Raw genomic sequence first — 144179 nt, 5'->3', positions numbered from 1 at the left:
TTATTTCAATCATATGTGGGCTATAAAACTGAAAGCAACAAATAAGAGAAACAAACAAACCAAAACTCATAGACACAGACAATAGTATGGTGGTAACCAGAGGGAAAGAGGAGTGGGGAAGGTAGGTAGTAAAGGGTAAAGGGGGTCAAATATAAAGTGATGGAAGGAGACTTGACTCTGGATGGTGAAGACACAATGCAATATACAGATGATGTATTATAGAAGTGTTCACTTTGATACCTATATAATTTTATTAACCAATGTCACCCCAATAAATTTAATAACATTAAAAAAATAAACAAACTTGGAGATTGGATCCAAGATAGCAGAGGAGTAAGTAGAAGCTATACCAACCTCCCCTAGGACCAATCTGGAATTACAACTAAATTATAGAAAAATCATCCTGAATAACCAACTGAATACTAGCTGGAGAGAAGCCTTATAGCCACAGACAGATAGAAGAAACCACTTCTGCACAACATGACTGGTGAGTGCAGAGGAGACCAAGGGAGCTGGCTGGGCTCCCATGGGCAGCAGCTGAAGTGCCAGAGGGATATTTTAGTGGCTAGGGAGTTCTACCTGAGAAGTGTGGGGTCTAAACCCCAAGTTGGGCTCCCCAACCTACAGCACCAGTGCTGGAAAGGAACCCAAATAACATCCAGCTATGAAAAACAGCAGGGTTTCTTTCTGCCAGGGAGAGAGGTCTGGGGACACAGAGAACCTGTTAAAGGGCCAGAGCACAAAATTTCATTCGTAGCCACTTACCCTGGGTGCCAGTAAAGGGAGGTGAGAGTGGACTAGAGATGATTGAGGAGAGTCTGGGGTTGGTGGCTCTGGGGAGAGAATTGAGGGAACAGCCACCAGGATCCCTGTGCTGAGTCATCCCCCATACTGCAGGAGCCATCTCTCTCAGGCAGAGCACTCTTCTCTGAATGGCATCAGCCTGAGGGGAAGCAATAGCCCCACCTGCAGGAAATAATCTGCCCTACCTTGTGGTATTTAAACCAGGCTGCTGATTAAAGCTCACTTAGATTAACAAGACAAAGTCATTAGTTTACTGGATGATTAGTTTAACAACTAAGGCAAAAAATACAAAGCAGCCAAAATGGGAAGACAAAGAAATAGACCCCAAATGAAACAAAAAGTGATTTTTCCAGAAGAACTAGATGAAATGGAGGCAAGCAATTCATCAGATAGAGAGTTTAGAGTAATGATTATAAAGATACTCAACAACATGAAAAAATACATAGAAACCATAAAAAAGGACCAGTCTGATATAACAAATGTAATGTCTGAATTAAATAATACGCTGGAAGGAATAAACAGTAGGTTAAATTAAGTAGACGATAAAATCAATGTTTTGGCAGACAATGTAGAAAAAAACACCCATGCAGAGCAATAAAAGTAAAAAAGGAATTTAAAAAAATGAGGAGAGCTTAAGAAACATTTTGGATAACATGAAGTATAACAACATCCTCATTATGGAAATATCAGGAGAAGAGAGTGAGCAAAGGATTAAGAACCTATCTGAAGAAATAATAACTGAAAACTTCACTAATTTAGTAAAGGAAAAAATCATACAAGATCTGACCCAGCATGGCTCTAGAGTAGAGGGCAACTCACAGTGGAGAATTTGAGCCAAACCTCCTGTGAGAGAGGGGCAGGCTCGGGTTTGAAAGGCAGGAGCTGAATGTCTGAGCAAGACTTGCTGCAATCAGGCAGTCTTTCAAAGACAGGCAAACCAACCCCCACCTGAGGGATTATAGGCTCAGCAGATTGGGGAAGCCAGGCTCCGGAGTTTCCTGCTGTGTACATTGCCTTAGGAGGAAGAAGAAAATGTGCTGATAGACAGCCCTTCACCAGACACTACTCATCAGACATTATGTGCTACACAGCTCCTTCGGCACCAATTTACTAAACCCAGCAGAGCAGAGAAAATAGAGACAGGCACAAGGCACTATCTTCTGTACTGCAAAGCTGTTTAACATTCACTTCATATCCTTCAAGTTTGGGGATAATATGGCACCAGGTTTTATAATATAGCTTATTTCAAATCTCACATATTGCTCTTCCCTTCTCTTATTCCATACTACCTCCTACCTCCCTCTCCATGTATTTGTTTTAAATTCTATTTTGTCCTTTGCTATGACTTGTTTCTATTCCACAATCTTACTATTGCTCCCCCCTCTACCCTCTCAAAACCATTTGTGATTGCCATTAGTCATCTCACATTCCTTCTCTAGTTCTTAGAGTACCCTTATTCTCTCTCTGCCTTTATCAATTTTTGCTTGTAGGTTGTGGATAAGGTGGTTGTTGTTACAGTTCTTCAATCTTATTTTTAGATAGTGACTATCTTTGTATTTCAAATCTCAAGTTTCACTGTTCCCCTCTTCTACTCCATTTTGCCTTCCTCCTGCTCTTTCCTTTTTTGTTTTAAACATTAATTTTTCCATGACTTAGCCAGGTTTTCAGCTCACACTCTTAGTATTCCTTCTCCCTCTATTCTCTCAAAATAACTTCTCTTTCCTGTAGACATCTAAGTGCTTCTGTCTTTCCTTTTGCCCTCCTATTCTCATCCCACCTATATAAATCATAGCTCATTGGTTGTTGATGTTTCTGTGGTGGAGCTTTTTCTGCAGTTAGGTCCATATATATTAAATATAATGATATAATATATATTAAATATATATAAATTTATATATATTCTTGTGGTTGTCTGTTTTTTCTCTCATTAGATATATACATATATATTTTTTCTTTATATAGATATAACCTAATACTATATGCCGCCCTTCTTTTACTCCATTCCATCTTCCCACTACCCCTTATTAGTTATGAAGTAAATTTTATTTTCTTTCCAGCTTTGCCTTGTCTTTATTCCCTACACTTCTTGATACCCCTCCCTCTACCCACACAAAATGTCTTTCCTTTCAGTTAGTCAACTCATATTCATTTTTCATTTCTTATAATAGTCTGAATCTCTTTATATCTTTACTAATATTGGCTCATTTGCTATTGATAGTGTAATAGTGGGTGGGGGTTATTTTTGTGGGTATGGGTCTGTTTCCTGGGCTGTTTGATTTTTGTTCTGGCAGCACCTGTAAAACAGTATATAAGATGTGGAGGGGCCCAGGTTGGTGTGACTCAGTGGATTGAGCACTGACCTATGAACCAAAGGGTCACAGGTTCAATTCCCAGATCAGGGCACATACCTGGCTTGCAGGCCAAGTCTCCAGTAGAGGGTGCATGAGAGGCAACCACACATTGTTTCCCTCTCTCTTTCTCCCTCCCTTCCCCTTTGTCTAAAAATAAATAAAATCTTAACAACAACAACAACAACAAAAACAGACGAGGAGGGCAGAGTGACTCTCAGTCACTCAGTCAGAGAGAAAAACCCAGCAAAGGATGAGCGAACAACAACAAAAACCAAATTACAACCAGAGAGCCTACATAAAAGGCATAAAGGTCAGTACAAGACCATCAAGCTCAGGTGATCAAGGAGAGTGCACCACTGAGTCCTACAGATCTCCTACCACAGAATATCATACCTCGAAAACAAGGACTCAAAACAGATCAATCTAACATGCATAAACAAGCAAGAAGAGTCACTTAAAATTGAGAGACAAAGAAACAACACCAAATCAAAAAGAAAGGAGGTAGCTCCAGAAAGACTGCTAAACAAAATTGAGGCAACCAAACTATCAGATATCAAGTTCAAAATAATGGTTATAAGGATGCTCAAGAAGCTTAGTGAGAACTTCAAAGAACTCCAGGGAAGCTTCCAAGAACTTACTGTGAACTACACCAGCATGAAAAAAGATATAGAAACTATCAATAAGAGAGACAGGAGGAAATGAAAAGGCAATATCTGAAATGAAGAACATAGAAGGAATTAAAAGCAGGTTAGATGAAACAGAGGATCAAATCAGCAAGCTTGATGACAAGTTAGAAAAAAATTCCCAGACAGAGCAACAAAGTGAAAAAAGATTAAAAAAAAAGAAAGAGGGATTAAGGGAGCCTCATGACAATACAAAATATAATAATATCTGTATCATAGCGGTACCAGAAAGACAAGAAGAGGAATAAGGGAATGAAAATCTATTTGAAAAAGTATGACAGAAAACTTCCCTAAATTGATGAGAGAAAAAGTCATGCAAGTCCAGGAAGCACAAAGGGTCCCAATCAAGAGGAACCAAAAGAGGCCCACTCCAAGACACACCATAATTAAAATGGCTAAATTTAAAGACAAAGAGAGAATCTTAAAAGCAGCAAGGGAGAAACAGGAAATAACATACAAAGGATCTTCAATAAGGCTATTAGCCGATTACTCAACAGAAACACTACAAGCCAAAAGAGAATGGCAAGAAATATTCCAAGTACTGACAAGCAAAGGCCTGCGACCAAGACTACTCTCCCCAGCAAGGTGCTCATTTAAAATGGAAGGTGAGATAAGGAGTTTCCCAGACAAAACAAAACAAAACAAAACAAAACAAAAAACCAAAGACTAAAAGAATACACTCCCACCAAACCAGCACTATAAGAGATGGTAAAGGTACTGCTTTAAGAAGATGAAGAAAAACAGTAAGAGAGAGAGAGAGAGAGAAAGGAACACAGGTGCAAAGAGAAAAAAAAAAACAATGAATACTTGAACAATTAAAATTAAAAAATGTTAAAAAAATTTTTAAAAGCAATGAATAAGTACCTATTAAATATAACCTTAAATATAAATAGATTAAATGCTCCAATCAAAATACATAGGGTAGCTGAATAGATAAGAAAACAGGACCCATATACATAACATACAAGATACTCACCTTAGAACAAAAGATCAACACAGACTGAAAGTGAAAGATGGAAAAAATATTCCAATCATACAGACATGAAAAAAAGCTGGGATAGCAATGCTTATATCAGACAAAATAGATTTTAAAACAAAGGCCATAAAAAGAGATAAAGGGGGACACTTCATAATACTTAAGGGAATAATCCATCAAGAAGATATAAACCTTATAAAGATGTATGCACCCAACAAAGGAGCACTCAAGTATAGAAGGAAAATCTTGCAGAATTTAAAGAAAGATATCAACACCAACGCACTCATAGTAGCGGATTTTTAAAAAAGATTTTATATTTATTTATTTTCAGAGAGAGGGAAAGGGAGGAAGAAGGAGACAAAGAGAACATCAGGCCATTGCCTCTCACACGCCCCCAGCTGGGAACCTGGCTTAGAATCCAGGCATGTACCCCAACTGGGAACTGAACTAGCAACCCATAAGTTCACAGGCTGCCGCTCAATTCACTGAGGCACACCAGTCAGGGCCATAGTAGGGGGTTTTAACATGCCATTGTCGACAATGGATAGATCTTCCAAGCAAAGAATCAACAAGGATATTGTGGCATTGAATAACACTATAGATCACATGGTCTTAACTGATATATACAGAAACTTCCACCCTAAAGAAACAAAATATACATTCTTTTCAAATGCACATGGGACATTTTCAAAGACAGACCACATGGTAGGACACAAAACAAGCCTTAACAAATACAAGAAAATTGAAATCATATCAAGCATCTTCTCACATCATAATGGCTTGGAACTATAAACCAACCTCAAGGAAAAAACTCAAGAACATTCAAATGCATGGAGACTGAATAACATGCTATTAAATAATGAGTGGGTTAACAATGAGATAAAGGAAGAAATCAAAAACTTTCTGGAAACAAATGAAAATGAACACACAAGAGCCCCAAACCTATGGGACACAATGAAGACAGTCCTGAGAGGAAATTTCATAGCACCACAGACCTACCTACAAAAGACAGAAAATTTTCAAATAAAGAACATCTACATGAAGTAGAGGAACAACAACAAACAAGCCTTTAGTGAGTAGAAGGAAGGTAATAATCAAGATCAGAGCAGAATTAAATGACATAGAGACTAAAAGAACAATTCAAAGGATCAATAAATCCAGAAACTGGTTCTTTGAAAAGATAAACAAAATCAACAAGGCTTAACCAGGCTCATCAAGAAAAAAAGAGAAGACCCAAGTAAACAAAATCAGAAATGAAAGAGGTGAGATTAAAACTGATAACACAAAGATACAAAAAGGATTATAAGAAATTATTATGAACAACCCTGGCTGGTGTGGTTCAGTGGATTGAGCACTGGCCTGTGAACCAAAGGGTTGCCAGTTCGATTCCCAGTCAGGGCACATGCCTGGGTTGTGGGCCAGGTCCCCCATGGCGGTGCACGTGAGAAGCAACAACACATTGATGTTTCTCTTCCTCTCTTTCTCTCCCTTCCCCTCTGTTTAAAAATAAAATAAATAAAATCTTAAAAATAAGAAATTACTATGAACAACTATATGCCAAGAAATTTGAAACCAGAATGAAATGGACAAATTTCTAGAAAAATATCTCCCAAAACTGAATTAAGAAGAAAGCCTGAACAGATCAATAATAGCTGATGAAATCAAAGTACTAATCAAAAAAAACTCCCACCACACAAACACCACAGATGGTTTCATAGCAAAATTTTACAAAACTTTTAAGGAAGAGCTAGCCCCTATCTTTCACAGACTATTCCAAAAAATCCAAGAAGAGGGAAGACTCCCAAACTGTTTTATGCAAATTAAAACTACAATGAGAGACCACTTCATGCCAGATCAGAATAGCCATCAATAAATAACAAACCAACAAACAGCAAGTGTTGAAGAGGTTGTGGAGAAAAGGGAACCCTAGTGCACTGTTGTGAAGGCAGACTGATGCAGCCACTGTGGAAAACAGTATGGAATTTCCTCAGAAAACTGAAAATGGAACTGCCTTTTGACCCAGAGATCCCACTGCTGGGACTATACCCTAAGAATCCTGAATCACCAGTTCGGAAGAACCTGTGCACCTCAATGTTCATAGCAGCATTATTTACAATAGCCAAGTGTTGGAAACAGCCTAAGTGCCCATCAGTAAATGAGTGGATCAAAAAAACTGTGGTACATTTACATAATGAAATACTACACAGCAGAAAGAAAGAAGGAACTTCTACCTTTCTCAACAGCTTGGATGAAACTGGAGAATATTACACTAAGTGGGCAGTGAAAGACAAATACCATATAATCTCACCTATAAATGGAACCTAATGGACAAAACAAACAAGCAAGCAAAATACAATGAGAGACAGTGAAATAAAAAACAAACGGGCAGTAACCAGAGGGGAGGGGTGAGGGAGATAATGGGGAAAAGGAGAGGAAGGATCATCAAAGAACATGTATAAAGGACCCATGGACAAAGCCGACAGGTAGGATTGAGTGTGGGAGGTGGGGGTGGGTGCAGCGGGGGAGGATGTTGGGGGGAAAATGGGGACAAGTGTAGTTGAACAACAATTTTTTGAAACAGTAAGTAGAATTGTGTAATGATAGTGTCCTTGATTAGAAAGATCAATAAAAACAAAAGATAAACTAAATAAAAGAATAAGAATTATGACTGTTCAAACTCTTAATAAAATTATTTTTGAGGAACCAAAATACCTAGATTTTTTAAAAAGAAGAGATGGGGGAGAATGTGATGGAGGGAAGAAGGGTGGACCTGATACAGAGAGAGAAGAGAGAGGGAATAGAGAGATAGGAAAATGATTGATTCATTCATTGATTGAGACAATGCCAGTATCCCATGTCCCTTCCAACAAGGGATATTTAACAACATCTGCAGAAATTTTCTTTCGTCACAGCTGGAGAGTGTAAATTATTACTAGAACCTAGTGAATAAATGCCAGGGATGCTGCTAAACATCCAACAATTCACATGACAGCCTCCACAACCCACACACAAAATAATTACTTGACTCAAATGCCAGTAGTTCCAAGATTGAGAAACTCTGCTCCAAAGAATTAGTGATTAATCTTAAAAAATTAAGGAACTCATTAGGTATGAAGCATATAAAATGAACATGCAGATGTCAATACCTTTCGTATGTAAAAATAACAGTTTCTACATGTGCAGAAACTGTCCTACAGTTTCTATATGTGACAATGATTTTTTTTAAATTCTAAAAGTCTGTGAGCATTTATTTTTGATATACACTGATTACTTGGACTATTTGCTTCATGTGCAGTGGTGATAGTGACAAAAATAATGATGATGATGATGCTGTATATTTCCAAAGCACTCCTGATTTTTTTTTACCAGATGTTTCCAATAACTGTGCTTTTACACTTGAATGTTAAATTAAGTGCATGGCTGGGACCACAGTGTTCCGTTGCCATGGTTTCCCTGGATTTCATAAACTGTTGCTTAGCAATCGCACTCATCATCCAGCTACTTTCTCTTTATATTGTCTACACATTTTGTCCCCAGTAAAATGTAGCTGTGCCCCTTGGCAAGGGAATATCCTAGTCTCTGCACAAAGTTTAATCCTTCCACTTTTGACTGTTTTCTTTCTTTTTATTTTCTTCTTTTTAAAATAATCAGAATGCCAGATGTCAGAAAGCTTTACAGTTTAGTGGTAAAAATAAGATCTGTGGCATCCAGTACACCTAGATTCACATCCCGGGTTTGGTGATTTATTAACAATTTCATGTGAGTCTGTCACCTGATGTCTCTGTGTCTCCTATTCCTCATTTATTAAGTTTAATAATTATATTTATTTCATAGGTATATTGTGAAGATTAAATCAGATAATATATCAAAAATTCTATGTGACAAAGGTTACAAAAAGCCAAGTATCTTTTTTTGACTGCAATGGTATGAAAATATAAATCAATAACAGAAAAAAAAACCCTGAAAAATCACAAATATATGGAAGTCAACACACTCCTGACCAGCAAGTGGATCAAAAAATAAATTAAAAGGGAAATAAGTAAGTTTCTTGAGACAAACAAATATGAAAATATAATACATCAAAACTTATGGAATATAGCAAAAGCAGGTCTGAGCAGAATGCTTATGGCAATAAATGCCTATATGAAGAAATTAGAAATATCTCTAATAAACAACTTAGCTTAAGACCTAAAGGAACTAGAAAAAGAATCAACTAAGCCAAAATTTAGCAAAAGTAAGAGGATAATAAAAATTAGAGCCAAAAAAGTGAAATAGAATACAAGAAAAAAATAACTGAGTTGGTTATTTAAAAAGATTAGCAAAATGGACAAACCCTTAGCTACACTAACTAAAAAAGGAGCGAACAAAAAAACCGAGAGAGGACCCAAACTAGTATAATTATAAATGAAAGAGGAGACATTACAACTGATATCGCAAAAATACAAAGGAACATGAGAGACTACTGTGAACAACTGTATATAAATGAACTGGACAGTCTAGAAGAAATGGATAAACTTATGGAAACATACAATTTATGAAAACTGAATCAAGAAGAAATAAAAAGTCTGAATAGACTAATAATGAGTAAGGAGATTAAATCAATAATTTCAAACCTCCCAACAACAATAAAAATCCAGAACCATATTGCTTTACTGGTAAATTTTACCAATTACAGAATTAATGCCAATCCTTCTCAAATTCTTCCAAGAAAAACTGAAGAAAGAGAAACACACTCAAAATAATATTCAAGGCCATCATTAAATGAATACCAAGTCAGATAAGGACAGTATAGAATAAAAACTACAGACCAATATCCCTGATGAACATACATACAAAAAATTCAACAAAAACTAGCAAGCCAAATTCAGCAGCAAATTAAAAGGATCATATGCTATCATCAAGTAGGATTCATCCCTGAGATTCAAGGATATTTCAACATATACAAATCATTAAATGTGATATATCACATTAATAAAATGAATGTAAAACAATATGATTATAACATTACATGCAGAAATAGTATTTGACAAAATTTAATATACATTATTGATGAAAGCGCTGAACAATTAGATACAGAAGAAATGTAACCCAACAAATAAAGACCATATATGCCAAGTCAACAGCTAGCATCATTCTCAATGGTGAAATTATCTTTTATTAAATATTTTATTATTGTTCTATTACAGTTGTCCCAATTTTTACCCCATTGCACTCCACTGTCCCACCCTTGCCTTCCACAGTCAATCAGTACCCTCGAGTCCAGGTCCATGGGTCATTCACATATGTTCCTTGACTAGTCACTCCCGCTTCTTTACACCCTCCCCTCTCCCCTCAGGTCACTCTCAGTTTGTTCTTCATGTCTCTGGTTCTATTTTGCTTGCTTGTTTGTTTTGTCCATTAGGTTCCATTTATAGGTGAGATTATATGGTATTTGTCTTTCACTGCCCACTTAGTGTAATATTCTCCAGTTTCATCCAAGCTGTTGAGAAAGGTAGAAGTTCCTTCTTTCTTTCTGCTGTGTAGTATTTCATTATGTAAATGTACCACAGTTTTTTGATCCACTCATTTACTGATGGGCACTTAGGCTGTTTCCAACACTTGGCTATTGTAAATAATGCTGCTATGAACATTGAGGTGCACAGGTTCTTCCGAACTGGTGATTCAGGATTCTTAGGGTATAGTCCCAGCAGTGGGATCTCTGGGTCAAAAGGCAGTTCCATTTTCAGTTTTCTGAGGAAATTCCATACTGTTTTCCACAGTGGCTGCATCAGTCTGCCTTCGCAACAGTGCACTAGGGTTCCCTTTTCTCCACAACCTCTTCAACACTTGCTGTTTGTTGGTTTGTTATTGATGGCCATTCTGATCTGGCATGAAGTGGTCTCTCATTGTAGTTTTAATTTGCATCTCTCTGATGGCTAGTGATGCTGAGCATCTTTTCATATGTCTCTGGGCCCTTTGTATGTCCTCCTTGGAGAAGTGTCTGTTCAAGTCCTTTTCCCATTTTTTAATTGGGTTGTTTGACTTCTTGGAGTGGAGTCATGTGAGTTCTTTATATATTTTGGAGATCAAACCCTTGCCTAAGGTATCATTGGCAAATACATTTTCCCATATGGTTGGTTCCATTTTCAGTTGCTGATATTTTCTTTAGTTATGAAGAAGCATTTTATTTTGATGACAGCCCATTTGTTTATTCTTTCCTTTATTTTCCTTGCTCTAGGGGACATATCAGTGAAAATATTGCTACATAGAATATCTGAGATTTTCCTGCCTATGTTCTCCTCTAGGATGTCATGTCATAACTTATATTTAAGTCTTTTATCCACCTTTAATTTATTTTTTGTATGGTGTAAGTTGGTGATTGAGTTTCATTTTTTTACATGTAGCTGTCCAGATATCTGAACACCATTTGTTGAGGAGGCTATGTGTCCTCCATTTTATGCTTCTTCCCTCTTTGTCAAATATTAATTGACTGCAGAGACATGGATTTATTTCTGAGCTCTCTATTCTGTTCCATTGACATATGTATCTGCTCTTATGCCAGTACCAGACTGTTTTGATTACTGTGGCCTTGTCATATAGTGTGACGTCAGGTATTGTGATCCCTCCTACCTTGTTCTTCTTTCTCAAAATTGCTGCAGTTATTCGGGGTCATTTATGGTTCCATATAAATTTTTGAAATGTTTGTTCTATATCTGTGAAAATGTCATTGGTATTTTAACAGGGATTGTGTTGAATCTATAAGTTCCTTTGGGTAGTATGGATATTTTGATGATGTTGATTCTTCCAATCTATGAACATGGTATATGCTTCCATTTATTTGTGTCTTCCTTGATTTCTTTCTTCAGTGTTGTGTAGTTTTCTGAGTACAGGTCTTTCACCTCCTTGGTAAGTTTTATTCCTAGGTACTTTATTTTTCTTGTTGCAGACTTTTTTCCTGATTTCTGTTTCTGATATTTTGTTTTTGGTGTATAAAAAAGCCTTTGATTTCTAAATGTTGGCTTTGAACCTTGCTGTTTTGCCAAATTCGCTTATTAGGTTGATTAGTTTTTTGGTGGAATCTATAGGGTTTTCTATGTACACTATCATGTCATCTATAAACAATGACATTTTTGCTTCCTCCTTTCCAGTTTGGATGCCTTTTTTATCTTTTTCTTCTCTGATTGCTGTGGTTAGGACTTCCAATACTATGTTGAATAGAAGTGGTGAAAGCAGACACCCTTGTCTTGTTCCTGATCTCAGTAGGAAAGCTTTCATTTCTTGCCTGTTGAGTGTGATATTTGCTGTAGGGTTCTCATATATGGCTTTTAACATGCTGAGGAAGGATTCTTCTACTCTCACTTTGCTGAGTGTTTTTATCATAAATGGGTGCTGTACTTTATCAAATACTTTTTCTGCATCTATTGACAGGATCATGTGATTTTTATCTTTCCTTTTGTTCATGTGATGTGTTATGTTTATTGATTTGTGAATGTTGTACCATCCTTGAATCAATGGGATGAATGCCACTTGATCATGGTGTATGATCTTTTTAAAGTATTGCTGGATGCAGTTTGCCAATATTTTGTTGAGGATTTTAGCATTTATCTTCATCAATGATATTAATATTGACCTGTAATTTTCTTTGTTTGTTGTGTCTTTATCTGGTTTTGGGATTAGGATGATGCTGGCTTCATAAAAAGAGTTTGGGAGTCTTCTGTCTTCTTGGATTTTTGGAATAGTCTGTGAAGGATGGGGGGTTAGCTTTTCCTTAAATGTTTTCTAAAATTTTGCTGTGAAACCACCTGGTCCAGGGTGTTTGTGTGCCAGGCGTTTTTTATTACTTTCTCGATTTCATCAGCTATTATTGGTCTGTTGAGGCTTTCTGCTTCTTCTTCATTAAATTGTGGAAGATTATGTTTTTCTAGAAACTTATCCATTTCACCTAGGTTTTCAGATTTCTTGGAATATAGTTCTTCCTTGTAATTTCTTACAGTCCTTTTTATTTAAGCATTATCAGTTGTAATCTCCCCTCTTTCATTTCTGATTTTGTTTATTTGGGTCTTCTGTCTTTTTTTCTTGATGAGTCTGCTTAAAACCTGTTGATTTTGTTTATCTTTTCAAAGAACCAGCTCCTGGATTTTCTTTATCCTTAGAATTGTTCTTTTAGTCTCTATGTCATTTAATTCTGCCCTGATCTTGGTTATTTCCTTTATTCTGGTTGCTCTGGGCTTTGTCTGTTGTTGTTCCTCCAGTTCTTGTATTTTTACAGTTAGATTGTTTATTTGTAATGTTTCTATCTTTTCTGGTAGGCCTGTATCACTATGAACTTCCCTCTCAAGACTGCCTTTGCTGTGTCCCACAAGTTTTGGAGTGTTGTATGTTCATATTCATTTGTTTCCAGAAATTTTTTTATTTCTTCCTTCATCTCATTATTAACCCATTCATTGTTTAATAGCATGCTATTCAATCTCCTTGAATTTAAGTGTTTTTTAGTTTTTTCCTTTAGGTTGGATTCCAATTTCAGGCTCCTGTGGCCTGAGAAAATGCTTGATATGATTTCAATTTTCTTGAATTTGTTGAGGCTGGTTTTGTGTCCTATCATGTGGTCTATCTTTGAAAATGTTCTATGTGCATTTGAGAAGGGTGTGTATTTTGCCTCTTTGGGATGAACATTCATATATATAGTCAATTTGATCTAGGGCATTTTTCGATGCTGCAATATCTTTCTTTTTATTTTGTTTGGAAGATCTATCTATTTTGATAGTGGGGTGTTAAAATCCCCTACAATAATTGTGTTGGTATTTATTTCTTTCTAAAAGTACTCCAAGATTTTCCTTATATATTTGTGTGTTCCTATGTTCAGTGCATATAGTTTATAATGTTTATATCTTTTTGATGGTTTCTTTCCTTGAGTATTATGAAGTGTCCTTCCAGGTATCTTTTCATGGCCTTTGTTTTGAAGACTATTTTGTCTGATATAAGTATTGCTACCCCAGCTTTTTTTTCCTGTCCATTTGCTTGGGATATTTTTTCCTAACCCTTCACATTCAGACTGTGTAGGACTTTTTTTTCTGAGGTGGGTCTCTTGTAGACAGCATATGTGTGGGTCATGTTTCCTTATCCATTCATCTACTCTATATCTTTTGACTGGAGCATTTAATGGATTTAAATTTAAGGTTATTATTGATAGGTACTTATTCATTGCCATTTTACTCCCTTTGTACCTGTGTTCTTCTCTCTCGCTCTTTTTCTTCCTGTCTTAAAGCAGTCCCTTTAGGATATCTTGCATTGCTGATTTGGTGGGGGTATATTCTTTCAGCCTTCTTTTGAGTGGGAAACTCCTTATTTCATCTTCCATTTTCATTGAGATCCTTGCTAGACAGAGTAGTCTTGGATGTAGGCCTTGGTTTTTCATTACTTAGAATATTTCTTGCTATTCCCTCTGGCTTGTAGTGTTTCTGTTGAAAAGTCAGCTGCTAGCCTTTGAGGGGTTCCCTTGTATGTTCCTTCCTGTTTCTCCCTTGTTGCCTTTAAGATTCTCTCTTTACCTTTGAATTTAGCCATTTTAATTATGACGTGTCTTGGAGTAGGCCTCTTTGGGTTATTCTTTATTGGGACCCTCTGTGCTTCCTGGACTTGTGTAACTTTTTCTCTCATCAAATTAGGGAAGTTTTCCTTCATTACTTTTTCAAACATGTTTTCTGTCCCTTGGCCTTCTTGTTCTCCTTCTGATATCCCTATTATATGGACATTATTCCATTTCTTGATGTTCTGAAGTTCCCTTAACTCTCTTCATTCCTTTTGAGACTTTTTTCTGTTCTTGTTCTCTCTGGGAGTGTTTCTCTACCTTTTCCTCTAGCTCACTGATTTGATCCTTTGCTTCATCTAGCCTGATTTTGATTCCTTCTACTGTGTTCTTCAATTCAGAAATTGTTTTCTTCATTTCCTCTTGGCTCTTGTTGATAGTTTCTATTTCTTTTTTCATGTTGATATATTTTGCAGTAAGTTCCTCATAATTGCCCCATAGTTTTTGGTAATTCTCAGTGAGCTCATTGAGCTTCCTTATAACCATTGTTTTGAATTAAATATCTGATAGGTGACTTGTCTCTGTTTTATTTAGCATTATTTATGAGGATTCCTTCTTTCCTTTATTTTGGGGTGTGTTTCTTACTCTTCCCATTGTCTTTGAGACTCTTCTCAGGGGGATCTAACCTGCCATTTAATTAACCATCTGGTTCTGCCACCTGTGGGCTCCCACCCAGCCTTCTTGAGTCTCTACCACACTCCTTACCAGTCAGGTTGTGCTGAAGTTGATTTTTCTGTCTGCCCAAGGTTATAAGGCTTGTCTCTTACTATTGTTAAGTTGTTTATTCCAGGTGATTTCTCCACATTTTAGTTGTAATTCCAGATTGGTCCTGGGAGGAGGTTAGTGTGACTTCCATTCACTCCTATGCCATCTTACCGCTCTCTAGTTTCTTATTCTAATTCCATTTACTATAGAAAAAGAAAAAATAAAGTACCTAGGAATAAATTTAACCAAAGAGGTAAAACACCTGTATCAGAAAACTACAAAACACTGAAGAAAAATTAATGAAGATATAAATAAGTAGAAACATGTACCATGTTCATGGATTGGAAGAATCAACATCATTGAAACATTCATACTACCCAAAGCAATTTATAGATTCAATGCAATCCTTATTAAAATACCAATGACATATTTCACAGATATAGAATGAACATTTCAAAAATTTATATGGAACCATAAATGACCCCGAATAACTGCAGCAATTTTAAGAAATAGGAACAAAGTAGGAGGGATCACAATACCTGACATCACACTATATGACAAGGCCGCAGTAATCAAAACAGTCTGGTACTGGCATAAGAACAGACACATAGATTAATGGAATAGAATAGAAAGCCCAGAAATAAACCCAAGTCTCTATGGTCAATTAATATTTGACACAGGGGTCAGAAGCATAAAATGGAGTAAAAATAGCATCTTCAAAAAAAGGTGTTTGGAGATCTGGACAGCTACATTAAAAAAAATTAAACTTGACCACTGACTTACACCATACACAAAAATAAACTCAGGATGGATAAAATACTTAAATATAAGTCACAATACCATAAAAGTACTAGAGATAACATGAGGATGAAAATCCCAGATATTCCATGCAGCAATATTTTCACCAATATATCCTGTAGAGCAAGTGACATAGAGGAAAGAATAAACAAATGGGCTCTCATCAAAATAAAAAGCTTCTGCACAGCCAAAGAAAATATCAACAAAATAAAAATGGAACCAACTGCATGGGAAAATATATTTGCCAATGATACCTCAGACAAGGGTTTGATCTCCAAAATATATAAAGATCTTGCAGGACTCCACTCCAGGAAGACTAACAATCCGATTAGAAAATTAGAAAATTAGAAAATGGGCAAAGGACCCAAACAGACAGTTCTATAAGGACATACAGAGGGCCCACAGACACATGAAAAAATGTTCAACATCACTAGCCATCAGAGAGATCAAATTAAAATAGATACCACTTCATACTGGTCAAAATAACCATCATAACCAAATCAACAAACAAGTGCTGGTGGTGTTGTAGTGAAAAGGGAACCATAGTACACTGTTGGTGGGAATGCATACTGGTGTAGCCACTGTGGTAAATAGTACGGAATTTCCTCAAAATCTGGAAATGGAACTGCTTTTTGATCTAGTGTTTCCACTGCTGGAATTATACCCTAAGAATCCTGAATCACCAATTTAAAAGAACCTGTGCACACCAGTGTTCATGACAACACAATTTACAACAGTCAAGTGCTGGGCACAGCTTAAGTGCCCATGAGTAAATGAATGGATCAAGAATCTGTGGTACATTTACACAATGGAATACTATACAGCAGAAAGAAAGAAGGAGGCAACTACACTTATTATATGAAATAGTAAAGGGACTTATCTAAGAAAAAGGAGAAGATCAAAACTATGAACAATAAAATAATAATAAACTCACAACTATCAACAACTGAACCTAAAAATAAAACCAAGAACAATCTAAGCAAACAACTAGAACTGGAACAGAATCACACAAATGAATATCAAATGTAGGGTTACCAGTGGGGTTGGTATGGGGAGAGAATGGGGCAATAGGTACAGGAAATAAGAAGCATAATTTGTAAGTACAAAAAGACAAGGGGAGGTTAAGAATAGTATAGGAAATGGAGCAGCCAAAGAATTTATATGTATGACCTATGGACATGAACTAAGAGGTGGGTAATTCTGGAGGGAGGGTGGGTGCACAGCAGAGGGTGATAAAGTGGGGAAAAATGGGACAACTGTAATAGAATAACCAATATAATATACTTAAAAATTAAATTAAAAGAAAGAAAGCAGGAAGTCCTACCTTTCATGACAGCATGGATGGAAGTGGAGAATATTATGCTAAGTGAAATAAGCCAGGTGGTGAAAGACAAATACCATATGATCTCACCTATAAGTGGAACCTAATTAACAAAAACAAATGAACAAAATAGAACCAGAGACACAGGAAGAAAGAACAAATTGAGAGTGATCACAGGGGAGGGAAGAGGGAGATAATGGGGAAAGACAGGGAGTGGGCAAGTTGAGGTACATGTATAGGGGACCCATGGACAAGGAACACATGGTGGGGATTGACTGTGGGAGTTGGGGGGGAGGGGTGGGACAGGGGAGAGCAACAGGGAAATACATGTGACAACTCTAATTGAACAACAATAAAAAAGGAAAAGGAAATAAAAGACTTTGTGAAGGATTAGTATTATTTTTATTTAAGCTTTTGGTACCATTAACCAGTGAGACCATATGGTCCTGGGCTTATCTTTTGGAAAGGTTTTTAAATCTATTTTGAACTTATAGTTGATATATAGTATTGTATTAGTTCCAGGTGTACAACATAGTGATTAAAGATTTATATACCTTATGAAGTGATTACCATAATAAGACTAGTACCCATGTGGAACAATACATAATTATAAAAATATTTTTCACCATATTCTTTATGTTGTATCTTACATTCTCATGGCTAACTTTATAACTGGCTCTTTATACTTCTTAACCCCTTTTTTACTCATCCCTCACCACTGTGGCAACCATCAGTTTTTTCTCTGTATGTATGAGTTTGTTTCTGTTTGTTTTGTTTGTTGATTTATTTTGTTTTTTAAATTCCACTTATAAGTGAAACTACATGGCATTTGACTTTTTCTGTCTGACTTATTTCTCTTAGCATAATATTCTCTAGTTTCATCCATGGTGTTGCAAATGGTGATGTTTTTATGGCAATGTTTTTAATAGCTGAGTAATTTACTATTGTATAAATGCATCATGTCTTTTTTTATCCATTCATCTATTGAGGTATACCTAGGTTGCTTCCATATTTTGACTATTGTAAATAATGCCGCAATGAATATATAGGTGCATATATCTTTTTCAATTGTTGTTTTTAACTTCTTTGGATAAACATCCAGAAGTAAAATTGCTGGGTCACATAGTATATATCTTATGTAATATGTATGGGCACAGAAATAGCTAGAAAATATGTGCAACTCTCCATGGATATAATAATCACTGGATTTGTGATAGCAGATTTCACTGAGGAAGACAGAGTAGCATAGGATCTGGGTAGAAGTAAACAGAAAGCTTGACCATATCTATAAAGTAAAAGATAGGTTGAGGTAAGGTTTAATTTTTAAGTTTGAGACATAGAGGCACTACTTATGTAGGTCTTCATAATATTAATCTTTATTCTTTTACCTAAGTTTGAAATATATTATCAGTGAAAAAAAATTTCATCCTAAAACCCAGCAAACAAACCTCAAAAGTTATCATAGGACTTTTGTTTTATGACAGTAAAAGTTCACATGCTGTAGACTTCCTTGCAAGACCTTAATTTGTGGAAGTTGTAAAATAAGTCTGAACTTGCACTGTGAAATAATTCAGAGGAATTATCTGTAGACTGGTAATAGTAAGGAGCCCCTGAAAGAAGGACTGCAGATGGGTCAGATTCACTTGTTTGAGTAAGCTGTGGCCCACAATGTGTGCAAATGTTGCAAATGGGGTGACTGGGCCAGGAGTGATCTATACCCTGGGAGGTGTTTGCTGGAATCAGAAGAGAGCCCACAGGTAACTGAAAGGTGATCAGTTAGTGTATTGCAGCAAGGGTAGTGTGAACTGATTCCTGCACTTCCATCCCTATACCATTCCCAACACTTACCACTAGTGGTGGCTGTGACAATGGTGAGATCTATGTCTATGGAAACTTGGATATACAGACAGGACAGTGCCTGGGACTGGTGAGTTAGCCGACAGTCTCAGGGAAGAACACCCACAAGAATTGCCGCCAAGTTATCCAGCCTAATCTCATACCCCACCCTAATCTTTCCCACTACTTTCACTGAAAATATGGCATTAAAATAAATCCACATTAATAATAATCATGGCTCTTATTAACTAGTCATTCCTTATTGTGAGTCACAAATATACCTTATGCATTAGTTTCTTTTTGCTGATGCAACAAATTATCATAAATTTAGTGGCTTAAAGCAACCAAATTATTTTTTCGCAGTCCTGGAGGTTAGAACTCTGAAATGCGTCTAGGTCTACATTCCTTCTGGAGGCTCTGGGGAGAACCCATTTCCTTGTCTCTTCCAGCTTTTAGAGGCCCCTACATTCCTTGGCTCAAATCCTCTTCCTGCATCTACAGGGCCAGCAGTTTAGCATCTTCTCTCCTCTTCGATCTCTGCTTCTATCCTCACAGCATTAGCTGACTCTAACTCTACTGCCCCCCTCCTAAAAGGACTCTTGTGTTTACCTTGGGACTGTGCAGATAATCCAGGACAATCTCCGCATCTAAAGATTCTTAACTTAGTTACATCTGCAAAGTTCCCTTTTGTAGTATAAGGCAACATATTTATAGGTTCTGGGGAAAGGACGTGGACATCTTTGGGGTCTGGGGAGAATTTTTCAGCCTTCACCATATTGCATGAGCATTTCCATTTGATTTTCACAACACCACTGTGATATATACCCATTCTCAAATTAAGAAACTGAGGCTTAGAAAGGTTAAGTGACATGCTGGACATGAGACAACTAGAAGGGGCAGAACTAAGTATGAAAACCCTGGTAATGTGAATAATGCCCTCCTGCCTTGCTCTTCCCCACATTTGACTTTTTTATTGTCTTTCTTTTGCTCCTATCGGAAGTGAGCAAAAACACTTCCTTGCATGTTAAGTTTCTTTGTGCTACCAAACATGCACTCAGCTGGAGAAGCTGTGAGGTATGTGATAGCAGAAACCAGGGCTTGAACCTGAAGATGTAAACCCAACTGTTCACACCCACCAGCAGTGTTATGACCTTGAGCAAGAGAGTTCACTTTCTCTAACTTCATTGGTAACCTAAAGTTGTAAAGATTCCAGTTTGGAGGTTAGTTTAGGCACCTAGTCTACTGCAACATTAGTTTCCCTCCTTTGTGTGTACTCACAGGGCTCTCACAAACTAGTTGCCCTTGCTTTGTCACGTGCTACTTACTTCAAACAGTTCTGTCATCACAATGTCCCAGGGCATGGTTTTATGATTTCTTCCTGTTAATAACATGCCTTGTGATGTTCTGGCTATTAAATACATGGTGTTTATAGACTAATAATCTCTGTGGCCTGTCTAATATAAATGTGATTTCTGTTTAGATTTGGGGAACACTGAGAGCAGCTCACAAATTAAAACCTGTTTCTGATTACTCCTTTGAGGAAATGATTTGAAAGCCATAGCCCTAGGTTGTATACTATTAAGAAAAGTCTCTGATGTACTCAGGGTGCTTTGCAGAGCTGTGTTGTTCTTGTTGTGGAGTGGAGTAAAGGTTTACCAACATGAAGGCGGTAACTGGGAAATGGGTCCTCATCCTCAGTCAGCTGGTTGGTGAGCAGAGGCAATGCAGCAACAAGCATGCGCTGCCTCAGACTGGATTACGACTAGGCTTCCCCAACAGGAGGCGTTGGTAGCCTCTGGATATAAAGAATATTGCAGTTAGAACGTGACTGTTGGGAAGAAAATTAGTTTCCTGCATTATATTCCCATAAAATCCCATCAGAATGGAGAAGCTATTTGAAATAACAGGTAATTTTGCAGTCCTCTAGGCACATAGATTTACAAAGAGCAAACATAAAACAAAGACCTAACCAAAACAAAAAAGCTGAACTCAAAGGAATGTGCTCTAACCCAGAGTCACTGGTATGTGCTGTTAGATTCCAAGAGTGCCTCACAACAAACCTGACAGACAAGACTGGAGCAATTCGCCTTTTCATTTTGTTTTTTGTTTTTTGTTCTTTTCTAGAGGACACAGAGGCTAGGAAAATCATCAAGGTCAAGGAACTTGTAAGTGACACGGGCTGGCTCAAAACTCACATTCCCAGCTCTGAGTTCAGTGCTCATGCCTCTGTACAAGGCATCCCCCTTCTACACATGTACAGAGGACTTGGCCTCGTTGGGTGCAGTTCAGCGGGCCATTCTGCTTTGTGAACAGGTCACATTGCCCCACCCAAGAATTAGTTCACCAAGCACAGAACTTATTCCAGGAACTCTACCCAGGGCTGGGAGACATCAAGGGGCTAGATAAGAATCTTTCCCTCAGTAGGATTACTCTTAGGTCCTGACAAGCAAGCCTTTAAGTTTTTCCAGCAAAACTGGTAAAGAGTATTCACTTGCTTTTAAAAGTTTGGCTAAAAACACGCAAAATCTGTTCTATCATGTATTGCCTCAATGTGCATCTGTTAAATGCCACTCTCACACACTGCTGAAACTCCTTGAGTGGCAAAGACTGTTCTTCCTGTGTGATAAGCGCTTTTCACTCATTATCTCATTTCTCACAATCCTATGAGACTGGTTCTTTAATTAACCTCACTTTAAAGATGAGGAAAGGGAGGCTCACAAACAAATAAACAAAATAGAAACAGACTGACCACTGCTAGAGAGGAGGGATTTGAAGAGCTGGGTGAAAAAAGTGAAGGGATTAAGCAAAACAAAAAAAAACAAAAAAACAAACACCTCACAGACACAGACAACACTATGGTGATTACCAGAGGGAAAGGAGGGTGGGAGGAGGTACAAGAGGATAAAGGGGGGATGAATAGTGACTTACCTCTGGGTGGTGAACACACAATACAATATACAGATTATGTATTATAGAATTACACACTTGAAACCTATATAATTTTATTAGCTAATGTCACTCAAATAAATTCAATACTTTTTTTAAAGAAAGATGCACACACTTGCCCTAAATACTCCTTTCTCAAGGGAGCAAAAATTGATTCACTGCCCTTTTGGTCAGACCAAGGCAAGCTTTAGGGACAGAAAGGCCTGTGAGCAGGCAGATGGAATTTAGATACTCGGAGCTGAGAGGAAAGGCAATTCAGGCAGAGGAAACAGTGAGCAAAAACCTGGAGTGGATAAAGTTCAGAATATGCTCCGAATTACATTCAGATTACCGAAAGAAAGAAGTAATGTAAATCAAGTATTTGGATAGACTGGAATCTAGGGATCTTAGAGCCAACCTACATTCCTACACCTTCTCCCCATTTCCTACTTTTTCTCAGATTCTAAGCCTCTCAGTCATCACCCTTAAAATGCCTTTCTACCTTTCCATTGCCATGGAAACTACTTTAAGGCTCATTTTCATTCCCACTTTCCTCTTATTCTAATTGCCTCCTAAGTGACCTGCCAGACAATAGTCTGCTCCTCTGTGAGGCTGTACAAATGCAAGTCCCATCCAGTCAGTGCCCAGTTTAATAATTCCATGAATATATAACATTTTAAAGGCTCTGCACCTTTTACACATTGTTTGCTTTTGCAGTTCTTTCTCCTCTTTTCACCATATTATCTGTCTTAAATGGGCTCCCGAGTTAATTAGTATACACATAAATTCCTTCTGAAAAGTGGTCAAGTGAATGAATGTGCTCTGTAAACCAAGATAGGAAAGGAGAGATGATTATTTCTATGAATACACTCTCCACCTTCTCTCTCCCAACCCCTCTAATACCCAGCCTACCTTATGTGGAATAGGAGATACAGTCTTTCCCAAGACACACCAATTCCTAATTATAGAATGCAAGGACCTGCACCCATTCATTTTCCCTTGGTCCACAGTCTCCTAGCCTTCTCTTTTCCACTCACCCTTCCCCACTTGACTGCCTGTTTCCTATTTCCTCTGCCCTAGAAAGTTGGCAAAAATGTACAGCCCTATTTCCTCTGCAGGAGTCCAAGTGAACTTACTGAAAGTAGGACCAGGTGAAGCATTGGAGGGGAGGTCTTTTGCTAAAGGCTTCTTGGATGGAAATCAAGAAGGCTGGAGGCAGTCATGGTTAGTCAGGAAGCAGCTTCATTGGAGCTAGCCATATAAGAGTTAAATGTGGTACCTTGTTGCCCTGTGATAGGAACAGTATTGTCCACAGCAGTAGAAGTGATGGCAGAATTGGGTGCAGCTATGGTGGCAGAGGTAGGAAAGGTAAAGGGACAGAGGCAATGGTTGAGAAAGTAGTGACAGTAGTCATAGAGGAAGCAATAAAATCAGTGAGAGCAGTTTCAGCCAAGAGACAAGTTTCTAATGCTGCTCTATAGTACACTAGTCTTTCCTGCTTCCTAGGCTGCTGTAATTTGTGTGCACCCTTCCCTGACTTGCCTGAGCAAACCCCTTCCTTCACTCACTGCCTGGATGGACACGAGCTTCAAGAACAGAATAGTGAGCCTCATTGGTAGAGATCTGAGATGCCAGCAGCCATATAAGTCTCATGCCTTCACAACAGCCAAGGGCTTCCAGGACCTCCACAGCCTTCCTTGGCCCAAGTACCTTGGCGATGTTAAACAACTTGGAGACCCTGTGTCCCTATTTGATTTGCCCCATTCTTACTAAGAGCATGAACTGAGGTCCTGACACCTAGTGGAGGCTGAGATTTTCACAAGGATTAAGCACCTCCTGATGGGGTCCAGCTCTCTGAAGGGGTTCCAAAGCTTGGCAGAAGCCAATGTCTGGGGGACTCCAACTTCCTGACTGGACCAAGCCACCTAGAAGGGTACAAGTGCCTTGCTGAGCTTGAGAATTTGGGAAGGTGTGAGTACTTGTTGGGGCCCTAATCCCTCAGAGATATGGAGCTCCTGGAGTGTCCCAAACACTTAGCAGACCCCTAACAGCTGGTGGAGCACAAAGCAATCGGTGAGGCCCTAGAACTCCCAGAGTTAATGGTAATCCATGAGGCCAGAGCTCATCTGAGACTGTTAGCATTATGTGGGTTCCAGCCCAATCTTGGGTCCCAAGCAACTCCTGGGGACAATTCTTTCAAAGGGGTCATAGCAACTTACAAGACTGCATTGAGCTCTCACAGATGGTTTAATTGTCAAACCTAGAACACCTCTTGAAGACAGAGCCTTCATATTTCTCAAATTCCTAATATTTCACAAGGCTTGGGCACCTCAGAGATTTCAAGCATCTCCTGGAGTCTGAGCAATTTGGAGGACCCAAGCACTTTACAAGGCCTCAGTGACTGGGAGGTCCCAAAGTACTTCCAGTGGTCAAAATGCATCCAAAGGTTCCAGCACCTCAAGGGACCCAAGCATATGCAAGCATCTATCAAGTGATTCCAGCACCTCAGAGTCTACCAGCATCTCTGAGACCAGGAGCATCTTTTTTAAATTTTATTTTATTTTTAGAGAGAAGGAAAGGGAGGGAGAAAGAGAGGAAGAGAAACATCAATGTGAGAAACACTGAGTAGTTGCTTTCTGCAAGCGCCCCATCTGGGGACAGGGCACAGAGCCTGCAACCCAGGCATGTGCTCTGACCGGGAATAGAACTTGTGACATTTGGGCATGTGGCAAGCATCTTGAAAGCTGAGGTCCCCAAAGGGTCATAGCACTTTGAGGCCCTAAGAATTTCTAAGGATTTAAGAATCTCTGAGGGCCCCCAAACCCTAAAAATTCCTGTGTATCTCTGAAGCCCCAAAGACCTTAAAGGCTCCCAGCTTCTTTGAGGTCCCCAATGTCTTAAAGGCCCTTTGAATCTTTGAAGGCCCCCAACATGTCTGAGGTTTCAAGTCACTTGAAGGACCTTCACACATTGAATGTTCCAAACAACTCAGAGTCAGTACCTCAAAGGTTCTAAGTATCTCAGAGATCCAAAGTATCAAAAGGTCCCTGCCACCTTAAAAGCCCCTGCATATCAAAAGCATCAAGCACGTCTGAGGTCTTCACCAGCATAAAGATGCTCAGCACCTTAAAGGCCCTGAGCATGTTGAAGGCCTGAAATACCATGAAGTACCTCTGAGGCTCCTGGTACCTCAGAGGAACCCAGTAGTTCAGAGATTTCTACCACCTCAGAAGCCTCAGGCATTTCTCTAGAACAAAAAATCTCAAACACTTGGAGTACCTGGAGGGGTGGGGAAATCTCAAGGTCCCCAAACAACATCAAATGCCAGAAGAGCTTCAGAAGAGGTTTCCTGACAGTGATGCTAGACATTTTCATAACGAACATGTGTGCTAAAGAGAACTTCATCTGAGAGGTTCTGCACAAGTTAGCAGTGCAACTGAGGCAGAAGTATGGATATTTAGGAATCTGAAGAAGATAATCACCCAAGAGTTTGTATGGCAAGGGTACCTGTGGTATAAACCAGTAAACCATGGCAGTCCAGGGAAGTATACATTCTCCTGGGAACCTAGAGCCAACTGGGAATACAGCACATGAAAATTTTAAATTTCTGGCCAAAGTCTATAATACAGAACTCTGAGACTAGCCACAATAGTGTAGAACTGCAAAACAGATGGAGGCCAGAGCTAGAGCCAAGCCAAAGCACTAATTTATGCCCCAGGCTGAGTCCTTGCCAGAATTCAAGTCCCTGCCAGTGTCTGAGCAAGTTGTAATTTCACTTCTACTTTCAGTGCTAGTACCAGTAACACATCCTGCAGGTAGTGAAGACAGTTCATATTCCTCATTTGGTGAAGAAAGGCAACCAGATGTTCACAAGGCAATGGGTACTACTGATATAAAAGGGGAAAGGAAAGGGGGAGAAAATAATGTAGCTGTAATTTATGACAAGGGTTGTGTTCAAAATTTAAGGATTTAGATACTATTTGCATGATGAAGATATTTACCTTTTTTAAAAGATTTTATTTATTTATTTTAGAGAGATGGGGAAGGGAGGGAGCAAGAGAGGGCATGAAACATCAATGTGTGGTTGCCTCTAGCACACTCTATACTGGGGATATGGCCTGCAGCCCAGGTGTGTGCCCTGACTGGGAATCAAACCCGCAATGCTTTGGTTTGCAGGCCGGCACTCAATCCACTGAGCTACACCAGCCAGGGCCAGATATGTACCTTTTGATTACTGGAGTTTCACAGTCTGTATTCTTCAAAAAAATTTTCCTTAAAGTTCAGAGTTCCCTCATAAGTTCTATTAATGTTAATTAATAATTTTTGGAAATTGGGATTGCTTTTAAGGTTGAAATTCTCCATAAGCATTTTATCAGCTTTGAATAAAACCAATATTTTCATTGTACTCCATAACATAAAGTAAATCATACATAGTATTTGAAGATACTGGCCTATGAAGTTTTGAATTGAAGAATGATAAAACAATCTGGCCCTAGTGACAAAATATGAGAGAAATTAAGCTTATTTATCTATAATTTTTATACACTCATAATCATTCGTATATAAAGTTTCATATTCCCAATGATTTTCATAAGTTACTGCAAAATATAGGGGGGGAAATAAAAGCATAATGATGAGGACACCTTGTTCATTTATTGACCACCAGGTATGTGTGAAGCACCAGTGTACATTCTGAAAATGCTCCTTAGCACACAGCCCTCAGTACTAAAGAATGTCCTAGGTTACATGGGAGAGACAAATATGTAAACTGGCAGTGTGGTAAGTGCTGTAGTAGGGATGAGCGTGGGGTGCCACGAAAATACAGAAAAGCTAATGTGACCTGCCGTGGGGTTGGGACAAGAAAGAGGACATCATAGGGTGCTATGAAAATCCAAGAGATGCTTAAGTAAGCTTGGGAGGATTTGAAAGGGGCATCAGAGCATACTATGGAAACATTGGGTATCGGATATTTGTGAATACTTACCCCAGCTTGGGGGAGGGGGTATGGGCAAAGGGAAAGGAAAATCAGGGTGCAGTAGAAATAGAAAATACACTTAAATCAGCTTGACAGGAGGGCAGAGGAGAGAGAGGTGGTGGCAGGTAAAAGGACATTGTGAGGCACTACAGAAATTCAAAAGATGTGACTGTGAGAAAATTCTTGGTGATGTGACAGGGGGTCTGAAAATAATCATGGAGTAGGGGCAAAGAGTAAATAGGGAGACACTAAAGGCAGCACAGACTTTAGGGGAAAGACATCCTTCACTGAGCTATTAAGGTTACGTCAAGGGAAGTGGAGAAAAAGAAATCAGATGGGGAAGAGGTGAGCAGGGTCTAGAACATCAAAGGGTGGGAGTCATGGCTGGTTATAATGAGAACACAAATGGTTAATAAAAAATGAAAATCCTGGAATAATAAAAAATGGCTCCTCACAGCAAAGCACAGATGGAGTCTTGGATGAGGCAGAGACAAGATTTGACAAGGTGGGGCATCTCTGAAAGGTAACCTGGCATTTCTGTCAGGGATGTCAGGTTTGTCAGGGTGTACAAATTGTTTTAAAAGTGTGGGGTGTGTGTGTGTGTGTGTGTGTGTGTGTGTGTGTGTGTGTCCAGGGGGTGGGGCAGAATTAGCACTTTGTCTCCTTCAGCCAGTGTGGTAAATACAGAGGGCTCTCTGGCAGGGTGGTGGCCCATGGTATATACTAAGTCATGTGGTATCAGGTTGCTTCCCACTTGACTGTATCGAGGAGTTCAATGCATTCATTCTCACCTCACTGTACCTAGGTGTTCCATGCCCTTCCCATCCATTCTATCACCAGGGCCTTTGGAAGCCTCTCCCTCACCCTGCAGCAAATGTGGGGATGTAGCAGTCATCCCTCACACTCGAATCGGCTCCAGGCAAGGAACACATATAGGGATCTCTGGCGACCCCCAGAGTGACCACATTCACCTCTGGAATCAACACTTGTGGAACTAAGTGCACTAATAGGGAACACTAAGGAAGGGTACCTCACCTAGCTTCGTGGGGCACAGAGGGAGCAGCTGTCACACGCAAAAGAGTGGCCAGGGTACTCTGCTTTCAGCCGTGTGCAAGGTAAGGTCCCTGGGGATCAGGGTTGGCTAACACATGACTTTCTGGCAAAGGCTCAGAGACCCATAGACATAAGCCTGCAAGTAAAGGGGGCTACACATAGAAGTAGGAACTACGACCTCTCAGCAGCTTCAAATTCATTCAGCCACCAAGAAAACAGAGAAAGCCTTCTATGATTCAGGCAGAGTGACAGCAACTGGGCTGCAAAAAATTAAAAGGAGCATGTCTGGCCCTGCGGGGGCCATATTTGTCAATACCACCTCCAGAGGTAGTCAGGTGTGAGTCTGAGGCTCAGATTACTAAATGACTTTCCCGTCTAGAGCCACAAGGGTGGCAACTGACCTATTCTAGACAAGACCCTGAGTGCATTCCCTACAAATCCAGAGTGCTTTCCTACAGGCCACGCTGCGGTCCCTCTCTGCCTGCCAATGCACTCACAAGGTCTCTGTCTTAAAAAGACACTGGTGAGGGCAGTGGGACAGGTCTCAGTAAGCCCGACTGCAGCCTCAAGGCCTTTTGGTGACAAGGCTGACTTTAAATTCTCCCCCTTTTTATAGGAAGAGGCTCAGAGAAGTCAGACCCCTCCAGGGCAGTCAGTTAGTAAGTGGGAGAGCCTACAGAGCAGGGATGCACTGAGCCTCTCCCCTGTACCAAGGTCGTGCCTCACACTATCTCTGCTAGGTCAGTAATATTACACCCCTTTCCCCCCGTTTACAGGAAGCACCAGCTAGCTCAGGGGAAGAAATAACGTCCTTCTAGAACCTGTCAGAATCCATGTTTTCTTCAGCTCTGGTGGGGAATATCCGTCCAATGGTCTAAAATGGTCCTTTGCTAGTGCGAGCCAAGACGCTTAATCCAGCCAGAGAACCAGTACAAAGGGAGAAAGGGTGGGAGAACATGCCAAGCTGCACTGTCCAATGATGGCTGCTGGAACTGGGAGGGCTTCAGGCAGGAGGCTCCACAGGGCAGCACAAAGGATTGGGTGGCCTGGCCTAACCCAGCCAGAGAGCAATCAATGCCTCAGGCTCATTCTCCCCCACCCCTCGGCCTGGAGGTTTAGTGTCTCCCACCCCTCCCCAGCCCTCAACATGCTGCACTGGTAGTGCAAACAGTTAACTTTCATTTGATTAGCTCAAGACTAAACAAGGGCTGGCTTTCCAGTGGCTGTAAAATGGATGACAGGGCTGAGGGAGAGACAGATAAAGGGGCTTCGGGAAGGTGGTGAGAAAAAGAACATTCATCGTTTCTCTTCCATAAATCCTTTGAGCTTTGTGCAGTAACTAGAGAGGACACTCGCTGGGAGCCTCTTGCTGTGTAAATCAGCAACCTAAGCTGCCCCCACCACCCAGCAATTTCCACAAAGTGAGTTGAAAAGCTTCAGTTTTCCTTGGCCAGCATTCCTCCTGAGTGAATTGAGTTTCTGGGTCCTAGAGCCCCCGAGTTGTTCAGGAAGCTCAGGTATGCAGAGCCCCAAAGTCCCCAGTGCATAGCCAGACTGGCAGCTGCCATGTGCTGCTTGCCTAAATTGTGCCAGACACTTTGATGGCTGTTTTCATGCATTGTCCCTAACTCTTGCAGCAGTCCGGCAAAGTAGGCACCACCAGGCCAAGTTTACAGAGGACGAAACTCAGGGTCAGAGAACAGAAGCAGATTGCTAGGGTCCCCTGGTTGGTCACTGAAGCCTTGGACATGAACTCGGGCCAACCAAGCCTGAAGCCAGCACTGTTTTACCACAACAGCAGGCTGCATCACCAGGACCCCTGGGGCTGCACCCAGCCTTGGGGAAGACTTCTGTCTTCAAACTCCATCGCCACCCAGGGTCCAAGTGAGAAAGAGCATGCGGGATGGGGTGAGGAGGCTTGGGAAAATAAAGTTAATGATCCATTTGGGGGATTAGATGTGGATGTCCCTTCATGCTGATCTGTTGCAGGCCTCATCACCAGGTATCCTTGAGGGGTTTTTATGTGTGGAATGAGAATTTCCTTCCAAGACAAGTGTGTCTTTCCTGTCACAGCACATTGCCCAGAAACTTGGCCACCCTGAACACTCCGTCAGTCCTCGAATTCTAGGTCCTGGCTATCGCACAGTGGGTCGACCAAACAGCAAACTTTCTGGGCCTGCGACGTTGTTCGCTGGTCACATTTTCGATCCAGAAGGAACAAGGGCCAGCAGAGCAGGGTACCTTGAGCAGGGTAGAGTGCCTGCAGCAAGACACAGGCAGTGAGCAGTGGGTATCAAAAAGATAAGCTGAGGGGTGTCTTCCTGGGACCCATCGTTGTGGCCTTGGCCTTAGCAGTCAGGGGCAGAGCAGACCAAAGCCGTGGTGAAAGGCAGATTTGGATTCTGCCTGGGCCTCCTCAGGCACTCCTGTGAGGTGGGTAGCAGCGAGGATCCCTCTGTCTCCTTCTTTTGGCAGAAGCACAGAAATCCAGCTCTCTGAAGGAAATGACTTTGCCATCACTATGGTGGTGTTGGAGAATAGCGATTGGTATGAAGGTGTGCTGAGCTCTGTATACAGGTTACTCCAGGGCTTGCAATCCGTGAAACACTTAAACATCAAAGAACATTAAAGAAGAATAACGGTGGAGCCATCCAGGGCTCGGAGGAAAGGTTGTGGAGGACAAGTAGACCCTAGGCTTGCACTGCTCATCACAGGGTAGTTTAACGTGGAAGGTAGAGCCCATAACTAGCTGGTGAAAATCAGGCCCGGTTCTCGGCAGGTCAAATTCTGCCTTGGCTTGTGACTAATGAAAGACATCCTTGCAAATGTTATCACAAAGTAAGCAGTACATGAGAAGTACCTGAAATCCCCCCTGTAACGCTGACCAAGGAGGCTCTTCGTTCATTCTTGGCCTGCAAAGTATCAAAAATAACTGGGTCCACGTTAGTTTGGATGTTGAGATTATCTAACAATCCACCCATTCACTCATTCAACACAGGTTTTCAAAGGTCTATTTGTGCCAGTCACAGTTCCAGTTGCCTGGGAAACATATATGAACAAATTGCAAGCTCCGTTGCACGGGAACAGCAAATAAAAGGTAAACTTTTTCAATACCAAGTGACAGAGTGCCCTAGAAGGTGGTAAGTACTCTGGTTGGTTGCAGTGGGAGTAGCAAGCCCACAGAACACAGAGAAAGGTGCACTGGAAATCCCGGGAAAGAAGGGGAGTATTAAATTCAAAGGTAAAGGGTGGTCGGGGGTTGTCCTCATTGGAGGGGGGGAGAAATTCAGCTAAGAAAGGAAGAAGGTGAGGGGTTCACCTTACTGGTATATAAAAGAAATACTGTTCAGGCAGAAGGACCAGTGAGTGCCAAGGCTCCAAGGCCCAAATGTGTCAGGTTTGAGGAATGGTGGAGAGGCCGGTGTGACTGACATGTTATGAGCAAACAGGACAAGAGCTGCAGATGAGGCCAAAGAGATGAACAGAGTCCCACATTATGCAGGGCCTAGTAGGCCCTTTTAAGAAACTTGGCTTCTGATGGCAATGAAGTGTAGGGGGGGCAGGAGGAGGGACGCAGTGAGGCATTGAGCAGAGGAGTAGCACAATTTGACTTACCTTTTGACAGGACCACTTGGAATACTTACTACATTGAGAATAGAGTGAAAGTGGGCAATGGTGGGGGCAGGGAGACCAGTAGGAAGCTAGAGCTGTAAGTCCACCTAGACATGATGGTGATTTGCATCATCCTGGTCACAGTAGATATGGTGAGAACAGCTCAGTTTCTGGATATAGTTTGAGGTCGACTCAACAGAATTGCTGATGGTTTGGATGTGGAGTGTCAGAGGAGTCAGGGATGACTGCAATTGTTTTTTTTCTCGAGCAGCTACTAGAATGGTATGACGGCCAACTGATACGGAAGAAGGCTGTGGTTAGAGCAGATCTTATAGTTGGGAGAGGGGGTCAGGAACTCAGGTTCGATGTGTTGAAGTAAGGAAATGTCTCTTTGACACTCGTGCATTGAAAAGCAGCTGTATACAATTCAGTTGTGTAGCAGTTGGGAATTTGGCTGAAAGGTTGTGCCTAAGAAGCCATGAGACTACAGGTTGTCAGCTAGGGGGTGAGTGTATACAGGTGTCACAGGTGTGCACAGGTGTGCACAGGTAACCAGGTTCTTAGTGATCAAGGACAAAGAATTGAACCGAACACACAAAGTTTATAGCATAAAGAAAGAGGGGAGGTTTATTAAGTGATAGTACGTACCACAGGACACGGGAGTGAGCCAGCTCTGAGCAGAGGAAAAAAAAGGGCACGTGGGCTGGGGGATTCTATTCTTATAGGGGCAGAAGCCCCCCTGCTAGTCTTTGGCGGGCTTTTCCTGCGCAGGTACAAGGAGTTGGATTTCAAAGCTACTGCGCATGCGTGGTTTCCCATGACTTTCTTGATTGGCTACTGGAGAAGGGAGTCCCACAGTGTTATTTCATTATAATGATATTATAATGAATCAGGGGTAGCGCGCAGGCGCATTCTATGATTCAGAGTTACCCCAGAAAACAGGAACAACCCATCTTAGGGGGTCTTTGTCATGTATAGGTGTTTTCTACCTCAGCCCTGCGGGGCCCTCTGGAGCTTCCTTCCTGACTACCTCCTGCCTCACAGGGAAGAGCAGAAGAGAAGAAGATCATGGACAGTTGCCTGCAGCATAAAGGCATCTGGGAGAAGATGGGGCACCAGCTGAGGAGAGTGAGAGGTGTCACCAGTGCTATAGACTGAGAGTGAAGTGCCCCGGGAGCCATGTGAGGCTAACTGTATCAAGGTGGAGCCAGTGGTCAGCTGTGCACAAGGGGGCTGATATGAGGTGAAATAAGGGGGAGGGGGAGAAGTGACCTCTGGACTTAGTGAGGCACAGGTCCCAGGTGACCTTGATGAGAGCAGCTTCATGGGAAGGTTGAGTGACAAAGCCTGCTTTGGACAGTTTAGAGAGAGACTGGGAGGAGAGGAGCCAGTGAGTATAGACGTGTCTTTAGAGGAGTTTTGCTGCAAAGGGAAGGAAAGAAATCAGGCAGTGTCTGGTGGAGGAAGAGGCAGTCAGGGAAAGATTTATTTCAGATGGAAGAAATAGCATTGTGCTGGAGGGAGGTGCTCACTGGAGAGGCGTGAAATCAACAGCACAGGGCAAGCAGAGAGAATTGTTGGAACAGTCACTTCGAGTTAGCAGAAGGGCACTTGGACCTCACATGAAGAGAAAGGCTACAGCATGCTCAAGGAGCTGCAAAGCAGCACGTCCAGGACCTTCCTGGACCGTGGGGACATCATCCAGGCTTTCTGGCCCCCCTGAATACCTCTATCTGAGGTCAGGCATTTGCAGATTTAGTGCGCCTCCATGTCTGTTGAGCATCTATTATGTGCCAGGCACACCTCAGAGCACCTTAGTAACATTTAATACTCCCCACAAGTCAATGTAGGTTATATGGTGATCCCCATTTTGCAAGCTCTAGATGTGCTGCAGGAGTTGGTCGGATGGACTGGCAAGGGCACTTAGCCGAAAGGTCCAAGCAGTAGAGTTTCGAGCCCAAACAGACTGATTCTCAAGGCAGACTTATAACCACAGGCTTGGACCTGCTGGCAACTCAACGTACGCAGTTACGCTCGCTGCCCCTCAACACTGGTAACAAGGCTCCCCACTGAACCACAGCTGCTTCGAATGACCGTGCGATAGCCAGTCTGTGTGTCTGAGCACCTGCCTCAGGTGTGTGTATGGCCATGTCACTTCAGTGATGGAGCTCTGTCTTGAGTCTGAGACTGAGTGTGGCAAAGCCCCTGTGGTCTTGACTTGCTTAAATCAAACTCCTCCTCTGGAGGCTGGCCCAGCTCCAAGGGGAACTGACATCCCAGAACCACAAAACTGTCCTCTTCTTGACTTTCACAACATGCTTATCACAGGAAGGCTCATTGCCTGTCCAAGCCAAGACAGGACTTCCTTGGGAACATTAATAACTCTGGTCAAATTAAAAGCCACTGTGCCATTTGGGACACTATCCACTAGACTGCTGGGGACACACACACACACACACACACACACACACACAATCTCTTTGTTCACCTTTCGGGGACTTCTCCCATTGGCTTCATCCTGTTGTTTATCCACTCCCTACCAAACCTGTCTGGCAAAAGATCCCATCTGATACCACCTCAAGCATGAGCTTCACTATGAGGGAGAGGCCCATCTGCAGGGTAAGCCCCAGGCTAGATAGATAAGGCTTCCACTGGACTAGGTCTCAGGTTACAGGGTCCAGGCCTCCCCCTGGAGAAGAATGATCATGTGGCTGATCTGAGCCAGCGAGAACCAGTTCCCATTCCATGAGAAAGAAAGGAAGAAGAGATGGAATTGGGGCCGTTGGAGGCCCAGATTTGGACAGCAGCTTAGTTTATAGATGAGCTCTTGCAAGGCGCTCACCCACCTTCTACCCACTCCAGTAGCCCTGACCCAGCAATGGCGATCAAGGCCTTAAGGTGCCCACTCCTCCGCAAATGGACATTTAGTATCATGTTACTGTGTTTTCCACTCAAACAGTGCTTTAGCGAACGTGCCTGAAACTGTGTCCCTCTTTCCAGAGAACAGCTTCTCTGAGATGCTCCCCAGCCCTGCGGCAGCGGCTGCAATTTAGGCTATGACTGAGCCGGTCCTGAGGCATCACTGTCCCATGTGATGTTGTGAGGTGGAGAGCAGCCACCAGGATTGTGTAATAGGCACTTTTGAAATCCTGACAAAATAAACAAGTTCTGGCCCTGGCTGGCGCGTCTCAGTGGACTGAGCACCAGCCTAAGAACCAAAGGGTCACCGGTTCCATTCCCAGTCAGGGCACATGCCTGGGTTGTGGGCCAGGTCCCCAGTAGGGGCTGTGCGAGAGACAACCACACACTGATGTTTCTCTCCCTCTCCTTTTCCCTCCCTCCCCCTCTCTCTAAAGATGAATAAATAAATGAGATCTTTAAAAAATAAATAAACAAATTCTGGGCACCAATTGAGCAGCGGCTGAGGTAAACTATGCAAGATGAGTGGAAACATGCTGGTCCCGGACCCAAGGAGTCCACACAACAGCTTAGGGGCCTGCCTAGCTGACGTTATCTAACCGTAGACACCACTAAAAAACATGAATAGTGCTTCCAGCTTTATGGACGCTTTGTGGAAATCAGTCAGCTGATCTTGACGAAGCCCTTCGACTGCTGCTTCTCAAACCATCTGTGGGGAAGGGACGAGTATTTGTTCTTTACCAAGTCAGTCACTCACAGATCAACACACTTCTATAACGTAAGGAAAATGAAACGATAGAAAGAAGAAAAATGACAAGGTACAGGTCCTTATGTGTTTGAACATCATAGAGACTCTCACCACATGCTATGGCATTCTGAACATGAGCTCTCAGATTCTGTGCTTACTGCAGACCAGAGCAGTAACATACTTTTGCGAAGCAGCAAGTGCCCAGCACACACAGACTGTGGTTTCATCCGTTCTGCTCTGGCACACTACCTGACCTATCAGAGACATTCAATTGGTGGTTACTATGGCAAGGGAATTATTGCACAATAATGTCCTTAACGTGAAGGTGATTAAATAACAAGAAATTGCCAGTAAAAAGAAGGAATATCAAATAATTCGATTGCGGACAAAGTGTCGAGAGTTGTGTACACAGGAAGTAGTAGTACAGGAGCTCAGCAAAGAAGATACCGCTGGGTCAAGACTTCTGCTGGGCCTTGGCAGTCAAGGAAGGATGAGACTGACTTAGTCGCTTTTTGTTTTTCACGAGAGTAGGGAAGCTTCATGCTCGTTGCACACATTTCTGCAAGCCCAGAAAGTATAAAGAGTTTGGGAACTATTTAGCCTTAGTCCCAACATGCGGAGGTTACCTGTGCTAACATTTGTGTGTATACTTTCAATGTGTAGGCAAGAAGATAGTAATGATAAATACAGTACAAGCTGTAGTAACCGCCATACATGTATGTATACATATTGAATGCTGTCGACACATATTTATATCAGTTTTCTGTGTATTGATACAAATATGTACCATGATTCAGAGCCCCAGCCTATTATCACTGTTGACCTCATCAGCCCTCTTGGCAAAGATTCCCACAGTTGTTGAGTCTGGGAGTCCCAAAAGGGTGACGCAAATTCCTATCAAGAGGTGTCTGTTCATTACAGTCTGCAACGAGCAATTTGAAGTCCCTGAGAGAGCTTCAATGTAGCCTCCAAGGTAGGGTGATGATGACTCTGCTGATGTGTCCCCAAGCATTTGATACAGCTGCCAGGGCCCAGATGCCAGTGCCGAGCTGCATTTTGTATGGAGGTGAGTGGCACGGCCCCTGTCCAAGACCCTGTACAGAAACGTGGACTCGAAGCAGCTCTGCCAAAGCCACACTGCCCCTCTCAGAATACCAGTCGCCCCTGCCCATCTGACCCAGGATATCTGCAAACAAGTCTCCTGTCTCTAACAAAGTGCACTACCAGAATGTTAAAAGCTCTAAACTGCTGATCTGGGCAGTCTGCAGAGCACGTGCCCGTGTGTGTGTGTGTGTGTACACACACGAGCGCGCACGCACACACACACACACACACGGTCCTACTCTCACACATCCACGTGTTCCTGCCTCGCTGAGAAGGAACTGCCTAATTGTGGAGAGAACAGTTATCGCAGCTGCCCCTGTCTACGTGTACCCAGGGAAGTTCAGAGGAGCTGGCTGCTCCCAAACTCTGGTCTCCCCACCCTTGTTGTAGAGGAATCCCCTCACACCTCAGCTCATACAGGACAGAATTATCATTTGCCTCAGGGGACTGTCCTAAGCGGCAAAAGGAAAGACCAAGCAATAAGCAAAATAAGACCCTACAAACATCGAGATAGAATTGCTCTTTGTCCCAAGGCAGATCACCACAGTTGGTCCACATATCGCCTTAGGCTGGTGAACTTCTCAGCCACACAGAGTGGGGACTTGGCTTGGAGCTAGTCTATGCAAGTTTGATCCTCAGGCAAAGGTTAAGTGAAGGGTGGCACCGGAGCCTAGCCTGTGTGTTGCAGGGGGTGGGGGGGGGGTGGGGTGGGGGGGGGGCGATCTCCTTTTCCTTAGAACCTGTTTCCTTTTCTGCTCTTTGGAAGGGCCGCCCCTGCCCCACTGCTTCTCTGTACCTTGCCTGCAGCACATCTTCCTGTCCACTGCCTTGTCTGATCTTTCTTCTGGGCTACCCCTCTTACCCTAGTCCCTGAGGCAACTCACAGAAGCCAGGATATCATGGGCTGCTCTAGCACCGTCATGCTTTCTCAGGACATGGTTGCTCTGTGCTCCCAGTCCTGGAAGACTGTCTGACTGTCCTTATTTTTATGTGCTCCTCTGACCCTGCTGACTCTCTGATGTCCTTTCCTGTTTCAACAGCCCCACCTCTCATTCTCAGTGGATTGAGGAAGGAGTTCTGACAGGCATGCCCTGGGCTCCCAAAGTGATAAAATAAGCTTCCCTTCCCCCAAGCAGGTGACATCTCCACCTTGCCTCTGAGGTCATACAGATAGGCATCAATCTCTCTGTACAGATGCGCACATAAAGCGCATGCCCACAGACAGCCAGCTGTTCTGACTCTCCTGGATGGCCCATTATCTCAATCTCAACTACTGAATGTGTGCTGACAGGCTTACATTCTCAGGCAGACAGACACAGACCCAGGTGCACACGCACAATCATGGGCCCACTCAATATATGTACACCCCATAAATACCTGACATACACTTCCATGCCGACAAACATGCCTAAACATGCATAGGCACCTTAAAGTTACAGTGTGACACACAAGCACCCAAATATATACACACATGTGCACACAAGGACAGAGAAACTCTCAGGGGGTAATGATGCCCAGAAATACCCCTAAATGCACACATACCTGGCAACCAACACACATTACAAAAACAAGTAGCAAACTTAGGGGATGTCTCTTCTTGTCACTTCCTAAAGCAGAGAAGTCAAGGTTGGACTGGCTGCTGAGAGTTCCTTGTCCATATCTACCCCCCAGTCTCACCCCAGCCCTGGCAGACTATGGAACGTACTCATTTCTTAACAAGGATATGGGGAGGAAACGATACCCCTTCCCTGTATCACAGATTCATGAGTGTGGACCTTCCTGCCAGTGACATCTCTGCACAGCACGAGAAAGCCTTGGGTTGGACGCACATTGTGGTGCTTGGGAATGGAGATCTTGGACCATTTATCCTCAGACTGGCGGAGCTAACCAGCAGGCCATCAGGAATGGTACTAATTTCTTGACTGTGGGTGGGAGCCCCTGGAGCTGAGGAAACATCAATAATTGCACTGATACAACTGCCTTTCATTCTCTGACACAGAATTCCTATTTGGTGGACACACACGTGCGCGCGCACGCGCACGCGCACACACACACACACACACACACACACACACACCCTGCTCCCAACACTCTGGTCTATGATCATCCAGTTTCCCAGTCCTCATGGATTGGGGCTGCTAGTACTACTTACATCCTTTGGGAAAGATTGGGACTTGGCATCAGAGCGTTTGACTACCTCACTTTCACTGGGCTGTGTGACAGTGGACAAACCTTTCACATTTTTGAGTCTCATAGGTGTAACAATAATAGTGCCTACTCAACAAGATGGCTAGGCAGGTTACATGAGGGGCCGTGGATGCAACTGCCTTGTAAAGTGCAAGGGGGAGATAAGCAGATATTATGAGTCTTGTCATTGCTAAATATAAAAATAGGTAGGGCCCTGGCTGGTATGGCTCAGTGGATTGAGCACTGGCCTGTGAACCAAAGGGTCACGGTTTGATTCCCAGTCAGCGCACAAGCCTGGGTTGTGGGCCAGGTCCCCAGTAGGGGGCTGTGTGAGAGGCAACCACACATTGATGTTTCTCTTCCTCTCTGTCTCCCTCCCTTCCCCTCTCTCTAAAAATAAATAAATAGAATCTTCAAAAAAATAGATAGGAAAGAGTACTGTGACGCTGGTTCACATTCCCACCAAGGCGGGGAAAGGAGCCTGTCTGTGCTGTCTGATTCCTCTGGAAAGCACAGCAGAGTCTGTGGCCAGAGCATGAGTCCAGGGGTCAATCCCCTCACCATCCCATGGAGCTTACTAGAATGCAAGCTCCACGGGATCAGGCTTTCGTTTTTTTGTTTGCTTTATTCACTGATATAACCCAGGTGCCTAGAGTGGTGCCTCGGGCATATTCAACCGTCCAAAAATACTAGGTGTGTGAGTCAATGAGTCCTGCTGTGCATCTAGTGAAAAAAGATGTCAATGACAGTGATAATAAATACTTTCAAGGTGTTGAGGTATTCCCACAAAGAAAGCAGATGACAGCAGAATATTACCTCACTCGTGCTTAAATGAGGGATATGGAATGATTCCAAAATATAAAGACCACCGAAGCTGAGGGGACACTGCAATGAATCATTAATCTAAGGGTCGATTGCGCAACAGCATGGCCAGGGATGTTGGTAGGATGCTCTGAAGGTGGTATGGGATTCTTCCCCTGATCCTGGGACAGATTCTTGAATGGGGAAGGAATGGGATTCATAGCTACGGCCTACAGTAATTGAGCACCTATGATGTTCTGGGAGTGTATTTATATTATAAAATGTCACCCTCACCACACCCCTATTGATAAGGTTTATAGTCCCCCATTTTCCACATGGCATGCCCGGAATTCAGAGAGGTTGGATAGCTTATAAAGGCCCATGAGAGATTTCTATTTAAGTGGCAGACTAAAGATTTAACATCGGGTCTCTCCAAGTCCAAAATATGTACTTTCCTCTTAAATCTTAAACAGCACCGCCCTCCATTGTCCGAGAGCTGGTTAAACGTGCTAATGTGGGATATGCCAGTTTTTAGGGGAAGTTTGAAACCACGAGAGGGATTTAGACACAATAAATTGATATGGAGGCACATTTTCACAGACTATCTATTAACAAAACCTCAAACTTGAACACAGTATGCTCCATTGTGCGAAGACTACTTCTTGGTTTTTCAAAAAGAATCCTACTTTGCCAGTACACGCTTCAGTGGATACTAAAGGTGGACAGGGAGGGCTGCTTACATTCATGATTAAAGATTCGTCAGGCTCTTCCAGCTTGGCCTCTTCATCTCAGGCAGTTAAGGAGCCAATTCAAAGTTCTACTTACTCCTCCTTCTCCTCTATGAAATGATGCCTGGGCATTGGAGGGAAGGGTGTGGCTTACGTGATAGTGATATAATGGCAGTGCAAAGACGCCCTCAGTCTCAGTGCTATTCTTTGGATTCTGTTCATGTGGCTCTGCAGTTGGAATACTTGTTTGTTACTGGACTGTCCTCTCACTAGACTTGTGGGTGGGTTCCCTTGAGGTTTGGTTGCAACTCAGAGTTGACTCCAATGTGGGTGGCCAGTGTAACAGTCATTACAACAAGAGCCTCTGGTCATTTTACCTTACACATTGTGCTGTGTTGAGTAGTGTGCCCCCAAGAGTCATGTCAATCTGGCATCTCAGAGTATGACTTTATTTTGGAAATAAAGCCTATGCTGATGTAATTAGTTAAAATGAGGCCATGCTGGACTAGGGTGGACCCTAAACTCAATACAACTGTTGTCTTCATATAAAATAAAGGACACACAGAGACACGAGCCGACATGAAGGAGCACAGCATACAAAGACGAAGGCAAGGATTAGAGCGATGCATGTACAAGCCAAGGAACACCACGGATGGCAGCAACCACCAGAGGCTAGGAAGAGCAAGGAAGGACCCTCCTCTACAGGCTTCAGAGGGAGTGTGGGCCTACCAATAACTTGCTTCAGACATCTAGCCTCCAGAACTATGAGAGAATATGTTTCTGTTGTTCTAAACTACCCACTTTGTGGTACTTTTGTTACAGCAGCTCTGAGAATCTAACATGCAACCAGTAACCAAAGGTTTTGAGCACATACCTCCGGTGTTTGTATATTTAACTTACCATTTATATGATGGTGACACTACATTGGTAGGAGTACGCAATGCTCTTCATAAAACAGACACTAAAATTAGAAATTGGAAAGGACATGATAAAAACTAAATATGCTTAGAATTTCTAACATTTTCTTCCTACACCTCAATAGCTCTTACTCACCTCGTCCTTGTGCACACCCCACTTTGTAGACCAACGTGGTCCAAGATCTGTTCATCCAAGTTGGAGTGACTCTGGTGTGCTCAACAACAAACACTAAGCTGTCTTCAGACACTTACATGAGGCTGCTGACATATTCTCGATCTTGTCTAAAGCAAATGGCCACTGTGGGAAGGTTCAAGAGTTCGGGGTCTGATCTCTCCAAATCCACTCTGAGTAAAGTGTCTCCACAGACTGCAAGAAAACTTTTGCTTTCCAACGGTCATACTGGTCCCATTGCTGTTGGCACGTGCCAACTCTTTGTCCAGCTTTCCCATCCATCTAAATAGGACTACTTACAGGAATTGTCAGAACATAATATCAGGACACACATGTGTTAACTGGTTATCTCTTCTCTCTCCCTTCCCCTTCCCACACTTCTTCTGAGAAAAATAAACACTTTATTTTACTTTTCTTTCTAAGAGTCAATGACCTAATTCTCCTATATGCCAAGTCATCCTTCTTCCCAAGGCTGCATTGTGCACTTTTCCTCACCCCAGGACCCTTAGGACTGTTGGAAGGCAAAATACTTATTGAAAAACTAATGACAAATACTTATATATGTTATTTCAAATTAGTACCCCATTATACAACATTGCTTCTGGAAATTACACCATCCAGAAAGAAGCAGATGGTGAGACCGTCTCTTAGATCGAAAGTGTCAAGACGGGACTGCTCCATTCTTGAATATAATTCAAGAAGAGATGGCAGGAAGCCCCAGAAGTGAAGATGGTAACAGATACACTAGTCTCCAACTTCTACTATTATCTCCTGGAGAACCCAGTAGGATCCTCATGGAGTGGGTCCAAGGAATCTTTATTTCCTGGGAATATGCAGGGACATGCTTAAGAATCTTCCCTCTTTGGTAAAGAAGAGCAACCTTTCCAAGGGGTCCTGCCAAGATTTACCACAGTTCTTCTGGCACACTCCTTACTGGTAAGGAAGGAAAGGGACTGGGACAGTTCCCAAGAGTGGCATGCATGCTTGCAGGTCAAAAATTGATGAGGAGAGACGAGCCCTAATTCCTATGAATGGAATGTGGAATATGTGCCCATCCACAATGACAATAGAAACCAGGGCACATCTGATTGAAGATCTTTGTTTCCATTTACTTTCTTATTTTTCATTAATGGGTAAAAGTTATACCCATTAAGCACACTGAAGCAAACTTTTAAAATAGAATAAAGAAGGAAAGTATGAGCCAAAAGCTGCCCAGACCCAACCCTCTGGCCAGGAAAATCACGACAGCATTGTGCCCCAGCCGAGTTTCTAAAGTAGGACCCCTTTGTTTCTCCAGTCCTGGCAAGAAGTGAGCAGATGATATTTTCTTCTGCACAACTAAGAAATGGCCCGGAGAAGACCAGTTGGGAAAGGCACTGTATTAAGAGGCTCTAGGCAACATATCGACCACCTGCAATATGTGGAACCCCTAGGATCATAATTTGATCAAACAAATTGTATAAGTACATTTAGGAGACAAATTGGGAAAACGGAAACGTTATTGGGTAGTAGATGCTGTTAAGTTAGTCTTAGTCATTGCCTTGGGTGTGATATTGTGCCATGGTTATGATAAAATGGGTCCTTATCTATTAAGGTGTGTTTCTGGATGATGAACTGATGCTTACACTTTGCTTCACAGTACTCCAGAAAAAAAAATGTGTGTATGGGATATACTTGAAACACAAATTGAAAAAACTTAGTGATTGTCGAAATTGATGACTCTTGAACTTAGTGGGTACAGGGAGTGTATTATACATACTATTCCTTCTGCTCTCGTATGTTTGAAATTTTCCATAATAATAAAAAAAATGAAATACTTGAATTACTAAGGGGAACATAGTGACAAGAGATGAGGAACAGAAAAAAAATAAAATAGCCACATTCATGGGAACACAATACCAAGTGAAATATGAAAATGGCCGTGAGCTCTCAGTTACATATTCATAGCTGTCACGCCAATTGCAGATTCAGGCAGATGTAAGCCATCCTTAACATCCTTAGACAAATGGTGCTGGAAGTGATCCTGCAGTTTGAAACAAAGTTTATTTATCTAGAGAAAGAACTTTGAGAGAAGGGGTTATCTTCCCACTTTCTTAAACATGTGTATTGCTTCAAAAATATTTTATTGCTTATGCTATTACAGTTGTCCCATTCTTTTCTCCCCTTTATTTCCCTCGGCCCTATACGCTCCCCACACACCATCATTCCCCCACCTTAGTTCATGTACATGGGTCATACGTATAAGTTCTTTGGCTTCTCCATTTCTCATACTATTCTTAACCGCCCCCACCCCCGTCTATTTTGAACCTACCATTTATGCTTCTTATTCCCTGTACCTCATCCCCCATTCTACACCCTCCTGCTCCCCGCTGATAACCCTCCATGTGATCTCTATTTCTGTGAATCTGTTCCTGTTCTAGCTGTTTGCTTAGTTTGCGTTTGCTTGTTTGTTTATTTGTTTTATTTATTTTTTTTTTAGATTTGGTTGTTGATAGCTGTGTTTGTTGTCATTTTACTGTTCATGGTTGTGATCTTCTTTTTTCTTAGATAAGTCCCTTTAACATTTCACATCATGAGGGCTTGGGGATGATGAACTCCTTTAACTTGACCTCATCTGAGAAGCGCTTTATCTCCCCTTCCATTCTAAATGATAGCTTTGCTGCATAGAGTTATCTTGGATGTAGGTCCTTGCCTTTCATGATTCCAAATACTTCTTTCCAGCCCCTTCTTGCCTGCAAGGTCTCTCCTGAGAAATCAGCCGATAGCCTTATGGGAAGTCCTTTTCAGGTAACTGTCTCCTTTCCTCTTGCAGCTTTTAAGATTCTCTCCTCATGCTTCATCGTGGGTCATGTAATTATGATGTGCCTTGGTGTGTGCTTCCTTGAGTCCGACTTCCTTGGGACTCTCTGAGCTTCCTAGACTTCCTGGAAGTCTCTTTCCTCCACCCGGTTGGGGAAGTTCTCCTTCATTATATTTTCAAATAAGTTTTCAAGTTCTTGCTCTTGCACTTCTCCTTCTGGCACCTCTATGATTCAGATGTTGGAACGTTTAAAGTTGTCCCGGAGGTTCCTAAGCCTCTCCTCGTTGTTTGTTTGTTTGTTTTTTGTTTTTTGTTTTTTGTTTTTCAATTCTTGTTTCTTCATTGTGCTCTGGTTGAATGCTTATTTCTTCCTTCTATCCCAAACCGTCGATTTGAGTCCTGGTTTCCTTCCCATCATTGTTGGTTCCCTGTACATTTTCCTTTATTTCACTTTTCATAGCCTTCACTTTTTCCTCTATTTCTTGACCATACTCAACCATTTCTGTGAGCATCCTGATTACCAGTGTTTTGAACTCTGAGTCTGATCGGTTAGCTATCTCTTCATCGCCTAGTTGTATTTTTTTTCTGGAGCTTTGATCTGTTCTTTCATTTGGGCCATACTGTTTCTGTCTCCATGTGCCTGTTACTTAGTAAGGGGCAGAGTCTTAGGTATTCACCAGGACAGGGCAACCCACATGGCTGTGTTGTGGCGCTGCACGAGGGAACAATACCCCCTTGCTCATGTGGGTGTGTGTGGGCATGTGTGTAGGTCTACGTGTGTATGTGTGTGTGTGTGTGTGGCAAGAGTGCTTATGTATGGATGTGTGTGTGTAGGGGTCAACAGAGCACTATATCCTTTTTATTGCCAAGGGCTCTTGAAAGTCACGCTGTGCTCTGAGATTCAGCCTCTGGTGCTGGGTCTGCGACCAACATCACGACTTCCGGCACCACCAGTAACAGATAAATCCCACTCATGGCACGGGAAGCCTACTGGAGCCAGGTGCTTTCCACACTTCATTTGTGGAAGTCCTCAGAGCACCACCAGGTGCCCTCAGCTATAAAATCCCAATTCACAGCTAAGGAAAGTGGGATACATGGGGCTGCAATTCACACCCATGCTGTCGGACACCAAAGTCCTGCTCCATGCAGGCCACCAGGACACAATGACGGAAGGCGGATGGGTTGGAGGGGGGGATATTAAATTGTGAGACTGAGGAGAAGCCACTTTGTTTGACTAATTCCATGCTTGAGTTGCATAGCTGGACCAGTCTGTTGAGTTCCTCCTTCAACAGTAGCTTAACTGCCTGGAGTGCAGGACAGGAAAAGAGACAGGAGGGAGGCCAGTCCTCCTCAACCTCTGAAGTGAGAGAGATATGATTTTCTCCAAATCACACAGACAGGTTCCTGGGTCCCTGCCCTGGAGAATATCTGGGGATGGGGCCTCCAGGCAGGCTGACTTGAAGTGCTTCCAAAGGGGTATCATGTTTCAAAGATTTGGCCCCTATGGTCCAGAAGCTGAAACTGGGTGTGGGATTGGGATAAGAAAGCTGGAATCCAGGCTGCTTTCTCCTTCCCCTATCCCAGGAGGGTTCATTAAGCCCTCAGGGGTGCTGTGTTCCTTCCTTGTCCAGGTGGTTTGTGGCTCAGTGAGGTCATATTTATAGAGTGCTCTGTGGCTTCTTGGTGATCATTTGTTCTATAAATGAATGATTAAATTTATTAGCAATGAGTAGCTAACCTGTCTTCATTATTTTTTTTTTGACAATACAAATTTACAAGGTTTTAATTCCTGGGTTAAAAAACCCAAAACCCATTCATAAATACATGGGTAATAAAATATCTTCTCACTGTGAAAAATAAAAGAAAATATAACATAGGCACATGATAACTTGTAGGATTCTTTTTTCTCTGAAACCACAGTAAAAGTGTGGAGGATGGATTGAGACAGAAGTGTGTTAAATCGGGTAGTGGGGGTAAGCCAGGCATTCTTATGCGTATTTTGACTTCAGGGAAAAGGAAATTAATTCAACCACTAAAGCTGGTGGTAGGATGGGATTTATTTATTCATTCATGCATTCATTCAGTAGCACATTAAGTACCTACCATATACTGTGGTAGACCTGAGAGATTAACAGACACATAGTTCCAACCCTGGCCCCTAGTAGCTACTAGTGTGTTTGCCAGGGAATCAAGATTAAGGAACTGAAAGTAGTGCAGAAACAACAGAAGTTGGACACTGTAAATCAACATTGAATCACCTAGGAATCAAATTGGGATGGATCTGTGGTTGAGGGGCTGCTATTGTGGGTGCTCTTGGAAGACCAGATGGAAGGTGAGTGGTGAAAGTGACACCCAAAGTACCAACCATAGTACTGAAGCAAGAAAGGAAACCCAGTGTAACAAGAGAAATGATGGTTTCACAGACAGGAAGAAGGTGATATCTTACAGCCAGGTCTTGGTGCTCTGCCAAATATAAGGCATTGAGTGATACTGTCTAGTAATGGAGAAGGATTTTGGCCTCACCCATCCTAGGTATCCTTATGAAAGTCTTTTAGCATGATCTAAATCAGCCATTTGCACAGAGGCACATTCACCTGTAGCATGGGCAATTTTCTGTTACCAGTTCATAGGTCTCTCATTCCAGGTTATCTGCATCCATATTTGTTAAAAGCTCTCTGCTTTCTGAACCTTTCTGGTATATGCTCTCTTCCATAGCAACATCAGGAAAAGCAAAAAGAAATCGTATTATCTCTGCTGGATTGTAATGAAACCTTCATGGGCTTTGGGGACTGGGGTTTGAATACTTGCTCTACTACTTAAAATACTACAGTGAATTGAAGCAAATTACTTTTTCATTCTGTTCCCTTTTCCTAATCTGAGAAGTATATTTAGTCATGATTGTCTCTCAGGATTGTTATATGAACTCGGTGAGGTAGTAGAGGTAAAGCAGTTACCACAGTGCCTTGGTACTCATGAAACATTATTGCACTTTCCTCTCATTAATTGGGAATACTACATCAATGCTGTAAGGTTTGAAACCTAGCACAGGTCAGTGGCTGAGCTAACACCTACTTCTTAGACATGTGCAGACCTGCTTTGTTTTGCTAATCTTATGTGATGGAGTCTGAGATCATTCTTCCTTACCTTCTCTACTTTTGTGGCCTTAAAAACAGGATACACCCAAATAACCGTATAGCTTAGCTAATATGTTCAAAAGCCTTGGCTGCAAGTGACAGGATCCCACCTCTAACTTAAGCAAAACAAGGGGCTTTATTGGCTCACGTAACTGAGAACTTTGGAGTTCAGGAACAGATAGATCACAAGGTTCAAATGATGCTCTCCAGACTTTCTCCCCATCCAACTCTACTTTTCTTCTTGTGGTATGGATATTAACCCCTCAGAGTCCCAGATTCATGCCATCCTAGACTAGAGACTCCAGTATGGGGTGTGGAGTGGGGAGCAGAGGTAGAGAGCAAGACACTTCTTTCTCCCAGTGTCTATACATATCCAATTTAGCAGTGGACTCTGATTGCACAGGACCCCGTTGGGTCCCATGGCCATCCTCAGAAGAATCACTCTCGTGGGAGATATGTGGGTGGAGGAGTTGGGGAATTGAGAACTCTAATCTGGCCTAGTAGGAGTGATATGCTCAACTCTTGGAAGGGGTGTGAGGAGCAAGGCAAAGTGATTGATAGTCCTACTGGAACTACAAAGGACTACAGTGCTAAGCAAATTACAGGTCTCCTCAAAACACAGCCACCGCACATCACTCCTCTGATACAGAGTCATGCTGTGCTGTGTGGTATAAAATACTATGAAATGGTTAGGCATGCTCTCCTGGGAAGGTAAACTAACATGGTACACCATGGAGGGAGGTATAGTACAGTTATAAAAGACACTGTGGTGAGGGGCAGTGTTGCCATACATGCACCAAAGAGCCTGGCTTTGTGTTTCAGCTGCTTCTCCTTCTCCCCTCCCAATCTCTCATGACTATCAATTCTTAGGCCTGTGCTCTTTTCCTTGTGCTGTACCTGAGACTCCCAACATACAACATGGCTATTTCCTCACTGAGCACCTCCTCTCTTAAGCCATTCCCTGAAGCTGAGAAGTATTTAACACACTGTCTTTGAGGAAAATACAACACTGATCACACTGTATGAGAGCACTGGGCACTTAATGAGGGCTTGATGGATGAATGGGTGAGAACACATTACTGAGAGAGTGAATAGCACAAATAACTGAACTCATCTCCATATTCAACAACAATTTATTAACACAGAAATGAATAAGGCTTGGCCCCTGTTCTCAGAATGCTTGGTGCAAAGGGGCAGACAATCACAAAGCTGCAGTAGAATCACAGTAGAATAAGTACTATCACTGAGGTACTCACAGACAAAGTACTTTGGAGGCACTGTGAGAGGGATACACAGGTAAGGGAGAAACAATTTTCCAATTAATACCTGCTTACAGAATTCAGGGAAGACTCCAGAGAAGTCACTTGTGAGTTGAATCTTGAAGGAGGAATAGAAGCCACCAAGTAAACAGTGAAGGAGTCCTACAGGCTGGGACTCAAGAGATGTAAGGAAGGTCAGGTAAATGAGGGGTTCAGGGAACCAGGCATGAATGATGGAATAAGAGGGAAAAGAGAAAGTAAGGAATAAGTAGAATAGTCAAGCACAAACCCATAGCTCTACTGTGGAAACTTAAAGGTCTTGTTTCTCCATGGAGAGGGAAGAGGGAAAGCAGGGTGGGAGGTCCTAAGATATGGAACCCTGCCACTTCCTCAATCAGGCCATCAGGCTCAAACATCAAGGCTAGAACTTCACAGTTGTGATCTAATATCCCTAAGCCATTAAATTGTCAAAAGCCCCTCTTCAGAAGGGAATAATTTGTATGAATGCAGTTCTAAAGGGGAGAGAGTCCCTGCTATATTCATCTTTCTCAGATGCTGGTGATTCTGCCTAAGAAATAGTTCTACTTCCTTCAGGAAATCAGATGGGGTGTGGAACCTAGAAGAGGAAGGCGGGCTAGGGTTGAGGCCTTGCAGTGAACTCACAACTTAATTGTAAAAAGATGGTTACTATAATGTCCATTTTCTTACAAAATTCTGTTTATGTGTAACATAAAACTCAAAAATATATATTTACAAACACCTTTGTCTTATTATTCCTGTCTCCTCCATTTACTTCTTTCATACCCGTATGTATTTTCATATGCTTAAGTTAAAAAAAACTTTTAAGCTTTTTAATTTTAGCATTTTTCTATTTAAATATATTTAACTTTTTCATTTGATTTTATTTAAATGTTATTTTTAATGGTTTTAAATTTTTATCCTTTTTAAATATTAAGGTTTTTACTTAAATCTCTCAAATTCAAATTGTCTAAAGTTCTTTATATATTTTTAAATCCTCTATTCTCTAATAATCCTTTTTAGATTTTTTTTGACATTTTAAATTTTTAAATAAATTTTGTATTTTTGTCTTGAGTTGTTTTAAACATCCCTTTTCAAACTTTTCTCTAAACTTAAATTTTATTCCATTCTATATTTTGTTGAAAATTTATTTCTTAATAAACTTTCATGAATTTTGCTAACCTTTGATTTTCAACACATATTTTGTGCTCTAATTTTAATATTTACTTATATTAACATTTTGTTTCATTTAAACTTTTAAGTTTTCTTTTATAACTTTTGAATTTTAAAGCTGAATTTTTCTCTATTTTTAGTAAACTTTCATTTTTAATCTTTTTTCCTTGTTCTATTCATTTTACCTTTTTAGAACTAAGAATTTCTAAAATGTTTTAAGTCTTATTTTAATAATTTTGAAGTTTTAAATTTAAAAAACTTCAATTGTAAAACATTTAAAAATATCTAACTTAAAAATTTTCAACATTTAAAAACATTGTTTTAAAATGAAAAGTGTTAAAAGTTTTCCTTTTAAAGCTTTTAAAATTTTCTTTCAAAATACTATCTTTTTTTCCCAAACTACTTGGTCAGCAACAGCTGGAACACCAATTGTGAAGCTTTTTGCTGATGAATACCCAACTTCCCACAATATCACAATATTTTTGTAGAACAAATGACATATAGTAGCGCCAGAACATCTCTATTCACAATCTCCCCACATAAAACATTTTAATTATGCTATATGTGACCATTTTCGACCGTTCCTCCCTCCTCCCATTTAAGGCTGAATGGTCACTAGCTAGTATTCATTTTTCCCACAGGCCATGGTAAAATATGTTCTTTATATCAAGGTACTAACTGTAATATAGGTGCTGTTGTCATTTTCCATTTCAGGAGGTTTTAGTGATATTTCAAGAGGTGCTCACTGTTGTATAGGTAGGCAGGTTTGTTTCACAGCAGGATCCTTGCCTATTTCTTTCTTTCTTTGTTCTGGTAAGTGGTCTAATAAGACTAGTCTTTCTCTAGACCCTGTTTGTGATAGAACAGTAAATACCCTTCACTGTAGAGTAAGTCCTCAATGGTAGCCTTGGTGATGACTGCATCATCACAGCTGAACCACTGGTCCTTTTGCTGCCGGATAAAGCTGGTGTAGTGTCCACTTTCCAAAGTTCCATGGTGATTAATCACTGCAAATAAGGAATACTTATTCTCGTTGGGCGCACAATCTGTTGGTGGTTGGCCGTCTTTCATTCTGCTCTCTTTAGTGGAGGCCAAAAATGGAGTCATGTCCAGCTCCAAGGGGAAAGAGATAAAAGTATTAATCTTTCGTCTTTGTTTGCCTAAATGTTCAAACCGCTTTAGATGAAAACAGGCCACAATGGGTAATTTCTTCATTGTGAGCTGTTTGGTAGATTCCTGGTAGCTTTGGCAACTACTACATTTGATTTTGGCACCACTTCCTAGGTGTTCTGGCCTTGTAAACCACTGTAGGCAGTCTGTGAGTGAGGGGATTCCTGGTATGTGGTCATTCCTACTCACTGTGCTGTCAGCTCTCTCTGGACTCTGGGAACTGAATGTGGCACAAGAGCCAGGCAAGTCCAAACTGATGTCCCAGCATGGATCTATTGTGGTGGAGACGCTATGGCAAGCTTGACATGTGACATCTGACTGCAAGCCACCTGTAAAAATTTGATCTATAATGCAGTTACAGCAGTTGGGGTTACTGGCTTCCTGCCCAACACTATCATCTTTGCTATGTCTATGCAGCACATCTAATATTGCAATAAGGAACTCATGGGCATCCTGCTGCCTGTACCCTGCTAAGTGTTCTGCATGGATCCATATCAAGTGCAGTAACTTATAGGGAATGTGAGGAGTTCGGCTCCCAGAGTACATTGCATGAAAAAGTGAAGACATTTCACAAACAAGACACAAGCTGGGGCTTGTCATTATACATTTGTGCTTGTCAGAGAGAAAGAAATCTTTCAGTAGAGGAATATGGGTAAGTGCCTGGACAATACAATTCATAAAGCAGGTGTTCCCAAGATTGATTAGCCCTCTCAGGCCTACGGTATAGACTGACTTTTTTCTCCTCTTTTTCTTGGGCTTCACCAATTTTGGCTCCTGTTCCTTTAACTCACAGGTTGATTGCTTCTCTTCAACACCTGATTCCATACACTGTTGTTGAGAAACATCTGTTGAGGTGGAAATTAATAAGTTCAAAATTTTCTCTTTTGTTTCTTTGGCAATCTGTTCTATGTCTTTGTCATAAACATAATCCTTACATATAAAACAATATATAACCCCATGATAGAGGTCTACAGCTAAATTGTGCTGTTTTGTTTCTGCATGTTTATGAATATGCTTTTCAGTAAAGCAGCCAAAAAAGACACAGGAGAGACAAGAATGGAGTCTGTTCATATGGGTACTACATACATGACAGATGCACGACTTTGCCTTACGCTTCCTAGTCTCTGGGGTCCCACTCCAGACGAAACGCTGGTAGATAAGTCGAAGGTTCTTCTGCCAGTTCTTCACTACTTTAAAACTCTCCACATGACAGCAGCCTGCTGGACCCTGATCAAACTCCACCTCCAGCAGCCAGTCCCCAAAGCCACCTCGATCCCCAGAGCTGCCTAAGTCACCAAAACAGCTTTGCCGCATTGGGGTCCTGGGCGCCTGCCGGGATCTACGCAGAGGTCTGCGCCAAGGCCGGAGCCGCAGAGGTAGTGGGGGAGGGTGGGGAGGGGTCGGGGGTGGGGCTGAAGGCCCCCGCGGGCCTCGGGAGCGAGCCCGGAGCTGGGGCCGAGGGCGGGGCTTGCGGCGTGGGCAAAGGGACAAGGAGCTGCTCTGCCAGCGAGGGGGCGTTGAAGGGAGCACCTTCTCCTCGCCGCAGTTGTTGCTCCACGTCAAGTTCTCCTCAGGCGCAGGCTTACGCTCTTGTAATGGCTCCAGCTTCATCTCCTCAGTTTCCCGGCCTGCACAAGCCTTCGCCGCCCCCTCCGCCGCCTCCTCATCCTCCATCTCCCCCGCCTTTTCAGACGCCTCCTCGGGCAAGGCTCCTCCCCCACCTCACGAGCTCCAGCAGACCAAAGAGGCGGAGGGCAAGGAAGCTTCTCGAATTTGAGCCATCAGCTCACCGTCAGGCAGAGAAAGGCGTCTGGAATTGAGCTGCGACTGTAGATGGAATGAGACGGATTGTGGTGAATGATCTGGCTAGCTTCATAGCCTCGGAGGGCCATTAGCGCCCCGGGACCCTCCCACGGGCCCTTAAGCTCAGCCGCGGATGCGGCAGACTCCACCCCCTCTATTCAGAGGTTCCCAAGTTAGTGTGAAGACAGAAGGAGGCGGTTACCTGCTTTAAAGGCGATCGGACGGTGCCCAGGGTGGAGGGGGATGGTGCGGGTTGGCGGGATGGGGGGGACAGAAGGAGGGTGGAAAAGGTGGAGGCGGGGGTACGGCCTGAGCTTTAGGGTGCAAAGAGATGGAATCTTTAAAAAAGGCGCCACCCTCTGACTGCCTCTCCTGAGCATTTAGCAGCCTCACTGTGGTACAGCTTCCTCTGACGTTAATTCCTTATATCCTAAAACACACTTGGGTCAATATTTTACCTTAAAAAAATGGCTGAAAGGGGGCCACCTATGGAAAATGGACTCGGCAAAGAAAATGGCACCCTGCTCCCACCTTACCTATGCTTCTGGGGCTGTGTTCCACCTTCTACCCCCACCTCCAAGCGGTCTTTTGGTCAGCCACACTCTTGCGCCCTCTCACGCTCCTTCGCGCTTGTGTTCCCTCTCACACCTCGCTTCTTGCTTCAGCACCCTCAGTCCCTCTGACTCCTCTGAGAATTCAGAATCCTTCACACGCCTTTAACACATTCGCCGCCCCCATCTTCAGTGTCTAATCCTCATAAAATCCCTGCCCCTTCCCGCCCCCGCAGAGCCCCCAGCCCCACCGTTCGTTTAAAGGTCTGGGTTACCTTGGGCCCCAGGCGCGTGATTCACAGCGTCAGCAGCTGCTGCTGTCCAGGCAATCCTCAGCCAGCCAGCCTTCTCTCCTGACCTCTCCTCAGGGCTGGTCACAAGGGGGCCGCCCCCGGCCCCTCCCCTCTCAACATGCGGCCCCCAGCCCCCGATTCTGCCCTCCTGTAGTGATGAATGGCGCTGCTGTCCCGCGCAGACAAACCTCTTCCTGAAACATTCTACTGGAAGTAACCACAGCGACGGATTCTAGAGGAAGCTTCAGAAATGGAGGTTCTGGCCTCACCTGGCTACAGGCCGGCGCTCTGCAGAAAAAAAGATTCTTTCCGGGGGGTGGGGGGGGAGGGGGGAGGGGTGCAGAGATGGCAACTGCCTGGCAGGAATCCCTCAGGGACCCATCAGAGTCGAATATCTAGGAGTTAAGTGGAGAGAGGAATGTTATTCTGGAGTGTAAGGAGAAAGGAAGAATAAGCAAGGACTTCAGGAGAGACCCGGGCACTTGTTAGCTGTGTGAGCTCAGATAAAACACCTAGCCTCTCTGAGCCTTAGTTGTATCATTTGTTAAACAAAAATGGAAATAATAATCCTAATTTGTTATGAACACTAAATCACTATAAACTAAAGGATCTTTATGACAAACTTTATCTTTTACATCTCTTTCAGTCCCCGCCTTATAATCAGCCTATAGTATAATGCCTGATACTTAAAAGTATAGCAGAAAGGAACACTTCTTTTGAAACTCTCTCAAAGTTATTGCTCAGTTAATTGCATTATCCCTGCTAAGCAGTTCATGTACCTGAGCATGCAATCAACAAATGTACTCAGATCCTTTAACTGCACTACTGTGCTAGATTGTGCTGTGATAAATGCAGGGTAAAACAGTTGGTAACCTCCAGGAGTTCATAGCTCAGATTTTTCCTTTTAACAAATCCAAGGACACAACCCCCATGAAACTTAGATATGATAGGGAGTAAACTAAGTCGGGGAGGAGGAGGGAGACATGTCTCACCCGTTGAATCAGCAGTCCTGAGCCTGGTTGAATAAGATTGCCAGGTGTTCTAAATGTCACAAGCAGGGATAGATAGTGCAGGAGGAGGGGAGTCCTTGAGACTGTGTGCTAGGAAAGAGAGCCTCTGTAGCAATTTCACTAAGACAAAGAGCCTTTACTAGCTGAGAAAGAAAGGCTTTGTGGCTGTACATTATTCCCAAGGTTTAGAAGGGGAAGAAGGAAGGGGGATCTAGAAGCTGACTAAGATGCATGACCCCTGAACCCCAATAGGTGGTGCACTCATTAGCTGAGTGCCCACTTTTAGCCTTGGCTCAAGTGTATGAAACAAACTTAATAACAACTTTATTTCCTCTATATGTGGGGCATTCAGACTAGCCAGATGCCTACATGCAACTTTGTGTTTCTATGTATTTCATAAATAAACTTGCTTTCTCGTTTCCACTATATGTATTTGTCTCTCACTTGAGTTTGTCTCTTGTGAGAGACAAGAACTGAGGAACAGGCTTAGGGATGGGGGAAGCCCTGACTCAGGTCTCTTCCCAGTAATAAAACTGCTACTTCAGGACTTCTTGCCCTCCCTGTCCAATCCCAAGAATATTTCTGCTTATCATTAAGAATGTTTAATGCTACATTTAATCTTTCCAGGATAGTTATGCACCATGTTTCTAAACCTCAGGAATAGGATCCAGTTTTCTCAGGCCTGAGAGTGGCATCTTGTAGGTGCCTTCCTAAAATGGATGTCAGTGATTTTAGGAGGTCAAAGAGAGTCAGTCTATGTGAATTTTCAGAGTAAGCACAGATCAACGTGATCTTGGAGGAAAGAAACACCATAACTGACCCATAGCCCAGAATGGCTATAGGGTGAGAGGTTCTAATAATAGTCTCCAGAGGAATGTGTTTTCAGGAACATTTGCCTGGGAGATGAGAGCAACTCTCATATTTAAAAAAATCATTAGTAGCTGTGTTTGTAACTAAGCAAGCTACACATCATCTTTAGAACTCAGTTTCCTCGAGTCAGAAAAGAGCTGGTTTGACCTGTTAGGCATTCTTACCATAAACTCATGGCAACTTGGAATCCTAATGAGGTTTCCTGTTCACAGATAGTTGGTCTCTAAGTGAGCTAAGGGTCATGTAGTTGACTGGAAAGGCCACTGCCACTCATGATTCCAACTGCCACAACCTCATAACAGAAGGAAGGCTTACTGTTTTCAGGGTAGAATTTTTAGTTTCTCTCGATGCAGGTAAGCTTTCAGTATAGGAGCCTTGAGAAAGAGCTTCAAGAGATGGAACAATATGATCAAACTGCAGTGCCTTTTAACACATTGATTTTTCTTCCTCTGGAGTTTTCAAAGGACTTTTGGTAAAATAATTGTAACAAGGACAGCAGGGTTTTCCAACACCATGAAACTTGGACCTGTGTAAATATTAGTGATTCAGATGCGGAATTTAGAAAAATCACTCCAGAGAGTAGAGTAGCTCACACAGAAAATGGCAGTGAGTAAGAGAAGGAGAAATGGAGTCACTAGTGGGAGCTCAGGAAGACTTTGAGGGGAGGCAGGGTCAGAGGAGAAAATGGCATACCCTTCTGCTACTGAGTGGGTGGGTTACATAGGAGAAGGTGAAGACTTCTGGTAGCTAGAGGGGCAGTCCCTTCTACCTCCCTAACTTCCTTCCCTCTATCCGAATTACCCGTTGTTTTGAATGGCCCTCCTTTGGCAGAAATCTGGAGTAGGGTAAGGAAAACTCAGTGGCCCTGGGGGTCCCACTCAGGTAGGGAGTGCCACCCCTACCTGAAAAAGAGCCAGTCATCACCCCCACATTGTGGCCTACTCCCTCCAGGTAAAACCTTGTGATTTCAGTTCACCTCTTCACAGCAGAGCTCTCAGGGCTACAACAGGGAGAGGAAACAGGTCTTCAGGATCCCATGATGACTTAGAAGTCACCCAACAGGTTCTGCTCCAACTGTATCCCCAGAGTTGGCTTCAGTCTGGACCAGTCTCCACAGATCTGGCCTCCCTCCTGGTTTCCCCTTGCTTTATATCCAATTCAACTGTTACCTCCTTCAGGAGGCCTTCTCTGATCCCCCAGATCTGGAGGTGGTCCCTCAGAGTACAGCAGCACTACACAGGCAGGACCCTGCTGGATCCAGCCTCCTTAAGGAGGTTCCTTTTGATTCCCTCAGTTTGGACCCTACCCCAGCCTCTCACCCTCTGCTAACCCTGACCCATTTTTCAACAAAAGGATGCTTGCATGAAGAGACCACCTACAAAGAAAGATGTCCTATGGAAGTGTCACTAGAAAACATGTCCAAATTTTGATCATATAGAAGTGCTTGAGTACACTGTTTATGGGAATGCAGACTGGTCAGCCACTGTGGAAAACAGTATGGAATTTCCACAAAAAATTAAAAATGGAAATACCTTTTGACCCAGTGGTTCCACTGCTGGGAATATACCCTAAGAATCCCGGAACACCAATTCAAAAGAACCTATGCACCCCTATGTTCATAGCAATGCCATTTACAATAGCCAAGATTTGGAAACAACCTAACTGCCCATCAGTACATGAATGGATCCAAAAACTGTGGTACATTCACACAATGGAACACTACACAGCAGTAAAAAAGAAGGAATTCTTACCTTTTGTGACAGCATGGATGGAACTGGAGACTATTGTGCTAAGTGAAATAAGCCAGTTGGTGAAAAGCAAATGCCATATGATCTCACTTATATCTGGAATCTAATGAACAAAATAGGCTAATGAACAGACTAGAACTAGAGGCATAGAAACATGGAACAGACTGACAGCTGTAAGAAGGGAGGGGGAAGGTGAGAACTAGTTGAAAGAAGGTGAAGAGATTAATCAGAGAACATATATGAATGACCCATATATGAATTAACTGTATATTATGTGTTCTTTCTACACCAATTAAAATGTATTCTATTACTTGTGGTGCGAGGTAGACATCGTTATTCACACCTTACAGTTGACAATGGTGTGGGGATTGACTATGGGAGTTGGGGGGAAGGCTGGGTGGAGGGAGATAATGAGAGAAAATTGGGACAAATGTAACAGCATAAACAATAAAATATTTAAATTTACAAAAAAGTACCAGAGGAAAAGCTTTTGGAATTGTAGACTAATTTATAAAGAAAAAAATACCTTTAAAAAAAATTTTCAGAGAAGAGCATTTGCTGAGCCACAGCTTAAAAAAAGAGCTGCTCATTTTGGATTAGCAGACCTAGATGGAAATGCTGACTCAGTCATTTGCTGGCTGTGTAACTAGAGTGAGGCCCAACCAATACTTAAAGTTTGTGATTGTTTACCTGCTAATGCTGGTGCTCAATGCTTGTGCTTCTGGTATGGGGACTGGACTTTGAGAGCTACTGCTGTGGGTTAATGTATTAAGAACCATGGGTCAAGGTCACCTGACCTTATGGTTTTCTAACTGCAGCAGGTTTTGTGGTGGAGTGGAATAGGAAAGAGAAGTGTCTGGAAAAATCCTGCTTCTGCACTCCCGATGCCTCAGGACCTTTACAACAGGTCCCCTGCAACATTATTTAGCACCCTTCTCCCAACCTGGGCCACTTCTCAATCACCTCACTTCTCTGGGGCCAATATTCCAACAGGCAGATTTGCAGTCATTGCCTGCTCCTGACTAGGTCTGCAGGGAGAGTACTGTGTGGACCTAGGTTCAGGTCTTTGGGAACCCACATTGCCTACCAGCCTCTGGCCCCTCCCCTTCTGGATCCCTTCTTCTCTTTTTCTTCCCTGTGTCCAACTCCTAGTCAGTTCACTGGCCCATGGTGACTCCTTTGGCCTCTTGGTTTTTTAAAATACAAAAGATACCCAACTTACTTTAACTTCCCCCACCCCCAAATATACCGAACCTCAACTTCACTCTTTATCCTTCATGGCTCTAGTGTCTCAACCACAGAAGCCTCTGTATTGTTCCTGTCTGTGTGATAACATGTGAAAACACCCAGCATGTTAGCCCAATTCCTTCCCTTCTTCATGGATTCCCATTTCAAAACATCAAACGCAGACCTTCTCAAATTTTTGTCACCTTGGGTCCCTTTGGCACCTGGATGTAGCCTGTGGTTCCCTTAAGATAATAATTTTTTAAAATAAATGTATAAGCCCTGGCTGGCGTAGCTCAGTGGATTGAGCTGGGGCTGGGAACCAAAGTGTCCCAGGTTCGATTCCCAGCCAGGGTACATGCCTGGGTTGCAGGCCATAACCCCCAGCAACCGCATATTGATGTTTCTCTCTCTCTCTCTCTCTCTCTCTCTCTCTCTCTCTCTCTCTCTCTCTCCCTCCCTTCCCCCTCTAAAAATAAGTAAATAAAATCTTTTTAAAAAAAGGGGGGAAGGCCAAAAATTAAAAAAATAATAATAAAAAAATAAATAAAATAAATGTATAAAATTAAATGCACATGATTATAACATTTATTATACTGAAATATGGTTTTAAATGCTTAAAAATATGTGACTTGATAACATATACTTATTAACCCAATAAACAACAGTGTCTACTGATTGACATAACTACCACAATTTCAAAGTAGTGATGGGCATAAACAATACAATACTTTGAGAAATGTGGAACAATTTCAATACTTTGAGAAATGTGGAACAATTATGCAAAATGAAAATCTTTATTGGTGACACTGTCACATGTAATACTAATATTTCTGTGGTCTCTTGCCTAGGTTCATAATTGCAGGCTCAATTTAAGTGAGAAGTAAGTGAAAATAAAGATAGGTCTTTTTCCTATCCATTTGCACAGACCTCTCTGAATTCCATTTTCTGATTGTTTTTGCCTCATAATGCCCTGAGCACTTTGCATAGTGGGCAAATGCTATATTACAAAGCATCTATTAACTGTATATTATGTGTTCTTCTTTCTACACCAATTAAAATGTATTCTATTACTTGTGGTGCAAGGTAGACATCGTTATTCACACCTTACAGTTGGGAAAACAGAGGAATCATTTCACACTGACCCAAGATCCCACAGATGAGAATAAAGAATGCTGGTCCTGGAGCCTCCAGAACTTTTGACGTAGTGCTATATATCCTGCCTCCTTAGCATTTATTTGCTTTAGCTCTTTGTAGGGTAGCATGTAATTGGGGCATGTGCTCAGTTTACACTATTTCTACACAATTCTGAGTAAATTACTTAGTGTTTGTGTGAGGGAGTCAGGAAACCTCATTCACAGAAGAAGCTAATAGACTGCATGTCCCAGTTGGGGAATACTAAGAATGCTAGAGCCATAACTGGAGAGTCCCCTCAGGTCTGACTATGCAGAGACTCTGAGAGAGGTGCTTCCCTGGGGACTCAGCAGAAGGGCATGAATGTGAAGTTTCTATACAGACAGTACACACCATTAACCATACTTTTTAAAACAATTGAAATATTTTCATGTCAGTAAGTATATATAATAGTATCTGTGAGTAGTGGTAAAGTAATGATGTAAATTGTCACAGAAATCATTACATGTCATGCTGACCTCTACTAAATGGATATCCTATTGCTGTGACATCTGAGAAACATCCACTGTGCTTATTGACTACAGGTTTGACCTGTTTCATGGTAGCAAGTGCAGGTTTGTTTTCCATTCTTTATGAAGTACTCAGTGCTTTAAAGCAAGTCACTACTTCATTATCCTTAAATTACATAACTTCTACTACTAATTTTCTTTAATATTGATTTTTTTCTTTTCAGGTATTGTTAATTCTTGTTGAAGTTGTCAATGAGTACAATATTTTGAATCTAAAATTTAAATATTTTTAAATTAAAAAAGCAAAAACATGCAAAATTAAGAGGCCACCAATTTTGGACAATTATCTAAAGTTTTATGGTAGATATAAGAGCAATGAATCTTCTGCAATTCTGTGAGAAAAAAGATATAATATCACAAATGAACTAGTGCTGGGCCCATCTCATAGCATTGTGAAAAAAAATGTAGTCTGTATCACCTTTTCAATAGAGTAATATTCTGTAAAAACTAAGAATGGATACTCCTGATGTGAAAATCCACTGAATTTTTTAATTTTAGGAAGCAGTGGATTATTTAATGTACCAGGTTTGAAAAATTATATTTTAAGTAGATAACATGCACAGGCAGAAAATTCAAAATGGACATAACTATATGTAGTGAAATGTTTTCTTCCCTCTCCTGACCCCATTCTTCATCTTCTCCATGCCAGAGACAGCCACTTTTATTAGTTTTCATGTGTATACTTCCAGAATTATTTTATGGAAATACAAATCTAAATGAGTACTGTCTAGTTATTTTTAACACAAGTGGCAGCAATAATAAACATTGTGCTTCAAAGTGTTTTTTAAACAAACAATGTGTCATAAGAAGTATTCCACATCAGAACATAAGTAATTACAAAATTGCACTTGTGTAGGATGTTTAAGTCTGGAGATATATTGTAACTGATAGCCATACTTAATAAAACTTCATGAAATACTGGAAATTTGCTGACAGAGCAGAGAACAGGTGCTCTTATTACATACACACAAATGGTAACTGAGGAGACATGTTAGTTTGTAGTACAAATCAACATGCAAATCAACCCATCATGTTCTACACCTTAAATACACACAATATTTATTGAATAAATCATTCTTTTAAGAAAAGTAGTATGACAATTATAGTTTTTTTTCACTTTATTTCTTTTTGGAGAGGGGAAGAGAGGGAGAGAAACATCAATGTGTGGTTGCCTCTTGAGCACCCCCTACTGGAGACCTCGCCCACAACCCAGGCATGTGCCCTGACTGGGAATCGAATCTGTGATACTTCAGTTTGCAGGCCAGTGTTCAATCCACTGAGCCACACCAGCCAGGGCATTTTGTTTTTAAAGGAAGTTAAAGAGTTGCTTTATATTTGAATGGATGCATAATATCCCTACCTTGATAATTTTAGCCAATTCCATTATGATAGATAATTCGGTCGTTTTCCAGTTTTTACTGCAACCAAAGCTGCAAAGAATATACTTGTAAAATGTTATTCCACATGCCTGCATATCTATCAATGGATCAAATACTTAGATATTTATTCTTTTTTCTTATTTTAAAAAAATTTAATATATTTTATTGCTTATGCTATTACAGTTGTCCCATTCTTTTCTCCCCTTTATTTCCCTCGGCCCTATACACTCCCCACACACCATCATTCCCCCACCTTAGTTCATGTACATGGGTCATACGTATAAGTTCTTTGGCTTCTCCATTTCTCATACTATTCTTAACCGCCCCCACCCCCGTCTATTTTGAACCTACCATTTATGCTTCTTATTCCCTGTACCTCATCCCCCATTCTACACCCTCCTGCTCCCCGCTGATAACCCTCCATGTGATCTCTATTTCTGTGAATCTGTTCCTGTTCTAGCTGTTTGCTTAGTTTGCGTTTGCTTGTTTGTTTATTTGTTTTATTTATTTTTTTTTTAGATTTGGTTGTTGATAGCTGTGTTTGTTGTCATTTTACTGTTCATGGTTGTGATCTTCTTTTTCTTAGATAAGTCCCTTTAACATTTCACATCATGAGGGCTTGGGGATGATGAACTCCTTTAACTTGACCTCATCTGAGAAGCGCTTTATCTCCCCTTCCATTCTAAATGATAGCTTTGCTGCATAGAGTTATCTTGGATGTAGGTCCTTGCCTTTCATGATTCCAAATACTTCTTTCCAGCCCCTTCTTGCCTGCAAGGTCTCTCCTGAGAAATCAGCCGATAGCCTTATGGGAAGTCCTTTTCAGGTAACTGTCTCCTTTCCTCTTGCAGCTTTTAAGATTCTCTCCTCATGCTTCATCGTGGGTCATGTAATTATGATGTGCCTTGGTGTGTGCTTCCTTGAGTCCGACTTCCTTGGGACTCTCTGAGCTTCCTAGACTTCCTGGAAGTCTCTTTCCTCCACCCGGTTGGGGAAGTTCTCCTTCATTATATTTTCAAATAAGTTTTCAAGTTCTTGCTCTTGCACTTCTCCTTCTGGCACCTCTATGATTCAGATGTTGGAACGTTTAAAGTTGTCCCGGAGGTTCCTAAGCCTCTCCTCGTTGTTTGTTTGTTTGTTTTTTTGTTTTTTGTTTTTTGTTTTTTCAATTCTTGTTTCTTCATTGTGCTCTGGTTGAATGCTTATTTCTTCCTTCTATCCCAAACCGTCGATTTGAGTCCTGGTTTCCTTCCCATCATTGTTGGTTCCCTGTACATTTTCCTTTATTTCACTTTTCATAGCCTTCACTTTTTCCTCTATTTCTTGACCATACTCAACCATTTCTGTGAGCATCCTGATTACCAGTGTTTTGAACTCTGAGTCTGATCGGTTAGCTATCTCTTCATCGCCTAGTTGTATTTTTTTCTGGAGCTTTGATCTGTTCTTTCATTTGGGCCATACTGTTTCTGTCTCCATGTGCCTGTTACTTAGTAAGGGGCAGAGTCTTAGGTATTCACCAGGACAGGGCAACCCACATGGCTGTGTTGTGGCGCTGCACGAGGGAACAATACCCCTTGCTCATGTGGGTGTGTGTGGGCATGTGTGTAGGTCTACGTGTGTATGTGTGTGTGTGTGTGTGGCAAGAGTGCTTATGTATGGATGTGTGTGTGTAGGGGTCAACAGAGCACTATATCCTTTTTATTGCCAAGGGCTCTTGAAAGTCACGCTGTGCTCTGAGATTCAGCCTCTGGTGCTGGGTCTGCGACCAACATCACGACTTCCGGCACCACCAGTAACAGATAAATCCCACTCATGGCACGGGAAGCCTACTGGAGCCAGGTGCTTTCCACACTTCATTTGTGGAAGTCCTCAGAGCACCACCAGGTGCCCTCAGCTATAAAATCCCAATTCACAGCTAAGGAAAGTGGGATACATGGGGCTGCAATTCACACCCATGCTGTCGGACACCAAAGTCCTGCTCCATGCAGGCCACCAGGACACAATGACGGAAGGCGGATGGGTTGGAGGGGGGGATATTAAATTGTGAGACTGAGGAGAAGCCACTTTGTTTGACTAATTCCATGCTTGAGTTGCATAGCTGGACCAGTCTGTTGAGTTCCTCCTTCAACAGTAGCTTAACTGCCTGGAGTGCAGGACAGGAAAAGAGACAGGAGGGAGGCCAGTCCTCCTCAACCTCTGAAGTGAGAGAGATATGATTTTCTCCAAATCACACAGACAGGTTCCTGGGTCCCTGCCCTGGAGAATATCTGGGGATGGGGCCTCCAGGCAGGCTGACTTGAAGTGCTTCCAAAGGGGTATCATGTTTCAAAGATTTGGCCCCTATGGTCCAGAAGCTGAAACTGGGTGTGGGATTGGGATAAGAAAGCTGGAATCCAGGCTGCTTTCTCCTTCCCCTATCCCAGGAGGGTTCATTAAGCCCTCAGGGGTGCTGTGTTCCTTCCTTGTCCAGGTGGTTTGTGGCTCAGTGAGGTCATATTTATAGAGTGCTCTGTGGCTTCTTGGTGATCATTTGTTCTATAAATGAATGATTAAATTTATTAGCAATGAGTAGCTAACCTGTCTTCATTATTTTTTTTTTGACAATACAAATTTACAAGGTTTTAATTCCTGGGTTAAAAAACCCAAAACCCATTCATAAATACATGGGTAATAAAATATCTTCTCACTGTGAAAAATAAAAGAAAATATAACATAGGCACATGATAACAAGTTGTAGAAACAAAGAAAGAGGAAAGATTGTTGGATATTATCTCATCACCATAATTTCCCATTGTTTGTATTGCAATATATTTGTTTGCTGTTATGTTCTGTGAATATATGTGTTTTAGATGGCTAAAAATCATACAATAAATACGATAAATAGGATTTTATGTCCTCCTTTTTTACTTTATTTTGATTTGTGAATGTAGGCATGAGTCCTCAGAAAGACATAAAATATTTTTTCACATCTGTCCACACATTAAACAAATTGCAGTTTCAAAATTATAAAATTAGATGTAATCAGACCTTTCCCTGAAAATCCAGAGCTTTTGATTTTCACATGTCTGATGGATTCTGATGGCAAATGGCAGGATCCTCAAGTCTTTTAATCACTGGCAATCTCTGAGGTGAGGCTGGCAGGAGGAGAGGAAAAGAAGATGGTCTAAGGTTGTCATGTAACACTGGAGCCTCTTGCTTGTTTTACTATCCAGCTCATACAGAGTGGGCCAACCAGTGGTCCTGGGCACTCAAAATGTTTAAAAATGGAGAAATGCAATAGGAGAAATTCTAGTGAGGAGATGAGGAACAAATTGAATCTATTCTGATTGCCAGAATCCCTTCCACCTCCAAATGGGAGCCTGCATAGGAAAGAAACATGAGACCATGTACATGTGAAGATGATATTCAAAATAGTTTGCTATTTAGTGTCTGTGCCACAATACTGTCCAAAGAATGGAGAATTAACATCTGGTCCACCATAGAGTATAAGATAATTGTAGAGGATAGTTGTTCAGTTTCCAGAATCATCAATGCTGATGAAGTAAAAGATGATAGTGACATGTCTGGCTTCCACACATCAGGTCTTCATAGAATTTCATGCAGAGCATGCAGTGTGCCCATCAGCAATCCAGTTAACTTGGGACAGCTAAATACTCAATGTGTGTGTTTAATCAGCACTGGGGCTCTTCCACAGGTGCTATCAGACATCACCTAGACAGAGCTCTGCCATCCTGATATGTGACCCCTTCCTGTGCCACTGACAAGAATTATAATATTTATGTTTCCCACAAAAGTATTTTTGGAATCAATATTCATACATTTTTTAATGTAGAATGTAGCTTCTTTAGTGTTGGTTGTGCCTGTCATCCTTAATAATAATATTTGAGCTGAAATTTTCTAATATTCCCTAAAGAGTTGGAAATGGTTGTGACATATGTGCTAGAAATGATAAAATAGAGGTATGATTTTTACTATGAATGTCAAATTAGGTATAATAAATATTATTGCATTGTAAAAAAATACTTTGCAAATGGTATGGTCTTTTACATCAATTAATTCATCAGCATTTAAGTGAAAAATTCAAATATATTCATTGTTGCCTCCTGAATAAATTACAGCTTAACAGCCAATATCTATTAAAGTATGTAGACATTGCTTGATATGACTTCTAAACTCTTTTGCACCTTTGTCCCTACAGAGAGGCTTCTGAGGTCCAAGTATTCAATCATCCTGTTTTTATTATTTCAACATCTAGTTTTTCAGAATGTTAATTCTCTCTGATGGTTATTTGAAGTAGGTTGGTAAACAGAAGTTTTACTGGGAAAAGGCTTTTGAATATTTACTTTTCTTCTTTTTATGCACTTGCCACACATGATTGAACATAATGACTTACTGCCAAACTGAAACATTTGTGAAATTACGTGACAGGTGGGCTAACATTCCAGACTTTCTACCATTACTCTGGTAACATCTTTTCAAATCCAATACACGTTCACCTGAGTATTTTCTCATTAACTTCATTCTCCCAAGCAAAGACAATAATATCTGATAAGTTATTTTAGGTGGTGTTCCTTCCAAATTTCACATTCCAATTAAAATTTTACAAAGCTTTTTGAAATAGTTGAAGGACAATCAAGCAATTGATTGACCCATGTGTATCCTGATTTTGGCAGCAAAGGCCCTGTGTCCTGGGGAACCTGTTTCTGGGACATGAAAAGTCCTAAGGTTCATGATTGGTGCACAGGGTTGGGTGGGGGGAAAGTACAGAACTTTTAGACTAGTTCCCAAGACAAGGGCTGAAAGCAACAGTGCTTTTGGTGTAAAATGGATACCACATGGATTACAACCTTTCCTAATTGTTGAGCTGTTTTGTCCTGACTGTTGATGTTGATGGGCAAGATTTGCCATTCACAGTAATGAATCAGGCATCATTGCAGCACTTTGAGTGGTGTGACTTGAATGTGCAACTTAGGCATTTATAATATTGAGTGTGAGTTCCCAGACTGACACTCATTCAACACACAGGAAACAGCTTTTGAATAAATTTTGGACTTCCTGCCAAGATGGAGGCACATGTAGATACACTTTGCCTCCTTGCACAACCAAAAAAAGGACAAAACAATTTTAAAAACAAAAAATAACTAGAACTACCAGAAAATCAAACTGTATGCAAGACGAACAACCAAGGAGTTAAAGAAGAAATATTCATTCACACCAGTAGAAGGGGCAGAGACGGGCAGCTGGGGTGGAGAGGCCTCGCAGCAAGGCAGCAGCAGGCAGAGTGGGTGGTGCCACATTTGCATGCAGGTAAACTGGGAAGGACAACTGGGGAGTGAGACAGACCGCACAACCCAGGGCTCCAGTGTGGAGAAATAAAGCCTCAAAACCTCTGACTGAAAAAACCTGTGGGAATTGAGGTAGCAGAAGAAACTCAGCCTCACAGGACAGTTCATTGGAGAGATCTACAGGGTTCTAGAATGTACACAAAACCACATACCCAAGAATCAGCACAAAAGGAGCCCAATTTCCTTCTGGGTAGTGGAAGAAGTATCTGAAAGCAGGCTGGGAGCTGGGAAAGTGGCATTGTTTCCTCTCAGACCACTCTTCCACATACATCACCACAATGCAGAGACATGGGTAGCCCTGCCCTGGTAAATACCTAAGACTCTGCCCCTTACTAAGTAACAGGCACATGGAGACAGAAACAGTATGGCCCAAATGAAAGAACAGATCAAAGCTCCAGAAAAAAATACAACTAGGCGATGAAGAGATAGCTAACCGATCAGACTCAGAGTTCAAAACACTGGTAATCAGGATGCTCACAGAAATGGTTGAGTATGGTCAAGAAATAGAGGAAAAAAGTGAAGGCTATGAAAAGTGAAATAAAGGAAAATGTACAGGGAACCAACAATGATGGGAAGGAAACCAGGACTCAAATCGACGGTTTGGGATAGAAGGAAGAAATAAGCATTCAACCAGAGCACAATGAAGAAACAAGAATTGAAAAAACAAAAAAACAAAAAAACAAACAAACAAACAACGAGGAGAGGCTTAGGAACCTCCGGGACAACTTTAAACGTTCCAACATCTGAATCATAGAGGTGCCAGAAGGAGAAGTGCAAGAGCAAGAACTTGAAAACTTATTTGAAAATATAATGAAGGAGAACTTCCCCAACCGGGTGGAGGAAAGAGACTTCCAGGAAGTCTAGGAAGCTCAGAGAGTCCCAAGGAAGTCGGACTCAAGGAAGCACACACCAAGGCACATCATAATTACATGACCCACGATGAAGCATGAGGAGAGAATCTTAAAAGCTGCAAGAGGAAAGGAGACAGTTACCTGAAAAGGACTTCCCATAAGGCTATCGGCTGATTTCTCAGGAGAGACCTTGCAGGCAAGAAGGGGCTGGAAAGAAGTATTTGGAATCATGAAAGGCAAGGACCTACATCCAAGATAACTCTATGCAGCAAAGCTATCATTTAGAATGGAAGGGGAGATAAAGCGCTTCTCAGATGAGGTCAAGTTAAAGGAGTTCATCATCCCCAAGCCCTCATGATGTGAAATGTTAAAGGGACTTATCTAAGAAAAAAGAAGATCACAACCATGAACAGTAAAATGACAACAAACACAGCTATCAACAACCAAATCTAAAAAAAAAATAAATAAAACAAATAAACAAACAAGCAAACGCAAACTAAGCAAACAGCTAGAACAGGAACAGATTCACAGAAATAGAGATCACATGGAGGGTTATCAGCGGGGAGCAGGAGGGTGTAGAATGGGGGATGAGGTACAGGGAATAAGAAGCATAAATGGTAGGTTCAAAATAGACGGGGGTGGGGGCGGTTAAGAATAGTATGAGAAATGGAGAAGCCAAAGAACTTATACGTATGACCCATGTACATGAACTAAGGTGGGGGAATGATGGTGTGTGGGGAGCGTATAGGGCCGAGGGAAATAAAGGGGAGAAAAGAATGGGACAACTGTAATAGCATAAGCAATAAAATATTTTTGAAGCAATACACATGTTTAAGAAAGTGGGAAGATAACCCCTTCTCTCAAAGTTCTTTCTCTAGATAAATAAACTTTGTTTCAAACTGCAGGATCACTTCCAGCACCATTTGTCTAAGGATGTTAAGGATGGCTTACATCTGCCTGAATCTGCAATTGGCGTGACAGCTATGAATATGTAACTGAGAGCTCACGGCCATTTTCATATTTCACTTGGTATTGTGTTCCCATGAATGTGGCTATTTTATTTTTTTTCTGTTCCTCATCTCTTGTCACTATGTTCCCCTTAGTAATTCAAGTATTTCATTTTTTTTATTATTATGGAAAATTTCAAACATACGAGAGCAGAAGGAATAGTATGTATAATACACTCCCTGTACCCACTAAGTTCAAGAGTCATCAATTTCGACAATCACTAAGTTTTTTCAATTTGTGTTTCAAGTATATCCCATACACACATTTTTTTTTCTGGAGTACTGTGAAGCAAAGTGTAAGCATCAGTTCATCATCCAGAAACACACCTTAATAGATAAGGACCCATTTTATCATAACCATGGCACAATATCACACCCAAGGCAATGACTAAGACTAACTTAACAGCATCTACTACCCAATAACGTTTCCGTTTTCCCAATTTGTCTCCTAAATGTACTTATACAATTTGTTTGATCAAATTATGATCCTAGGGGTTCCACATATTGCAGGTGGTCGATATGTTGCCTAGAGCCTCTTAATACAGTGCCTTTCCCAACTGGTCTTCTCCGGGCCATTTCTTAGTTGTGCAGAAGAAAATATCATCTGCTCACTTCTTGCCAGGACTGGAGAAACAAAGGGGTCCTACTTTAGAAACTCGGCTGGGGGCACAATGCTGTCGTGATTTTCCTGGCCAGAGGGTTGGGTCTGGGCAGCTTTTGGCTCATACTTTCCTTCTTTATTCTATTTTAAAAGTTTGCTTCAGTGTGCTTAATGGGTATAACTTTTACCCATTAATGAAAAATAAGAAAGTAAATGGAAACAAAGATCTTCAATCAGATGTGCCCTGGTTTCTATTGTCATTGTGGATGGGCACATATTCCACATTCCATTCATAGGAATTAGGGCTCGTCTCTCCTCATCAATTTTTGACCTGCAAGCATGCATGCCACTCTTGGGAACTGTCCCAGTCCCTTTCCTTCCTTACCAGTAAGGAGTGTGCCAGAAGAACTGTGGTAAATCTTGGCAGGACCCCTTGGAAAGGTTGCTCTTCTTTACCAAAGAGGGAAGATTCTTAAGCATGTCCCTGCATATTCCCAGGAAATAAAGATTCCTTGGACCCACTCCATGAGGATCCTACTGGGTTCTCCAGGAGATAATAGTAGAAGTTGGAGACTAGTGTATCTGTTACCATCTTCACTTCTGGGGCTTCCTGCCATCTCTTCTTGAATTATATTCAAGAATGGAGCAGTCCCGTCTTGACACTTTCGATCTAAGAGACGGTCTCACCATCTGCTTCTTTCTGGATGGTGTAATTTCCAGAAGCAATGTTGTATAATGGGGTACTAATTTGAAATAACATATATAAGTATTTGTCATTAGTTTTTCAATAAGTATTTTGCCTTCCAACAGTCCTAAGGGTCCTGGGGTGAGGAAAAGTGCACAATGCAGCCTTGGGAAGAAGGATGACTTGGCATATAGGAGAATTAGGTCATTGACTCTTAGAAAGAAAAGTAAAATAAAGTGTTTATTTTTCTCAGAAGAAGTGTGGGAAGGGGAAGGGAGAGAGAAGAGATAACCAGTTAACACATGTGTGTCCTGATATTATGTTCTGACAATTCCTGTAAGTAGTCCTATTTAGATGGATGGGAAAGCTGGACAAAGAGTTGGCACGTGCCAACAGCAATGGGACCAGTATGACCGTTGGAAAGCAAAAGTTTTCTTGCAGTCTGTGGAGACACTTTACTCAGAGTGGATTTGGAGAGATCAGACCCCGAACTCTTGAACCTTCCCACAGTGGCCATTTGCTTTAGACAAGATCGAGAATATGTCAGCAGCCTCATGTAAGTGTCTGAAGACAGCTTAGTGTTTGTTGTTGAGCACACCAGAGTCACTCCAACTTGGATGAACAGATCTTGGACCACGTTGGTCTACAAAGTGGGGTGTGCACAAGGACGAGGTGAGTAAGAGCTATTGAGGTGTAGGAAGAAAATGTTAGAAATTCTAAGCATATTTAGTTTTTATCATGTCCTTTCCAATTTCTAATTTTAGTGTCTGTTTTATGAAGAGCATTGCGTACTCCTACCAATGTAGTGTCACCATCATATAAATGGTAAGTTAAATATACAAACACCGGAGGTATGTGCTCAAAACCTTTGGTTACTGGTTGCATGTTAGATTCTCAGAGCTGCTGTAACAAAAGTACCACAAAGTGGGTAGTTTAGAACAACAGAAACATATTCTCTCATAGTTCTGGAGGCTAGATGTCTGAAGCAAGTTATTGGTAGGCCCACACTCCCTCTGAAGCCTGTAGAGGAGGGTCCTTCCTTGCTCTTCCTAGCCTCTGGTGGTTGCTGCCATCCGTGGTGTTCCTTGGCTTGTACATGCATCGCTCTAATCCTTGCCTTCGTCTTTGTATGCTGTGCTCCTTCATGTCGGCTCGTGTCTCTGTGTGTCCTTTATTTTATATGAAGACAACAGTTGTATTGAGTTTAGGGTCCACCCTAGTCCAGCATGGCCTCATTTTAACTAATTACATCAGCATAGGCTTTATTTCCAAAATAAAGTCATACTCTGAGATGCCAGATTGACATGACTCTTGGGGGCACACTACTCAACACAGCACAATGTGTAAGGTAAAATGACCAGAGGCTCTTGTTGTAATGACTGTTACACTGGCCACCCACATTGGAGTCAACTCTGAGTTGCAACCAAACCTCAAGGGAACCCACCCACAAGTCTAGTGAGAGGACAGTCCAGTAACAAACAAGTATTCCAACTGCAGAGCCACATGAACAGAATCCAAAGAATAGCACTGAGACTGAGGGCGTCTTTGCACTGCCATTATATCACTATCACGTAAGCCACACCCTTCCCTCCAATGCCCAGGCATCATTTCATAGAGGAGAAGGAGGAGTAAGTAGAACTTTGAATTGGCTCCTTAACTGCCTGAGATGAAGAGGCCAAGCTGGAAGAGCCTGACGAATCTTTAATCATGAATGTAAGCAGCCCTCCCCTGTCCACCTTTAGTATCCACTGAAGCGTGTACTGGCAAAGTAGGATTCTTTTTGAAAAACCAAGAAGTAGTCTTCGCACAATGGAGCATACTGTGTTCAAGTTTGAGGTTTTGTTAATAGATAGTCTGTGAAAATGTGCCTCCATATCAATTTATTGTGTCTAAATCCCTCTCGTGGTTTCAAACTTCCCCTAAAAACTGGCATATCCCACATTAGCACGTTTAACCAGCTCTCGGACAATGGAGGGCGGTGCTGTTTAAGATTTAAGAGGAAAGTACATATTTTGGACTTGGAGAGACCCGATGTTAAATCTTTAGTCTGCCACTTAAATAGAAATCTCTCATGGGCCTTTATAAGCTATCCAACCTCTCTGAATTCCGGGCATGCCATGTGGAAAATGGGGGACTATAAACCTTATCAATAGGGGTGTGGTGAGGGTGACATTTTATAATATAAATACACTCCCAGAACATCATAGGTGCTCAATTACTGTAGGCCGTAGCTATGAATCCCATTCCTTCCCCATTCAAGAATCTGTCCCAGGATCAGGGGAAGAATCCCATACCACCTTCAGAGCATCCTACCAACATCCCTGGCCATGCTGTTGCGCAATCGACCCTTAGATTAATGATTCATTGCAGTGTCCCCTCAGCTTCGGTGGTCTTTATATTTTGGAATCATTCCATATCCCTCATTTAAGCACGAGTGAGGTAATATTCTGCTGTCATCTGCTTTCTTTGTGGGAATACCTCAACACCTTGAAAGTATTTATTATCACTGTCATTGACATCTTTTTTCACTAGATGCACAGCAGGACTCATTGACTCACACACCTAGTATTTTTGGACGGTTGAATATGCCCGAGGCACCACTCTAGGCACCTGGGTTATATCAGTGAATAAAGCAAACAAAAAAACGAAAGCCTGATCCCGTGGAGCTTGCATTCTAGTAAGCTCCATGGGATGGTGAGGGATTGACCCCTGGACTCATGCTCTGGCCACAGACTCTGCTGTGCTTTCCAGAGGAATCAGACAGCACAGACAGGCTCCTTTCCCCGCCTTGGTGGGAATGTGAACCAGCGTCACAGTACTCTTTCCTATCTATTTTTTTGAAGATTCTATTTATTTATTTTTAGAGAGAGGGGAAGGGAGGGAGACAGAGAGGAAGAGAAACATCAATGTGTGGTTGCCTCTCACACAGCCCCTACTGGGGACCTGGCCCACAACCCAGGCTTGTGCGCTGACTGGGAATCAAACCGTGACCCTTTGGTTCACAGGCCAGTGCTCAATCCACTGAGCCATACCAGCCAGGGCCCTACCTATTTTTATATTTAGCAATGACAAGACTCATAATATCTGCTTATCTCCCCCTTGCACTTTACAAGGCAGTTGCATCCACGGCCCCTCATGTAACCTGCCTAGCCATCTTGTTGAGTAGGCACTATTATTGTTACACCTATGAGACTCAAAAATGTGAAAGGTTTGTCCACTGTCACACAGCCCAGTGAAAGTGAGGTAGTCAAACGCTCTGATGCCAAGTCCCAATCTTTCCCAAAGGATGTAAGTAGTACTAGCAGCCCCAATCCATGAGGACTGGGAAACTGGATGATCATAGACCAGAGTGTTGGGAGCAGGGTGTGTGTGTGTGTGTGTGTGTGTGTGTGTGTGTGCGCGTGCGCGTGCGCGCGCACGTGTGTGTCCACCAAATAGGAATTCTGTGTCAGAGAATGAAAGGCAGTTGTATCAGTGCAATTATTGATGTTTCCTCAGCTCCAGGGGCTCCCACCCACAGTCAAGAAATTAGTACCATTCCTGATGGCCTGCTGGTTAGCTCCGCCAGTCTGAGGATAAATGGTCCAAGATCTCCATTCCCAAGCACCACAATGTGCGTCCAACCCAAGGCTTTCTCGTGCTGTGCAGAGATGTCACTGGCAGGAAGGTCCACACTCATGAATCTGTGATACAGGGAAGGGTATCGTTTCCTCCCCATATCCTTGTTAAGAAATGAGTACGTTCCATAGTCTGCCAGGGCTGGGGTGAGACTGGGGGGTAGATATGGACAAGGAACTCTCAGCAGCCAGTCCAACCTTGACTTCTCTGCTTTAGGAAGTGACAAGAAGAGACATCCCCTAAGTTTGCTACTTGTTTTTGTAATGTGTGTTGGTTGCCAGGTATGTGTGCATTTAGGGGGTATTTCTGGGCATCATTACCCCCTGAGAGTTTCTCTGTCCTTGTGTGCACATGTGTGTATATATTTGGGTGCTTGTGTGTCACACTGTAACTTTAAGGTGCCTATGCATGTTTAGGCATGTTTGTCGGCATGGAAGTGTATGTCAGGTATTTATGGGGTGTACATATATTGAGTGGGCCCATGATTGTGCGTGTGCACCTGGGTCTGTGTCTGTCTGCCTGAGAATGTAAGCCTGTCAGCACACATTCAGTAGTTGAGATTGAGATAATGGGCCATCCAGGAGAGTCAGAACAGCTGGCTGTCTGTGGGCATGCGCTTTATGTGCGCATCTGTACAGAGAGATTGATGCCTATCTGTATGACCTCAGAGGCAAGGTGGAGATGTCACCTGCTTGGGGGAAGGGAAGCTTATTTTATCACTTTGGGAGCCCAGGGCATGCCTGTCAGAACTCCTTCCTCAATCCACTGAGAATGAGAGGTGGGGCTGTTGAAACAGGAAAGGACATCAGAGAGTCAGCAGGGTCAGAGGAGCACATAAAAATAAGGACAGTCAGACAGTCTTCCAGGACTGGGAGCACAGAGCAACCATGTCCTGAGAAAGCATGACGGTGCTAGAGCAGCCCATGATATCCTGGCTTCTGTGAGTTGCCTCAGGGACTAGGGTAAGAGGGGTAGCCCAGAAGAAAGATCAGACAAGGCAGTGGACAGGAAGATGTGCTGCAGGCAAGGTACAGAGAAGCAGTGGGGCAGGGGCGGCCCTTCCAAAGAGCAGAAAAGGAAACAGGTTCTAAGGAAAAGGAGATCGCCCCCCCCACCCCACCCCCCACCCCCGCAACACACAGGCTAGGCTCCGGTGCCACCCTTCACTTAACCTTTGCCTGAGGATCAAACTTGCATAGACTAGCTCCAAGCCAAGTCCCCACTCTGTGTGGCTGAGAAGTTCACCAGCCTAAGGCGATATGTGGACCAACTGTGGTGATCTGCCTTGGGACAAAGAGCAATTCTATCTCGATGTTTGTAGGGTCTTATTTTGCTTATTGCTTGGTCTTTCCTTTTGCCGCTTAGGACAGTCCCCTGAGGCAAATGATAATTCTGTCCTGTATGAGCTGAGGTGTGAGGGGATTCCTCTACAACAAGGGTGGGGAGACCAGAGTTTGGGAGCAGCCAGCTCCTCTGAACTTCCCTGGGTACACGTAGACAGGGGCAGCTGCGATAACTGTTCTCTCCACAATTAGGCAGTTCCTTCTCAGCGAGGCAGGAACACGTGGATGTGTGAGAGTAGGACCGTGTGTGTGTGTGTGTGCGTGCGCGCTCGTGTGTGTACACACACACACACACACGGGCACGTGCTCTGCAGACTGCCCAGATCAGCAGTTTAGAGCTTTTAACATTCTGGTAGTGCACTTTGTTAGAGACAGGAGACTTGTTTGCAGATATCCTGGGTCAGATGGGCAGGGGCGACTGGTATTCTGAGAGGGGCAGTGTGGCTTTGGCAGAGCTGCTTCGGAGTCCACGTTTCTGTACAGGGTCTTGGACAGGGCCGTGCCACTCACCTCCATACAAAATGCAGCTCGGCACTGGCATCTGGGCCCTGGCAGCTGTATCAAATGCTTGGGGACACATCAGCAGAGTCATCATCACCCTACCTTGGAGGCTACATTGAAGCTCTCTCAGGGACTTCAAATTGCTCGTTGCAGACTGTAATGAACAGACACCTCTTGATAGGAATTTGCGTCACCCTTTTGGGACTCCCAGACTCAACAACTGTGGGAATCTTTGCCAAGAGGGCTGATGAGGTCAACAGTGATAATAGGCTGGGGCTCTGAATCATGGTACATATTTGTATCAATACACAGAAAACTGATATAAATATGTGTCGACAGCATTCAATATGTATACATACATGTATGGCGGTTACTACAGCTTGTACTGTATTTATCATTACTATCTTCTTGCCTACACATTGAAAGTATACACACAAATGTTAGCACAGGTAACCTCCGCATGTTGGGACTAAGGCTAAATAGTTCCCAAACTCTTTATACTTTCTGGGCTTGCAGAAATGTGTGCAACGAGCATGAAGCTTCCCTACTCTCGTGAAAAACAAAAAGCGACTAAGTCAGTCTCATCCTTCCTTGACTGCCAAGGCCCAGCAGAAGTCTTGACCCAGCGGTATCTTCTTTGCTGAGCTCCTGTACTACTACTTCCTGTGTACACAACTCTCGACACTTTGTCCATAATCGAATTATTTGATATTCCTTCTTTTTACTGGCAATTTCTTGTTATTTAATCACCTTCACGTTAAGGACATTATTGTGCAATAATTCCCTTGCCATAGTAACCACCAATTGAATGTCTCTGATAGGTCAGGTAGTGTGCCAGAGCAGAACGGATGAAACCACAGTCTGTGTGTGCTGGGCACTTGCTGCTTCGCAAAAGTATGTTACTGCTCTGGTCTGCAGTAAGCACAGAATCTGAGAGCTCATGTTCAGAATGCCATAGCATGTGGTGAGAGTCTCTATGATGTTCAAACACATAAGGACCTGTACCTTGTCATTTTTCTTCTTTCTATCGTTTCATTTTCCTTACGTTATAGAAGTGTGTTGATCTGTGAGTGACTGACTTGGTAAAGAACAAATACTCGTCCTTCCCCACAGATGGTTTGAGAAGCAGCAGTCGAAGGGCTTCGTCAAGATCAGCTGACTGATTTCCACAAAGCGTCCATAAAGCTGGAAGCACTATTCATGTTTTTAGTGGTGTCTACGGTTAGATAACGTCAGCTAGGCAGGCCCCTAAGCTGTTGTGTGGACTCCTTGGGTCCGGGACCAGCATGTTTCCACTCATCTTGCATAGTTTACCTCAGCCGCTGCTCAATTGGTGCCCAGAATTTGTTTATTTATTTTTTAAAGATCTCATTTATTTATTCATCTTTAGAGAGAGGGGGAGGGAGGGAAAAGGAGAGGGAGAGAAACATCAGTGTGTGGTTGTCTCTCGCACAGCCCCTACTGGGGACCTGGCCCACAACCCAGGCATGTGCCCTGACTGGGAATGGAACCGGTGACCCTTTGGTTCTTAGGCTGGTGCTCAGTCCACTGAGACGCGCCAGCCAGGGCCAGAACTTGTTTATTTTGTCAGGATTTCAAAAGTGCCTATTACACAATCCTGGTGGCTGCTCTCCACCTCACAACATCACATGGGACAGTGATGCCTCAGGACCGGCTCAGTCATAGCCTAAATTGCAGCCGCTGCCGCAGGGCTGGGGAGCATCTCAGAGAAGCTGTTCTCTGGAAAGAGGGACACAGTTTCAGGCACGTTCGCTAAAGCACTGTTTGAGTGGAAAACACAGTAACATGATACTAAATGTCCATTTGCGGAGGAGTGGGCACCTTAAGGCCTTGATCGCCATTGCTGGGTCAGGGCTACTGGAGTGGGTAGAAGGTGGGTGAGCGCCTTGCAAGAGCTCATCTATAAACTAAGCTGCTGTCCAAATCTGGGCCTCCAACGGCCCCAATTCCATCTCTTCTTCCTTTCTTTCTCATGGAATGGGAACTGGTTCTCGCTGGCTCAGATCAGCCACATGATCATTCTTCTCCAGGGGGAGGCCTGGACCCTGTAACCTGAGACCTAGTCCAGTGGAAGCCTTATCTATCTAGCCTGGGGCTTACCCTGCAGATGGGCCTCTCCCTCATAGTGAAGCTCATGCTTGAGGTGGTATCAGATGGGATCTTTTGCCAGACAGGTTTGGTAGGGAGTGGATAAACAACAGGATGAAGCCAATGGGAGAAGTCCCCGAAAGGTGAACAAAGAGATGTGTGTGTGTGTGTGTGTGTGTGTGTGTGTGTGTCCCCAGCAGTCTAGTGGATAGTGTCCCAAATGGCACAGTGGCTTTTAATTTGACCAGAGTTATTAATGTTCCCAAGGAAGTCCTGTCTTGGCTTGGACAGGCAATGAGCCTTCCTGTGATAAGCATGTTGTGAAAGTCAAGAAGAGGACAGTTTTGTGGTTCTGGGATGTCAGTTCCCCTTGGAGCTGGGCCAGCCTCCAGAGGAGGAGTTTGATTTAAGCAAGTCAAGACCACAGGGGCTTTGCCACACTCAGTCTCAGACTCAAGACAGAGCTCCATCACTGAAGTGACATGGCCATACACACACCTGAGGCAGGTGCTCAGACACACAGACTGGCTATCGCACGGTCATTCGAAGCAGCTGTGGTTCAGTGGGGAGCCTTGTTACCAGTGTTGAGGGGCAGCGAGCGTAACTGCGTACGTTGAGTTGCCAGCAGGTCCAAGCCTGTGGTTATAAGTCTGCCTTGAGAATCAGTCTGTTTGGGCTCGAAACTCTACTGCTTGGACCTTTCGGCTAAGTGCCCTTGCCAGTCCATCCGACCAACTCCTGCAGCACATCTAGAGCTTGCAAAATGGGGATCACCATATAACCTACATTGACTTGTGGGGAGTATTAAATGTTACTAAGGTGCTCTGAGGTGTGCCTGGCACATAATAGATGCTCAACAGACATGGAGGCGCACTAAATCTGCAAATGCCTGACCTCAGATAGAGGTATTCAGGGGGGCCAGAAAGCCTGGATGATGTCCCCACGGTCCAGGAAGGTCCTGGACGTGCTGCTTTGCAGCTCCTTGAGCATGCTGTAGCCTTTCTCTTCATGTGAGGTCCAAGTGCCCTTCTGCTAACTCGAAGTGACTGTTCCAACAATTCTCTCTGCTTGCCCTGTGCTGTTGATTTCACGCCTCTCCAGTGAGCACCTCCCTCCAGCACAATGCTATTTCTTCCATCTGAAATAAATCTTTCCCTGACTGCCTCTTCCTCCACCAGACACTGCCTGATTTCTTTCCTTCCCTTTGCAGCAAAACTCCTCTAAAGACACGTCTATACTCACTGGCTCCTCTCCTCCCAGTCTCTCTCTAAACTGTCCAAAGCAGGCTTTGTCACTCAACCTTCCCATGAAGCTGCTCTCATCAAGGTCACCTGGGACCTGTGCCTCACTAAGTCCAGAGGTCACTTCTCCCCCTCCCCCTTATTTCACCTCATATCAGCCCCTTGTGCACAGCTGACCACTGGCTCCACCTTGATACAGTTAGCCTCACATGGCTCCCGGGGCACTTCACTCTCAGTCTATAGCACTGGTGACACCTCTCACTCTCCTCAGCTGGTGCCCCATCTTCTCCCAGATGCCTTTATGCTGCAGGCAACTGTCCATGATCTTCTTCTCTTCTGCTCTTCCCTGTGAGGCAGGAGGTAGTCAGGAAGGAAGCTCCAGAGGCCCCGCAGGGCTGAGGTAGAAAACACCTATACATGACAAAGACCCCCTAAGATGGGTTGTTCCTGTTTTCTGGGGTAACTCTGAATCATAGAATGCGCCTGCGCGCTACCCCTGATTCATTATAATATCATTATAATGAAATAACACTGTGGGACTCCCTTCTCCAGTAGCCAATCAAGAAAGTCATGGGAAACCACGCATGCGCAGTAGCTTTGAAATCCAACTCCTTGTACCTGCGCAGGAAAAGCCCGCCAAAGACTAGCAGGGGGGGCTTCTGCCCCTATAAGAATAGAATCCCCCAGCCCACGTGCCCTTTTTTTTCCCTCTGCTCAGAGCTGGCTCACTCCCGTGTCCTGTGGTACGTACTATCACTTAATAAACCTCCCCTCTTTCTTTATGCTATAAACTTTGTGTGTTCGGTTCAATTCTTTGTCCTTGATCACTAAGAACCTGGTTACCTGTGCACACCTGTGCACACCTGTGACACCTGTATACACTCACCCCCTAGCTGACAACCTGTAGTCTCATGGCTTCTTAGGCACAACCTTTCAGCCAAATTCCCAACTGCTACACAACTGAATTGTATACAGCTGCTTTTCAATGCACGAGTGTCAAAGAGACATTTCCTTACTTCAACACATCGAACCTGAGTTCCTGACCCCCCTCTCCCAACTATAAGATCTGCTCTAACCACAGCCTTCTTCCGTATCAGTTGGCCGTCATACCATTCTAGTAGCTGCTCGAGAAAAAAAACAATTGCAGTCATCCCTGACTCCTCTGACACTCCACATCCAAACCATCAGCAATTCTGTTGAGTCGACCTCAAACTATATCCAGAAACTGAGCTGTTCTCACCATATCTACTGTGACCAGGATGATGCAAATCACCATCATGTCTAGGTGGACTTACAGCTCTAGCTTCCTACTGGTCTCCCTGCCCCCACCATTGCCCACTTTCACTCTATTCTCAATGTAGTAAGTATTCCAAGTGGTCCTGTCAAAAGGTAAGTCAAATTGTGCTACTCCTCTGCTCAATGCCTCACTGCGTCCCTCCTCCTGCCCCCTACACTTCATTGCCATCAGAAGCCAAGTTTCTTAAAAGGGCCTACTAGGCCCTGCATAATGTGGGACTCTGTTCATCTCTTTGGCCTCATCTGCAGCTCTTGTCCTGTTTGCTCATAACATGTCAGTCACACCGGCCTCTCCACCATTCCTCAAACCTGACACATTTGGGCCTTGGAGCCTTGGCACTCACTGGTCCTTCTGCCTGAACAGTATTTCTTTTATATACCAGTAAGGTGAACCCCTCACCTTCTTCCTTTCTTAGCTGAATTTCTCCCCCTCCAATGAGGACAACCCCGACCACCCTTTACCTTTGAATTTAATACTCCCCTTCTTTCCCGGGATTTCCAGTGCACCTTTCTCTGTGTTCTGTGGGCTTGCTACTCCCACTGCAACCAACCAGAGTACTTACCACCTTCTAGGGCACTCTGTCACTTGGTATTGAAAAAAGTTTACCTTTTATTTGCTGTTCCCGTGCAACGGAGCTTGCAATTTGTTCATATATGTTTCCCAGGCAACTGGAACTGTGACTGGCACAAATAGACCTTTGAAAACCTGTGTTGAATGAGTGAATGGGTGGATTGTTAGATAATCTCAACATCCAAACTAACGTGGACCCAGTTATTTTTGATACTTTGCAGGCCAAGAATGAACGAAGAGCCTCCTTGGTCAGCGTTACAGGGGGGATTTCAGGTACTTCTCATGTACTGCTTACTTTGTGATAACATTTGCAAGGATGTCTTTCATTAGTCACAAGCCAAGGCAGAATTTGACCTGCCGAGAACCGGGCCTGATTTTCACCAGCTAGTTATGGGCTCTACCTTCCACGTTAAACTACCCTGTGATGAGCAGTGCAAGCCTAGGGTCTACTTGTCCTCCACAACCTTTCCTCCGAGCCCTGGATGGCTCCACCGTTATTCTTCTTTAATGTTCTTTGATGTTTAAGTGTTTCACGGATTGCAAGCCCTGGAGTAACCTGTATACAGAGCTCAGCACACCTTCATACCAATCGCTATTCTCCAACACCACCATAGTGATGGCAAAGTCATTTCCTTCAGAGAGCTGGATTTCTGTGCTTCTGCCAAAAGAAGGAGACAGAGGGATCCTCGCTGCTACCCACCTCACAGGAGTGCCTGAGGAGGCCCAGGCAGAATCCAAATCTGCCTTTCACCACGGCTTTGGTCTGCTCTGCCCCTGACTGCTAAGGCCAAGGCCACAACGATGGGTCCCAGGAAGACACCCCTCAGCTTATCTTTTTGATACCCACTGCTCACTGCCTGTGTCTTGCTGCAGGCACTCTACCCTGCTCAAGGTACCCTGCTCTGCTGGCCCTTGTTCCTTCTGGATCGAAAATGTGACCAGCGAACAACGTCGCAGGCCCAGAAAGTTTGCTGTTTGGTCGACCCACTGTGCGATAGCCAGGACCTAGAATTCGAGGACTGACGGAGTGTTCAGGGTGGCCAAGTTTCTGGGCAATGTGCTGTGACAGGAAAGACACACTTGTCTTGGAAGGAAATTCTCATTCCACACATAAAAACCCCTCAAGGATACCTGGTGATGAGGCCTGCAACAGATCAGCATGAAGGGACATCCACATCTAATCCCCAAATGGATCATTAACTTTATTTTCCCAAGCCTCCTCACCCCATCCCGCATGCTCTTTCTCACTTGGACCCTGGGTGGCGATGGAGTTTGAAGACAGAAGTCTTCCCCAAGGCTGGGTGCAGCCCCAGGGGTCCTGGTGATGCAGCCTGCTGTTGTGGTAAAACAGTGCTGGCTTCAGGCTTGGTTGGCCCGAGTTCATGTCCAAGGCTTCAGTGACCAACCAGGGGACCCTAGCAATCTGCTTCTGTTCTCTGACCCTGAGTTTCGTCCTCTGTAAACTTGGCCTGGTGGTGCCTACTTTGCCGGACTGCTGCAAGAGTTAGGGACAATGCATGAAAACAGCCATCAAAGTGTCTGGCACAATTTAGGCAAGCAGCACATGGCAGCTGCCAGTCTGGCTATGCACTGGGGACTTTGGGGCTCTGCATACCTGAGCTTCCTGAACAACTCGGGGGCTCTAGGACCCAGAAACTCAATTCACTCAGGAGGAATGCTGGCCAAGGAAAACTGAAGCTTTTCAACTCACTTTGTGGAAATTGCTGGGTGGTGGGGGCAGCTTAGGTTGCTGATTTACACAGCAAGAGGCTCCCAGCGAGTGTCCTCTCTAGTTACTGCACAAAGCTCAAAGGATTTATGGAAGAGAAACGATGAATGTTCTTTTTCTCACCACCTTCCCGAAGCCCCTTTATCTGTCTCTCCCTCAGCCCTGTCATCCATTTTACAGCCACTGGAAAGCCAGCCCTTGTTTAGTCTTGAGCTAATCAAATGAAAGTTAACTGTTTGCACTACCAGTGCAGCATGTTGAGGGCTGGGGAGGGGTGGGAGACACTAAACCTCCAGGCCGAGGGGTGGGGGAGAATGAGCCTGAGGCATTGATTGCTCTCTGGCTGGGTTAGGCCAGGCCACCCAATCCTTTGTGCTGCCCTGTGGAGCCTCCTGCCTGAAGCCCTCCCAGTTCCAGCAGCCATCATTGGACAGTGCAGCTTGGCATGTTCTCCCACCCTTTCTCCCTTTGTACTGGTTCTCTGGCTGGATTAAGCGTCTTGGCTCGCACTAGCAAAGGACCATTTTAGACCATTGGACGGATATTCCCCACCAGAGCTGAAGAAAACATGGATTCTGACAGGTTCTAGAAGGACGTTATTTCTTCCCCTGAGCTAGCTGGTGCTTCCTGTAAACGGGGGAAAGGGGTGTAATATTACTGACCTAGCAGAGATAGTGTGAGGCACGACCTTGGTACAGGGGAGAGGCTCAGTGCATCCCTGCTCTGTAGGCTCTCCCACTTACTAACTGACTGCCCTGGAGGGGTCTGACTTCTCTGAGCCTCTTCCTATAAAAGGGGGAGAATTTAAAGTCAGCCTTGTCACCAAAAGGCCTTGAGGCTGCAGTCGGGCTTACTGAGACCTGTCCCACTGCCCTCACCAGTGTCTTTTTAAGACAGAGACCTTGTGAGTGCATTGGCAGGCAGAGAGGGACCGCAGCGTGGCCTGTAGGAAAGCACTCTGGATTTGTAGGGAATGCACTCAGGGTCTTGTCTAGAATAAGTCAGTTGCCACCCTTGTGGCTCTAGACGGGAAAGTCATTTAGTAATCTGAGCCTCAGACTCACACCTGACTACCTCTGGAGGTGGTATTGACAAATATGGCCCCCGCAGGGCCAGACATGCTCCTTTTAATTTTTTGCAGCCCAGTTGCTGTCACTCTGCCTGAATCATAGAAGGCTTTCTCTGTTTTCTTGGTGGCTGAATGAATTTGAAGCTGCTGAGAGGTCGTAGTTCCTACTTCTATGTGTAGCCCCCTTTACTTGCAGGCTTATGTCTATGGGTCTCTGAGCCTTTGCCAGAAAGTCATGTGTTAGCCAACCCTGATCCCCAGGGACCTTACCTTGCACACGGCTGAAAGCAGAGTACCCTGGCCACTCTTTTGCGTGTGACAGCTGCTCCCTCTGTGCCCCCACGAAGCTAGGTGAGGTACCCTTCCTTAGTGTTCCCTATTAGTGCACTTAGTTCCACAAGTGTTGATTCCAGAGGTGAATGTGGTCACTCTGGGGGTCGCCAGAGATCCCTATATGTGTTCCTTGCCTGGAGCCGATTCGAGTGTGAGGGATGACTGCTACATCCCCACATTTGCTGCAGGGTGAGGGAGAGGCTTCCAAAGGCCCTGGTGATAGAATGGATGGGAAGGGCATGGAACACCTAGGTACAGTGAGGTGAGAATGAATGCATTGAACTCCTCGATACAGTCAAGTGGGAAGCAACCTGATACCACATGACTTAGTATATACCATGGGCCACCACCCTGCCAGAGAGCCCTCTGTATTTACCACACTGGCTGAAGGAGACAAAGTGCTAATTCTGCCCCACCCCCTGGACACACACACACACACACACACACACCCCACACTTTTAAAACAATTTGTACACCCTGACAAACCTGACATCCCTGACAGAAATGCCAGGTTACCTTTCAGAGATGCCCCACCTTGTCAAATCTTGTCTCTGCCTCATCCAAGACTCCATCTGTGCTTTGCTGTGAGGAGCCATTTTTATTATTCCAGGATTTTCATTTTTATTAACCATTTGTGTTCTCATTATAACCAGCCATGACTCCCACCCTTTGATGTTCTAGACCCTGCTCACCTCTTCCCCATCTGATTTCTTTTTCTCCACTTCCCTTGACGTAACCTTAATAGCTCAGTGAAGGATGTCTTTCCCCTAAAGTCTGTGCTGCCTTTAGTGTCTCCCTATTTACTCTTTGCCCCTACTCCATGATTATTTTCAGACCCCCTGTCACATCACCAAGAATTTTCTCACAGTCACATCTTTTGAATTTCTGTAGTGCCTCACAATGTCCTTTTACCTGCCACCACCTCTCTCTCCTCTGCCCTCCTGTCAAGCTGATTTAAGTGTATTTTCTATTTCTACTGCACCCTGATTTTCCTTTCCCTTTGCCCATACCCCCCTCCCCCAAGCTGGGGTAAGTATTCACAAATATCCGATACCCAATGTTTCCATAGTATGCTCTGATGCCCCTTTCAAATCCTCCCAAGCTTACTTAAGCATCTCTTGGATTTTCATAGCACCCTATGATGTCCTCTTTCTTGTCCCAACCCCACGGCAGGTCACATTAGCTTTTCTGTATTTTCGTGGCACCCCACGCTCATCCCTACTACAGCACTTACCACACTGCCAGTTTACATATTTGTCTCTCCCATGTAACCTAGGACATTCTTTAGTACTGAGGGCTGTGTGCTAAGGAGCATTTTCAGAATGTACACTGGTGCTTCACACATACCTGGTGGTCAATAAATGAACAAGGTGTCCTCATCATTATGCTTTTATTTTCCCCCCTATATTTTGCAGTAACTAAGCAAAGTCATGGTACTTTTAGGTCTTCTTTACACAACAGCACACACAAAGGTTTTCAGAAAAGTCAGATGTAAATGCTTCCCCCCACCCTCCTTTCACATTTTACTGGTTATTACAGTTTCAAAGAACAGCCTAGTCAGTGATATAAAATAGGCACCACAGCACAGAATATAATGGAAAGACTTCATTTTATAACAATAGCAAAAGTGTTATACTAAATTTCAGTGACAGGAAAAAGGAGAAAATATCTTTCTTCAAATATCTTAAACATATTGTGACCTTAATCAACACTATATTAAAATTAATAAAACTTTACAATATCTAAAGCAAACGCTCTATTTTGCAGTTAAACTAGTAGCACTGATCACAAATACTAAACACAGTGTACCCCCTTCACTGTAATATTGAACTGAGAACCCAGGTGATGTACTCCTTGGGGTACCCATGAAGCTCTTTACAACACCTCTCCCCTAAAGGTCTGCACCAGTTTTCCCTAAGGGGCAGAGTAACCTCCAGCACCTGAATTGAGGATAGCCTCAACTTCTGCATCATCATCTGAATCCCAATCGTAATTACAAGGCCAGTCCTTGGAGCATCGGTTACGCACCCTTGCCACAAAATGCATGACTTTCAGCTTGCTGGATTCCACGTGTGCTCGAGGTCCCCAGAAGAATTCATACTCTACGGGACTGCTACGGGGCACCGGCTTATAAATCAGGTACCCTCTGCGCACAAACTCTTCTGTGACAACCTTCTTTGGATCGCCAAAGATGCTGTGTTGCCGGCCAGGCTGCATCCCCAACTTCCCCAGCACTTTCCAGACCAGAGCCTCCTTGGCGCTGTTGCCCATGATGAAAATGAGGGCTAATATGGACATCAGGAGACTTTTTTTGGTACCTTGAAAATTGCTCCGGGCTACCGAGGTCTTTTGCGCTTCAGCCATACTGGAGGGTTCCTCAGGGGTGTTGGAGGCCTCCTCCGGAGTGCTTGGGTTTTCCTCTGGGCCGCTAAGGTCGTCCTCGGGGGTGCTCGGGACCACAGAGGCAGCCATCGGGGTCTCCGAAGCTTCTGAGGCCTGTATCTTACGATTGTTGCGGTTCTCTTCTGCGGCCCTTGCGTTACGGCGGCGCCTACTCTTTCGTCCCCGTGGCATGTCTCTTCCTAGGGGCGCTGAGCCTATAGCAATCTTAGGGAAAAATGCTTATAACTTCTGCAGAAAGCAACTATCTCTACCTTAGGAAGAGTCTACTGCCGAAGCCACCAAAGTCAATACAGTCTTTGCAGCAAAAAGCCAGACGTTCTCAGAGACAGCGCTCACTCCCACGCAAACTGACTTGCATGAGCAACCGCCACCTGCATTCGCCCCAATTGCAACCGCGCGAGAATGCTCAGCAGAAGAATTGGCTCCGCCTCGCCTGCCACGCACTCCCATAACTCTCAAAAGGAAGTGGGTGGTTCCTTTACCCAGATTTCCGCCGTCACAGAGGAAAAGGGGCTGGCCACTGCAGGGGTGGGACTTGAGTCGAAAAGACGGCTAGGGATTGGCAAGGTCAGCGGTATGCAGAGAAGAAATGCATAGGATTCCTGTATTTTTCAGTCTAGTACAAGATTTGCTCTTGGGTCTTGGGAAAGAATGTGTCTCCTTCTCCATTTCCCCGGAAGGCAGGCTGGGTGTGTTTGTGTGGTGGTAGGGAGGGGGCGTGGAAAGAATCAGCTAGTCCCAGCTCTCCTTTCCTGTCTTGGTTTACACAGCACATTCGCCATATTTCCAGAAGAAATTCCTGTGTATACTACTCAATTCTTGGGCCCATCGAGGACCCAGATTTGATGCCAATAGCTGAAGTGCCGGACAAGAGGAGATGGAACGGCAAAAGCGAAGAGTATGCAAGAGGTGCAGAGCCTTTAAAATGCTATATATTCACGGGCTTATTAAACAGGGAACTGACTGGATTGGGACTTGCATTTGTACAGCCTCACAGAGGAGCAGACTATTGTCTGGCAGGTCACTTAGGAGGCAATTAGAATAAGAGGAAAGTGGGAATGAAAATGAGCCTTAAAGTGGTTGCCATGGCGATGGAGAGGCAGAAAGGCATTTTAAGGGTGATGATTGACAGGCTTTAGAGTCTGGGTGAAAGAAAATGGGAGAGGGTGGAGAAGTGTAGGTTGGCTCTGAGGTTCCTAGGCTCCGGTCTATCCAAATACTTGATTTATTTTACTTCTTTCTTTCGGTAATCTGAATGTAATTCGGAGCATATTCTGAACTTTATCCACTCCAGGTTTTTGCTCACTGTTTCCTCTGCCTGAATTGCCTTTCCTCTCAGCTCCGAGTATCTAAATTCCATCTGCCTGCTCACAGGCCTTTCTGTCCCTAAAGCTTGCCTTGGTCTGACCAAAAGGGCAGTGAATCAATTTTTGCTCCCTTGAGAAAGGAGTATTTAGGGCAAGTGTGTGCATCTTTCTTTAAAAAAAGTATTGAATTTATTTGAGTGACATTAGCTAATAAAATTATATAGGTTTCAAGTGTGTAATTCTATAATACATAATCTGTATATTGTATTGTGTGTTCACCACCCAGAGGTAAGTCACTATTCATCCCCCCTTTATCCTCTTGTACCTCCTCCCACCCTCCTTTCCCTCTGGTAATCACCATAGTGTTGTCTGTGTCTGTGAGGTGTTTGTTTTTTGTTTTTTTTTGTTTTGCTTAATCCCTTCACTTTTTTCACCCAGCTCTTCAAATCCCTCCTCTCTAGCAGTGGTCAGTCTGTTTCTATTTTGTTTATTTGTTTGTGAGCCTCCCTTTCCTCATCTTTAAAGTGAGGTTAATTAAAGAACCAGTCTCATAGGATTGTGAGAAATGAGATAATGAGTGAAAAGCGCTTATCACACAGGAAGAACAGTCTTTGCCACTCAAGGAGTTTCAGCAGTGTGTGAGAGTGGCATTTAACAGATGCACATTGAGGCAATACATGATAGAACAGATTTTGCGTGTTTTTAGCCAAACTTTTAAAAGCAAGTGAATACTCTTTACCAGTTTTGCTGGAAAAACTTAAAGGCTTGCTTGTCAGGACCTAAGAGTAATCCTACTGAGGGAAAGATTCTTATCTAGCCCCTTGATGTCTCCCAGCCCTGGGTAGAGTTCCTGGAATAAGTTCTGTGCTTGGTGAACTAATTCTTGGGTGGGGCAATGTGACCTGTTCACAAAGCAGAATGGCCCGCTGAACTGCACCCAACGAGGCCAAGTCCTCTGTACATGTGTAGAAGGGGGATGCCTTGTACAGAGGCATGAGCACTGAACTCAGAGCTGGGAATGTGAGTTTTGAGCCAGCCCGTGTCACTTACAAGTTCCTTGACCTTGATGATTTTCCTAGCCTCTGTGTCCTCTAGAAAAGAACAAAAACAAAAACAAAATGAAAAGGCGAATTGCTCCAGTCTTGTCTGTCAGGTTTGTTGTGAGGCACTCTTGGAATCTAACAGCACATACCAGTGACTCTGGGTTAGAGCACATTCCTTTGAGTTCAGCTTTTTTGTTTTGGTTAGGTCTTTGTTTTATGTTTGCTCTTTGTAAATCTATGTGCCTAGAGGACTGCAAAATTACCTGTTATTTCAAATAGCTTCTCCATTCTGATGGGATTTTATGGGAATATAATGCAGGAAACTAATTTTCTTCCCAACAGTCATGTTCTAACTGCAATATTCTTTATATCCAGAGGCTACCAACGCCTCCTGTTGGGGAAGCCTAGTCGTAATCCAGTCTGAGGCAGCGCATGCTTGTTGCTGCATTGCCTCTGCTCACCAACCAGCTGACTGAGGATAGGAGCCATTTCTGTGTCTACAAATATTGTATAGGATTTTTTGAGTAGGTTTATTTTTATATTCATGTTTTAAAATAATTTGTTTTCCAATTCCAGATGACATACAATATTATATTGGTTTCAGATGTACAACATAGTTATGAGACATTTATCCACCTTACAAAGTATTCACCAAATAACCCTGACACCATACATAGTTACAACAATATTATTGACTGTAGTCGCTTTGTTGTACTTTACATCCCTGTGACTATTTTTATAACTGGCAATTTGTAGTTCTTAATTCCTTTCACTTTTTTCACCTGACGTTTAACTGAGTTATTGAATGTAGCTCTAGCTGATTTTAATTTTGTTATAATTTCTTTTAGTACTTGGAATTTACCTTTCTCTTGATCATCAGGAGTTTTGCCATTTCCATTTTTTACAGAACAAATAATTTGTATTTTTGTACCTGTCTTCTTAAACATGTGCTTGGATATCTAGGATCACCATCTATGAATAGAGTTTCTGGGTATATCTTCATAGATATGCTTTGTTACATTTATAAAAATTGGATCATTCTGCACACAATTTTCATTTTATTCTTTTTTCTAATTAACAACACTATTTCCACAAACCATAGTTCTGATGTTTTCTTTATAAAGGCTGAGTGGCGTTCCTTGCATTGTCTTTACAATAATCTTTTGGGTATCCTTCTTTGGGCTGGGTACAGTATATGTCCAAATCATTTCCTCTTCTACAAACAATGCTGCAATAAAAGTTCAATTGTTAGTGTACATGGATTTTAAAAAATGAGCAATATATTCAACTGAGTATGAGACGTTACTTTATGTTCCCAGTGAATGATTTAAAATTCTTCCCTCTTCAGTTGAAACCAAGGTAATTTATGACTTTTTCCTGAATCTTAAACAAGAAGCAAAGTCTTGCCTGATTAAATAATTTTATGATATATAAGGTTGGTTGAACCAAAGTCACTGAATGGGACATTACTGAATGGTTTCCAACAAGTGACTGGTCTAATTAGAGGTTTGGCTGCAGTATGGAGAATGAACTGTGAGGGATGAGAGAGTGTGGGGTGGGAGATTTGATTAGAGGCTGTTGCCCTCATCTAGGTTAATATTAGTGGTGGCCTGAAATACAGTAATGGCAGTGAAGATCATGAGGTGGGAATGGATGGATACCAGAGCTGATCAACAAGCCTTTGGGATTGCTTGCATTCGGGCAGTGAGGGGAAGAAACAGGTTAAGTGGGCCTCGCAGGATTCTGGTTTTGGCAGGTGATAAGATTAAGAATGCAGGGGGAAGCCCTGGCTGGCGTAGCTCAGTGGATTGAGCGCGGGATGTGAACCAAAGTGTTGCAGGTTCGATTCCCAGTCAGGGTACCTGCCTGGGTGGCAGGCCATGGTCCCCAGCAACCGCACATTGATGTTTCTCTCTTTCTATTTCTCCCTCCCTTCCCTCTCTAAAAATAAATAAATAAAATCTAAAAAAAAAGAATGCAGGAGGAGATTCAGGTTGGCTGTCTTGCTCTAATCTTAGGTGCCTTGGCCTTTCTGGAATGGCTCTTTGTTTGATTCACTCTCTCCAGAATCACAGGATTTGAAATGCCTGCAGAAGCCTTCCTAGTCTCAGCCTCTTCCAACACACTGGCCACAGAATAAATAAAGGTGTGGCCAGCCCTCAGAATTGTGGGAAGACTGGATATTATCCATGGAACTTGTGTCTTGTAAGAGATTCAAGGGTAATCTCATACTGGGTTTCCCACAGACTATTTCTCAGAAGCCTAAGTCCCCTCAAAACCCCAAAGTGGGAATATTAGCCAACTCTGCATTATCACAGGAGTAATGATGCTTCCTAAAATTCACCCTGAGGTACTCTGAGGTCTTCAAGGTACTGACTCACTGAAGTAACATCAGGGATAATATAAACAAAAGATGCCAAAAATACTCATGAAATCAGCCCAATGTGCTCTTGTGGACCCTAGTTGCATACCACTGGTAAGCTCTAGGGGCCCTCCTTGGTTATTCCTGGACATGCCCAAACGCTTTTCCATGGAGAATCCTAGGTCTTCATGCTTTCTGTTTAAGGGTTGGAATGACTGAGAGGGAGGTGAAATATCTGCCTCCTGAAAATATAGTATGCAATTACATAAGGTTTCCTATAGCTGTTAACTGAAACAACACTTACTCTTTTTTTATTGTTGTTCATAGTTGCCTCAATTTTCCTCACCTCTTGCTCTCCCCTGCCCTGTTCCCCACCCCTGCATTCCCACAGTCAATCCATACCCCATTGTCCCTGTCGTTGGGTCTTTTATATATGTTCTTTGTCTATTTCCTTCCCCTTCTTTACCCTGTTATCCCTCTTCTCCCTCCACCCCAGTCATTTTCAGTCTGTTCATCTTTCCATTCCTGTGGTTCTATTTTTTTTCATTAGTTTATGTTGTTCATTAGATTCCTCTTATAGGTGAGATCACATGGTATGTCTTTCACTGCCTGGCTTATTTCACTTAGCACAATACTCTTCAGTTTCATCCATGCTGTCACAAAGAGTAGGAGCTCCTTCTTTCTGCTGAGTAATATTCCATTGTGTAAATGTAATATAGTTTTTTGATCCATTCATTTACTGATGGGTACTTAAGTTGTTTCTAGGGCTTGGCTATTGTAAATTGTGCTGCTATGAACATTGGGGTGCATAGGTTCTTTTGAATTGGTGTTTCATGATTCTTAGGGTATAATCCCAGCAGTGGGATCTCTGGATCAAAAGGCAGTTCCATTTTTAGTTTTCTGAGGAAATTCCATACTGTTTTCCACAGTGGCTGCACCAGTCTGCAATCCCACCAACAGTGCACTACAGTTGCCTTTTCTCCACATCCTCTTCAACACTTGTTTGTTGATTTGTTTATGATGACCATTCTGACTGGTGTGAAGTGGTATCTCATTGTGGTTTTCATTTGCATCTCTCTGATGGCTAGTGATGCTGAGCATCTTTTCGTATGTCTCTGGGCCCTCTGTATGTCCTCCTTGGAGAAATGTCTGTTCAAGTCCTTTGCCCATTTTTAATTGGGTTGTTTGTCTTCCTGGAGTGGACTCATGTGACTTCTTTATATATTTTGGAAATCAAACCCTTGTGTGAGGTATCATTGGCAAATATGTCTTCCCATAAAGTTGGTTCTCCTTTCATTTTAAGGCTGTTTTTTTTTAGCTGTGCAGAAGCTTTTTAATTTGATGAGAAGCTTTTCCCATTTGTTTATTCTTTCCTTTATGTCCCTTGCTCCAGGGGACATATCTATAAAAATATTACTGCATGGAATATCTGAGATTTTTCTGTCTATGTTTTCCTCTAGGACTTTTAAGGTGTCATGACTTGCTCTGAGTAGTGTGGACGTTTTGATGATGTTAATTTTTCCAAACCATGAGCATGGTACATGCTTCTATTTATTTGTGTCTTCCTTAGTTTCTTTCTTCAGTGTTGTGTAGTATTCTATAGTTTTCTGAGTACAGGTGTTTTACCTCCTTGGTTAAATTCATTTCTAGGTGCTTACTTTACTTTTGTTGCTATAGTAAATGAGATTTCCCCCCTAGTTTCTCTTTCTGATATTTCACTGTTGGTATCCAAAAATACCATTGTTTTCTGAATATTGACTTTGTATCTTGCTGTTTTGCCAAATTCACTTATTAAATTGAGTAGATTTTTGGTGGGGACTATAGGGTTTTCTATATACACTATCATTTCATCTGCAAACAATTACAGTTTTACTTCCCCCTTTCCAATTTGGATACATTTTATTTCTTTTTCTTATCTGATCGCTGTTGCTAGGGCTTCCAATACTATGTTGAATAGAAGTGGAGAAAGCAGGCACTCTTTTCTTGTTCCTTATCTTAGGGGGAAAGCTCTTAGTTCTTGTCTTTTGAGTATGATCTTGGCACTAGGTTTGTCATTCATGGCCCTCATTATGTTGAGGAATGCTCCCTTTACTTGCATTTGCTAAGCGTTTCTATCATAAATGGGTGCTATACTTTATCAAATGGTTTTTCTGTATCTATTGATATGATCATGTAATTTTTGTCTTTTTGTCTATGTGATGCATTATGTTTATTGATTCATAAATATTGTACCATTCTTACATCCCTGGGATGAATCCCACATGATCATGGTGTATGATCTTTTCGATGTATTGCTGGATGTGATTTGCAAATATTTTGTTGAGGATTTTAGCATCTATGTTCATCAGTGATAGTGGCCTGTAGTTTTCTTTCTTTGTCGTGTCTTTGCCTGGTTTTGGGATTAAGATGATGCTGTCCTCATAAAAAGAGTTCAGGAGTCTTCCCCCTTCTTGAAGTTTTTGGAGTAGTCTGAGAAGAATAGGAAATAACTCTTCCTTAAATGTTTTTTTTTTTAATTCTCCTATGAAACCATCCAGTCCAGGGCATTGTGTGATGGGAGTTTTTTAATTACTGCTTCAATCTCACCAGCTGTTATTATTCTATTTAAGCTTTCTGTTTCTTCTTCAGTTATGGAAGATTATATTTTTCTAGAAATTTGCCCATTTCACTCAGGCTTTAAAATTCCTTGGCATATAGTTGTTCATGGTAATTTCTTACACTCCCTTGTATTTCTGTGGTATCAGTTGTAATTTCTCATTTTTCATTTCTGATTTTGTTTATTTTGGTCTTCTTTTTTTTTCTTAATGCATCTGGTTAAAGTCTTGCCAATTTTGTTGATCTTTTCAAAGAACTAGCTCCTGGATTTATCGATCCTTTGAATTGTTCTTTTAGTTGCTATGTCATTTCATTCTGCTCTGATCCTGGTTATTTCCTTTCTTCTGCTTGCTCTGAAATTTGTTTGTTGTTGTTCCTCTAGTTCTTGTAGCTGTAAGGTTAGGTTGTTTATTCGAAATGTTTCTATCTCTTTTAGGTAGGTCAGTATCGCTATGAACTTCCCTCTCAGGACTGCCTTCACTGTGTCCCATAGGTTTTGGAGTATTGTGTGTTCATTTTCATTTGTTTCCAGAAGCTTTTTGAACTCTTCCTTGATGTCCTTATTAACCCATTTATTGTTTAATAGCATGCTATTCAATGTCCGTGAATTTGAATGTTCTTGAGATTTTTCCTTAAGGTTGGTTTCTAACTTCAACTCCTTGTGTTCTGAGAAAATGCTTTATATAGTTCCAATTTTCTTGAATTTTTTGAAGCTTGTTTTGTGTCCTGTCATGTGGTCTATCTTTGAGAATGTTCATGTGCACTTGAAAAGAATGTGTATTTTGCTTCTTTGGGGTGAAAGGTTCTACATATATCACTTAAGTCCATTTGATCTAAAGTGTCATTCAGTGCCATGATATCCTTATGAATATTTTGTTTGGCAGATCTATCCATTGCTCACAGTGGGGTGTTAAAATCCCCTAGTATAAGTGTGTTGCTATCTCTTCCTTGAAGTCCTCCAAGACTTTCCTTATATATTTGGGTTCTTCTATATTGGGTGTATATATGTTTATAATGTTTACATCTTCGTGTTGAATTCTTTTCTTGAGTATTATGAAGTGTCCTTCTGTGTCTCTTTTTATGGCCTTTGTTTGTTTTTTTTTTAATAGTAACAATCAGTCTTTTTTTAAAAAAATATTTTATTTATTTATTTTTTAGAGAGGGAAGGGAGGGAGATAGAGAGAGAGAAACATCAATGTGCGGTTGCTGGGGGTTATGGCCTGCAACCCAGGCATGTACCCTGGCTGGGAATCGAACCTGGGACACTTTGGTTCCCAGCCCGATGGCCTTTGTTTTGAAGTCTATTTTGTGTGATGTAAGTATTGTTACCCTGGCTTTTTTTCCCTGTCCATTTGCGTGGAATATTTTTTCCATCCCTTCACTTTCAGTCTGTTATAGATATTTTGTTTTGAGGTGGGTCTCTTATGGGCAGCATATGTGCGGGTCATGTTTTGTCAGTCATTCAGCTACCCTATGTCTTTTGATTGGAAGGTTTAATCCATTTACATTCAAGGTTATTATTGTTAGGTACTTAGTCATTGCCATTTTCCCCCTTTGTACCTGTGTTCCTCTCTCTCACTCTTTTCCTTCATCTTTTTAAAAGATTTATTTATTTATTTATTTATTTTTAGAAAGAGAGGAAGGGAGGGAGAGAGGAAAAGAAACATTAATGTGTGGTTGCCCCTTGTGTGTGCGCCTCCAACTGGGGACCTGTCCCTCAACTCAGGCATGTGCCCTGACTGGGAATAGACCTGACAACCCTTTGATTTGCAGGCTGGCACTCAATCCACTGAAGCACATCAGCCTGGGCTTACTTCATCTTCTTACAGCAGTCCCTTTAGCATGTCTTGCAGTGCTGGTTTGGTGGAGGTATACTCTTTGAGCCTTCTTTTGTCTGGGAAACTCCTTATTTGGCCCTCCATTTTAATTGAGAGCCTTGCTGGGTAGAGTAGTCTTGGTTGAAGGCCTTTACTTTTCATTACTTGGAATATTTCTTGCCATTCCCTTCTTGCTTGTAGTGTTTCTGTTAAGTAGTCAGCTGCTAGCCTTATCATAGCTCCCTTGTATGTTACTTCCTGTTTCTCCCTTGCTGTCTTTAATTAAGATTCTCTGTCTTTAAAATTTGGCATTTTAATTATGATGTGCCTTGGAGTAGGACTCTTTGGGTTCATCTTATCGGGACCCCCTCTTCTTCATGAACTTGCATGGCTTTTCCCCTCTCCAGGTTCGGGAAGTTTTCTGTCATTATTTTTTTCAAACAGGTTTTCTGTCCCTTGCTCCTTTTCGCCTATTTCTGGTATTCCTATGATTTGAATGTTGTTGTGTTTAATGTTGTCTTGCAGTTCCTTTAAGCTGTCTTTATATTTTTTTAGTCTTTTTCGTGCACCTGCTCTACCTGGGTATTTCTTTATACCTTGTCTTCCAGCTCACTAATTAGGCCCTCTGCTTCACCCAGCCTGTGTATAATTCCTTCCAGTGTATTTTTTATTTCAGATATTGTATTCTTCATTTCTCCCTGGTTCTTGTTTATAGTTCCTATTTCCTTTTTCATTCTGTTGTAGTTCTCACTTAGTTCCTTGTAGGTGTCAGTGAGTTCCTTGAGCATCCTTATAACCATTCATTTGAATTCTATATCTCATAGTTTGTTTCCCTCCATTTCATTTAGCTCTTTTACTGGGGAATTTTACATTCCTTTCCATTGCAGGTTCTTTCTTTGTCTCCCCATTTTAGGTGACTCTTTTTGTTAGTTTCTGTGAGTCCCAATGCTCTGTTTTGCCACCTATCTTCGTAGGGTGAACTGCTGAGGTTGGGGTTTTGTGGGACTCAGCAGTGTGGTCTCTGTGATCTCTTTGTCTGTATGCTCTAGGATTGCCCTTTCTATCATTTGTGTGGGTTCTCTTGTACTTGGGGTTTATCTGTTGGTGTCTCCTTTGTTGGTGGGTTCTACCTCCAGCGAGTATACTGGTATTCTCAACTCCCAGCTTGTCTTGTATGTTGTTGTACAGATGTTGGTTAACAAAGCAGTATTACCAGACAACCAAACCTATGCCTGCAAAAAAAACCCCTACCACATCAGCATTCTCAACCACAATTGAACTAAGATTAATAAAGGTGAAGAGAGATTGTGGATATTATAAGATATGACAAAGGTAATATGAGATGACTGAAAGAGGAGAGAATGTTGTTTTGTGATAAGACAGAGGAGAATTGATAAGAGTTGGGATAGAACCAAGGCAAAGAAAGGGAAAGAGCAAAATTTACAATGTAAGCAAAACACAAAAGGGTGATAGGAACAATGTGGTAAGAAGGAAGAGTATACTATGAAGTTTGAAGTAAATTTAAAATGTATTGGAACAACAGGAGCCAAATTGCAGAAAAACCACAGCAGGATCAATAGCAATGACAGCTGAATGAAGTTTAATAAGTTGGAATGGAAATAAGAATATTGTAGAAAAGCAAAAAGTGAATATGAGATGTCTACAGTAAAGAAAAATGATTTTGAGAGGATGGAGGAAGCAAGCTAATAAGAGTAAGATGTAAAGCTGAGGTTGAGAGAGTGGAAAAAGGAGAGAAAAAGGGGGAGAGAGAAAGCAATGAAATAAAATTCCTTATTTACCTGATCAGGGGTAGAGAAAGGGAAATGGAGTTTGACAATAGGGGAGTATTCTATGGAATTTAAAGTACAAACAAATAGTGTGCAAATAGGAGAACCTTTGGAGAAGTACCACAATAACTGTGATATTTCACTCAACTAGCTACTGTTCATGAAAGGTGAAAAAGGAATGACTCTTATTAGAAAGGGAAAAGAATGTGAGCTGACTTAAGAAAAAAGAACACTTATGCGACTTTAGAGTGAGGAGAAATAGTGAGATTAAGGGATAGAAACTTGGTGTAGTGTGAGAGAAAATAAAGTTAACCACAACAGTAATAAAGCTCAGGAAGATGGCAAAATAGATTAAATCCAGGGAGAGGTGCTGTGTGGGATTTGGATAACGATAGTATAAGAAATATATAATATGAATTAAAAGTAAAAGACCAAGAGTAGTGTGTTATTCAGAATACGAGTGAAGTGAAAGGAAAAAAATTAAAATACAGTATGAAAGGAAGAATAAAAAAAACAAATAAAACAATAAAAACAAACAAATAGCCCTGGCTGATGTGGTTCAGTGGATTGAGTGCCGGCCTGCAAACCAAAGGGTAGCTAGTTCAATTCCCAGTCAGGGCACATGCCTGGGTTATGGGCCAGGTCCCCAGAAGGGGGTGAGCGAGAAACAACCACACATTGTTGTTTCTCTCCCTTTCTTTCTCCCTCCCTTTTTCTCTCTTTAAAAATAAAAAAAATAAAAAAATCTTTAAAAATAAACACAAAAAAAACCCCTAAATGAATGGAAAAGTGAGAAATAAAAAAACATGCAATTTCTGAAGGTGAGCAAAGTGAAATTTGTCTCAAATGTTGATGTTCACCTTCTGACTTTTTCTGGATCTGTCTCAGATTTTCTCATAGCTCCAGGTCTTATTGTCTTACTCTTGGTGGGGTGGGGGGCAGAAGAGCCTCCTACTGATTTTAAACTTGCCAATCTGGTTTTGCAGGTCTTCTTGGATCCTGCAGGCAGAGGGGGGCTGAGCTCCATTTTTTTCTTTTTCTGTGGTTCCAGGAGGATAAGGGCTCAGTCTGGCCTACAGTAATCATAGGTGTCCAGTTTCCAGCCCATGCCCTGAGAGCACTGGGCGGCCTGCACTGTCCACTCTGTATTTGCTCCAGGCCGGCTCGGATAATCCACCTCATTTTGCAACCCTTTGATCAATTCCTGAGGTGCACTGAGTGGGAACAAATCAGGTCGCCCCTTTCCTTCTTTGTTGGCTTGGCAGCTCAGGCAGCGGGAGGTCCCTGCAGGGTGGCTCAGTTCCCCTATTGAATGAAGTCTGGGGGCTGCTGCATCTCTGCACCCCTTCTGACCCCTTTGATCAGTCCGTGAGGTGTCCTAAGTGGGAGCAAATCAGTCCCCTCCTCCCTCTTCACTGGCCTGGCCGTTGCTCTAGAGTGAGGTCCCTGTAAGCACAAGGCCCCGCCCAGTGGCTGAGATCATCTTTTGAGGAAAGTTCCCTTGGGTGCCACCTGCCACTCCTAACAAACGTCCAGCTTTCCACACATTCCAACTCTGACCATTTCAGAGTCTATCTGGGTCATGGCCAGTCACAGCCCCTCTCTTTTCCCATTTCCAGGTGTCACCTGGCACCCCAATTTGAGATCTAAGATTGTCCTTTATTCAATTTATGTAGGCATTCTTGTTGTACTTGGGCTTTGAATACTGGCAGCTCATTCATGGTTGGGGTCTCCCCTCCAACTGGCTGACTGGAAGTCACAACCCCACCACATCTTGTATGCTGTTGTACAGATGCTGGTTAACAAAGCAATACTACCCAGAAAACCAAACCACACCAGCAAAAATATCCCCTTGCCACATCTGCAATATCAACAGCAATTGACCTAATATTAATAAAGGTGGAGAGAGATTAAGAACATTATAAAATAGGAAAAGGGAATATGAAATGACTAAAGGAGAAAAAATTATTTTGAGTGGGAAGAGGCAGGAGAAATAATAAGAGTAGGAAATAGAAAAAGGTGAAAAAAGGGAGAATATAAAATTTAAAATGTAAGTAAAACAGGGAAGGGAGATGGCAAAATGGAGTAAGAAAAGGGAAGAATATAATATGAGGTTTGAAATAAATTTAAAATGGCAGTGAATCAAAGGGAACAAAATTGCAGAAAAAACACAACAGGGTCAATCACAATGATGGCCAAGCAAAGATTAATAAAGGCAGAAAGAAAATAAGAATATTATATGAAAGAGAATATGAGATGCATACAGTAAAGAAAAATGATTTTGAGAGGATAGAGGGAAGAGAAATAATAAGAGTAAGGAATAAAATCCAGGGTAAGAAAGGGAAGAATAAAATTCCAAACTCATAAGCAAGGGCAGGAGGAAGGCAAAATAGAGTAAGACGGGGAGAGTGACCTATGAGATGTGAAATTAAAAAAGAAAGTGAACATAAAAGAATACAGGTGAAGAAGAACAGCAATAATCATAATATCCACAACAAACAGGCCACAATTTATAAAGGTGTAAAGAAAATAATATAAGAAGGGGAAAAAGAATGTGAGCTGATTAAAGGAAAGAAGAATGCTTTTGAGAGGATAGAGGAAGGAGAAATAGTAAGAGTAAGGAATAGGAACAAAGCATAGTGTAGCAGAAAATAAAATTTACAATGAAAATAAGAAAGGTCAGGAAGAAGGCAAAATGGAGTAAGACATGAGAAGGGTACAATGTGAGATTTGAAATAGTAAACTAAAAAATAATATGAAGTCTGAATAAAAAGGATAAAAAAATAAAAGACAAAGAATAGTGAATTAATTGTAATACAATTGAAGCAATAGAAGAAATATTAAAAGGCTATGCAAAAGAAAGAAAAAAAAACACAAATTCTGAAGAGGAATGAGGTGGAATTCATCTCAGTAGTTTGGTGTTTGCCTTCTGTCTTTTCTTTCTGGATCCTCCTCCTGGCCTTTTACCAGCTCAAGGTCCCGGTGTGGGTTGTCCAACTTCTGGCAGCACCACCTGTATCACCTTCACCTGCTTCTAGAGGGGGCTTCTGTTGTGATTGGGAGGGTGGGACACCTGGGTTTCTGTTCAGTCTTCTAGCAGAATTGTGGGTGTGTTCCTCCTGCCCCTGCCCCACCTGTCTTAGTCTGTCCCAGTTTATTTCCAGTAATGTATAGTTTCTGATGAATTAGCTGTCTGTTTCGAGAGGGGCCAATCTTGTAAGGGGGTCAGCTCTTTCCTGCTTGATGCCCATGGCAGTTGTGTGTGCAAGCTGAGGCAGGGCAGGGTCCTGATTCCTCCTTCCTGCACTCATTTCTGATCTCCCTGCCTTGCTACTCTCAGCGGAATAGGGCCTTAGGAACCAGAGTATCTTTTAAAATATATTTTATTGATTATGCTATTACAGTTGTCCCATTTCCCCCCTTCACTTTTCCCCACCGTGCACACCCCCTCCCACCCACATTCCCCCCCTTTAGTTCATGTCCATGTGTCATACTTATAAGTTCTTTAGCTTTTACATTTCTCATACTATTCTTAACCTCCCCCTGTCTATTTTCTACCTACCATCTATGCTACTTATTCTCTGTACCTTTTCCCCCTCTCTCCCCCTCCCACTCCCCTGTTGCTAACCCTCCATGTGATCTCCATTTCTGTGGTTCTGTTCCTGTTCTAGTTGTTTGCTTAGCTTGTTTTTGTTTTGTTTTAGGTGTGGTTGTTAATAATTGTGAGTTTGCTGTCATTTTGCTGTACATGTTTTTTATCTTATTTTTTTTAGATAAATCCCTTTAACACTTTATATAATAAGGGCTTGGTGATGATGAACTCCTTCAACTTGACCTTATCTGAGAAGCACTTTACTTGCCCTTCCATTCTAAATGAAAACTTTGCTGGATAGAGTAATCTTGGATGTAGGTCTTTGCCTTTCATGACCTGGAATACTTCTTTCCAGCCCCTTGCCTGTAACATCTCTTTTGAGAAATCAGCTGATAGTCTTATGGGAACCCCTTTGTAGGTAACTGCCTCTTTATCTCTTGCTGCTTCTAGGATTCTCTCCATCATTTTAATCTTGGGTAATGTAGTTATGATGTGCCTTGGTGTGTTCCTCCTTGGGTCTAACTTCTTTGGGACTGTCTGAGCTTCCTGGACTTCCTGGAAGTCTATTTCCTTTGCCAGACTGGGGAAGTTCTCCTTTATGATTTGTTCAAATAAATTTCCACTTGTTGCTCCTCCTCTTCTTATGGTACTCCTATAATTCAGATGCTAGAAAGTTTAAAGATGTCCTGGAGGTTCCTAAACCTCTCCTCATTTTTTTGAATTCTTGTTTCTTCATTCATTTCTGGTTGTATGTTTCTTTCTTCCTTCTGGTCTGCACTGTTGATTTGAGTCCCATTTTCCTTCCCATCGCTATTGATTCCCTGTACATTTTCCCTTATTTCATTTAGCATAGCCTTCATTTTTTCATGTAATTTGAGACCAAATTCAACCAATTCTGTGAGCATCCTGATTACCAGTGTTTTGAACTGTGCATCTGATAGGTTGGCTACCTTTTTGTTGCTTAGTTGTATTTTTTCTGGGGCTTTGATCTGTTCTTTCATTTGGGCCATTTTTTTTGTCTTGATGCACCTGTTAGGTAGTGAGGGGTAGAGCCTTAGGTGTTCACCTGGGTGGGGCATCCCAGTCACTGGGTTGTGACCTGTATGTGGGGGAAAGGGGTCTGAGAGGGAACAATGGTGCTTGCTCCACTCTCTGATGGATTTCAGTCACTTCTCCCACTTCCCACAAGCAAATTGGGCCCTTCTGGTGCTGATTCCCATGTGTGTGGGTTTGTGTACATTCTAGGACCCTATGGGTCTCTCCAACGAACTTTCCTGTGAGGCTGGGAGTTTTTCCCGCTGCCGCCTCAACCCCCACAGGTGTTTTCAGTCAGTGGTTTGAGCCTTTATTTCCCCGCACTGGGACCCCGGGTTGTGCAGTCTGTCCCACTCCCTCTTTGTTTCGCCTGGTTTGTCTGCATGAGAATGTGGGATCACCTGCACCACAATCTGCTGCCTTGCTGGGTCTGCCAGCTGCCGCCCTGCCGAGAGACCTTTCTGCCCTGGCTGCCCAACTTCACCCCTTCTACCGGTCTGGATGAATGTGTCTTCTTTAACTCCTTGGTTGTCAGACTTCCGTATAGTTCGATTTTCTGTCAGTTCTTGTTGTTTTTTGTTTTTAAATTGTTGTTGCCCTTCTTTTGGTTGTGCGAGGAGGCTCAGTGTGTCTACCTATACCTCCATCTTGGCTGGAAGTCAGGAACCAGTGTATTTTGTCTCCCTAATGGAGCTTCAAAATGGGCCCCTGTGTGCATTTTTCTTTTTGTCTTTCTCTTGTGGCTAGCACCTTGCAAGGGGTTCTTGAGCCTGTCCTACTTGTTTTGCATATCTTCCCCATTGGTGGTTCTTGTGATCCTGCAGAAGGTGGGGCCTGGGTGGGTCCTTCCCTTCCTGGAGGCTGGGAGATTTGATCTCCACTGGGGACTAGTGCTCTATCTGACTGTAAATAATTGCAAGTGCTCAACTCCCACCCATCCAGTTCCCAGCCCACTGCCATGGCAACAGACTGAGTCTTGAACTCTCCACTCTGTTCAGCCTTCACCCTATTAGCTACTCTAGGATGGGGCTGAGCAATTCCCTCTCTGTGCACTTTTTTGATCTCTCTGTCCATCTCCATTCAGTGGGAGCAAACTGCACCCTCAGTCCTTTCCCCTTGCTGGCAGGGCAGCTGTGCAAAGGGTCCCTGCCCTGCATGCTTCAGTTCCCCTTTTAAAAAGTCCTTTTGGGCACTCCCAATGCAGCTCTGAGTCCAGCTTTCTGGACACACTACCTTTCCAAAAATACAAAAGTCTCTCACAGTCACAGCTGGCCATGGCCTGCCTCCTCCACCCAACCTAGGTGCAGATAGAATCCCTCTCTCTCTCTAGCACTCTCCTGGTTAGCATTTGCCACTGCAGGTATGGGTGTGCTGCTCGCTGTGTGTATGTGCTGCCTGGATCTCCCTGACTTTGTGTACCCAAGTCAGTCCTGGCCAGGGTTTGGGGGTTCTCTGCCCTGAGAAGAGAGGGAGCCACAAAGCTGTGGTCTCTGACCAGGCTTTCTGTGGCTGCAGGTGCAATGCATGGGGTATTTCCCCTTCAACCTATAAAATCTCCTTACCGCCCATTGTGAAGCATCTTCTGTACTCCTTGGCTTCCAGACTTCCTATCAGCTAAGATTCCATTGAATGTTCAGTTTATTTTTTGGAAGATCAGCCAAGTATCCAAGTTGAGGACAAGAGCAAGTGGACTCAGTTTCTACCCACTTGGCTGCCATCTTCTCTTCTTCTTTACTCTGGAATGTCTTAATTTTTCCTTAATTTTTTCCATTTTACAGACTTTGTTTTTATAGAAGTTTTAGGTTCACAACAAAATTGAGCAGAGGGTCTAGAGAGTTTCCATGTATTTCCTACACCCACCCCCATATTCACAGCCTCCATGACTATCAACACCTCACACCAGTGTGGTACATTTGTTATAACTGATAAACCAACATTACGTATCGTTATCCCCCAAACTCCATAGTTTACACTGTTGGTGTTGTATATTCTATGCATTTAGAAAAATGTATAATGACATATTTCCAACATTATAGTATCATACAGAATAGTTTCACTGACCTAAAAATCCTTCGTGCCCTATTTATCCCTTCTTTCCCCTAGCCCCAGGCAAGCACCGATCTTTTAAATGTCTCAATAGTTTAGACATTTTCAGAGTGCCATATACTTGGTACCACACAATATACTTGGCATCACACAATATGTAGCCTTTTGCCCTGGCTGGCGTAGCTCAGTGGATTGAGCGCGGGCTGTGAACCAAAGCATCACAGGTTCGATTCCCAGTCAGGGCACATGCCTGGGTTGCAGGCCATGACCCCCAGCAACTGCACATTGATGTTTCTCTCTCTTTCTCCCTCCCTTCCCTCTCTAAAAATACATAAATAATCTTTAAAAAATATATGTAGCCTTTTCATTTTGACTTTTTACATTTAGTAATATGCATTTAAGATTCTTCTGTTTTTCCATGCCTTGATAGCTTATTTCTTCTTAGTGCTGAATAATATTTTGTTCTTTGAATGTACCACCGTTTATTTATCCATTCACCTACTAAAGACATCTTTGTTGTTTCCAAGTTCTGCCAATTATGAAAAAGCTGCTATAAGAGTCTGTGTGTAGGATTTTGTGGGGACATAAGTTTTCAACCCCTTTGGGTAAATACCAAGAAGCACATGCTGAACCACATGGTAAACTAAAGAGTATGTTTAGTTTTGTCATAAACCACCGAGGTGTCTTCCAATGTGGCTATAACATTTTGCATTCTCACTAGCAATGAGTGAGAGTTCCAGTCATTCCATAGCCTTGCCAGCATTTAGTATTGTATATATCCTGGATATTGACCTTTTTAAACAAGTGTATAGTGGTATGTCATTGTTGTTTTAATTTGCATTTCTTTGATGATATTGTAGAGCATCTATTCACATGCTTATTAATCATCTTTATATTCTCTTTGGTAAAGTGTCTGTAAAGGTTTTTGGCCTATCTTTAGTCAAGTTTTTTTCTTATTATTGAGTTTTAAGAGTCTTTTGAATATTTTGGATAACAGTTCTTTATCAGATGTGTCTTTTGCAAATATCTTCTCCCAGTCTGTGGCTTGTATTAATTCTCTTGACATTGTCTTCTGCAGAGCAGAAGTTTTTTTTTTTTTTAAATAATTATGTCAAGCTTATCAATTATTTCCTTCATGGATTATATCTTTGTTGTTGCATCTAAAAATGCATCACCATACCACAGATCATCTAGGTTTTCTCTGATGTTATTTTCTAGGAGTTTTACAGTTTTGCATTTTAAATTTAGGTTCCTGATCCATTTTGAGTTAATATTTGTGAAGGGTATAAGGTTTGTGTTTAGATATATTTTTTCCTTGTGAGTGTCTAGTTGTTCCAGCACAATTTGTTGAAAATATTATCTTTCTCCACAGCTCAACCTTTGCTCCTTCATCAAAGATCAGTTGACTATACTTGTATAGGTATATTTTTAGGCTCTTGGTTCTGTTGCATTGGTTTGTTTGCCTATTCTTTTGCCAGTAACACACTCTCTTGATGACTGTGGGTTTATAATCGGTCTTGACATTGGGTAGTGTCAGTGTTCCAACTTTGTTCTCCTTCAAAATTGTGTTCACTTATTCTGGATCTTTTTTCTCTCCATACTAACTTTAAAATCAATTTGTCAATATTCACAAAATAACTTGTTGGGATTTTGACTGGGATTGCATTGAATCTATAGATCAAGTTGGAAGGAACAGCAATCTTGACAATACTGAGTTTTTCTATCCATGATCATGTAAAAACTACACATTTATTTAGTTTTTTAATGTCTTTAATTAGAGTTTGAAGTTTTACTCATATAGATATTGTGCATATATTTTTAAGATTTTTACCTAAGTGTATACTTCTTTTGTGGTCATGTAAATGGCACTGTGTTTTTAATTAAAAAGAAAAGTACTTCTTTACCACTAGTACATTGGGAATTTATTGACCTTTGAATATTAACCTTGTATCCTGCAAGTTTGCTATAATTGCTTATTAGTTCCAGTTGTTTTTATATTGGTTCTTTCAGATTTTCTATCTAGATGATAAGTCAACTGCAAACAAAGAGTTTTATTTATTCCTTTCAAATCTGTATACACTTTATTTTCTTTTTGTGTCTTATTGTATTAGCTAAGATTTCCATTATGATGGTAAAAAGGAGTATTGGGAGTGGAAATTTTTGCCTTTTTCCTGATCTTTGTGAGCATGCTTCAAGTTGCTCACTACTAAGTATGATTTTATCTGTAGGTTTTGTGTGAGTGTTCTTTATCTGGTTGAAGAAGTTTCACCTTTATTCCTAGTTTGAGAGTTTTATATCATTAATAGGTGTTGGATTTTGTTAAATGCTTTTCTGCACCTGTTGATATGATAATGTGATTGTTCTTGTTTAGCCAATTGTGATGGATTACCTTCATCTTCAAACGTTGACCTAGGTTTGCATGCTGGGATAAACTGCACTTGGTCATGGAGTATAATTCTTATATTCTTGGATTTGATTTACTAATATTTTCTTAAGTGTTTTAGCTCTATGCTAATGAAGGCTATTGTAATGTATTTGTCTGATTTTGGTATTAGGGTAACACTGGCTTCATAGAATGTTCTAGGAAGTATTTTCTCTTCCTTTATTTTCTGAAGGAAATGATAGAGCATTGATACAATTTCTTCCTTAAGTATGTGATAGAATTCACCAACGAACCCTTCTGGATCTGGAGCTTTGTGTTTTGGAAGTTTATTCATCAATGACTCAATTTGTTTAATTCAAGCCTTTTCAGATTTTCTATTTCTTCTTGTGTGAGTTTTGGCAGATTGTGCCAAGGAATGGTCCATTTTAACTAGGTTATCAAATTTGTGAACATAGAGTTGTTCATAGTATTCCTATAGTATCCTTTTAATGGTCAGGGGATCTGTAGTAATGTGCCTTCCTTCAGTTCTTTTTTTTAATTGTTGTTCAGTTACAATTGTCCCCATTCCACCCCCCAACCTTTGCTCTCCTCTGCCCTGTCCAACCCCTGCTCTCAAAGGCAATCCTCATCCCATTGTCTTTCACCATGGGTCCTTTATACAAGTTCCTTGACTTGACCCTTCCCCTTCTTTAGCCCATTATCCCCTCCCCTCTCCCCTTTGATCACTGTCAGTTCTTTATTTCCATGTCTCTGGTTCTGTTTTGCTCATTAGTTTGTTTTATTGATTAGGCTCCTGTTATAGGTGAGATCATATGGTATTTGTCTTTCACTGCCTTGCTTGCTTCACTTAGCACAATGCTCTAGTTCTGTCCATGCTGTCACAAAGGGTAGGAGCTCCTTCTTTCTTTCTGCTACATAGTATTCCATTGTGTAAATGTACCACAGTTTTTTGATCCACTCATTCATTGATGGGCACTTAGGCTGTTCCTAGCACTTGACTATTGTGAATAACACTGCTGTGAACATTGGGGTGCATAAGTTCTTTTGAATTGGTGTTTCAGGATTCTTCAAGTATATTCTCAGCAGTGGAATTGCTGGATCAAAAGGCAGTTCCATTTTTAGTTTTTTAAGGAAATTCCATACTGTTTTCCACAGTGGCTGCACCAGTCTGCATTCCCACTAACAATGCACTAGGGTTCCCTTTAATCCACAACCTCACCAGCACTTGTTATTTGTTGATTTGTTTGTGATGGCCATTCTGACTGGTGTGAAGTGGCATCTCATTGTGTTTTAATTTGCATCTCTCTGATGGCTAGTGATGTTGAACATTTTTTCATGTGTCTCTGGGCCCTCTGTACATCCTCCTAGGAGAGTATCTATTCAGCTCCTTTGTCCATTTTTAATTGGATTGTTTGTCTTACTGGTAGGGAGTCATGTGTGTTCTTTATATATTTTGGAGATCAAACCCTTGTCTCAGGTATCATTGGCAAATATGTTTTCCCATAGAGTTGGTTCCCTTTTTATTTTGCTGATGTTGTCCTTAGCTGTGCCAAGCTTTTTAATTTGATGTAGTCCCATTTGTTTATTCTTTTCTTTATATTCCTTGCCCTAAGGACATATTGGTGAAAATATTGCTGTGTGGGATATCTGAGATTTTCCTGCCTACGTTCTCCCCTAGGACTTTTATTGTGTTGCAATTTATATTCGAGTCTTTTATCCATCCTGAGTTTATTTTGGTGTATGGTGTACGCTGGTGGTCTAGTTTCATTTTTTTGCATGTAGTTGTCCAGATCTCCCAACATCATTTATTGAAGAGCCCATTTTTACTCCATTTTATGTTCCTGCTCCTTTTGTCAAATATTAATATAATATTATGGTCATAATATTTGACCATAGAGACTTGGGTTTCTTTCTGGGCTCTCTATTCTGTTCCATTGATCTATGTGTCTGTACTTATGCCAGTATCAGACTGTTTTGATTACAGTGGCTTTGTAATACAGTTTTCTGATATTAGTAAATTGATCCATCTCTTTGTTCTTAGTTAGTTTAGCTAGAGACATATGATTTTATTGATCTTTTCAAAGAACCAGCTTTTGGTTTTATTAATTTTGCTCTGTTAATTTCCCTTTCTTTATTTTATTGATTTTTGCTCTAATTTTTATTATTTTTTCACCTAACTTACTTTTTTTCTAGTCTCCTAATATGGAGGCTACTTGAATTTAGATTTTTCTTTTTTCTAATATATGGATTCACTGCTATAAAGCAATATCTTTCCTACATCCCTCACATTTTTATATATTTCATTTTCATTTAGTTATATTTTAAATTTTCTCTTAAGATTTCTTATTTGATCTATATGCTATTTAGAAGTGTACTGTTTAACCTTCAAATATTTTGAGATATTCCAACTATTTTTCTGCTATTAATTTCTAGTTTAATTCCGTTGTGGTCTGAGAGCCTACATTGTATGCTTTTGATTCTTTTAAATTTGTTAATGTGTGGTTTATGGCCCCCAAAAAGCCTTATCTTGGTGTATGGTTCATGTGAACTTGAGAAGCATGTGTATTCTCCTGTTGTTGTATGAAATTTTATCCATTTGATTGATGCTGCTCTTAAGTTCATCTGTATCCTTACTGATTTTTTTTTCCTGCTGGATCTATTTATCATAGAGAGGAATTAAAGTGTTCAATTATAACAGTGAATTCATCTGGTTCTCTTTCCAGTTCTATCAATTTTTTTTTCTCACAGATTTTGAGGCTCTGTTGTTAGGTACGTACACATTAAGGATTGTTGTATATTCTTGGAGTATTGACCCCTTTATCATTATGTAAATGTCCCTCCTTATCTCTGATAATTCTCCTTGCTTGGAATCTGTTCTGAAGCTAATATAGGTACTCTAGCTTTCTTTTGTTTAATGTTAGCATTGTATATTTTTCTCTAACCCTTTACTTTTAATCTATACATGTCTTTAAAGTGTGTATATTGTTAACAATGATGAGGTTCAGAATGCACTAACCCAAAATGTGACACTTTGGCATATTGAATATTTTAACCTGAAAGAATTTGAGAAAACAACAAAAGCAGGAAGGTCAGTCCAGCCTTCCTTCCACCCTTCCCCCATAAACAGGTTGTAGACCCTCCTATGAATGGTGCTCTTTCTCTACAAGGAAAAAAAGGGGCATCCTTATCTTTGAAGACAAAGGGATGCCAAGAATTCCTAGATAAGTTTTCCCCACTTTACTACACTTACTTTATACTCCTTAACCTGTTATATTTCTACACGAATCTCCATTCTTCATCAAACCTTGCATAAAATTGCACAGGTCTAGAAAAAAAATACACAGGTCTGACTGTTTCTTTGAGTCTTCATTTCTTTATGAAGACTCCTGTATCACAATGAACTAATATTAAATACATTTGTATGCTTTTTCTCCTGTTAATCTCTTTGTCAGTTTAATTTTGAGACCCAGCCATGGTCCCTAAGAGGGTTGAGGAAGACTTTTCTTCTCCTAAAAACCATGTGGTCAGATCTTGTTTTTTGATCCATTCTGAAATTCTGTGTCTTCTAATTAATGTATTTATACCATTGACACTTAAAATGATTATTGATATAGTTAGATTAAGGTCTACCATACTTTTTACTGTTTTCTATTTATTTCCCTTGTTTTTTTAATTTTCAACTTTGACTATTCCTGCCATTTGTGATTTAAATTTATTCCATTGTCTCACCTTTCTTTGCATATAATTTTACTTATTTAAAAAAATTTATTATGTGTATTTTACTATAATTTTTTTTATTTTTAGAATTTCTTTGTTTACTTTTAGAGAGAGGGAAGGGAGGAAGAAAATAGAGGGAGAGAAATATCAATTTGAGAGAGAAACATTGACTGGTTGCCTCCCGCATGGCCCCAGCTGAGGACTTGGCCCACAACCCAGCCTTGTGCCCTGATTGGGAATCGAACCAGCAACCTTTCAGTTTGCAGACTGATGCTCAATTCACTGAGCCACACCAACCAGGGCATTTTACTTATTTTTAAGTATATTTTATTGGTTTCCCTAAAGTTTGCAATATACATTTACCACTATTCCAAGTCCACTTTCAGATAACACTGTGCCACTTTACAGGTAGTGCAAGTACTTATAATAGCAAAATAATCCCAAATTATCTCTCTCATCTTTTGTATCATTGCTGTTATTTATTTCTTATACATAATCTATAATCATCAAATACATTGCTGCTTTATTAAGTTGAACAAACTGTTACCCATTAAATCAGAGAATTAAGAATTAGAAAATCTAATTATTCTAATCTAATTAGAAAATCTAAGAATTAGAATCATCTAATAAGAATTAGAAAAATACATTTTTACATATTCCTTCTCTAATTTTCTATTTTTTCTTTACCTAGGCCTGAATTAATGATCTATATCATTTTCCTTCTCTGTGAAGATCTTTTAACATTTCTTATAAGGCAGATCTATTGGCCACAAATTACCTCCATTTTTGTTTGTTTCAAAAGTATTTTTCTTTCACTTTAAATTTTTTTCTTTTTATTCTTTTTCAATTAGAGTTGACATTCAATATTATATTAATTTCAGGTTTACAGCACAATGGTTAGACATTTATATGGCTTTGTAAGTGATCATACTGATACGTCTAGTACCCACCTGGCACCACACATAGTTATTAAAATATGATTGACTATATTCTCTATGCTGTACTTTACATCCCTGTTACTATTACAGAATACAGAGTTCTAGATTGGTGGGGTGTGTTTTTTTTTCTTTCAAAACGTCAAATATTTCACTTCATTCTCTTCTTGTTGCATGGCTTCTGAGGAGATGTGAGATGTAATTGTTATCTTTTTTTTTTTCTCTGTAGATAAGGTGTGGTTTTTTTTTCTGACTTCTTCCAAGATTTTTTTCTTTATCATTATCTGTAGTTAGAAAATGATATTCTTAGGTGTAGTTTTTTTTCTTTCTTTTGCATTTATCCTGCTTGGTGTTCTCTGAGCTTCCTAAATCTCTGATTGGGTGTCAGACATCAAGTTTGTGGAAATTCTCAGCCATCATTGCTTCAAGTGTTGCTTCTGTTTCTTTATCTATTATGATACCAATTCTTTTGGTATTCCAATTATGCATATGTTATCCCCTTTGCAGTTATCCCACAGTCCTTGGATAGTTTTTTCTGATTTTTTTTTTGTCTTTTTCTCTTTCTTTTTAAGTTTTGGAAGTTCTTTCTACATGTTCTCAAGGCCAGAGATTCCTTCCCCAGTTGTGTCCAGTCTACTAATGAGTCAAACCTATGCATTCTTTACTTCTGATATAGTGTTTTTTAATCTCAAACATTTCTTTTTTATTTTTTTTTAGAATTCCCATCTCTCTGCTTACCTCCCTTATCTGTTATTGCATGTTATATACTTTTTTCATTAGAGCCCTTAGCATATTACTCAGTTATTTTAAATTCACTGTTGGGTACTTTCAACATTTCTGCCATATGTAACTGGTAGTATTCCTTGTTCAGTCTCTTCAAACTGTGTGTTTTTGTCTTTTTATGTGCCTTGTATTTTTTGTTGAAAGGTGGACATGATGTATTGGGTGAAAGGAACTTTGGTAAATAAGCCTTTAGGAGTGTGGGGCTAATGTGTGGGGAAGGGGGGTATTAATCTATAGCCCTATAATTAGGTCTCAGTCTGTCCCTAGACTGTGAACTTCACCAGTGCTTCTCAGGGTATTTTTTCCCTTTTAAGTGGGACAGGATATTTAGAGTAGGTTAGAGTTGTGTATTTCCCTTTCCTCAGGTAGGGTAGGCACTGATAAAATACTGGAAGCTTAGGCTGTAGTAAAATAGTTTCTTTTGAGAGCAGTCCTTGTTAAGATGAAAAGAATTACTTTCTCCCTCCCACTGCCAGTGGCAAGAGAATATTTTCTTCTGATATTCACTGTGAAGATCTAGTATAGTTCCTGGAGGTAAAATTAACAAAAGAGTGGAGGACCTCTACAATTGAGCTGCCCTGGAGTTTTTAACTTTCAGACTTGTCTAGATAATTATGAATTGCAATTCAGATTTTTCTACTCCAGTAGTGGTTCCTACATAGGTTTCTGTGTGTAGGCTTCTGTTCTGGAGAGTTATCATCATTCTCTATATCTGTCTGTTTCTCTAACTTTAGGGGCATCAGTTCTCCCTGTGACTTACTTCTCTGATGAATTCTAAGAAAAATTAGGGATGTTTCAATTCGGTCAGCCTTTTATTTGTTTTTAGTATGGAGTGGCAATCTCTAAGCTCCTTACGTGCTGGGAAGAAAACAAAAAGTCCCTCTATTAGAATTTATTTATCAAATACTTAAGTCTACCTAACTGAAAGATCATTTCCTGGTATTTCAAGCAAAGGGTTGGGAATAAGGAGAAAAGAGCTGTCAGCAGGATATAGGAATAAACCCCTGGGAGCCTGAGAAGTAGCAGTGATATCTATGGGATCAGAGGAGAAAGGGAGGGTAGAGAAGGAGGGACATAACTTCCATGTCCTTCATGGAAGTTATGACATGGTTTGGAAATTGGAGACTCATGGGCGTGTTCAAGGATAAAAATGACAAAAATAATTAAAGTAGTAAAAGGAAACATTTCTTATTGGATCTTAGGGGTCTGTAGTACTTTTACTTGCTCAGATGGATGGTTGATAAGATATGGGGTGGGATCCGATTTATTGGTATGTTTGTGTGTATATGAGTTTAGTGGGGGTAGGTGTTAGAAGCATCAATAGGCAGTGGGACCTGAAACAGAGGAATGTTTGTATTTCTATCATGTAACATAGTTTCTGGCTGCTCAATAAATATTTGTTGAATGAATGAATAACTCTGCAGAGCTTTCTGAAAAGGACCTATAATAAAAAATTAAAAATTAATTTCACAAAAATAAAAAGCAAACTTCATCTCTTACCCAAGATTCTTTAATGAAAATGTAAAAATAAGCAACCACAGATGTCTGGGTGGAAACCAGAATCTTAACTTCTAGAACACATAGGAATGCATTGTGCCAAAAATCTTATTCATCATTCTTTGGCATTAACTCTTAATTTGGTTTATTTCTTCAGTCATTTTTTAAATCCCTTTTCTCCTACAACCATCCTTCTTTCCCTATTCCTCCTCTTTCCTCCCTGTCTTATTCCCCTCTACCTTCTCTCTTCCTAAGTCCCCACTTCTCCCCCTTTTTATCTTCATCCCTTCTCTTCCCTTTCTTCCTCTGTTCTTCATGGACCTTAATGGAAGTGGTGAAAGTGGGTAGAAAAAAGTGATGATTTGGACAAGGGGATAAAGGGAGATTAGCAACAGGGAGACTGTGAATTTTTATAACAGAGCAGTTTAAGGGGACAATATGGCTGGTGAAATCTGGTTGGGGTGGGGTGAAGTTTATGTGGGAAAGCTGCCTTTACACAACAAACACGTTTTACTTACAATGAGTGCCATTTTGGGGTAAGATTGAGACAGGATAGTGAGAAGCTAGGAAAATTCGTGGGCAAGTGGAATGGGGAAATTGAGACAAGAAAACTAAATAAAGCTAAACAGTTTGAGCAACTTATAGCCAGTTGGTGAATTGCAAGACCTTGCCTCCCTTAACCAAGGACTTTTGAGAGTAGGTAGTTTATACCTTTCCTCCCTAACCAGAGAATCAGTAGCTTAAATCACCGTAGGTAGGGAAAATAGTGAACAGAGACCCAGTCAATGTCATTTGTGTCAGCTAAACCCAAGGAGAGATGAAGTCAGAGGAACAAATAAAAACCACATTAGAGCCAGACAGACAGAAAATAAAACAATAAAACTGACCAGAGAATAATCTCAAATTCCCCTATGCACTCATCTTGATGCACTAGCATATTGAAAATGCACCTGGAAAGCTGACTAATATTCTACTGAAACCCTCCCCTAAGAGTCTCACCAGCAGAAGAGAGATAAAACCCTCAAAATGAAAGTTATCAGTGTGCACCTGTTCTAGAGTATGCCCATGCCCCTTTCTGTGAGCAAACTTTTTACTTCCTAGACTCTAAGGGTCCCCACAAGGCTTACAGCCAGGGGAGTAGTGGGCTTACCCCCTCATCCTGTCTCTAAGTCCCCCTTTTTCTCTGATTTCCCAGTAAGCTAACAGCTGTCCTGCCTTGGCTCACTCCTTTTCTATAATGTTTTCTAGGGAGCCAAGGTAGAGCACCGCCTAGACTCTCTCCTGTTACTCTCCTGTTGCTTCTTCTGCCCTACGCCTTTCCTTTGTTTCATTGTCCCCAACTTTAGTAAGTGTACTCTCAAAATCACCTGGACTCGTGTTGTGAAAGCTTTCCTACACGAAGTAAAGAACCCACACAGTACAGGCTGTCCTGAGGCAGACCTGCTCTGGGATGGTCACTGTTCTATAACACCAGCCCCCCATTAACCCCAATGTTTAATTAAAATGGTTGTCTGAGAAAGTTCAACGCTTTAAGGAGGATTTACTCTTTGTTCTAGTCTGATGGTAGGCCCCTGACCTACTTTTCAGAGAGTGTTCAGTAAAAAGGGCTTACAATATGCATCTCTTATAAGTCAGAAGTGTCCTTCTCAAGGACGTGAGAGTCATTCCTTTAAAATTCAATCATCTGGAAGGTTAGGGCCTCTATCTCCCAGTCTCTGTGGGAGGATAGACTCCTAACTTTCATAACTGCCAGCTAGCAGACACAGCTGGCTTAATCACATTTTTATGGACTGACCCTTTGTAATTGTTCACTTCTCTGACTCTACTGAGGTCTAGCTCTCCCCCTCCCTCCTTGTCCCTTTAAAATACCCAATCGCCTCAGCACAAATTTGAATGGAGCTCAGCTTTTCCCTCTAGTATCAATAGTTATTGAATAAAATCTGTTTTCACTGCTTTAACTCAGGCTGTGTTTATCTTTGACCCTAATCATGACTTAATCTCACTGTCTTGTAATACAAGGCAATGAATCTAAAGTGACTTCCAGGCTTGAGACCTAGGGTTTTTCAACACTCAGGAAAAATCAGGAGCTGGTTTAGAGGCAGCTGGTGGGGAGGAAGATGAGTAATGAGTGATAGGGGTAAGGAATCCCATGATCAGAACAGAATACGTTTTTCTTGTGGTATGGCAGTTGTGGTAACAAGGGATCACATAGGATGGCAAATGGGGAAGTCTGGGAGCAGAAAGCACCATGTCCCTGTTCAGTTTCCCTTCTCTTCCCTCCCTTTCTTTCTCCTCTCCTTCTTTCCTTCTTTTTTTGTTTAAAAGATTTAAAAAAAAATTTTGACGAAGGGGAAGGGAGGGAGAAAGAGAGAGGGAAACATCTACGTGTTATTGCCTCTCATGCGCCCCCTATTAGGGACCTGGCAAGCAACCCAGGCATGTACCCTGATCTGGGAATTGAACCTGCAACCCTTTGGTTCACAGGCCAGTGCTCAGTCCACTGAGCCGCACCAGCCAGGGCACTTTATTTTCTTTCTTAGCAAGTAATATATACACGTGGTGTAAATATATATGTATAATTTCACCATGTAATATATTCATATGCATGTATTTTATATATATATACATTTATTTATACTAAAAATACAGAAAGGTTTAAGATGAAAAGCAATAGTCTCCTAACTTCCTATCCTCAGCCCCTCCCCAGAAGCAATCCCTTTGAACTCTTATGGCCATTTTTTCTGGTGGTCTCCATATCTAAATATAGTAAGTGTATATTTATCAGTAGACCTTTATCAATTTTAGACTTTACCAACTTCTTACTTTAGTATATTAAATTTTATTTCCCTTCCAGTTTTAAACAAGTGGGGAGATGAGTGTATATGTAAAAACCCCTATGTACCACTGGTCCCAACAATAACTTTTATTGCACAATTGGTAGACAAAGCTTGTAATCGCTTTAGATGATATTAACTCATTTAATAACAAGGTCGGCTACAGGGACTAATAATAAAAAAAGAAGATAGAAACTTAAAAACCAGAAAGATAAAGACAATCCTGGACCTTCCCCACCAAACACGTTTAATAGTAAAATAGCAGTTAAAAAAAAAGAGCTAATTGTGAGGCACTGGAATTACAACCGTCTCCTTTAATTGTCCGCAGTAGGTGGGTGGGCCCGGTGGGCCCAGCGGGCTCACCAGGAAAACGCCAGCCAGTTAGCTGGACCCCTAGAAGCCCTGGCGTAAAGCGAGCCAGGGCCACGTGATGTCGACGGGTGGCACTCTGTCTTTCTCGGTGCAGTTTCTATGGTATCCTTCCCAGCTCCCGCCCCTTTGGTAGCAGCAGTCACAAGACGTGCTCCTGGTTTACGGCAGGTGACCACGTGATCCTGGCCCGCAGTCGGGTGGCTGCGGCAAGGTATCCAGATTCCTGAAGGGCGGGCGGTGAGGTCGTAAACATCGCTGCCGGCGGTCTGTCTCGGTAGGGCGGGCTCGGGAACAACGAGCTGGCTGAGGCTTCATCGCTTAGTGCATACATGAGTCTGCTTTTTCTGCCAGGTCTGCCTTGGTCATCCCCACCTCTTTGCGGGTGAAGTCACCTTTGGGTTTTGAGACCTTGGGGTGTGAGGCCCCAACTCGAGACCTCCCCCTTCCCTCTCTCCCTCCATCTCTTCCTTTGCATCACCGGATCACTTAGCCTTTGAGCTGGCCAGCGTGGCCTTGCCTTGCGGCCAAGTTTAAGGTGGTAAAGGTAACGGTGGGGCAAGCAGCCCCCAGTGGACAAAGGCAAAGGCGCGGATAGAACAGGCCGAAGGGCCGCATGCGATAAAAATAAGGCGGCTAAGGAGGTGAACAAGGAGAAAAAAAGGCAAAGAGTACTGCGGTTTTAGAAGGGACTGGAAACGACTTGTTGCACGATGGAAGAATCTGACTCTGAGAAAAAGATGGAGAAAGAGAATGTGGGGCCGAGAATGGATCCTCCTATAGGGGAACCGGAAGGATCGCTTGGGTGGGTGAAGGGTATTATGCCAAATATGGGGGGGGGGTTCTAACTGAAGAGAGTGTTGTGAGTTAGAACACACCACCCACGATAGCTAACTTCTATTTACCAGTACGGTAATTGGTACCATACTTTTGGTGACAGGGTCAACTACAGATAATTGGTTGGTAACTGGGCCAAAAGAACTCTTGAGATAGGGACAGGCCTAATATGAGCCCTGGGAGGTGTGTTCTAAGTAAGTTCTGCATTATTTTGAATTACCAGTAGAGGAGATTTGGCATCATCATGTTGAGGATAAGACTAAAAAGAGAGTTGGTATTTCCTGGGCTTGAGAATGCTTTCTGTGCCAATTTGTACCTGAAATTGAATCCTGTATTTTACATGCTTTGTGCCTGTAATGAGTGAAAGAAACATGACTTGAGACAGCTGGAGGGCCAAAGATGCTCCCAGGTTTTTAAAATAGGAGGCTGGCTTAAAAAAGAGGGCATTTATATATGACAATGTTGTTTGATTTATTAAAGCACTTGTATATGTTGCTTTGATATAATTATTTTAAGATTATGAAAAACTGAATCTTGAAATTTAATGGCTCATTTATATACCTAAACAAATCTTAACTAGGTGCTATCTCCTGAGCATGTAATTAGGGGGTAGGGAGCATAAACCCAGTCTTACAATTTAGGAAAATGAGGGCCTCTACTCAAAATAAGGTCCCACACACAACTGTACTCAGCTATTGTGCCAAACATGCTCTTGTACATCTCTACACTTATTTGTATATATTTAATTCCAATTTCTAAGGCAATTGGATCATGGAAACTCTGTCTCTTCATTTATATCGGCAGGTGGGTGCTGCCAAATACAGCCATGAAGAAAAAGGTAAGATGGGTTAGGTACATCAAAAACATGAAGGTAAGGGTCAGAAGTTACTATTCAGGAATTATTATTTGTGGTGTATGTATACCATCTTTCCTGGACTGTTACAGGAACCTTCTAAATGTTCTCCCTGACTCTTGTCCCTTTCTTTGCTACTTGATTTAATTTTCCTAATACATATATCTAATTGGGTCATTCATGTACTTAATAATTTTTTGTAACTTCCCAAAGCCCATAGAATAAAATCCAAATGAGTTTGTGGCATTGAATGCCCTTTACAAATTGATTTCTGACTAAATCATATGCCGTACCTATGTATCTTATCAGCCATATAGAATTTTTCTTCAGATTTACAAATTAAGTTGCATTTTGTACAAGCCATTCACACATAGTAAACAGGCCTCTGCCTGCACATCGACGTTGAAGCCAGCTCAAATGTTACCACTATAAGGTCTTATATGAGTTCTCCAGATGAAATTGAATATTCCTTCCCTTGTACTCTATGGTACCCTCCTTAGGGTTTAGGCAAAATCGATAAGAGCGTAGCTCTAGAGCGAATTTCTGAAATTTTGGGGTTTTTATGTTCAATTATAAAATGGTGAAAATATTACCTATTTCATAGGGTTGTTAGGAAGTTTAAATGAGCAAATACATATAGAGCATTTAGATCAGTACCTAACACAGTTAACCTTGGTAAGTCCTTCATAAGCAATTGAGGTTAGATTTCTTAAGTTAAAAAACAGAAGACATGCATCAGATTTACCCTACACTTTACTTGATAATTCAATTATATAAAAAACTCCAGTTTGCTGAGAGAATGTTCTTGATGAGCCTGTTTAAAGTTGCTATCAACAAGGATGTCTAAAAATACCAGAAATTTATGCTTGAATAAAAATAACACCAAAACTTTTTTGTAACAACTTTAGACTGTCTCATCAGTAATATTTCCTTAGTGTAATAAAGTTATATAACTAACTAAATTAAATTGAGCTTGAATGCAGTACACTTTCGTTAATGCTCCCTATATTTGTAGTTAGAATTTTTTTTATTTTTTTATCCTTTTTATTTATTTTTAGAGAGGGGAGGGAGGGAGAGAGAGAGGAGAGAGAGAAACATCAATGTGCAGTTGCTGGGGGTCATGGCCTGCAACCCAGGAATGTACCCTGGCTGGGAATCAAACCTGGGACACTTTGGTTCCCAGCCCGCGCTCAATCCACTGAGCTACGCTAGCCAGGGCTCGTAATTAGAATTTTTTATAAATTATCTCAGTATTGAAGTTAGAACATGCATGTATCCCCCTTTCATTTGAAAAGCAATGTAATTGGAACTTTATGTTTCAAAAAATTTGAAGAGACTCTTAAAATTCACCTTATCCAATTCCCTCCTAGTGCAAGAATCTGTAGCATCTTCCACAGGTGTTTTTCTGTCTTTGTTATATGCTGACATTGACAGGAAGGCTATTCACCTTCATAAGGCCAGCCTTTCCATTGGACAATTCTCATTGTTAATAACTTCCATGTTTGACACCTTTGTTCTGATAGCTTGTTCATTCATTTGATGAACACATTTTGAGTATCTGTTATATGTTAGACACTGGAGATACAAAGGGGATCCTCCCTGTCATTCAGGACCTCAGACCAAAAAAAAAATGGATAACTGCAATGTGTTATGGTATTTGCAGTGCTGTAAGAGCATCCCCCTGGCCAGGTAGCTTGGTTGGTTAGAGCATTGCCCCTATATGCCAAGGTAGCGGATTCGATCCCCAGTCAGGGCATATACAAGAATCAACCAATGAATGCATAAATAAGTGGAACAACAAATATATGTCTGTCTGCCTTTCTGTCTGTCTCTCTTCTCTCCCCTCTCCCTTATCTCTTTCTGAAGTCAATTAATAAATAAAAATTTAAAAAATTGTGTCATAGAAGGAGAGAGAGGAGATGTACCTAACCTGGTTTAGGGCATTGGGGTCAGAAGCTGTTAGAGGAGATGATCACTGAACCAGGTTTTGAAAGGTGAGTGAACTTGGTTAAAGAAAGAAAAGAATGGAAAGTTACTGGTAGAGAGTATAACATGAAACAAAGACATTGAGCAGGGGTCCCTGAAGATGTGGGAGCAGCCAAAGGAACAACACGCAGTTCAGTTCAGTATGGCTGAACTGTAAAAGTTCTAGGCCAGGAGGGTCAGAAGATAAGGGCAGAGGAGTAAGTAAGCCAGATCACGGAGGTTCTATATAGTTTAAGGGCTTGATCCTATTGTTGGCCATATGACACTTTTAAAAAGAGAGTAATGAACAAAATTATGGAGGTAAGTAGAAAGAATGAGATTGGTGGCAGAGATGGAAGTGTTGGCATTGAGCAGAAGGAAGAACTTTGTTACAGTAAAATCTCCTGTCCTATAGTTTAGTGTACAGGTAGCAAACACAAGGCCCAGCCCTCCCTCCACCTTGTTATCCTACCCAGCACCTTATTTCTACCCGGCAGCAGTGCCGAGCTCTTGCTTAACTGTTACGGAGTCATTACATGTATACAGTCCTAAAATTGCATTCGGCCCTCTGAAGACAACTGTGAGGCTGATGTGGCCCCCAGTAAAAATGAGTTTGACACCCCTGGTTTAGTGCATAAAACATTAGATTATGAGAGATAAGGGTTCAATTTCCTCTGAAGTTGGTATGTCTCTAATATAGTTTTGCACATATGATAGCATATATTAATAGCATAATAAATTCACTGCAATTCTATTGCCAAGAGGATATGTGACTCATGACAAAGTACCTGGCCCCTGGAATTCTAGGTACCTCTGTCTGTACTGTTGGTTGAGGAATTAGGTATCAGTAGCTGGACCAGGTTGTTGGTACTGTCACTTCAGTAAAACATCAAGCACAGGAGAGAAATAGATCCCTTTAGACTTGATTTGCTCTAGATTGCTAACTTCTTTCATTGTTTTCCCCACTTTGTCCTTAGGTGCTGTTGATGGGTAAAAGTGGGTCTGGTAAGACCAGCATGAGATCTATTATTTTTGCAAATTATATTGCCAGAGACACACGTCGACTTGGTGCAACAAGTAAGATGTTTTATCGTATTGTAAAGCCAGGTGACCTTAACTATTAATGATTTGCATAACACTCTTGGTTGCAGTTACTTGGGGATCCAGCGGTTGAGAGGTATCTTTTGCAGCATGTTTTCCCCTTTTTTTTTTTCATTTCTTCTCAGAGGTGCGTGGCCTAATTCTGGTTACTGCTGCTTGCTTCTTTGGGGTGGCTCTTTCTTTCCTAGGTTGCTTACCAAGCGGGATGCCTTTGCCGAACTTGTTTTTTATACTGCTCTTTCTGAAACAAGCATAGGGACTCTTTTGTTTGTTTGTTTTTGGGGGGAGGTGTTTGTTTGTAACTGTCATTATATGAAGGGAAATTAATAGATAGGTATTAACAAGCATAACAATAAAATCACTGAAGATTTTTTTAAAGCAATAGTTAGTGCTAGTCTTCATTAAAAGGTAAATTGCTGGGGATGGGGGGTTGTGAGAGGGAGGTTAACCTAATCTGTACTCTGCTGCTTCTCTTCCTGGGTATACATCAGTGTTCTCACTGGAGTTCCATTTTTGACTTGAGAAATGATTCATTGCCCTTTATGGTTTGAATATTAAATCTGGCTTCTTAGTATAGGCTAGCTGGGCCACCAGTGGATCCACGCTCCTGAGAGACCCCTTTTGTTTCTAGGCTGCAATGCCGTTTGATTTTGCAGCATCCAAGCATTTCTGGATTCTGCCTTGATCCTTGGCCTCTAGGTGATGAAACCATTGCCCCATCTGGCTTTTAGAGATTCCAGATCTGAGTTTCGAGCATCTTGAACGCTTTTAGAGACAAGTCACCTACTACTTCATAAGGATCTCACTCTGGTTTCAAGAACAACAAATCTTTTTAAAATACCTTATGTTCCACATGCTGAGATTCAAAGGAAAAGGAAACCTTATTTCTTAAAATGCTGAGAGTGTAGTATACACTCTGGATTGGAGCAGCTCTAATGGTTAGAAAGCTTTTTCTTAGTTACAATCCTGAGTCTGTTTCCCTTTACTTCTGCTAGCTGTCCCCTTTCCATTCTCTTGAACCTCTACAAATATTTGAGCACAATTAATGTCTCAGTCTATCCTAGCCCTCTTTTCTCTTCCAACTCTTACCTTCTTTAAGCTAAACATCTCCAGTTCCTTCATCTGTTCCTCATTTGACATTATTTGGAAGAAGTTTTAAGGACTTAGTTGAACATGTCTACATTTTCCTTGAAGTGCTGAGACCTGAATATTGATGTGGCCTAATCAGGGCTGAGTAGGACTATTACATCTCTTGTTCTGGGCAGCATAGTCTAGCTCTCTTTTTGTGGAGTGACTTTCATTAGACTGAGTCATACTAAAAAACACCCAATTTCTTTTCACATATATATTATTATTAAAACACATATTCTCCTGATTATTGTGCAGTTACTATTTTGAACCTAAGAATAAATGTTTACCTCTAGTAAATCATTCAGTTTTGTTTGTTTTAGCCCATGATATGTTTCTGAACCCAGTGTTTGTTAACTGAAGTCCAGAACAAGTCACTGTCTCACTGGGCCTCAGTTACCTCATTCGTAGGAAAGAGGTTGGATCCTATTTTTACTTTAGCTACTTATTCTCTTATCTGATATGTTAGCCATTCCTCCTAGCCTTTGCACAGTTTGTACATTGGATAAGCATCTCCTCTGGTTTTCATCTAAGTAGTTCATCAAAAATTTTGGTCAGGATAGGGTGCTTTGGCCTGTCATACCTCAAGAGACTTCCTTCTTGGAAGTGCTTGTTCTGTTTTATCCCTGTCTTGATTTGCTAAAATTTTTTTTTCTGTTCTTCCAAGTTAAATATCTAGACCAAATAATCATATGGTTTCAGTAGATTAGAGGAAGCTAATGTTTATTGCATGCTATTTTATTTACTTTAGTCCTTATATTATAATAATTTCATTTTAACAGATGAAGAAAGTATGACCTAGAAGTTAAGCTCACTCAACTTGTAAGCATTTGGGCTAGTGTGTCAGTCTGTGCTTCTGCTCTATTCATTATTCTACAACCACAATTCCATGAAGACTACTTTCTCTTTGTGTTTTAAATTCTGCACATTTTATTGAAGTGCCTTTTTTCTAGTTCAATTAATATTTTTGTATTCATCTAGTTAGCAGAATTTATGGAACACCCTAAGTCTAGTGAATAGTCTTGCAACCCAGTGTGTTGCAAATTATATGACTGTATGTACATTAAAGCAAGCCATTTATCCAACAAGTGCTTTTCTGGAACTTCCTGTGTGCTGGGCACTGTGAATGGGACAGAGCTCTTCCCCTAAGGATATATCTCAAGTGGGACCTTTATTGATAATAGTTTGTTAGTAATTACTGCATTTCCTTAAAGGTAGTAAAACTATACTTTAAATATTATGTTGGCCTTAATGCATTCATGTTTCATTAGCTAGTTCATCATTGCTGAAGAAAGGTCTGGTTCTACTGTTTAACTTATAGATGAATTAAAAATACACATAGTGCATCGATTTTTACTTGCTATTCCTTTTCATGCAATTTTTAAAATTTTCTTTAAAAGTAGTACAAGAGTATTTCAAAAATACTACATCACCTTTAATGTTTACTGTTTTTCTAGATTGTTATTGATGAAAAAAATCCAGTTGTATTTTGTTAAACTTTTAGAGCCTACTTTGTTTTGAAATTTGAAGTAAGGATGCAGAGTGGTAGTATAATGAATTTATTAGTTAAAGTGTGTTGGAAGAGTAAACTTGTTAATAAAAATATGACTATGAAGTATTTTAGTCTAAAACACTGTTGACAGCTCTTGAGATTTCTTACCTTCTCAAAATTCTCTGTTCTCTTGGCTTTTATTTAATGCTATCATTACCCTGGTTTTCTTCCTTTATCTTTAAACATCCCTCCCCCTGTTAAAGAATATTTTCTTCTTTCTGCCCCATAAGTGTATGTGATTTCCCAAAGCTCTGTTCTTAATTCTTTTTCGTTGCTCTAATAACAGCAGGACAAGAAGACTAAGAGAGCCAAGGGCCATCCGTGTAGGAGACATGAGACCAAGAGGGAAACAGAAAGTGGGGGTTAGATCATGAAGTCCCTTATAAGGCATGTCAGGTAGTTTGAACTGAGAGTAAAGGGCAGCCCCTAGAGTATTTCAAACAGAAAGTAACACAGTCACATTTTATTATTTTATATTTTCAACTTTAATGACAAGAGTAATGCTTGTGAAAAATTCAGACATCAAAGAAGTTTAGAAAGTCTATTCCTTTCCGTATTCTCAGGCCTACTTCCTAGGGACAACCACCATTAGTAGTTTGAAGCTACCCTCTGGCCTTTTTTCTCTAGGCATATACAATCGTATATATACAGAGAAATTTTTTTTGTTTTAAAAGAAAACTGGAATAAAAATCTGCACCTGGGAGAGATCATTATATTTGTAATATGGAGGATAGATTGGGGGTAAGCTAAGGCAGAAACAGGTTAACAAGTTAGGAAACTATTTTAGTAGATGAGGTAAGAAACCATGGAATATTAACTTGAGTTAGGGTGGTGGTCACAGATATGGTGAGAAGCCAGTGAATTTGGGATGTATTTAAGAGGTAGAATCAACAGGACTTGCTGATAGGTTTGGGGGGAATGGTGGGGTAAAAGAGTAGACTCAAGAATGAAGCTAAGGTTTTGGCTTAGACAGCTGATTAAATTCATTAAGATGGAGAATACTGAAAAAGGAATAGATTTTGTGGGAAGAATGGGAAGATGACAAGTTATATTTTTGGGTACACGGAATTTGGGATACTTGTGGTTTAATCAAGTGAAGATGTCCAATATATGATTTGGAAAGGGAGAAGAGAAATCTGTATTAGAGATACATATTTATGAGTTATCAGTTATCAAATGGTAAATAAAATAATACAAATAGACTAGCTTGCCTGGAAGAATACATAGAGAAAGAGTAGGTGGCCAAAGATGGAATCCTGAAGAACTCTAACATTTAAGGGACAGAAAGAAGAATAGGAGCCTGTGAAGGAGGATCTGCCAGAGAGGTTGTAGGTGTGACATCAGAAGCCGAGAGAAGAGAATTTTTTGAGAAGTGTAGTCAACAGTGTCATACTGTAGAAGGTAAGATAAGGACTAAAAAGTCCACTGGATTTGGCAATGGGGCCATTGGTCACTTTATCTGTGATAATGGGAATAGAAACCAGATGTCTATCCCATGTGCTCCATATCTAAACAGTCACTGAATCCTGTCACTTTTGTTATTGTTTTTCCCTTTCTCAGTAGCACTTCTTTCCATTTTTTTTTTTAGTACTAGACCGTTTACATAGTCTTCAAATTAATAGCAGTTTGAGCACCTACTCTCTCGTAGACTCTGTTGGAAATACAAAGACATGTAAGATATGATTCCTTTTCCAAAGAGGGGGAAGTAAAGGGGAGAAGGGAAGTAGTTTGAGCACCTACTATGTGCCAGGCACTTGTGTATGATAACCCTTTTAATCTTCACAATAATCCTGTAAGGCCAGTAGTATGCCTTCTAGCTTTCTTAATAGAAGAAGAAACTAATACTTAGAGATTAAGTGACTTGCCCAAGGTCACACAGAGAAGTAGAGCTGGCATTTGAACTAAGAACTGTTTGACTCCAATGCCCATTTTAAAAATAATGCTTTGCTGCTTATGACCCAGTTTATGAACATGTAAAATTGCACAAAAGTTAGATAGCAATCACTTTAAGCAACAACTTCAAAATAGTCCTAGAAGAAACACCACTGTGTTATTGATTGACTATCACATAAATTTTACAGGTGATAGTTGCTAGACTTAATTTCTAGGATAAGAATTTTTATTATTCCTTCTTGTGACTTTTAGTGCCTGGCAGAGAGTAGATGCTTAATAATTGTTTGAATGAATTCAGAGGGAGTGATGATGGTAAGTGGGGGTGGCCAGGTAGGGCTTTTAGAGAAGGTGGATTTTAGTTGGGTCTTAAAAGATGAATCTAAGAAAGGTGGGGAGGACTTTCTAGTCAGATGGACAGAGTAGGCAAAGTATAGGGTGAGTGGGAGGGAAGTGTAAGGCAGAGGTCGCAAACGGGCACTGAGGCCTGTAGATGTGTTTTGTTTGGCCTGTAGAGTGTTTCAGAAAATTGGAATTAGATATAAATATCTAAAAGCCCACATAAAAGTCTGAATTTCCCACTACTATTGAAAAACTCAAAGATCTGTTAATCCTGAACCCATGTTCCTGCATGGCAAATAAGCTAGAGCTGAGTAACTGCCACCTGCTCCGTCGTCCCCTTGGTGAATGTTTACTCTCCATAAATGATTAGCTTTGCTGTCCTACACTTACTGGCCTGGCCCATATCAGCAAGTTTGCGACCCCTGATGGAAGGTCTGTTGGGGGTTGGGGAGGTAGCGGGGTTTGGGAGAACTATGAATAAACCAAATTGGACTGGAGCAAAAGACATTATTAATGTGCATTATTGGGGAATATAAAGGTAGATTGGAAGCCAAATTCTGAAGGACCTTGAATGCGCCCCTGTAGATGTAGAGGATCCATTGAAAGTTTTTTGATTGGGGAGTGACATGTTCAAAGTGGTGTTAAGAAGATGAACCTATCAGTAGCCTATAAGATGAAATAAAGTGGGTACGGGCTTCCTGGTGGAAGATAATTATGGAGCTGTTGTCGGTGTGTAAGCTTGAGAAGAGAAAGACCTTCTTTAATGTTAGTGGCAGATTGTAAAACAAGGAGTAGAATTGAGAGAGATCACACAGGAATAGCAATGAATTGAATGTGAAATTGGTTGGGTCAGTAGCAAAATAAGGAATATAATAGGGGGAGTAAATATGGTTGTATCATGTTTTTTGTATTTTTTGTTTTAAAATATTTTTGTGTGTGTGTGGAAGGCATTGTTAGGGGCAGGTAGGTCAGGGAAGAGCTATTAAATGCTATACATTTCTGTCTTATGTGTTGAAGTTTTAACATTAGTAAGTATAATTGGAGGTTGTTTCTGCTCTAAGCACTAAACTACTAAAAAGTAAAATGACTTACACAAAAGCCAGTTCTATAGCTGAGGGTAGTTTGGGTGCCTACCTTGCCACTAAACCATGCTACTAAGCTGAAAATCACCTTCTTGTGGCTTTGAGCATTTCACTCCACTTTGGTCCTTCTCAATTCCTGGGGTTAGTGCTTTGCTTATTTGGAACTTCACTGCACATGCTACAATTACTAGATTTGTTATATTTATCTTCCAGTTGATGTAGAACATTCCCATGTTCGATTTCTGGGAAACCTGGTGTTGAACCTGTGGGACTGTGGTGGGTAAGTACCATCTGGTCACTTGTTTGTGAGGCCACTGGCCTTGATCATGACATCTAGTATACTCAGCATGGAGTATACACTAGAGTAACTATAACTCATAATAATACATTGGATAAGATTTTTTTTAGAATTGGCATTTATTAAATACAGATCTCTGATTATGTCTCAGCCCTGTTTGCTGTGTTATCTTGGATTGATTAATTAAACTCTGAGCCACAGTTTCTTCATCTGTACGGTAGGGGTAATGATGATGTTGACTTACAGGGTTGTTCTGATGATTCAGTAAGGTAATGTATATATAAAAAAGCATAGCCAAGTGCTTCTCAAAATAGATATTGTTAGCTCACTGTTTCCCAGCTTGCAGCATAGAACCAGCCATGGACTAGTTGCTCAATGAGTATTTGTTAAGAAAAAATAGCTAAATATTCCAAAAGATAATGACTCCATTATTGGGAGATGCATCACTTAACATAGTAGTAGATTTCTCCATACAAATCCTTCCTCATTATTACTGCTTCCAATTTTGTAATCTGTGTCAAAATTAGTCCAACTCCCTTACTATTAGGCAATAAGATGTTAATGTCATTTTTACACATAAGGCAGCTGAGGTACAGTGAGATTATGTATCTCCTAAGGTCACACAGCCATTTAAAAATAGCAAGGTACCGCCTGAGGAAAAATACCTTGCTGTTATTAAATGGCTGTGTGACCTTAGGAGATATATAATCTCAGGACTAGAAGCTAGGGTCATGATTTTTTCAACAAAAAATTCTGGTTTTTGCTATGCATTTGGTCACTGAGAACTTCTTGGGAAGTGGCATACAGCCTAAGGGAGAAAGGGCAACATTCTGCTAAAAAGTTACCTTGGAGTCAGTTTCATATAATTTAGAGTATTTGACTAGTTATGATTTCTGATGATCTGAACAGTCAGTGTTTTATTTAAGCCTTAATTAAGGACTGTAGCTGAAGCTCCTGTAGAGGTATGACTGCAGTTTTCTTTTTTAAATTTTGTTTTATTTTTTCTAATTCTTTAGTCATTTCCTTATTGTATTTATTTCCATTACCATTTATCCCCCTTATACCACCCTTGCTCCCTGCAGTCACCACACTGTTGTGCATGTCCATGAGTCCTTTTTCCTTGATCCCTCCTCTCCCTAACCTACCCTGTGAGAGCTGTCTGCCTGCTCTCTCTTTATGAGTCTGTCTCTATTTTGTTTGTTAGTTCAGATTGTTCATTAGATTCTACATATGAATGAAATCATGTGGTATTTGTCTTTCTCTCACTGGCTTATTTCACTTAGCATAATGTTCTCCAGGTCCATCCATACTTTGCAAAAGGTAAGACTTCTTTTTTATGACTGATTAGTATTCCATTGTGTAAATGTCCCATAGTTGTTTTATCCACTCATCTACTGATAGACACTTTGGTTGTTTCCATATCTTGGCAATTGTAAATAATGCTGTGATGAACATAGTAGCACTTAAGTTCTTTTGATTAGTGTTTTGGGTTTCTCTGGATAAATTCCCAGAAGTGGGATCACTGGGTCGAAAGACAGACCCATTTTTAATTTTTTGAGGTAACTCCATACTGCTTTCCACTGTGACTGCACCAGGTATATCCACCAACAGTGCAAAAGGGTTCCCCTTTCCCAACGCCCTCACTAGCAGTAGTTGTTTGTTGATTTATTAATGATAGCCATTCTGACAGGAGTGAGGCGATGTGTCATTGTGGTTTTAATTTGCATTTCTCTCATGATTAGTGGTGAGTAGTGATGAGTATCTTTTCATATATCTCTTGGCCATTTGTATGTCCTCTTTGGAGAAGTGTCTATTCAGCCCATTTTTAATTGGGTTGTATGTGTTTTTGGTGTTGGTTAACTGCTTATCAGATGTATCAGTTTATATGTTCTCCCATTCAGTGGGTTATCTTTTTATTTTGTTGATGATTTCCTTTGCCACGCAAAAACTTCTGAGTTTGATGTAGTCCCATGTGTTTATTTTTTCTTTTGTTTACCTTGCCTGAGAAGATATATCAGAAAAAATACTGCTACAAGCAATGGCTGATATTTTACTGCCTATGTCATCTTCTAGGAATTTTATCATTTCAAATCTAATGTTTAAGTCTCTAATCCACTTTGAATTTATTCTTTTTTAAAAGTACATTTTACCAATTATGCTATTACAGCTGTCCCATTTTTTCTCCCCTTTATTCCCCTCTACCCTGCACCCCCCCTCCCACTAGCATTCCACCACCTTAGTTCATGTTCATTGGTTGTACATAAAACTTCTTTGGCTTCTCCATTTCCTATACTGTTCTTAACCTCCCCTGTCTATTTCGTACCTGCTATTTATGCTGCTTATTTCCTGTACCTTCTCCCCCATTCTTCCCCCTCCCCACTGATAACTCTCCATTTGATATCTATTTTTGTGATTTTTGTTCCTATTCTAGTTGTTTGCCTAGTGTTTTTGGGTTTTTTTTCTGTTCAGTTGTTGATAGTTGTGAGTTTGTTGTCATTTTACTGTTCATAGTTGTGATCTTTTTCTTAGATAAGTCCCTTTAACATTTCTTATAATAAGGGCTTGGTGATGATGAACTCTTTTAACTTCACCTTATCTGGGAAGCACTTTATCTGTACTTCCATTCTAAATGATAGCTTTGCTGGATAGAGTCATCTTGGATGTAGGTCCTTGCCTTTCACAACTTGGAATACTTCTTTCCAGTCCCTTCTTGCCTGTAAGGTTTCTTCTGCAAAATCAGCCGATAGTCTTATGGGAACTCCTTTGTAGGTAACTGTCTCCTTTTTCCTTTCTGCTTTTAAGATTCTCTCCTCTTTAATCTTGGGTGATATAAGTATGATATGCCTTGGTGTGTGCTTCCTTGAGTCCAACTTCTTTGGGACTCTGAGCTTCTTGGACCTCCTGGAAGTCTATTTCCTTTGCCAGATTGGAGAAATTCTCCTTCACTATTTTTTCAAATAAGTTTTCAATTTCTTGCTCTTCCTCTTCTCCTTCTGGCACCCCTTTGATTGGGATGTTGGAACGTTTAAAGATGTCCTGGAGGTTCCTAAGCCTCTCCTTATATTTTTGAATTCTTGTTTCTTCATTCTGTTTTGGTTGAATGTTTATTTCTTCTACTCCAAACCTTTGATTTGAATCTAGGTTTCTTTCCCTTCACTGTTGGTTCTCTGTATATTTACCTTTATTTCATTTTTCATAGCCTTCACTTTTTCCTTTATTTTGTGACCAAATTCAATTCTGTGAGCATCCTGATTACCAGTATTTTGAAGTTTATCTGATAGGTCAGCTATCTCTTCATCACTTAGTTGTATTTTTTCTGGAGCTTTGATTTGTTCTTTCATTTGGGCCATATTTTTTTTTTGTTTCAGTACGCCTGTTACATAGTAAGGGGTAGAGACTTAGGTATTCGCCAGGGCAGGGCAACCCAGGTTGCTGTGTTGTGATGCTGTATGTGGGGGAGAGGAGAGTCCAAGAGGGAACAATGCTGCTTGCTCAACTCTCACCTTTCAGTCACTTCCCCCGCTACCTACCAGCAAATTGGGCCCTTTTGATGCTGATTTCTGGGTGGGTGGGTTTGTGTACATTCTAGGACCCTGTGGGTCTCTCCAACAAACTCTCCTGTGAGGCTGGGAGTTTCTTTCACTGCCTCAGCCCCCACAGGTTTTTTCATTCAGAGATTTTGAGGCTGCACTGGATCCCTGGGTTGCATGGTCTGTCTTGCTCCCCAGTTGTTCCTCCCCATTTATCTGCATGCAAATGTGGGACCACCTGGTCTGCTAGCTGCCACCTTGCCACTAGTCTTGAATAAACTGTCTTTAACCTGTTATATGTCCTTGCTTCCTCTGTCAAATATTAGTTGACTAGAAAGGTGTGGGTTTCTGGGCTCTCCTGTTCCATTGATCTATGTGTCTGTTTTTATGCCAGTACCATACTGTTTTGGTTAGTATAATCTTAAGTATAGTTTGATATTAGGTAGTGGGTCCTCCAACTTGTTCTTTCTCAGGATTACTGTTGATATTCAGGGCCTTTTGTGGTTCCATATAAATTTTTGAAATATTTGGTCTAGTTCCAGTGAAATATGTCATTGGAATCTTGATAGGAAGTACATGGAATCTATAGATTGCTTTGGGTAGTATGGACATTTTAATGATGTTTATTCTTCCTGTCAGTGAACACAGTATGTGCTTCCAGTTATTTGTGTCTTCTTTAATTTCTTTCTTCAGTGTCATAATTTTCCAAGTACAGGTTTTTACATACTTGGTTAGATTTATTCCTAGGTGTATTATTCTTTTTGAAGCAATTGTGATTAAGGTTGTTTCCTTAACTCCCCTTTCTTATATTTTAATTATTGGCATATAAAAATGCAACTGATTTCTGGATATTAATTTCGTATCCTGCTACTTTGCTGAATTCGTTTATCAGTTCTAGTAGTTTCCTGGTGGATCTTTGGGGCTCTATATGTATCATGTCATCTACAAATAAAGATAGTTTTACTTCTTCCTTTCCAATTTGGATGCCTTGTATTTCTTCTTGTCTTATTACTATGGCTAGGACTTCCAGTGCTATGTTGAATAAGAGAAGTGAAAGTGGACACTTGTGTTGTTCCCGATCTTAAGGGGAATGCTTAATGAAGCTGTCAGTGGGTTTGTCATATATGGCCTTTATTATGTTTAGGTGTGTTCCCACTCCCCTACTTTGTTGAGAATTTTTATTATAAATGGGTGTTGTATTTTATCAAATGTTTTTTCTGCATCTATTGATATGATCATGTAGTTTTTATTCTTCATTTTGATTATGTGGTTTAGCACATTTATTGATTTGCAAATGGTATACCAACCCTGCATTCTCAGAATAAATCCCCCTTGGTAATGATGCTGTATTTGATTTGTTAATATGTTGTTGAAGATTTTAGCCTCTATGTTCATCAGGGATATTCACCCATAATTATCTTTTTTTATAATGTATTTATCTGGTTTTGGAATTAGAATAATGCTGGTCTTGAAAAATAAGCATCACTAATCACCATTCCCTCATCTTGAATTTTTTGAGATAGTTTGAGAAGGAGAGGTGTTGGTTCTTCTCAGAATGTTTGATAAAATTCATGTGAAGTCATCTGGTCCAGGAATTTTGTTTGTTGTTGTTTTTTTTTAAGATTTTATCTATTTATTTTTAGAGAGAGGGGAAGGGAGAGAGAAAAGAGGGAGAGAAACATTAGTGTGTGGTTGCTTCTCACGCACCCCCTACTGGGGACCAGGCCCACAACTCAGGCGTGTGCCCTGATGGGGAATCAAACCATGACCCTTTGTTTCACAGCCTGGCGCTCAATTCACTGAGCCACATCAGCCAGGGCTAAAAAGTTTTGTTTTGTTTTGTTTTGTTTTTTTAATTTTTGCTACTCTGCTTCAATGTTTTTTTTTTCTTTTACTGTGTCTTCCAAATCACTAAATTGATCCTCTGCTTCATCTAACATACTGTTCATTCCTATCAGTATATTACTTACTTCAGATATTGTGTTCTTTATTTCTGATTAGTCTTTTTTTGTGGTTTCTAAGTCTTTTTTCATGCTGCTGAGTATCCTTATAATCATTACTCTAAACTCTGTATCTGATAAACTGCTTGCCTCATTTTCATTTAGTTCTTCTGGCGAATTCTCTTGTTCTTTCATTTGGGGCCTATTTCTTTGTCTTTCCATTCTGGCTGCCTCTGTGTTTGTTTCTATGTATTTGGTAGATCTGCAAAGACTCTGGCGTAGCTTATGTCAGATACTGCCTGTGACTGGCTCTGTCACCCTGTTTGGAACTGTTAGTGATTCACAGCTTGTTGCTCCCTCTCATGGGCCTGGATGTGTGCCTAAAGAACCAAGGCTGGCTTTTACTGGCACTGGGTCTGGGGTAGGGTCAGCTCAAGTCTCAGAGCTCCCCAAAGGTCTGCCTCTGCCTGCAGGGTTTCTGTCAGGCTTGATGTCTGAAATAGCCTCCAGCTGTACTCAGCAGTAGAGCTTAACATCCACAGGGTGAGGCAAGAGGGATTCCTGTGGGTGGGGCTATTGCTTCCCCTCAGATCGATGCTTCTTGCAATGGAGTGCTCTGCCCTAACAGATGGATTCTGCAGTGTGGGGAATGACTCAGCACAGGGATCCTGGCAGCTGTTCCTTCAGTTCTCTCCCCAGACCCACCAAACCCAGAATCTCCTCATGTGTCTCTAGTCCACTCTGCCCTACTTTTGCCAGTACCCAGGGTAAGTGGCTGTGCATTGGCACTTTAAGAGGCTCTCAGAGTCTCCAGCCATCTCTCCTTGGAGGATAGAAACCCTGCTGCTCTTCATAGCTGGGTGTTAACTGGGTAACTTTCTGGTTCTGGTGCTGTAGGCTGGGGAGCCCAGCTTGGGGTTTAGACCTCACACCTCTCAGGGGGAGCCCCCTGGCCACTGAAATGTCCCTGTGGAACTTCTACTGCCACCCATGGGAGCCCAGCCAGTCCTCTCATGCCTTCTCACTTCCTGCCAGTCTCGTTGCATTATTTCTTCCATTAAGTCCTTGGTTATGAGGATTCTCTCCAGCTAGTGGTCAGTTGGTTATTCAGGATGATTTGTCTATAATTTAATTGTAATTCCAGTTTGGTCCTGGGAGGAGGTTAGCATAGCTTCCACCTATTCTGCCACTTCTTGTATCTTTGGACTAGTTATTTCAGTAAATAGTAACTGGGCACCTATTCTATGGTAGACTCTTTGCTAAAAGCTAGGAAGCCATGGCAAACAGTAATAGACACATTCCTTGCCTTCATGAAACTTTCTGTTTAGGGAAATGAATGCCATTAATTAAAAAACTCATGTAAACATGTAATGTCACACTTGTAAATACTAAAAAGAATAGTGTTTTGGTATAAGGGCCTGTGATGACTGGATTTACTTATATGGGAGGTCTGAAATGGTTTCTGTGAGTATGGTTTGCACTGAAATCTAAAGGGATAAGTCGGAGTTAATGAAATGTAGAAGTAGTGGCACATGAGACACAAGGAATGGCATGTGTAAAGACCCTTGGTGGGTACACCAGGGGCTATGAGAACTGAGGGCCAGTCAAAGTATGTTTGGAACACAAGGAGAGAGGCTTAAGGTGGTGCATAGTGAGGCTCAAGAAGTAAGAAGTTGTGGCCAGACTGATCTGCTATTATTTGTCCTTTAATTTGAAGCCTTGAAATTATCTTTGACATGGGATAGATCATCAGTACAAGTGACTAAACCGAGGACTTGCTTACTACACAGATTTTTGTTCCTTATTAGACAGGACAACTTCATGGAAAATTATTTCACTAGCCAGCGAGACAACATTTTCCGAAATGTGGAGGTTCTGATTTATGTCTTTGATGTGGAGAGCCGTGAACTGGAAAAGGACATGCACTATTATCAATCATGCCTGGAGGCCATTCTGCAGAATTCTCCAGATGCGAAAATCTTTTGCTTGGTGCACAAAATGGATCTGGTACAGGAGGATCAGCGGGACCTGGTAAGATACAGAAAGGGTGCTGCAGCAAACGGTGGACATGCTTTGTAAACTTTCATGGAGGTATAGGTAAATTTGTCTTTTCTTTTTTGGGGGGAAAAATCTCCACATAAGCTTTCAAACTAAAGTTCTGTCATTTGTTGGTTTTTTTTTAAGCACTCATAAACAAATTGTCCATGGTAAGGGAAAGAGTATTTATTTAAAAGATAAATTTTAAGATTAGGTAAGGAACCTGACCTTGTAATATCACTAAGTATGTTAACTGCCCCTGTGTTACTGTCCTTCAGGGCAGGCAGTTACTGTCAAGGGCAGATGAAGAAATATCACAGCTTCTTTATGTTAGCTTCAGAAACTATATGCATCAGTTCAAGTGCTAATCACACTGAGTTAGGCACAATGCCAAGTTCCTTATCACTGCAGTGATACAGTGTACTAATCTTCTTTTCTAGTGTGGGAGTTAGTACACATAAATTTAAACCAGAAGCAGAAGAGACACAGTAGAAAGGGCGAACTCTCAGCTAGCTATGAACCCTCCAAGATTGGCCAGTCAGAAAATAGTCTAGCTTTAGTTTGCCCAATATAAAATAAGAGGATTGGATTTTAAAGTCTAAGCTGAAAGAGAAGGTCCTCTGTTTTTAAGGAATAAGCATGAGAAAAACAGTTTTAGAATATGCTGGTGATATAGAAGAATATAGTTCCTCTGTGGGTTGGAGCCTAGGAGTCTAAGGATACCCTTTATTTAACTGAAGGATTTTTTTTTGGTAATAGTTGTGGTCAGGAATACTTTTTTCCCATAACTAGTTATAGTACTGCCCCCAGTGTTCCAGTGTTTGGGTATGTTTTCTTGTTTCTAGGTTAGCTTGCAGGCTTTCAGAAACCACTGGACAGAGTTCTGTATTTGATTCTGAACACTACTTTGAGTATCTAATCTCTTTATTCCTTTCTCTCTCTCTCATTTCATTTTAATTTTATTTTAGTCCAGCTGTAAATCTGTATGTAGCTTGGGGCCTGAGATTGTGAGTGCTTTGATATGGTTCTTGCTGTTCTTTGTTTTCTGTTGTTTGTTTTGTTTCCTTTACAAAAATCACTTCATTTCCTGTCACAATTTGTAATAGAAAAACCTAGAGCATCCAACAAATGATCTCATTATGGATTTTTTCATTCTAATTTTAGTGATCAACTTATCTAAACACTTATATGAATCTCTCCAAAGATACATTAATTTTCTTTGTGGGCTTTTAAACTAAATTAAGAAAAGTATATTCTGTTTCACCAAAGATTCAGACTTGGAAGTTTTGAAGTAAATATGACTAGGTTGCTTCCCTAAACATCAATTTCGACTAAGATAGACGTTTCTCTCTGTGTATTAGTCAGGGTTCTTTAAAGAAAGAGAGCCAATAATAAGTGTGTTTGTGTAGATGGATAGATAGCAGGTGGTGGGGAGAGAGATTGATTAATGGATATTAAGGAATTGACTCATACAATTGTAGGGACTGGAAAGTCTGCAATCTTTGTGGCAGACCTGTAGGCTAGAGGCAGGAAAGATACTGCAGCTTGGGTCCAGAGGTAATCTTATTCAGTTGGGTCTAGAATTCCTTCGTCCTGGGAACAGTGATTTTTCCCTTTTAAAGCCTTCACTCACATCAAGGAGGGGAATCTACTTTAAGTCTACTGATTCAGATATTAATCTCTTCTAAAAAATAACTTCACAACAACATCAAAACTGGTATTTTACCAAATGTCTGGGTGCCATGGCCTAGCCAAGTTAACACACAAAATTAACCATCACTGTGTGTATACGCACTTACTACACACTCACCCATTCATGGAAAATTGTGTGTGTGTGTATGTGTATTTATATAAATAGATATTTCCCATATGTTTGTGGGCACATACACAGATACACATGATGAATAGATTTTTGTGTGTGGGAGGTGTTATATCTATGTAGCCAAGCAAATACAGTCCAAACAGAATGCATATATGTATGCATGAGAGAAAGATATCTACAAAGGTTAAAATATTTTGATTTTTAAAGTTTGACATGGAATAGCGATCTTAAAATGACCCAGATTGGGTGATTTAGAATGTGGTGTGTGTTTTTTTTAAGACTACTCTACATAGTAAAGTTTAGTTTTTAACATAGTGCTCTTGGTGAGTACTCCAAACAACCAGCACAGGCCTGAAGAATTCCAGTAGCTGTTGCACTTTTAGAACTGACCTGAAAACATTTCTGCCATCCTAGTTTCTGAAGTAATGTACACATTGAAAAATTCTGAAGAAAGAGGCAGTGCTTTCTATTTAAAATATGCTGAAATAATTATATCAAAGATTTTGCAAAGAAAGATCTGTATATTCTTATCAGTATGTTGGACTTTTAAATTCAGATTTTTAAAGAGCGAGAAGAAGATCTGAGGCGTCTGTCTCGCCCGCTGGAATGTTCTTGTTTCCGAACATCGATCTGGGATGAAACTCTCTATAAGGTCTGTATGTTTCTCTGAGTTCCTGCATTTTAGAGCATGGAAAAAAGCCATAAGGGTATTACCAAAAGGAAAAGATTTAAAACTCTGTCATAGCCATCTAAATATGTTGAGTTTTTGAAAAGTCTATAATAAATCATTTGAAAAAATATCAAAATTAACCTTAAGAGATTTTGGTTGTGATCTTAGATTGGGTTGATGTACCTACCGACCACACTGAATTAGCCAGTTTGGTTATGAATAATTTGACATTGATCTTCATAACAGCTGAGGTGTCACTGGCTGTCATCCATTTTGACCCCAGTCTGGTCTCAATGCTGATTGGAGCTGTGTCTAATATTCAGGTACTTCTACAGGATACATGCTAGTCTGCTAAAGTTTGGATTGCAGTAGAAGAGCACTATTTAAGGGAGAGATTGGAGAAGAGAGTCTTAAATTGGGACATGTTATGCCTAGAATTTGGTAGCTTCCACTTTCATGCCAAGTGGAGACTAGCATGCTTTCAACCAGAAAGATTGTTCCCATTGCTGGAATGGATACCATGCTACTTGCAGCAGTTGTAAAGGTTACAATAATAGCTGTGCTACGGACGAAGCTGCAATTACCTTATTGGCACATAGGTTCCTTATCCTGCTTCCTCCCTTTCTCCTCCTGATCTAGTGATTTGAAACGCTGGCTCCTTTAGGTCCTCCTGTGCTCAGACCTTTTCTTCAGACTGCTTCTGGTATCTATTGACAAGTCTAACTCCGGATGGGAAAACATCCTTCTATGTCACTGGTAGCCACAGCCTCAGTATCAACTGCATCTTACAAGTATCTACAACCAGAAGCACAGAAACCTGATTTACCATGGAGAAAAAGAAAGAAAGAAATCAGACTTTAACAAATAGCCATTGCTTTTATTTTTTAACTAATTCATTTTTTCCCCAATATTATGTTGACCCAGCCTCACTCAAATAGCAGATAATTTTTGAGATACCTGTCTAGGAAATACTGTTCTAGATTAATTTGGGCCGAATTTCTCTCAAAGCCTTATTCCCAAAGAACAGGTAACCGTGAATAACGATGGACATGACGCACTGATAAGAACCAACTGCGGTGTGAAGGATGGCAATACATAACACGACCAAAGACATTTGGCTAATTACAACACTGCTGTGAGTGACAATGTCTCTGCTGTGGTTAGCTTTGGTGTCTTCTCCAAGGTAAATTCAGCAGTGACATTAACACCGACCTTGGAACTTGGAGCCTGAAACCCCATGCCTAAGTAATAAAACTAATTGGAACAGACACATGGCACTGTTGTCTCTTACGTAAATGTTGCATAGAGCTAACTTGAATTTTTATACTAAGTTTTATTCTGCAAGCACTCATCACACACCTGCTTGATGCTGTAGGACACACAAATGACTAAGACCAGGTTCCTGACCTCTTGTATGGGAGAGAAGAATATACCTTAGCAGACTAATTAGAGTGAGATGGAAGGAAGTGTTATAATGGAAATTCAAATAAAAGAGGCTTACAAGAATAGAGGGAAGGTGTGGTTAATTTCACATCTTTTCATTAGTCATACTCCTCTAGATGAATTCAGTTTTAGGCAAACACACAGTGTACCATTTGAAATTCAGTAGTTCATACAGCTGAAAAGAAACCTTTGGAATGACGATGCCACTAATTTCTCTCGTATGTTATCCCATTAAGCAAAGGGGCCATTTGTCTATGTGACTGATATTTTCACAAAACTGATTCTTAGAAGGATGTTAAATATAGAATTATCAGGTTCTGATTTTCAGTGCAGTCTACATTGTTGGATTTAAATATTTGTTGCATGACCAGATTAGAAGCTGCTTTAGCCCAGTAGTAGCTCAGAGTTTTTGACTTCTCCTAAAATAACATGGTGGAATGAAGTTATTTTTTTTAATTGTCAATATAAAAAAGTTTCTCCAACATTTTACAAAAGTGTTTGAAATTTTTTAAGAATTCCAGCTGAAGGATAAATATCAAATATTAGCTTCATTTTCTCATTTTATTTCTTTTATATCATATTTGTTACCAGTATTTGGGACTCAGTTATCACCATATTTTTCTGTCCATATGTTGTAGTGTGCTTGCTTATTTACAAAGGTCTGGGACTGGCTACCTGTTAGTAATAATTACACCATGCTTCTGTTCTGTTAGGCCTGGTCCAGCATTGTTTATCAGCTGATTCCCAATGTTCAGCAACTGGAAATGAACCTAAGGAATTTTGCTGAAATTATTGAGGCTGATGAAGTGCTTCTGTTTGAAAGAGCTACTTTTCTGGTGAGAACTTTCTGCTCTGCAGATCAACTTCACGCTTACCTTCTTTAATTGGGCAACAGAGAACAACATGTTGCCACTTTCAAGAAGAACCTTCTCTCCTCTTGCCATTAAGTTAGTGTGCGTAGCATTATTTATAAGGTAGTATTGTCAGTAAGTGACCTGAAATAAGGCCTTTGATTTGTAGCTCTTGAGTAGTTAGTGAAAGTTAGATTTTTGTAGGTATGCCTTATAACACAGTTTAGATTATTTCTGCAAATCATTGTTCATTTACATTGAACTATCCCTGTTTCCTGTTGAATTTTATTATGAAATGAGGATTATTTCCCTGTTGTGGAAAGTTGTATCCACCTCTTTCTCTAAAAGACTGAGTTGAAAACTTTTAACAGGGAAGAAATGTTATAGTTAACTCAGTGACATAGCTAACAGTTCAGCTGGAGAGGTGGAGGAGAAAAGAGGCATGTTGGTATTTTAATTCTTGTTATAAATTCATCTTAACTATATTAGAGCCTACTGTATATATAGCTCTGAGAGAGGATACAAAAACCAATGTTATATGTGTAAGTAAAATTTCTAAATAACAGCAACAATTTAATTTGAGATATCACAAAGCACTGCATAAGTAGTTGCTAATCAGCTTACTAAATGTAACTCTTAAGAGCAGCTTACAGTAAATAATTTGTTTCTGAGCTCTACCAATCCTTGGTGATTTTAGACACATTTCTTAATCTAAGTCTGGTTCCCCTTCTCAAAAATGGAGATGATAATATTTGTATCATTGGTTTTTGCAAGTGACTCAGTTTTGTTTCCTAGTAGAAAATTTTGTATCTGTATATTCAGCCTATAGGAAATGCTTTCTGGTTTTATTAAAATCCAGAAATATGAGGGCAAGTATTTTCAGCTGGCATGGGTATCCATCCTGAGTAGATTAATTTATAAGTAGTCAATTCTCAGAAGTTAGAATCTTTTGGTTGAGATTTTAAAATATAATACCAAAAGCCACTTGGTTACAGGCTTCATTAAAATTAAATACATCAAGTACACCTCAAGAACAGCTAAGAATTTTTATTTACTTTTCCTTTGTGATTTTTAATTTTTTAAAAATCAGACCATCCTGTGAAATATTAAAATAAAAGGAACATTTAATGATTAAATTAGGTGATAAGGAACAACAGCAACAAGCCAAAATAGATTGTACTTAAATGATCTAATAAAATTATAACCAAATCACTGGCTGTTGAAATAATGGATAATGTTGAAATTATGTATAATGTTGGCAGCATATGGGACAGAGGAAATGAGACAGTAAGCCAGGTGCCATGTCTGCCCTAAAATCAGGTGACCAAGAGACTGATTAACAGATGCTTCCCTGGAGGAGTAGCAGAGGGTGATTTGACTACATTGCATGTATTTAAAGGGCTTTGTTCTTTTTTATAGGTGATTTCTCACTATCAATGTAAAGAGCAGCGTGATGCCCACAGATTTGAAAAAATCAGCAACATTATTAAGCAGTTTAAGCTGAGCTGCAGGTAGGAGATCTAGTGTGATCTGTTTATCTCTGAAAAAAAATTACTGTTATTTTTGAGAGGTTCAAATAACTATAGTGGATCATACTCCTATATCCAGAATGGTTCCTTCAATTGAAAAGAAAACTAATTCTAAGGGAGCCTGCAACTGAATGAGTGAATGAAACTTATTGTCCTTTAATGTAAACAAGTGATATCGAAGAAGCACATGAAAAATATCTAAATTAGAGTACCCTTTTGAAATGCTTGGTCCTGTTTGGGAAGAAATCAAAAATGTCCAAGAGAGTTTGAAAAAGAAGAAAGAAGGATAATTTTCCCTACCAAATACCAAAATTTTATGTAAAGCTACAGTAATTAAAATAGAGGTACTGATTCAGGAATGGTACAACATAGTCGAGAAATTTCTAGTCATGTTGTCTCAGCTTTGATTAAATACAGTTTTGAGTCCTGGCATGTGAACATCTCATAATTTAGTAAAGATTTAAGAATCAAAATTCTTATTCTGATAAAACTTTGATGCCCAGACAATAGAATAATATGTTCATTCCTTTTATACCTTAGCACAAAAGGCACTTAGAGATATTTTGGCATGTTTAATGCTAACATTTTTAAGAAGAAATATTGAATGATGTGCAGATATAATTACCTTATTTGTTTTCGAAGAAAGGGAATCATTTCTTGAATTTCAGTGTGACTACAATTCAAAAGCTAATCTCGGTGATAGGAAAATTTTAACCTAAAAAGCTTCTTAAAATTAGAAAAATCTTATAACATGATTTTAAACAGGGATCTAAGTCTAAACCCACTTTCATTTCACAGTCAATATCAAGTCCTAACTCTCTAAGTTGCTTTCCAAAACATGTTAAATTCAGCATTAGAGTTTCCTTGGAAAACAAAGTTAGTGATTAACTGTCTTAATGAAGTGGTGAATCAAGGTATAATGCTATGAAAATGTTTAACCTAAAAGATGAGAATGTCTTGCTATTATTTTATGTTCTTTACTCTTTTCTCTTTTCTTCCACAGCAAGCTGGCTGCCTCTTTCCAGAGCATGGAAGTCAGGAACTCTAACTTCGCTGCTTTCATTGATATCTTTACATCCAACACTTACGTGATGGTTGTGATGTCTGATCCATCTATTCGTGAGTTTAAACTTAGCAGATATAGGTTCAGAGCCACATGTTTATTAAATTGTCCTAGAGGTGGTACTTTATTAGATACTGAGAATCTATTTTGTAGTGCGGATGGTTGCACAACAGTATGAATGCACTTAAGGCCACTGACCTGTACATTTAAAAATGGTTAAAATGGTAAATTTCTTGTTATATATATTTTACCAGAAAAAAACTATCTTAGTACTAGTAGTACCTATTTTTCTATTCCATAAATGTATATTTTGAAGCTTAAAAATAATTTAGGCTCTACAGTATTATGTTTTGTTCTTGGCAACTTCAGAAATCAAGTAAATGAATCTGGAGATTTTAAAGAAAAGAGAACCCAAATGTATAATTTGTGCTATATATAGTATAGATTTCAAAAGATTAGTCAGTCTAAGCTCTGAACTATTAAATATTGAACTGTTTTATATGTCATTGTACATTTCTAAGTACCATATTCCCATATTTGGGTTATGGCCATAGAGGGAGGTATTTGGTGTTTCCATGCCATAATAGCCATAGCCATCTCAACCACTGAGATCGAGGTTCTAGCAGTATTTTCAGGGTGTTCCCAGAAGTTTAAATTATGTCTAATCTACTGGCTTTTATTACCTTAGGTTAATATTAAAATATAAGATAATAGGTTTTATACTATGAGCCTCCAAATAAAAGATTTTGAAAATTTTTGATGTTTGAACTTTGTGTTTAAAATATAAACACATCTATATTTTCAGAAAAGTTAAACCCTGATTAACTTGGGGCCTCCTGTTCCTTTGTGTTGTCTGTGACATACTATGTTGAGGGATTTGGGTCTCTTATTTGCCTATTTGTTTTTATTAGACATTCCTTTGACTGACTACTTATTTGTTGGGTATCTCCCCTACCCCTTTCCTCAGCTTCTGCAGCTACTCTGATCAACATCCGCAATGCCAGGAAACACTTTGAAAAACTGGAAAGAGTGGATGGACCAAAGCAGTGTCTTCTCATGCGCTGAACATTGCCAAAAGTTGTTTCAGAAGAAAATTGAAATACTGTTTCTTAATCTTAATGTTGTATTCGTGTATGTAGGCTCTGAAATGTTGTGATGCTTACCACTTCTGTATTTCTTCCCTTCAATCTCCAGTCTTATTGTTTAACCTTGAATGTTATTTACTCAAATAGCTAGTGAGAAATTAGAGGAGCTGTCCATAAAGTTGGTGTGATGTAAAAGTAGGTGATATATGTAAGTGTTCTGATAATAAGGTTCTAATAGTGTGTTCTGATAACCTAGTTCCAATAATCATGTGTGCCAAAGTCTCTTCCAATATTTTCTTGTATTCCTTATCAGATAGTAACCTAGATATTTGGAATATTACTCTTTTCTCAGCATGCATTAAAAATATTCCTTAACTCCAATTGTAAATAAACTTTTGCAGTTAGGGATTTTAGTGTCTGTGTTTCTTTTCCTTGTTCATTTAAGTTTTCCCCAAGATAAACCAGTTAATTTCAATTATCCCAGGGGAAGGGGACCTACTGGTTGGAAAATAGTATTAAATAAAGTTGGATGCAAAGGATGGAGCCTGGTTATAGCTTTAAATCCAGGCAGAAGAGTTTAGAAATAATGGGTTAGGAAATGGAAACCATTGTAGGCTTTTGAGGAGGGGAATTACATGAAAGGAATTGTGAAAAAAAATTAAACTAGGCTGTATGGGCTCACTGATGGCAGCTGGGGAAGCTGTGATAGTAGTCCAGGCCTGAGATGTATTGAAAGCCTAATTCAGGATGTAACTGGAGAAGGGATGAATAAAAGTTGAGGGGAAATAATAGGATTTGTGAGATGTAACTCTTCTTTGGGGTCTGGGAATGATTAATTTTGTATGTTCTATAACACCTAATGGGATATGCCTTTATTGCACTAGTCAAGTGGTATTGAACTCCTTTTCAAGCTGGGAGTTATATTTGACATCATCCCCTAAGGAAAACATGAAGCATTGTAACTGGGAGAAATGTAGCTTGATAACACTACCTGGAAGTACTCAAAACCCTAAGTTTTTCAGTTTCCATAGATAGGATAACA

The 144179-nt window shown here is 41.1% G+C and overlaps 3 protein-coding genes across 10 annotated transcripts; 1 reads left to right on the top strand and 2 right to left on the bottom strand.

Moving 5' to 3' along the window:
- Positions 1–49956: 49956 nt before the first annotated feature.
- USP51 (ubiquitin specific peptidase 51) lies at positions 49957–52832 on the bottom strand. Its single transcript, XM_045833052.1, is given in 1 exon segment — positions 49957–52832. A coding segment is annotated over 1 exon segment (2121 nt). The 5' UTR covers positions 52517–52832; the 3' UTR covers positions 49957–50395.
- A 32155-nt stretch (positions 52833–84987) lies between these two features.
- Positions 84988–86440, bottom strand: MAGEH1 (MAGE family member H1). The gene has a single exon (XM_045833017.1). It carries the CDS (start codon positions 86186–86188, stop codon positions 85529–85531), a length of 660 nt encoding a protein of 219 aa, XP_045688973.1. The 5' UTR covers positions 86189–86440; the 3' UTR covers positions 84988–85528.
- Positions 86441–86564: 124 nt separating this feature from the next.
- On the top strand, positions 86565–143545 carry RRAGB (Ras related GTP binding B). Of its 8 annotated transcripts, none has more exons than XM_045832659.1 (13): positions 86565–86584; positions 86788–86926; positions 117761–117794; positions 120752–120851; positions 124834–124956; positions 125144–125227; positions 127083–127149; positions 134446–134668; positions 137053–137148; positions 139323–139445; positions 140880–140971; positions 141993–142108; positions 143020–143545. In XM_045832659.1, the coding sequence occupies exons 2-13, from the start codon at positions 86895–86897 to the stop codon at positions 143115–143117; spliced, it is 1188 nt and encodes a 395-aa protein (XP_045688615.1). In that variant the 5' UTR covers positions 86565–86584; positions 86788–86894; the 3' UTR covers positions 143118–143545. The 8 variants fall into 8 exon arrangements, with proteins under 8 accessions (XP_045688615.1, XP_045688605.1, XP_045688640.1 ...); XM_045832649.1 differs by lacking the exon at positions 86565–86584 and adding an exon at positions 86586–86697; XM_045832684.1 differs by lacking the exons at positions 86565–86584; positions 86788–86926 and adding an exon at positions 116277–116333.
- Positions 143546–144179: the final 634 nt, after the last annotated feature.

This window comes from Phyllostomus hastatus, unplaced genomic scaffold, assembly GCF_019186645.2.
Source record: "Phyllostomus hastatus isolate PE091 unplaced genomic scaffold, TTU_PhHast_1.1 phas_contig_10, whole genome shotgun sequence".
Classification (NCBI taxonomy): Eukaryota; Metazoa; Chordata; class Mammalia; order Chiroptera; family Phyllostomidae; genus Phyllostomus; species Phyllostomus hastatus.
This window is presented reverse-complemented; position numbering and strand designations above follow the sequence as displayed.

Excerpts from the sequence above, each read along its gene's own strand:
- RRAGB (XM_045832641.1), top strand. The coding sequence starts at position 116,833 with ATGGAAGAATCTGACTCTGAGAAAAAGATGGAGAAAGAGAATGTGGGG. Across the intron at positions 116,925-117,760 it reads GAACCGGAAGGATCGCTTGG|GTGGGTGCTGCCAAATACAG; the intron begins GTGGGTGAAGGG and ends TTATATCGGCAG. Across the intron at positions 140,972-141,992 it reads CAGTTTAAGCTGAGCTGCAG|CAAGCTGGCTGCCTCTTTCC; the intron begins GTAGGAGATCTA and ends TTTCTTCCACAG.
- MAGEH1 (XM_045833017.1), bottom strand. The coding sequence starts at position 86,188 with ATGCCACGGGGACGAAAGAGTAGGCGCCGCCGTAACGCAAGGGCCGCA.